The 143,678-nt window shown below is 42.3% G+C and overlaps 2 protein-coding genes and 1 long non-coding RNA gene across 3 annotated transcripts; all 3 read left to right on the top strand.

Annotated features, from left to right (window-relative positions):
* The first annotated feature begins 3,595 nt into the window (after nucleotides 1-3,595).
* On the top strand, nucleotides 3,596-26,991 carry LOC125324015. The gene is made up of 5 exons (XR_007202754.1): nucleotides 3,596-3,703; nucleotides 4,919-6,550; nucleotides 21,634-21,812; nucleotides 23,204-26,462; nucleotides 26,764-26,991. It is a non-coding gene; the product is annotated as an uncharacterized LOC125324015 (long non-coding RNA).
* Nucleotides 26,992-29,116: 2,125 nt separating this feature from the next.
* OSTM1 (osteoclastogenesis associated transmembrane protein 1) lies at nucleotides 29,117-38,537 on the top strand. Its single transcript, XM_048298748.1, has 6 exons — nucleotides 29,117-29,476; nucleotides 32,316-32,430; nucleotides 33,313-33,410; nucleotides 34,413-34,577; nucleotides 35,374-35,539; nucleotides 35,846-38,537. The coding sequence occupies exons 1-6, from the start codon at nucleotides 29,147-29,149 to the stop codon at nucleotides 35,899-35,901; spliced, it is 930 nt and encodes a 309-aa protein (XP_048154705.1). The 5' UTR covers nucleotides 29,117-29,146; the 3' UTR covers nucleotides 35,902-38,537.
* A 26,364-nt stretch (nucleotides 38,538-64,901) lies between these two features.
* SEC63 (SEC63 homolog, protein translocation regulator) lies at nucleotides 64,902-124,613 on the top strand. Its single transcript, XM_048297449.1, has 21 exons — nucleotides 64,902-65,084; nucleotides 82,564-82,663; nucleotides 83,493-83,607; nucleotides 87,303-87,415; nucleotides 89,729-89,790; nucleotides 93,138-93,196; nucleotides 93,934-93,984; nucleotides 96,510-96,618; nucleotides 99,079-99,173; nucleotides 102,464-102,596; nucleotides 103,747-103,839; nucleotides 109,836-109,990; nucleotides 111,784-111,931; nucleotides 113,732-113,814; nucleotides 115,454-115,513; nucleotides 115,738-115,896; nucleotides 116,776-116,934; nucleotides 117,754-117,855; nucleotides 121,840-121,938; nucleotides 122,818-122,922; nucleotides 123,489-124,613. The coding sequence occupies exons 1-21, from the start codon at nucleotides 64,961-64,963 to the stop codon at nucleotides 123,630-123,632; spliced, it is 2,268 nt and encodes a 755-aa protein (XP_048153406.1). The 5' UTR covers nucleotides 64,902-64,960; the 3' UTR covers nucleotides 123,633-124,613.
* Nucleotides 124,614-143,678: the final 19,065 nt, after the last annotated feature.

Genomic DNA, 143,678 nt, shown 5'->3' with positions numbered 1-143,678 from the left:
TTTGTGCCACTTGTTTGTAGAGTAAAGAGCAGTAGATGTCAATGTACATGCCAATTATTCTGCTAGAAAATATGTACGTGGTGGCAGAATCAAACCATCAAAATAAGAATTTCAAGAACTCAGACTCTTGGTCAGGCATGTTGCATTTTGCATGACTGCAGCTTTCACACCTGATTAGTTCAAGGCCTTTTGGTTTTTTTTTTTTAATGCTGCTTCACTGACATAACTTCTCTACAGAGGGAGAAATTGCATCATGGTCAAAGCTGACATTTTCCACTGTGAACCAATGGCAGCAAAAGATAAGTCTGAAGATAGCCTGATTTTCAGGTCTGTTTTAATCACTATACCAGGCTTCTCCCTCAGTTAATCCAAAAATTTCTCCAAACCATGCTGCTTCAGATTTTTCTTTTCAATGTAAATTTTAAGCTCAGTTCATTCTGTTCAAGAATATGGGTTGCATAGTCAGATATTTGTGCAGGAATGTACATCTGTATGTTTATATCGGGGAACAATTATTACTCTCTTCTACCCTGCTCTGTTGTCCTCTGCTGAGTAGAGAAAACTAGGAACAATTAATTTCATGTCTCTTCTGTAAGCCAAAGAAGCACTCTAAATCTTTACTTTCAAGAAGCAATTAACTTCAGGTTTATTAGTCAAGTTGTGCTATGAAGTTTCAAACTTTCATTGTACACTGTGAATTTTAATTACAATTTATTAAAATAATTTAATTGACTTCAGTCAATGGGCGTGAATGAGGGCAGAATTTCCCTGAGAAAGCTGTAGACAGAAGAAAAGGCCACCCATCCTAAATGCCTTCTGCCTGCCCTTTTTTGGGTTGCATCAGACTGTTTGAAAGAGGGCTGCATTTATCATCTTTGATGCCTCCAGCTCAATGGTCAATTCATATTAGATTCCACAAAAGGCAGTGAACCAAATTCATCTCTGATACAATTCCATTGACTTCAATGGTCTTACCACAGGCATTAATCTGGCCTAATATTATAGTGTTAGAATGCGTGTGTGTACTATTAGCCCAGGCTCTTTGCTGGAGATCATGCCGTGTAAAAGCTGGTGGCTGTTGCAGTTGCAATTTGCTCAAGAGATCCAATTCCTTTTGTTGACCCACTGAAGTTCACATTCCAAAAAAAAAAAAAAAAAAAAAAAAAGGAGAGACCAAACAACCCCTCCAAATCCCTAATCAATTTGGAACTGCAGCTGAATTTAGATGTATATATTTGCTAATTTGGTGTAATATGCATGCAAATATTGGTATAAAAGGTGTTTCAATTATTTTCTAAGGCAGGGACCTATGCATTCTCTGCAGTCACAAAGAGTTTAAATGGAGTTATTTTTCCCTGCCTGTAATCGTTCTCCCTTTTAAGTACCCAGGCAGAAAAAGTAAGTTTACTGCTTCTAGCACAATGGCTCTCTTCACTTTTAGGTTTGGGAGACCTGGGTGACCTACGAAAGTTAATTAGAAGGTTAACAAAGACTAAGGCAGAGTAGAATACAGCGCCTCTCCTCCAGCCAAAGATGTCATCCATTAATTAGGGAAATCGTTAAGGTGGCCTTTATTGAATCCATAGAAAATGGTCAGTTTGCGGTCGACAGTTTTGATCAGATTTTCCTCTCCCCAATAACACTACCCTTAATCGTAGGAGCCGCGGAGGGCTCGGGATGGGCTGGGAGGGGTGCGGGGGAAAGTGTGTGTGCACATAGGGGGAGTGTGTGTTTCAGCGACATTACAGTTAAACAGCCGCCAATTGTGACGGCTTTGATTCTCAGGCTTACATGGCATACTTATTCCATGATGTAATCTTTATTGAACCTGGAAGCTTGGGGGTGGGGGGCAGGGGGCAAGTGAAACTCGCTGCTGCCGCTGCCGCCGCTGCCTCTCAGCCGCAGGAAGCCCTGGGAGTTAATATTGCAGTCATCATAGGCAGAGCTCGCTGCTTTTGCATGGTAATACGCTATCTGACTCCCCTTTCCTCCTCACTGAAGAGTGTCTGCTTCCAGCAATGAGAGCAAACAGCCATCTGCACAACAGACCCTTCACTTCTCCAAGAATACGTTCGCTTTAAAGTTGAAGGGCCTTTTTTGTAGATCTTAGATTTTTTATACTCTCTTTTCCCACTACAGTACCAAAGTGGTGTTGCTATGGAGAATTTCAAATGAAATGTTAGACAGTCCTGGCATTTTAACATGTATATTTTTTAACCTACTGGGAAAACTGGCTGACTGGAGTTTTTTACTGGTTTAGTTTTGACAACTTTCCCTACCCATTGAAACAAGCTGTGTCAAGGACAGTGGCAACAGCGAGTCCAGCCTGTTCACTGTTGAGACCAAGAAAGTGACCTAGCATTGAAGAAGTGTTTTGTTTGAACATGGGAAGCCATCACCTTCCAGGGGAGGAAGGCAAAGACAAGGGCTACTGCAGTCTAGGATGTTTACATTTAAACAGTGCTGTTCCAGCTCTAATGTGCTGGAAACTATTGCCTGGAGCCATTGGTTTGAGGGTTTTAAACATGAGGAATCAAGAGCTGTTGGGATATCTAGAGGACTATATCCTATGCAGCATGTGGCACAAAATGTCTTAGGAAGATTTTAAAAATAAAACAATTGGATGAGCAATACTTTAACTGACTGGTGTTCAGGATAAATTATGAACAATTCCAGGCTGTTAAAGACCAACAAGCCATTAAAAATATCTGGCACTTACTCCTGCACCTCAAATTCTGGTAAAAATCTTCTTCATGCTAGCATGAATTTCTCTACCAAAAAGAATTTGCATGTGAAATGCCAAGAAAAAAGCAAGTTTTTATATTTACAGGGCAGACATCCTCCTTAATTTCTGTACAATGTATTATTTATATGTCTATATAATAAATGTATTATTTGTATGCATATGTTATATATATAGATCTATTAAATCAAGCTCTCTTATAAAATAATTCAAGTTTACTTTGTATTTTGAGTATGCAGAAGATGTCATAAGTATCAGCACAGAAATAGTAGCAAAGAAATGCTGAGCTGCTTCTGGTATGCTCCGTGTGACCCTCAGCTTTTCTGCATCCTTCCTGGGCCTGAAGAGACTGTCCTGGTTTGAGCTGAGACAGTTTCCTTCCTGGTATCTTGTACAGTGCTGTGGTTTGGATTCAGCATGAGAGCAATGTTGGTACCACACTGATGTTTTAGTTGTTGCTAAGTAGTGATTACCCAAAGTCAAGGACTTTCCAGTTTCTCATGCTCTGCCAACAAGGAGGCACAGAAGAAGCCAGGAGGGAGTGTAGCCAGGACAGCTGACCCAAACCAGCCAAAGGGATATCCCATACCACAGAATATCATGCTCAGTATATAAGCTGGGGGAGTTGTCTGGGAGGGACCGATTGTGCTTCAGGGACAGGCTGGGCATTGGTCAGTGCATGGTGAGCAACTGTGTTGGGTATAATGTGCCTCTCTTGGGCTTTATCTCTCTCTTTTTGTTGTCCTCCTTTTCATTATCACTATTGTTTTAATTATTACTATTATTATTATTATTATTATTATTATTTTATTTCCAATATTAAGCTGTTCTTATCTCACTTCATAGGTTTCACCTTTTTTTCCTATTCTCCTCCCCACCCCGCTGGGGGATGCGTGTGTGTGAGCAAGTGGCTGCATGGTACTAGTTGCCAGCTGGAGTTAAACCATGTAATGGAACAAGGTATATTCCACGAGCAAGGCTTTCTCCACGTGTTGAAGAGCTTCCAGAGACTTGTGATTTGAACTGGAGAAGCACTGTGCTCCCACAGCTCTGTTTTGGACATTTTTCTGGTTTAGACTAAGAGACAAACTAACTCACCCATTGTGTAACCACTGAGATCCCCAGATAAAGTGCTATAAGAGGACCACACACTATTATTCTTTTACTAGGGAGCAGCAGAGGCTGTTCAAGAGTTACATTGGATTTTTATATGTTTTCCTACTTCCTTTTGTCTTCTAGTAGCAGTCCTGTGGCTTTGAGTGTTTTGGACTCCGACTAGAGGCGGGTTCCTAAATTTAAGGTGGCATCCCTGGGAGGCTTTGGAAATCATTCTGGGTAGGGCAACACAGGGTTGGTTAGACATATTTTTGTACCACTACATCTTCCATATGGAGAGCTGGTGTCAGTGTTAACTTCAGCACTCCTGCAATGAATTTTCTGGCACTACTGAACAGCATTTGTACAAAACCCCTGGTAATCAGTGCATTACTAATGAAGGTGTATGGGCAGGATCAAATCTCAAGAGTGGGAGAAGCTTCTTGTAGCTATAGCTATAAGAAACATACCAAACAAGAGAAAATGATGACTTACAGGTGTTTTTTCTCAGCTGATGCTCCTGGAGTTGCAGACCAAATTTGTATCCTTGCTATGGAATTTTACCACATTTTTCATGTGATTTTTCTTCCCCTTGGCATCTGTGACTGGGAGCAAAGCAAACAAAAGTCAATGAAAACACAGTTTTACAGTGATTTCACAGTTAGTACAGCTTTGAGAAGGCTAGTAAAAGGTGTACACTAATATTACTTTTTAACTATATGCAGCAACACTTATAAGTGACTGAGAAGGGTAAAAGTGGCTTTGAGTTTTTTAACTCAAATTTCTTAAAATGGCACTGGAAGGAATTAGTTGCAGGAGACAAGTCAACAGAAGGCAGCCAAAACTGGGGGAAGTTCTCTGGATGTCCAGGAGGCTGGTTTTGGCTGCCTGTGTGGTTTCTCCCCCTGCCATCTTTAAAAGCATCATGGAGAGTATTTCAGGGGAAGTCTGAGTATCTAGAAAGTAGATAATTCCACTTAACTTTAGTCATCTGCTCCTATTTTCATGTCCCAAGTGTCTTTTTCTATTCACAGTGGGCAGGGGACCACTTGTAAATCGCACTATTTTGACCTGTTTCAGATTCCCATGTCAAGATAAGGTGAACTGTGCCCTGAACATGCCTACTCCCCTCCTTGGAGTATAAAAAGGATCTGGAGAACAGCTTCATTTGAGTTAGGCTCACTTGAAATGGAGAGCTTCATCTAAAGCAGAAGCATTTTCTTGTGAAGGGACTCCAGCATAAAACACCTTGCGGGAGGAATGAAGGACCACTGCAGAGCTACGAGGTGGAAAAGGATTTGGCTAGAGAAGAGAAGAGAAGACAGTTGGCTATACTGGGGATATGCTGGAAGGGAATTTCACCCCTGGAATACCTCAAGAACATTTCTATTTTTAATAAATAGCTGGATGCAAAATATAGCAGCATCAGCAATAAAGAGAAGGACTGGACTATTCAGGAAGATATGATGGCATTTATAAACATGATGGAAATGGTTTGTAATTGTGCAAAATGTTCTTAAAAGTGAATCGGAAGCATGTCTGCTTGAAGCCAGAAATTCATTACATAGAAATGCAAAAGGGGGGAAAAAAGTACCTCCTTCCCTTACTCACCACACTCTGACCATGAGACTCCAAAGTTATAGGGTTGCCAAGTAGGCAAATGCAATTCCAGTTTATATCAAATGAGCTGTTTCCAGTAGAGAAAGGAAAACAGGAATGCTGTGCTCTGCCATGCACTGGGACTTCCTGTGGAATTCTATGAACAAAACCTGCAGAAATGGAGGCTATCACAAGTGACTAAAATAAGGTCTAAAGACCCAAGAAAAGAGCATGAGACCTTGCAGAAGGGATTAAAGCAACATCTGAAGGCTTTGCTGAAAGGCTTAGGAGATGGCCTGAGACTGGAGGTAAAATTTTTTAGGGGCAGCAGAAGCTGGAACAAGTTCAAATTAAATGAATAAGGAACCAGTAACCAGATGGCTGAGGACCAGCAGCTTTTCCGGGGACAGGGGAGGCCAAGGAATCTTTGGCAAGCTTGGAGGTTACTAACTGAGCAGGACAGCAGTGAGGATTAAAAAAGCTAAAAATACCAACAGCACAAGGAAATCAGAAAGTTGCAAAAGTCAGAAACCTGATGTAGAATTAAGGCTGTCAGAGGATTCTACTGCCTAGCTTTATAACACTGTCACAACTGCAGAAACAGGAAAGAAAGAAGTCAAACAAACTGTACCAATATGTAAGAAATCGGGTCAGTGAATGATCTGAGAAGGCATGCCCAGAACCCTTGTGTCAGAGAAGATGGACAGCAACAGCGTTTCCCAGGAACCAAATAGGTCTGAAACATTACCTGCAGCAAAAAAAAAAATCTTAGTTTCCAAACTGGGGCACACGTTCCAAAGCCAGAAACCATCCCAGTAGACTGGGGCTCACTGGGATCTCAGGGGAAAGAAGGGGAGAATCTACCCAAGCTAAGAAGAACCTGAGGAACCTTCCCTCCTGGCACACCTCCAGCAAAGGCTGCCAAGATGCTTTGGCAATGGACCAGTTTAGAGGGACTCAGCTGGACTTGGCCTGGCCTGCAAAGACCAGAGAAAGGAGGCCAGAGCCGTTCTGAGAGGTGCTGGAATTTGTCACGGGGCTCAGCTGCAGCTGTGTGCTGAAAGGGAACATTGCTGCAGGGCAGAGAGAGAGGAGCTCAGTGCTGCAGACACAGTGAGTATGGGCAAGAGTCTGCACACGGGATGGGAATCCTCCTGATAGCACTTCTGAGTGATTAGAAGGAAGGATAAAGTTGGTTTGTGTGAAGGGGAACATATTTGCTAAACCCTCTTAACTGTTCATTTAAGGGGAGCAGGTAGAGAAATGCCACAATAACTATAGCCTGGAGTGTGGCCAAAATGTAGTAAGTGGTGGTACCCAGTGAAAGCCCTTGCCCAGCTTTGAAGAGGAAAAGGTGCAGCTTATTGACCTGAAAGTAGGAGGAAGTAGAAGGAGAGCTAGCAGAAGAAAGGTGAGGAGGATCCAAGATGCACCTTGAGATATGGGATATCTTGGCAGTGAATGCTGCTGTGCATCACGGGTGGTGCCTGCATAAGCAGGTTGCTTTGGAGCAGAAGTGCAGGTTTGAAGCTAATGCTGCGATGACCCTCACTTGCTGTGGGCTGGCTCTGTGACAGAGCTCCTGAAGCACACACGAGCTCATCTCCTGTGAGAGAACACCGCTCAGGCAGCACCACTTGTGTGGGGGGCTCTTTGGGCCAGAGAGAAGCTGACTAAATGTTATGTGAAGGAAACTCCCCCAGGCTGCAGGCAGTGTAGATTTGGAGGCCAGTAATTGTTGCAGTCCTCTTTGAGCCAAAATTCTCGCTAACACCAACAGAGCCAGAACATATGGTGATTGTGCAGTTGTGAGTTATGGGCAGCAAACAGAGAGAGTGTGAGTGCTGGGTCAGATGTCTTTTTAGTGGCTCTAGTTAATGAAAAAAACTGTGAAGCTCTGCCTCTGGTAAGGGATCAAGGATAGTTCCTCTGAGTCCTGAAGTCACTTGTTCTACTTCATAATGAAGATTCAAGGCTCATCTTTAGAGGCAATGACCCATTAAACTGCCCCACACTGTCTAGGGAGAAGGCATTGTACAGACCACTGAAGACCTAAAGGTGCCTTCAGCGGTAACTTGGATGTCATCCACAGGTCTGGTGAAGGGGGGCAGCACTGCCTGCCTCAGGACAAAGTAGAACATGCTGAAAGAAATAACATCATTGTAGGTGCAGCCACTGTCGTGAGACAGTAACACCTTGGGTATTGCAGTCTGCTTTCCATACTTAGTTTTAAGAAGAGTTGGCAAGTGGCAGTGGAAGCAAAGAGCAGGGGTGAAGGGCAGGAGACAGCATTTCTACTGCGTCAGTAAGCAGCACTTGAAAGTGCCGGCTTCTGGCTGACACTGAGTGATCTTGGAAGCAGTCACTGCAAAATAGGTCCCTCTCAGCCTGTCTGCTCTGCTGAGATGGCTCAGGGCACACTCAGAGACTGCTGGTAAGAAAGGCTGCATTTACAACTAGCCTGGGATCAGATCAAGGCTACCACTGAACTTGAGCTTCCTGAAATGAGAGTTGCTCTGAAAAGGGGCTCCTTCTCATGGACACACAACCTGGCAAGAGAGAGTTTTCTCCAGCAAAAAGAAAAATATGGTTGTGCACAGGACTGGGCAATTTCCCAGGCAGTCACAGATGTGCAGAGTTTTGTGGGGCTCTGAATTTACTACGAAGACCTTATTTGTGGGTTTGCCAATATTGCAGACTCACTATATAAACTGGGTAAGAAAGCACCAACTGTAGTGGCATGAGAGATTTAACCACATCAGAATTAGGGTTTCCTTTTTCTTGGCAGATCCAATTTTAAAACCCCATAGGGGATTTGTAGCCCCTCTGGGCCCAGGTGAAGGGCCCTGCAGATGGCAGGCTGCTCTGAAACAAAAATATACAGGTTACGTCAATGTGAAGATTCATTATTTAATTTATAAAGATCTAATATCAACAATGGTCTAAGTAATCCAGAGCCTTAATAAAGAGGAGTTCAGAGGGGCAGGTTGCCTACAAGTGGGAGAAGTAGTGGAATATATAGTCGCACCCACTCCCTGGAATAAGGAAGTTGCTACATACAACTTGCCCCAGCTGCCTGCTGGAAGTCAGTTTCAAATGTTTCCTTGAGTCAGATTGCTCAAGAGAGGCACACTAGAACTTCCTCTGCTTCCATAACATGGTTCAAAGTTTTCCAGTGTGTGTCCTGAAAACTACTTCAGGATCAGATATGCTGGAGAAATGTAGATACTTCCCAAAGGCTCTGCTTTGGATGTAACATGTTGAGGAACTAGAATATCTATTGGCAAATGCTGTCATCCCTGAGTACAGGAGAACTGTCATTGTCTCATTAAAGAGAAAAGTATGTCAAAGGTGGGAAAACTTATCCAGAAATGGTTCTGGTACAAGCTGATGATCCTAAATACCTCACAGCTCAGTCCTGGGTTTTACATGAATTTTGAAACTGCCAGATATTTGGAGAATGCAAAAAATCTCAGACAACCTATTAAAGGATTTGTGATCAGTAAAACACCAGTAAAAGGCATAAGAAATTGGGCAAGAAATTAACTCTTTGCAGTAATTAGGCTGTTGGGATGGAACAGATATACAGAGTAAGGAAGAAGCTGGGTAACAATTTATTAGAGAAGGGATGCAGAAAGGGAACCCAAGACTTTCTTTCAGTCTCCTGAACTTCTCCTGCAAACAGGAACATCCCCAATGAGGAAGACAGTCTGTTACATGTTGTACATGGCATGTATTATACAGCTGGGGACTGTAGGTCACGTCATCAGCTGGAAGAGAGCAGCACAGCTTCATTTACTTTCATGGAACAGCACCCACTCCCCACAGCTGCAGATTCAACTCCTCTGTTCTTCTGCTCCACTAAAGGAGTAGTTTTTCTGAGGAACTTGGTTTTCTGGGTGTTGCTTTTTGCTGTGGGCATTGGGAGAAGAGGGTGTCCTTCAAGAGTGGACCTTGGAAATAGTAGGAAAGATAACTCCTTACACAGCCACCCTTTGCCAACTTCTCGGGCACCTGCGGTCAACCCAGCATGTTTGGTTGGGGTAGTTCTCTTACACTCTGCTGCAGAAAGGAATCTGCCTTCCTGACTCCTGCCAGCTGTGCAGTGTGTGTAAGACCTTAATATCAATCTTGGGAAGAAGAAAATTTTGTTTGCTTTTCCAAAGAGTGAAAAAAAAAAGCTGAGATGGATCCTCAAAAGTTACCTTGTTCTAATCAAAGTCCCTGTCTAAACCTGCAGACCCATAGCCAAAACACACTTAGGAGTAGAGTGAACAAAATGTAATCCCCCCTGCTGCAGTGGAATGGGTGAGAGGGAAGACTGGGAGTGGACAGGATAAACTGAGGACATGACTTAGCAGACAACGAAAGGCAGAGAGCAGTTTGTCCCCTGCATCCTGTACAGCACCTCGCCCAATAACTCTGACTGCTGAGACTGTGGGGCTTTTCTATGGCATCCAAAACTGTGGAGGGGGTTTTGATAGGCCCAAAGATATGGAACTGTGTCCCTTGAGCTGGGGGAATTTGGGAGGGGCAGAGGCACCCACAGGGGAGGGAACAGATTGAGGCAGGGTAGGAGGTAGGAAGGCAGTGAGGTTTATCAGGAGTAAGACACAGTTTTGGGGATGGCAGGGGCCCAGCAGGTGTGGAAAGGAGAAATCTTTGCTTGGAAGGAACATCTGCAGGTCAATGTCTCACCACTCTGAGTCTGTTCAGCAATGTCTTCTGATACATCAGGATGAGTGACGTAGTGCCATTGGGAAACCTTCTCCATACCTAGCCCTGCAGGAGTTACTGCCTCAGCTCTTAGTCCTTGATCTGGAGTTCCTGGACGTCCCAGGAGAGTTGGGATCTCTTTGTGTTTAGCACACTCAAATGTATTGGGGAGAGGGGAGAGTGTTGCATACCTGGGAGGGCTGTCCTGCTCCATGGAGGCTCAAAAGAGATAGAAGCTTGCACTGAGAGCATGTTGCTTCTTAACAGAACTTGCTTTAATAGCCCATGGAAAAAATACCACTTCCTACCATGCCATATTGCTTACAATATTGCCACACAGGAGATAAACTGAAATTCTAAACTTCCCAGGTCATGAACTCTAGGCTGTCTCAGGCTGTGCCAGGGCACGCCAGAGCTCAGGGCACAGCAAACCTCCCAGAAGCAGCGATTACACCCACAGCCCATGAATGTGGCTCACTGCTCCCTGTGCCGGGGCTATTATCCAGGGAAGCTGAGGAGGATGTGTTCTTTAACTCCGGTGGGCTTGAGATCAGGTTTATATTCCTTTTGAAATCCTTGCCACATGTGCAAACAAGTTGCACTGGGTGCTGTAATTTGAGAACAAAATTAAATGAAGAGGTGACGCGCCAACAGCATACACAAAACAAGGGAAGCGTTTCCAAATCACAAGCTGCCACGGAGCAACGAGTTTTTACATAATAGCAAAATTAGGGTTTGGATGACTGGTATTCTTCAACAAACTTTTCAGAAATATTTCCTGGAGCAAACCCAAAGAGAGAATCCTCATTTACCCTATTCCTTTCGTAAGTAATTGAATTCGCTTGTTTAGGGTTTCTGCCTCCTCCACCTTTCATTCAGTGGCAATGTGAATTCTGCTAATCTCTCTACAAAACAGTCAATCTCCTCTAGTCTCACTAACCATCATTCAGCCACCCAGTAATGAAAAATTGCCTTGATCCTCTCCATTTGCTTCATCTCCAAAAAATATCTCCATTAAAAAAAAAATCTTTAATAAACTATTCCACCCAAAGAATGTGTATGATTAGTTCAGTAGATTTTTTTTTTACCCTTCAGTGAGTTGTTTGAGAAACCCTGAGAGCTAAGAAGATTGCAAAAGTGGCTCATAGCTTCCGGAATGGGTATACAGCATTAACATGAGTGTCCAAATGGTTATGGAAGCCATGGAAAATTGCATGGAGGAGAAGAGGGAAAATGCAGGGAGCAGATTAGTAGGCACTCTTCCTGGATACCACATTTAAACATGGGTTACAGATTTTTCAGACTGCTGCCATCCTGCTACATGCAGCTATCCAGTGCTGTACTCACACCGTATTAACTTGGATAAGCAGGACGATGCTTTCGACATCTATTCGGGGAGGAGATCTGAAAACCATCTCCCCAGGAGATTACATTACTTGTCAATCATCTCTCTTCAAGACAGAAAACTTTCCCCCTATATTGAGGGTGGGGGGGCAGCTTACTGCAGCCTGTCTACCTTCATTGAATGTATACTTTTCTACTGATTCATTTTCAAACATGAATTTTCACAGCAATCAGAAAAAATTAAAACCTGTTTGGAAAAAACACACCCACACTCCTTCTTCTTTGTTCTCCTTGAGAAAAGTACAGAACTGCAGAAAGAGTGAAAAATATTGTACTTCTGTCTGGGAGGAGATAAATAGAAATTAATCCCTTCCAGTCCTCATTTTCTCTGATTCTGTGGAAGCCACAAACACAGTCATATCTTCACTGGTGAAAGTAGGTGCTTTTTCTCATTCATCTTCATCCCTTGGAAGAGAGTATAGCCAGCCTCATACAGCGCAAATCTCTGCTAATTTCTGTGATGAATTTACAGGCTGTTTTCCTCCTGCCTACTATTCTGAGCCATCAGGTCACGAGATCTGCTGCTGTAAAGTACTCTGTAACACCTGGAAAAAAGTTACCATGCTTTGAAGTCGTGCAGCACTCTTCAGGAGAGAATCAGAGGCACACTGCAAACACTTGGAGCCGGATCAAGGGAATGCTGCTAGTGAGTCATTTTACTTGAATGAAACACACTTCCATTCCCCACACAAATATGTGTCTATATGTGTGCTTTTATTTTCCTAGACACATTAGTTTTAGTTATTTACCCATTTGTGCTCCAGATAATTACATGCTGCAGATTCAATTGGATGCAGATTTATTCTTCACTTCCTGTCCTAAATTCTCTGCAATTAAACAGCTGCTGTGTGCTTGGTGTAATAAATTTACACAAAATCTGGGATGGTTTGGCATAGCAGAAAGGTTGTTTGGCACGGGCTTAGGACCGCTACATTACGTACAACTGGCAAGCCCTGTGCAGGTTATGCTTTCTCTCCCAAATTGGAGTTGCCCTACTGCAACCAGAACGGGCCATTTGCATGACAGAAATGTTTACAGATTTATAACTTGTTTTGCTTGGCTACACAGAATATTCTCTCCCAACCTGAAAAAGAAAATTTCCTTAGCTTTCCTGAGCTAAGTCTTTCGAAAGACCTGGTTAGAAAGAAACAAGAAGAATAAATTCTCCAGGAAGCCTCTGTCTGCAGAAATACCTCCACTTAATTTTATCAGGTGGAGCTTTCTCCTGCCACTGCTGAGAAGGGTGGAAATAGAGGAGGGGCCTTTTTTACATACTTCTGCATATGCCATAGTATTTTGCAGCACTTTGCACTGTCATTAATCAAACACACAGATCAGATGGTGATCTCATCCTTTGCCAAGGCACTTGTTGACCTCCATCCTGTTCTGATTCACCTCCCTCAGGAACAGGTCTCACACCACCAAGTCAGACATGTCCCCTTTGATATGTGCCCATCGTCCACACAGCATTGCCATCTCCTATGGCATTTGCGGCCTCAGATGACTGTGGTCTGTGTACCAGTGTGAGCAGCACACTGCTCTTTTGGGGGAGCAGATGTAAAGTCTGCTCTAGTGGGGCCTGCAGACTGGAATTAGAGATGTACTTCTGTTTATGAGTTAGCACACGTGTCTTTTTGTTTCCTGGTACCTTCTGCATAATGAAGTCAATGAGAGTTAAACCCCTCAGCTGTGATTCACATATTCATTAATCTCCTGCAGTAACAAGTACAAATTTTACAGCGCATACAGTGAGCTTATTACGAGTGTAAACAACTTGCTGCATCCAAAAAAAGTGTTGCAGGAATTAAGTCCCATTGTATTGAGCTGAAGGAAGGAAGGGTTAGAAAAAAATGCTATGCACTGCTACCTAGGCTCAGATGGCTCCGATCTGGTTACTGCATGGCAATAATTCTGGATCTCAGAGTGAGAGCTGCCCACATCATTTCCACAAGTGTCATGGGGCTTTGCTGGGGCCCCACAGGAATTAACAGGAATTTAGCAAAACATTGGAGTCACAAAAAAATGCTTAGAGAAACAACATATCTGAATGCAAGATGGATTATTTATTAAATTTATCAGTTCAGGGGTGAAATGATGCTCAGGCATAAGTGGAGAGCAGATCATGCTGTGTTTCTTCATCAGGAATTCCCAAGTTAGACTACTTTTCAGGGATGGCCCCACAGGCTGACTTTTGGAGTCACATGCAGAGGTATATCCCTCTCTCCAAGGGCTCTGAAGGCATTTCTGTGCTGTATTTTCTCCCAACCCATCTCCACAGAGTTGAACTATTGTGGTTCCCTTCACAAACCCGCACGTGGTACCTGTACAGCATCAAGACTGCAGATGCCTCCGGAATTAAAGGGAATGTGACATGGCCAGGATAATCTTTCATAGGAAAGGCTGAAGAAATTAATTTACTTTCAAGAAGAAGCATCCACCTCTTTATTCTCACTCTTTCCACAGCCTATGGCTGTGTCTACCCCTTCCCTGAGAATATCCAAGTTGCTTTGATTTAAATAAACAAGTCAAGCATCCCCTTGGCCCTTGGCCATTTGAGAAAGGATAATTTTCCATTTTCCAAACCACGTTGACTCAGGTCCTGTTCAGGTTATGGAGGATTTTCTCTTTTCTCCCACCCCTCCATCCACTGAGTTGAAGAGGAACAGGATCAGGCCCATGATACAATTTTTCTTGTGTTTTATACTTCTCAAAGGTTCAACTCTAATCCACATTTTCTTCCTCCTGTGAAATGAAGTTGGAATTACCCAGGCTTCTGATTCAGCTGTGAGGGAGCTCTGAACCAGATAAAAATACTGAGTGGATGGGAGCAGGTAGCAGGTTATTAGCTCGAGGCTGCCTATAAAGATGTATGGAGAGGTGCATCTCTGCAAAGGAGGCTGACATGTTTAGTGACATAAAGTGGCTTGACTGTTAGCTTCTTTTTTTTTCTTGCTAAATGACAAGACAAAGCCACCTCTGCTCTCCTCCAACTCCCCTCACCCTCCCAAGCCATCCCCTTCCCCCTAGATGCTTGGTGTTTCTTCTTTTAGAGGGGAAAAGAAAAAAAAAAAAAAGAAAAGAAAGGGAGAGAGACATTTTCTTTCACACAAGCCCTCAGAATTACAGTTCATGAACTATTCAGTAAACTGACCGGCATGAACCTCCCTTCAACGGCCTAATCTAAGGGGTGGATCTATGTGTTTTGTTGCTTGTCAAAAACAATCACTGCTCGGCCCATTACATTTACAGCACGTCGTCCTTTAATTGGTGTAACACACTGAGGGCTGAAAGGAAGAAAGTCCTACAAAAGCCCCCGAGTGAATGAACCCTGACTCACACAAAAATACTCTTCAGAAGTTCAGAGCTGGGCACTAACAAGGGAGGTAGAGAGTTAGTTTGAAAAGGGGTTAAGTTCAGAAATGTGCCACCTTGAAGACCCTCCCATCAAAGCCATGATAGCATTGACAAGATGTAAGGGGAAAAAAGTTAATATTCCGGCCTTTCGGGTTTGAGGGGAATGCGGGAAAGGACTGGAGATTCCTCCCTGCTCCCCTTCCCGGCCTTACCCTTTTCACTTCGGGGCCGTTCTCATTGTGTCCTTCGACTGCTTAAGAAAAACACGACAGGAAAAAAGCAAAAAGCCCCACGAAAAGCGAAGTGCAGCCGGGCTGGGCGAGCGCTGATCCGGCCCGGGACAAAGTCCGCACCCCGCGCAGAAGCCGCCTCCCTCCCGCTCCCCTCGCCGGGCGCTGTCCCCGGCCCCTAATGATTAGACTAATTAACAAAATCGATGTTTAAACGCCCGAAGCCACACTTCAGGGGGAGGGGCACCGAGGGTGCCGGACCCCGGGGCCCCTCCGCTGCTGCCCGAAGCCCCGCGGCGGGACCCGTCCCGGGGAGACCGGCGGCAGCGGGGGCGAAGGGGCTCGGCGGGGCCGCGACGGGGCCGGGGCCGGGCTGTCGCACCCTTGCACCTTCTCGCCGGATCTGTATCTCCGCTGATACCACCTCCTTCTCCTCCTTCTCCTTCTTCTTCACCTTCTCTCAATTTCCTTTCCTTTCCTTTCCTTTCCTTTTTCCTTTTGTCCTGTCCTCCACCTTTTACACGGACTGTTGCTGCTGAGGGATTTTTTTTTATCTCTCTAAAGATACAATAACTATTTTGATGTAAATGGAGAGGCTTGGGTGGGTCCCTGGGGTAGAGAGTTAATGATTCTTCTTACACCGGGCTGTTCTTTCACTTTTCCTGTGCGTACCATGTTAATAAATTAATGCACCTTTCATTACTCCTACACGCATCAAACCTCAAGCTTTGTATTTCGCGGCCTGACCCTCGTTCCTACACTTTTGTGAGCAAGTTGCCCTCATGCTAAGGCTAGGGCACTTTTAAATGCAGCCCCATAGTCCTACCCAGGTTTGTAATCCGTCAAAAAGCCGTTGATTGCTGCAAGCGTTACTTTTCATTAAGAAAACTTAGAAGCAATTTGGAAGAACCCTTCTCAATGAATACATTTACCCCCAAATGCTTTTTATTCTTCGCCTATACTTGATGAGTTTCTCTGGCACAAATCAGTTCTTACAGGCACAGAATGGGCAATCCCCTGATCCCCATCAATTGTCATCCAGAGTTTGGGCCACTTTGACCGCCAATAGTGGGGAAGTCAGAGCTAATCCTCAGAAGGAATCACGGGAAAAGAAAAGCAACAATAACCAAGTCAAGCGTAAAAAATGAAAGAGAAATCTCTATTATCACTCACTACATTTCCCAGCGATGTACTGAAAAAATCAGCTCGTTTGTCATTCGAGTCAGACACCCAGAGAAGAATATGGGGTCGTGGTGGGTTGGTAGACTCACACGACGTAAGGAACAATATTTTAGAGCAAAAGGCCTCTTCATTTGCCAAATCCTCCTCACATCCGCCATAACCATTAAATACAGACTGACTTTATTCTCTATGGGAAGAACAAGGGGGAAGGAGCCTTCAACCACATAGCCAGACAAAAGTCCAAAGAGCCGGGGACCGGGGAGGCGAGGCGGGAGGAGGGTGGCCGCCCTCCTCTGCACCGGCCGCGGGCCCCGGCTCAGAGGGTGTGCGAGAGGACGGGGGGTGTCGGGGGCGGGGGGAGGTTTGTGAAGCGGGGTGTCTGTCTATCTGTCTGTCTGTCTGAGGGCGTGTGAGCAGGTGAGCTTGCAGGGAAGGTGGAGGGTATGTGCCTATGAGTGTGCTAGGGTGCCGAGAGGTGCACGTGTGCGAGAAGGGATTTTGGGAACGCGAGGAATCCGTGCACTCGAGATGGCGACGCGCGGGTGCGAGCGCTGGCTCTCAAATGTGCACGGGACGGAGCGGGAGAGGGATGTCCGCCCATGGATGCGAGGTCATGGATCGCGGGCGTGCGCGGGAGGTGTGCGCGCCTGAGGACGGACACGTGTGGAGACAGAAAGGTGTGAACACGGGAGGGAGCGGGATCTGGCTGTGAAGGGTGCGTGTAGCCGGGACACCTGGTCCTGCGTGCAGGGCGGTGAGCGGCGGGGCCGGCCGGGAGCTGCTGGGGGGCGAGAGACACAGTGAGACTTTTGAGAGGCGGCAAACATTGCCGCTTTCCACGCTGACACCTACAATTAGCCCAAAGAAGGCCGTGAATCCTTTACTCCCCGGCCAAGCGAGGGGCAAAGTTAGCGCTGACAGCCAGCTGCCAAGCCTCCCGCGGCTGATACCTTTCGGGCAAGTAAACAACTCGATAGTTACCAGCCTGCTGCTGCCCCCCCCGGCTTTTGGGGGGAGCTTCCCCAAAGCCCCACGGCTGTGGTGTCCTTCCTCTCCGGAGGGCTGCCCGAAGCTGAGGGGCTTTGCTCGGGTTTGGGTCTGTCTGTGAGATCAGAGAGGGGGAGAGACAAGAGGGGGGACACGGAGGAAGAGAGTAGCTCTGGTGAAAGGAGGGGGCGATGGTCCCACTCGTGCTCCGTGGGGAAGGAGGTGTCCGGGAGCCCGCGGGCCGCGGGAGGGAGTGGCTGATCCCAAGCTTGTCTCTTGGAAGGTGGGGGGCGACGGGCGCTCCCCATTCCCCGCAGAGATGTGGACTCTGCTCGCAGGTTGCCGCGAAGCTCTCCTACTTTTCAGCAACCCGCAGGCTCACGGGTACCTTAGCGTAGACTTTTCATTTTTCATTGGTGTGAGGCTGATTTTTTTTTCACTCAATTTTTTTTTTCACTCGACGAATAAACCTTTCAGCAAAGGGTTTGTTTTTGTTTTAATTTTTTTTCCTCTTTTTTCTCCTTCTTGTCCTGTTCCCCCACCCCGCAGATTTCAGTGCAAACTCGCCGCTCGCTGCGGCCGTGTTTTCTCCGAGTTGCCCGGGCTGCTCGGGGCTGCCGGCGTCCCGTAGGCTCGGTGCCGCGGCGGCCGCGCGCACCGGAGCCCGGAGAGGCCCCGGGGACTCGACCCATCCCCGCTCGGCAATCCCTGCCGGGGAGCAGCACCCCGGTCGCGGTGTCCTAGCCCGAATTTACATAAAAGCGCGGTCGCTTTGCATCATCCCTCATCTCGAAAGGGTGCTTGAAGAACTCGAGACACTCTGCAGTCCTAATTAGTGATTTTTGTCCTCTTGTTACGGGGCTCAGCATCTCATGCAAATGAACTCTTCATCGCCGGCACCATTACCCCTGCGCCAGAATTAACTGACTCTTATCTTTAATGATATGCCGCTGAACTTCTCGGAGCCCGGCTAGCTTTTTATCTTGATTACTCTAATCAATAAGAAATGATAGAGTAAAATTATAAACTCTATTGGCTTTTGAATGTTGCCGACAAGCCCTCTAGATGCGCTTCTCTTTCATTGTTATTTATTAAAATGATCTTCAGCTAACTGCGGATGCAAATAGGGAAATGAACCGGCGAGGGGGCCCTGCACGGAGGGATTCCCCCCCCCGCTCCTTGATGGAGCCCCGCCGGGTGGGCTCAGATGGGGGCAGTGAGGCTTTGTAAACAAATGGCTCTTTTTTTTACCAGAAGCGCGAGTAAAAAAAAAATAAAAAATAAACCCAAACCAAAACAACAACAAACCAAACCGCAACCCCCCAAGCGCTCCCCTTCACAACAAACTAGGACATAAACTTCCCCCTCCTCCCCGAGGCCCGACGCCTTCGGGAGCTGCCTCGGGGCGGGGGCGGGGAGAGGGCAGGCACGGGTGGGAAACGGGAAGGTGGCCCTGACCCGCGGCTTCCCGTGGAGGGAGCACACGAAGGGCCCGCTCCTGGCCTGCCTCTCCCAACGCCAAAGGAGCCAGAAACAGCGTGCAGGACGCGGCCCTAACCCCCTCCTCCCCGCAAGGTCAGCAAACACCCGCTCCTCGCCCGCGGTGATAGAGGATCAATATTAAACCAGCGGCAGCCCAAGTCGCCGTGGCGGAGACTTTTCCACAGCCTGATCGGTGCAGGGCCGGCGGGGAATGCGCCCCGCACTCCGCCGCCCCCCTCGCCAGCCCCCTTGGTCCGCCCGAAAACGTCTTTTCTTATCTGTCAGCAATAATTAGATATCCTTGCAGTGACAGAGGGATGCACGGCACCAGCACTTTGTCTCAGGGGAAAGGAATACGTGGGTCTGCGCGCACACACGCACAGGCACAAACAGAGAGCGCCAATTTTGCTGCCGCCTTTTCCTCCCCCTCTTTTCTTTCCCCCCTGTTTCTTCCCCCTCCCCTTTTTGAACCTCAAGGAGTGGCACTGAACGGGCCCGGCGGCTGCCCGTGGGTCCCCAGGGCTCCCAGAGCCCGCTCCCCGGCGGCCCGGGCGGCTCCTCGCCCGCGGCGGGTACAGCCCCTGCGAAGGAATTCGGGCACATCCCGGGCTGGCAGCACGGATCGCTGCTCCGCAGCCGCTCCTCTGTTCCGCCCCGCTCCTTTCCTTCCTTCCTTCCTTCTTTCCTTCCAGCGAGGAGTCAGTTTGCTGCCAGTGCTCGAAATTTTAGCTAAATTGTTAGGTGGGTGCGAGGAGAGGTTTTTAGGTGAAAATTTTCAGGGCTGTCGAACAGAAAAGGATACATTTAGTTTTCTGCATGAAAATGAAACCTTTCTTAAACCAATTTCTAGGGCAGAAACACGTTGGCTCTAATGAGTGGTCTGGGGGCCGTCATTTCGTCCCTCTCTGAGAGGCGGATTTCACGGCATTTCCCGACCCCGGGGCTGAAGTTTACAAATGCCCGGCTCTTTGCCATCACCCATGGGAGAAACTCTCCATATTTATTTTCCCCCGTAGTCTTTAAGCCTGTAGAATAGCAACGCCTGCAGAAAACACTTTCTCCCCTGAAGAGTTTAATTACTTTTAATATTTTCAGTATAAACCTGTTGTTATCTCTTAGGGAGATAATTAATTAGAGCAAAGGAAGAGTCACAATATCCAAGATGGGTTGGACGGATAAAAAAAAAATTAGAAATCCATGAGGGACAAAATTGTTTTTCGTTTCTTATATCGGACACATGGTGTTTTTTCTAAATATTCAGACGACACACAGACATATAAAATATGTAATTGGCGTATAATGGAGCAGTACACAGGGGAAGACTAACAAAGTAGTCGTAGGCATGAAAATTGAAGTTGTGTGCCACAAAGGCAGACCCTTCCATGGGGGAAGGGCTGAATGTGGCAAAATCATGTAAAATCTCCGTTCTCAGTAACATCTCGTTATTAGGAATGATGACTAAACCTCCAGGATTATTCTGGACTGTAAGTTATCAAGAGCCCACTAATTTCACATTAAAACCCATTGACTGCAACAGCGTGATTGAAGGGTTTTTAACAATTAACATAATCAGAAAATGAGCGGAGATAATTTTTATTCAACTCATTACTTTTTAATCATGTATTTCTTTTAATTAATATCTTCTCCGTGAAAATAACAAAAAGCCGAGTCCCAGAGCGGCCCCGGGCAGGGGAGGCGACCCCGGCGGCGGCGGTGGGGCGGGCCGGGGGGCTGGGGGCGGCAGGGCCGAGGGGCCCGGGGGAGCGGGGCGGGAGGGTGGCATCGCTCCCAACGCCACCGCCGGGGCTGCAGCCACGGCCGTTCCCCAAAACAACCCCTTCCCCATGCCAAAAAACCCTAGCTTGTATCCGGCTCTCGGACCCCCACCCCCCCAAGCCCCCTACCCAAGGGGCGCAGGACAGCTTGGGCATATCCCGGATCCCCAACGCAGCACCGAGCGGGCTTTCCCCACCCACCGCCTGCAGCCCTACTCTGCCCAGGAGAAAAGGGTGGGAGGTTTTAGGGGGAGTGGGAAGCCGCCCCCGGCCCCGGGAAGGTTGCCTGTCCGGTCGCTGGTGTCAACAGGTTGCTGCAGCCGCTCAGCCCCACGCCCCTCGGTGCCCACCTCACCTGTGACAGGGGCAGTGTGCCCGGCTCCCGTGTGCGTGAGGCTGCGGGGGGGTCCCGTGTGCCCCTGGGTAGGTGCTGGGTTTCACCGGCTCTTGTCCTTTCCTCTGCAGAGTCGTGTAAGCCTCCCCTAAGGCAAGTTCAGGAGTTGTGAGTAAGGGAACACCTGGCTTGGAAAAAAAGCCCCAAATTTGGTCTCCGTATTTCTGCGCCCCGAAGGAAAAAAAATCACAGCTGCTCCCCAGAGGTCTGCGTGGGAGTGAGCGCCGGGGGCTGCCCCAGCACTGTCCTCGCCGAGACAGAGGCGTGAGCAAGTGGAAGGGCGCACCTGGAGTCTGTCCATCCATCTGTCCACTCGTCTGGACACTCATCTATCCTCACCCCCCCCGCCTGCCCCACGGTGCCCCGAAGTGCGCGGGAGGGCTGCGGGCGGGGTGTGTGGGGGAGCGCCTGCGCTCCCACGGGCGGGGGCTCCACGCGCGACGCGGGGCCCAGCCCCGCGCACAAGGAACCGGGCAGGGAGAGTTCCTACAGCGGGTGCCCGGCTGTTGGACGGAGCTCTCACAGAGCGGGGGCCGGCCCCAGCCGGTGCTGGGGACTCTTCGGTCTGTGTGTCCCCCCGCTTTCACTGCGAGGGAACATGTTGAAAATCCCGTGGGAAATTCCCGGGATAACCCGTTTCTTATTTTTTTTTTAAATCATTTGTGGACAAAGGTACGCAGGCTCTGAATAGCTGGAAGACGGTGAGATATCAATTCATGTAAGACAGTCCCAGACATTCACAAACCCGTGCTGCTCGGAAAGGCTTGGCCAAGCTGCTGAAAAATTGACAGGTTCCTGTTGAATAATTAAGTCCTCTCTTTCAAACACTTCAATTAATACAGTGCAGAAAGGTAAGAAAGTCAAATTCTATTATTTTGTAGATCCTCACAGCCTGACCTCTCCTCTGTCACTGAAACTTCCGTTCTTGAAAATTTGCTTGGGGTCCTTTGCCCCTGGAAGAACCCAGTGTAAATGTCCCCTTGAATACAGACTAGAGCTAAATTCTGCCAGCCAGGGATTTCAGGGGCATGGTGTGGCCAGAATGGCCAGGTTGCCTGCACTGTCCCTGAAGATAGGTTTGTACAGTTCCTCCTTACAGAGAAAGATTGAGTACACAGTATTAGACCAGTTTTAAGACTGGAAGTGGGTTGTGGGTTTTTTATCTGTTGTGGTTGGTTAGTTGTTTAGGGGTTTTTTTTTTGGGGGGGGGGGGAGAAGGGGGGCAAAACGACCATTTTTTAAAATAAAAACACTCTAAATGGAAAAAATAATTTTGAAAAGAAGCTATTACAAATAAAGCATTCATAAATATAATCTCAGCACTCGAAGCTGCATTCACTACATGTGATATTTACAACTGAAACAGTATTTGTTGTTTGTTTTTTTAATATAAATTCTGTGTGAATCCTTGGAAGAGGGGAAGTGACTTTCAGGTCACAGCAGCAAACTGGAACTGAAACATAGTGATGAATACTGCAAGGTGTGAAGGCCACTGTTTACAAAATTTCATCGAGTCTTCAGCTGCCTGCAGCCTTTTCAAAGTGCCTGTTGGCGCCTGCTATCCACCTGGTACTCAATCTTATGTTTACAGCCTCCCGACCAAAGCATGCTCCCTTTCTCACAGGCACACAGCCTCGGTGAACTCTGTTGAACAAACTTGAAAATTCACAAATGAGAAAATTTGGCCCTTTGTGGAAACCACAATGGACCAATGCTGGTGACATTGGGAGCAATGCCTGGCTCTTCCTAAGTTCCTCACATCTCACAACAGTGTAGCTGTAGCTGGCTGAGGGCCGGTGGGATGCAGCCATGGTGGACTTCCCCTTCACAGATGTCTCTACCAACTCTCTGCCAGCAGGCACCTTGTTGTTACAGTAACCTAAAACTGTGCTGAATACTCTTTTATTTGTTTTCCCCTTTTCTCAGAATTAACATACAGGGGGAGTACTTCAGGTAAGATTGCAACTCTGTAGGATAATCTATGCTTACATTCGATACATTCACTGAAATAACCGGCCATGTTTATGCTATCTTCTGTTAGCACTCATCTTGCTGTGATCCTTTACTCAGAGAAGAAAAGAAAAACTTTTTTCTGGAAAATTATATTAGTCAATAGATAACTTTCTACTACCATGTGTAAGAGGAGGTACTTAGGTACAATTCAAAGAAGAGACGTAAAGCAAAGAATTCACCAGGACAAATATATTTGGAGACACTTGTCAAAATACTCTTTCTCCCTTAGCTGATTCGTTCAGATGTTCATGTCAGCTCCTGCATCACTGCTTCAATCCTGGTCACATGTGTATGGAGGGAAGAACTCCTGCTTCTGGAGGGTGTCCTCCACTGGCCTATCCCAGAGGGGCTGCAACACAAGGAGTGAAACTTGACAGGTGTACAAGCGGATCCAATGTCTGTCAAAGCCCAGCCATTTTCCCTTATGCCATGTTTTAGGCTTGTGCTTTGGGAACTTGATAAAATTCAATGGAGATATACGAGTAGCAGGAAACAATCTGTGCAAAAATGAAGAACAGTTTTGGATTGCTTCCTGCTGGAGAAGAGACTGGGATGATACCACACTGACCCCAGGGTAACTAAGAGCAAAACTTGGCTCTCTGGGTATCTCTGAGCATGGACAGTCATCCACACTGCAGTGAGCTATAAAAAGAATATAGCTTTCATATTATTTGTGTTGATCAAGAAGTTACTTGTGGTAATTTTGCTGTTATGCTGCTTCTAATCTTTCTGCTGGGTTTTGAATATTATCTTCAGATTTTTTTTTCATACTTTATTTTTCTATACATTAGCTATTTCTTTGGTGTCATCCTGTTTTACTGACATGAAAAATGAAAGCTCTTCTTTCATTTCATAACAAACAGCACAATTAAGACTTAATTAGATGCGTATGAGTAAGGAAATGGCAATGCCACACAGGACCTTAAATGTGGTATCGTTCAGTTGCTCAAGTGCAGAATCCTGGGAAAAAAAATCCAGACAAAAATATTCCCATCAACTTACTTCTAGCTGTACCTTTACAGGCTGGCATGATTGCCACTGGCAATTATTGTTTTTCTAGTCATTATTCTAAAAATACAATGTACCTATTTTTTTTCCCTTTCCACAATAAAAACTCTGACAGGTGCATGGAAATGAAATTTCTCCATGCATTGGATTCATAGAGAGGATTATATGAAAACGTTTAAGGTCTAAGCAAAGATCATATGGCACTACATAGGATTTCTGAAGTTATTATGCTGTTATATGCCTACAGAAAAAAAGCATACAAAGATGTGAGGTAGTTTTCTCTCTTCAGAATTGTGCTGGTGCTAAATAGGGAAGAGGGTTAGTTGATGGATGGCCTGTCTCGGTGTCCTCTCTGTACCTGTTTGGAAATGGAAAAATTACTGCTGGCTTTCTGGCTTACCACCACAGGTCACCTCTGTGCCTTCCGATACCCCAACCCCGGGGACAGGACGGTGTCCAGGGCTCCTCCATCCAGCTTGTTCCAGCTGAAGGTGGCTTGAATATCCACCAGAGGCTACAACAATAGACTTCAGGAGCAGGTGGATATGGAAAAAGGGTCCTGGGCAGGTCTCTGTGGACAGTAATAATCAGAAAAATAACCACTGATCCTTTGAAGATGTTAAGTGCAGGTCCAGCCTCTCTCCAAGTGAATAGCTAGCAAAAAGGAGGAGTTCTGTGTACTCGGTGTCATCTAACCCTAAACCTTAGGTGAGGAGGTTCGTGATTCTCCAAAATGAGAATGAGGTGATTTGGCTTAGGTGAGCTAAGAGTCTGTTTCACAATTTGCCATACAATTGCCCAAGACAAACACATTGCAGTTGAGTTGGACAGCCTGGCACAATAGACCTAGTCACAGCTCTTTGGAAAACTGTGATGCTATTAGTGTTTCCTTGTTTCTTTTGGCAATTCAGGGAACAAACCAACTTGCAGATCATTCCTAAAAAAGGCATTCTGTAAGAGGCACTGATACACATTTTCTCTAAGTCTGACATTGATGAAGTTATAGTTGGCGATAGCAGTTTCTTGTACTTACCCAGAGAATGATGCTCCTGAGTGTGTCTTCACTTTTCAAGCATCTGATCTCCCCTGACTTCCAAGTAGCTGATGCAACATTATTGCTCCTGAAAGCTCCAGGCAGGATTTGGCATCTGATTTGCAAAGACACTGATAAATTTTGCGAGTTTCTGAATTAAGGGCCGAAATGATTGTGAATCAATTTGCTTTTTGTTTTCCTGACTTTTGAGTCCTTTTGCTCATTCTTCATGGTTTAGTGCAGATGTGACTCTATCTTCTTGCCCTAAGTGAGAAGGTTTTCATATTCTTTGCTACCCACATAGAAAAATAATGCTCCAAATGGACAGTGCTAGCAGGCACAGTGGCTCAGGCTGGCCAGAAAAAGTGCAGCTAGACAAGTGTTTGCCAATCACTTTTAAACGAAGCTCACATAATCTTTTGAAAATAAGTATTGGCTCAGACCAATTCTATGGTATTGCCAGGGCAGTTCTGACTTGCAACTAACCAAAAATGCCTCAACATTGCATAAATAAACTGACAGTTTATTTAACATATTTATTTCCTCATAAGTTCATTGTCAAGGGTATGACGAAGATGTGTGTGTGCTCTTTATAAATTACATATGTGCTACTGTTTCCTGGACCACGTTCTGATGCTCTGTGGAATCTGGAAAACAGTCATTTAATTGGGTGACCCACAGTTAGGCTTTGACATCCGCCACAACCAGCACATGAAGGAGCCAACAATGGCCCCATGAATTAAAAGGAACATGCAGGACTGTGATGGAGACGGGGAAGAAAGCTTTCTGTGAGCGGGGAATAAATATAATACACTGATCTTGTGTTCATGTTGAGCTTTGTCACTTTTGCAATGAAATTAGTCAAGATTAAAAAAGCTTTCCATTTCCACAATGCCAGAAACACCTCTCTGTGGACAACCCTCACACCTCCCTGTTCTTGCCAGCCCCTATTTCAGATGATGGGTAGTCTGCCTTCTGTGCAGCAGTTTTGGCTTAGCAGGCAGAGACCTTTTTTCCATTTCTTCCTGCCCTCTGAGCTGCTGCCTGCCCCAGTCTCCCTTACGGAGGCCCTTGCACTCCCCAAGCACCCAGCCTTCCAGTCACCCCTGTCTTCTTTCACTCTTAGTCATCGCTTAATTTTCTGGCACTGCCTTGACATGGGTCTGTTTCTCTTTTTTCAGGCCTCTGGTGTAAAGGTTTTATCCAAGCCATCCTTCAAAGATAACAAGAAAACTTGAAAAAAGAGTTTGTTTTTCAGCTCACAGTGGCATAACTCAGGAGAAAGACCACTGAAGGAAACAGAGAGACAGACAATCAGAGGGGAAAACCAGGCTCACAGCTTCAAACTGTTCATTTTTTCTGGCTCACGCTGCCATTTCCTCAGATCCAGCAAGATGGCATAGGAAATCAATACTCATTTGCTGTGTTGTGTTTCTGCACTTTAAAGGTAAGATTTTTTCCTTCTGTGAAATAATGGACTTGCCTGTAGTCAGGGCAGGTACTGAAACACTGGGATGTGTTTTCAAGAATAGTTGGGTATACCCACACAAGATTTCTGACATTCTTGAGTATTTCTGAGATTTGCTGGCCAAGGCCAAATCCTGCCTGTGAGTACAAGCCCTTTGATGGGGTTTAGCAGGAAGGTAATGGCACTATGTCTATAACAAAATTAATGGAATGAGCTTGGCAGCTGAGTTCTCAGTGTAAATGCCTGTTTCTGCTCAGTAACCAAATTTATCTATTATCAGAGAAGGGGACCACGCCTTCTTCAAGCCCTGGTTCTGAACCACCGCTGAAAAAGTTAGTGACTTTCTATTATTTGCTTTGTAGTGTCATGTTTATTACTGATAAAAAGGAGAAGCACTTAGTGACCAGACATCTTCTTTATAGGTCTGCAGCAACTGGTTCCACCTCAGAGATCTCACCTGAAACTCCTGAGCTTTTTTTTTCTTTATTCTCCCCCCTCCCCTTTTTATTTAAAAAAAATTTTCTTTCTCCCTTTTCCCTTTATTTTTTTCCCTCTCCACACCCCCCGAGACCAGTTTCCATACGTAGGAAGGACACATTCTCTCGTAGGAGAATATTAGAGCCTCTCAAGACGTGGGAAAGCGCATCCCCCTTGACCCGCGAGATGAAGGGGCAGCTCTGCCCCCCCAGCCGGTCCCTCCCGGGGCCCGCAGACCCACGGGAGGGACAACTCCGGTGAGGATGCCGAGCGCTTGGCCTGGGGCGTGTTTCCACCGCTCCCCCGGGGTGCAGCTGCTGTCGGGGCGGTGTGGGACAGCCCGAGGCCCCTTTGCAGCCCCCGCGGCCCCTCGGTGGGGCGATGCGCGGGAGTGCTGCTGCCCTCTCCCGGGGGGATGCGGGCAGCCCGGCCGTGCCGCCCCGTCCAGCCCCGGGCCGCCCCGCACGGCAGGGACACCCCGCACGGCAGGGACACCCCGCACTGCAGGGACACCCCGCTCCCGGCTCGGGCAAACGGGGCTCTGTGGATGCCGGCTGGCCCGAGGGTGGCTTAGGAGCGGCAAGCGGTCCCGGTCCCCGTCGTAGGGCTGCGGGTGCTGGCTTGGTGCCGGCAGCGCCGCCGCCCCAGGGTTTCTCGGTGTTTTGGCGGCACCCTTGCTAGGGAGCCACGGAAGGGTGACAATCTTCTGGTGCCAGGGCTACCTGGGCACACGCATCCTGCTAACCAGCCTCAGGCTTCCACGTAGTAGCCTTGCTAGACGCGATCTCCAAACCAACAGGCGCTGTGCGAGAAGGTATTGCCTGGCCTTGGACAAAACCTCGGTGGGACCTGCCTGGAGACTGGGCAGCAGGGCTCAGGGAAGGTCCAGCACCCAAACCAGGGCCCTCGCTCTGGTCATTTGCAAGTACAGGCAACGTGGTACATTTTTGACCACACTCCGGCATTTGTCTGTGTCGTACTCATGATGTGGTTTTCATTTGTTTCATTCCTTGCTTTGAAAGCCAGTTCTTCAGAGCTGAGGCATTCAGGACACTCAGAGAAGTCAGATCCTCTGCGTTGGGTGCTCCTTGCCTGTTGATGGCATCTTTATCACCACATTTACTTCTGTGTTTTCATAAATCTGTCTTGGATAGTTCCATGCCGTGACGTTTACTGCATGACTGGCACAAGCCAGCACCAGGTGGGCCAGGTGACACGGTGCTGGTGGGTACAACCAGTTGCTCTGGGAGCCACTTCAAACAGTCCTGAATTCCCAGCAGCTGGCATGACTGTCACGGCACTGTTGGCCAGCACTGTGTCCCATCACCGCTGCCATGTGTGCAGCACTGAATCGGCTGCAAAAAACGGATGGGGCCATTCCTGCTTGGCTCTGCTATTCCTGAAGGCACCATGCTATGGAATTGCAGGGCCCCGCTTTGTTTCTCTGATGTGTGTCATACCAGAGCGCTACAAACCCCAGACTCGGTGAGAAGTCCATGGAAATGGCTGAAAAGAGCTTGAGTTAGAAGGAACGGGCACGGGATCAAGGTCCTGCCAGACAGAGTTATCAGATATCCTGGCACCTCAACCCCCGGTGAGGGGCTACCCACTGCTGTACTCACTCCTCCCGCTCTGAGAAGAGTTTGCCTTTGGTGGCTGTGGTTTTATTCAGAGTTGGCCACGGGGAAGTTTGGAGCCAGATGCCAACAAAGGTGTCCAGCTTCAGATAAAACGTGGGAAATACTTTGTTTGCAGAAGCTGCAGTTTATTTCTCCACCACAATTTTTTTCTCTGTTTGGGGGATTTTTGTCCTTAAATTGTTGCTGTATTTCAGCATGTTTTAAAGTCACTTCCACAAGACAGATACTATTTAAACCCTTTCTCGGATGAAGAGAGTATTACCTGGATGAAACGCACGGCACAGAAACCGCGCTCCCCGCGGAGCAGGATGCGTCCGAGGCAGGTACAGCCCACGGGCACAGGCACAGCCCGTGTCCCGGGACGAGCCGCGGCCAGCCTCGCCCTGCCCCGGGAGGAGCCCCCGGAGGAGGCCCCGGGATGAGTCCCCGCCCCGGCCCCGGCCCTTGCCCCGCCCCCGCCCCACCTCGGCCAATGAGCGGCGGCGCCCCGCGGCGGGGGCCGGCTCTTTCCCGGCACGGCGCTTCCGGTTCCTCGGCGCGGCCGCCATGGCGCCGCCGCGGTGCCTCCGCCGGGTGCTGCTGCCGGCGCTGGCGCTCACCCTCCTCGGCCTCGCCGCCGCCGTGGGGCCGCGCCGGACCCCGGCGCTGGAGCTGGCGGAAGAGCTGTGGGAGGAGCTGTGGGACGCGGGGCTGCCCGGCGACCTGCCCGAGCTGGAGCCCGAGTGCCGCAGCCTCCTGGCCGCCTTCGCGGAGGGCAGCGCGGCGCTGACGGGCTGCCTGGGCCGGCGCGCCCGCCCGGTGCGGCTGTGCCAGGGCTGCCACGGCCACTACCGCCGCCTGCTCGCACAGTACGGCAGCATCGCCCGCGCCGTCGGGGTGCGTCCGTGGGGGCGGGGGGGATGCGCGGCTGCCGGGGCGGGCTGGGGGCCTGGCCCCTTTCCTTTAGGCTTCCAGGCCTGTGAGTTCGGTGCCAGAGCACGTCAGGTGGCGGCGGCATCCTCGGGAAGGCAGGCTGAAAGCCTCGCCGGGGTGCGCAGGGCAGTTTGGCAGAGGCGGGGAGTGTTTGGGAAGCGCTGCTGCCGGAGACGGCCGCCTCCTTCTGCTCTGTTGTAGCACGGTCCGTGCAGCCAGCTCCTGGCATGGCTGGGGGCAAGGAGCTCCACCTGCAGAGAAAGCTATGCGAGTGGAAAAACTTGAGTTGTTCTTGCTGATGTAGCAATGGCTCTCAGGTTGTCTAGCACTAATGGGGGACGCTGCTAGAGCTTAGCTGCCTGGCACTTCCCGGAAAACTGGTGCTCTGTGAAGCTGTGGCGAGTGATGCACATCATCTTGTGAGGAGCCGTGTCACAGTGTTCTTGGCTCCAAAGCTGACGGGAGTGTGCGTAGAAAGCCTGAGCACTGGCTGGAGTCAGTGCACCCTACTGCTGGGAGAACTTTGACTGAAGCTGGGTCTTCTGTTTACATCCTCCAGACTTTGATCGTGCCTTGTTTTGTTTTTTTTTCCCCCTCCTTTCCTTAGTGTTGCACAGGGTTCATGGCTTGTTCTGTGTGTTCTCATGGAGTTGATCCATTTGTAAAAGTTAGTTCCTGGGATGATGTGAGGATGACATTAGTGAATCAGACCAAAGTGCCTTTGTTCTGTGATGATGGTAAGAGAACAGGCAGAGAGCAAGTTTATGGCAGTGTGTACCCTGGATTGTGCTTTCAGTCCTGGGATTTCTGAATTCCAGGATTTAGAATTGCCATTGACAAGAATAAATCTGCTACTCTTCAAGCCCAGGCAATAAACAGAGGCCACGGTGGCCTGCAGACCATTTCACTGCACAGTCTCCTGTCATTAGAGAAGTATCAGTATTGCTTTTGGGTAGTGTTTTGGGTTGTTTTCCTACTTCCCCTCACCGTGCTTGTATTGGAAGAGTGCATGCATGTTCCCTTGGTAATTGTCCTCTCCAGGGCAAATATGTAGCCAGTGGTCTCATGTTTTAGCTGGCAAACTTGTAGTCTGTTCTATTTGTTTCTGTTACGGGAGCTGTTTCATGCCAGTGACTAGGTAGGAAAGTGAAAAACTGAGTGTGTAATTCTCTTGGGTACTTTTGCCATGATATTTTGGCTAGGATTAGGTTGCCAAACATATTCCAGTACTTAGAATATTTATGAACTCATTGCAGCTGCTGTGCTTGAGTACTAGCAGCCTGGGAGGACTTGTCCACTATATGGTCTGGAAGACACATCTGTTGGCTTTACTTCTGTATGTGGATTAACTAACTAGGTAAATAAAGAGGTGGCCTCTTGCAACCTCAGTCCATGATTACAATTAATCGGGTATCTGATGTTTCTATCTTAACAGTAGTTAGAGTGCAATGTTACGGGAGCAGCCAGTTTAAGTTTTGGACATCTCTGAAATACAAAATCCTCCTCACCAGGCTAATTAAAGAATCAATCAGGCAAACTTTATTTAAGGACTGATTTAGGTCTATGTGATTCAGTTTTGGTAAAGTGCTTTTTCCTACTCATGAGCCCAGGTGGTGGGGAAGCGTCACAGCCTTTGTGAAGCAGCCAGAGTTTCCTGCATAAACAACATTCTTGCATATCTGTAATTTAGTAGAAATGAAAGTGGGTGAACGTGGGAGTTACCAGATGTGGCAATATTTGACTTCTGCAGTTGAGCCTCCAAGGGAAAGTTCTTATTTAATCCCCCCCTCCCCATTTTAACAAAGAGAGGCAGAAACTGGATCTCTTGTAAAGCACTGTAAGGAACAAGTTTCTCATTAAAGAGATTATTTTTTTTTTCTATGTCCCACGTCACTTATCAAAGAGGCTTTTGGCAGCTTTGGCAATTTTGAGAAGTGCTTAAGTCAATTTGGCAGCCAGACACCAGGAGCTAGAGCACAGGAGTCAGCTGACTGGAGGTCATGGTTCTGTATCTGAATTCTGATCAGACTACTTCCTGTTTATTCTGCAACTGCTTTTACAGTCACTGTGCATTTTTTATGAGCTTGGTCCAGAGAAAAAAATTGCTCTAAGAGTTGTGGCAGAGCCTGCTTTGAGGATGGGGTGCACTGAATGGCTCACTAAGACAGATGAGCTTGGTACCTGTGTCTGGGGAGGGTGAGAGCCTGGCCTGGTCAAATGCTTGGGAGAGTGAGCATGGGCACTGCTCCACAGAGCACTCTGTTCCTGGTGTTGCTGCACTGGGGCGGAGTTTGCTGCTGATAGGCTATGTTGGTGCAGCGGTTTTGGAGGCTGTTTCTGCTTGGGTTTGGTTTGTTTGAGGCCAGTCTGCTGGTTCAGTTCCTTCAACTATCCCTTCTGTCTAATGAGAACAACCCTGTCCTCTCCTCTGACTGCACATGCCTTGAGCTGGCTCCCAGGCCCATGGCCCAGGAATGGATGAATGTAAGCCACCTGGCAGAGAAAGTCCTGTCTGTATGCTTGGTGGTTTTTTGGTTATTTTTATTTGCCATGTATTTTTGACTGACTTGCATGCAGCCCTAATAGATCTGCAGAGATTATGTACAGTAAGCTGTGTTGCTCACAGTATGAATTGGAGGATCAGAAGATTTTTGTTCCATCACTTCTGTTCTGCCTTTTCTAGAAATATCCATGTGATGTGTTGTGATTGTTTTAGATGCGCTTGTGTAAAATACATTTCAGAAATTTCCGTTTGTATTTTTAACACTTGTTTGCTTCCTTTCTGGTTTCCTTTTATTTCTAGAATTCCTCTGAGAGCCACAATTGTGCCAAAAGCATCTTGACCTCAGACAGGCTGCAGATAGTTGTGACCCTTTCGGAGTTCTTCAATGAAACCTGGGAGGCAGCCAACTGCGCAAGTACGTGACTTGTTCTGTAGCTCTCGTGCTACTGTGATGACGTAGCCCCTAAAATGTGCACAGATCTGAATTGTATGTGTTTATTTGAATGCAGCCGGTAGATGACACACAAATCCCGAACTATAGCCACCCCGAGAGTGTTTTCTTTTGTAAGGGTCAAAATCTGAGGGCAGTAGTCTGTTGGAAAACTACTGGTGGTGCTTACTACTTTCAGGAGAATTTTATAGGATGTTGGCTTGCTCTCACAGTGCTGTTGCTGAACTCCTAAATTCCCCAAATACTGTTGTTTTTAAAGGTCTGTCTGATTAGAGCACCTGAAGTAGGGTAGGACGGATGGAAGCAGTAACATGGGGTTGAGCCCATGACTGGGAGAAAAGCCCCAGAGTTCCCTCAAGGCTGGTAAAAAGCTCAGCTCTTGTCTTAAAGAATAATAATTACGCTGTGATTTCTACTGGTGTGTTCATGGTCTAACTGTTTCCTGGGTGCTCTCCATTTCATCTCCTCTGCTGGTGCTTCTGCTTCTGCAAAATGGCTGTTACTGTTGCTGGGCAAAGCCAGATTTGTGGGCTAGGAAATAAAAGTAATGTCTTGTTTTATCTCGAAGTCCAAAGATAATTCAGTCTCCCTCTTCAGAAAGCACTTGATGATAGTCTTCATCTTTCACTTAATCAAGGCCAATTAATTCTGAAATGTGTTCTCGATGAAGCATTAGGTCAGCAGGTCTGAGATATCAATGGCAGGCAGATACGGAAACTGCAGTGTTGACTAGACCTGTCCTTTATAGTTGAGAGCTCTTTTAGCAGGAGTGGAGTGTCTGGGGCTTGCTGGCTGTGGAAATGTTCGAAATTAAAATATTCTGATGTATTTCTTTCTTTTCAACAGATTGTTTAAAGAATAACAGTGAGGGATTATCAAATTCTACTGAAGAATTCCTGGATTTATTCAATAAATCTTTGACATGTTTTGAACATAACCTCCAGGTATTTATGCTGTGTACTTAAGAGAAGCACCAAATCCTCTAACTGCTACAAAAATTTTATTTATGTTGAATAAACTGCAGATGCAGACCAGGCAAATAAACTGCTGCTGAGTTTGTGAATTGTAGGCAGATAAATCCATGATCAGTAAAATGCAGTTGTTTACAGACTGAGTGCCTAAAATTAATTCTAATTGATACTCACCTTGACTTCATTTTGTATGTAATTGCAATGCTACTTCACATCAAAATTTCTGAATTCACAATAGTTGATAATTACGTAGTAAAAACCAGCATGTCTGCATGCTGTAGGTCTCTCTTGCTTCGTAGAATTGTTGTCTTTTTTACATAGAAATTCAATCTTTAAATATCCTTTTGATAATATGGACTAGCTCAGAAGGACCAGCTGCCTTTAATTCTTGTAACATTTCTTTTGACTGTTAAAATTACTTGTAGTTAAAGGTTGGCCATATTGCAAAGACAATATAACTTCCTTAGTGAAATAAATGTAGTAATGTCCTCAGAGAAAATGCCCTATATAGCCTAAGAAATGGCATATTCCATTTCAGTCAGAAACTGGCCAGATTTCAGGATCATTCAGTAGTAAATTGGGTTTACTTCAATGGGCATGGGATAATCTCTGAGGAAACTGTCTGCTTCTTTCTTAATGCTTTCTAGGAAATGTGTCTTTATAGGCCTTGGTCAGGAGCAGTGTGGACTGACCTATTGAAAACTTAGAGGGATTAAACTAGAACTTAACCCAGTGGTCAGTGGGTAGCTGGTACAGCCATTACTGGGCTGAAATATCTTCAGAGATTGTAGTTTTGTTTTCAAATGTCCTGTATTGCGTTCGTGGAGTGCTGAAGGCCACAAATGGAAAGGACTGCTTAGCATGGCACAGCCTGTCCCTGTCAATGTAGCTCAGCAGTAGCAGCCTAACAAATCAAACCAATTTTTTTTTTTTGTAATGCCTTAAACTGTCATTCATTCAGTTTTATAACCCTAGGGGCAAGCCATTGATCTGTCACCAAATAACTACACGGAAGTGTGTAAAAACTGCAACGAAACCTACACAAAATTGAATGATCTGTATAACCACCTGCAGAGGATGAACAGGCAAGGTGGTGAATCTGCACACTCCGCACATTTGTGTATCGACGTGGAAGATGCAGTAAGTGTTTGTTAATACACTTTATTAATCTGAGCCATTTGTGCTTGTCTTACTAGGGATTGCCTTTTCCTTTGGGCAGGGGGCAGTAGGGGCAGCCGTGCCTTTGGCAGGCTGGTGTCCCGTGGTGGGAGGTGCTTGGTGGGGCTGTCTTCCTGGGCCCTGTCCTCAGGCAGTGCCGCAGGAGCGTGACTGAAGCTCCTGATCTCCCGAGTGCATTCCAGTTTGAGTAGCTGCACTTTCATTTCTTGTTACTGTGAAGGAGATGGATTAAAAAAAAATAAATCTCTTAATCTTCTGGCTTTTAATGTGAGGATTTACTGCTATTGTTCTAGCTGGTGTATTAATTGATTCCTTATTACAGCAGGAATAAGGGATCCTGCTTGTAGGGATCCTCAGCATTGACAACATATGTTTGGGAAGAGCTTTGGTATATTGTGGGGTTTAAGTGGCCGGGCTGAAGGAGTGCTCGTCAAAAGCATGGGATTAGCCCTGTCTCCACAGACTGTCAGTGAGCTCTCTGGGAAACAGGCATATGGCCATGTCTACATGTATCTGAGTATAGTTATGTTCTTGAAGCTTGTAAAAGTTTTGATGTGAAATCTTGGCTCCATCTAAATAGTCTGTTTCAACATTTCCAGGGATTTGCTTGCTTTTGGGGGGAGATCTGTTCAAGTGCAATTTCCTGAGGTGATATTTGAACGCTTGCATGTCTTGAGGCCTGAGTGTTTGCCGTGCCATGCTGCACAGAAAAAATGCACGTGCTTGCTTTCATGGGTTGCTTATGTTTTCCTTTTAGATGAACATCACTCGGAAGCTTTGGAGCAGGACTTTCAACTGTTCTCTTCCCTGCAGTGATACAGTCCCAGTGATTGCAGTTTCATCCTTTATTCTCTTCCTACCTATTGTTTTTTATCTTAGTAGCTTCCTTCACTCAAAGCAGAAGAAACGGATACTCATTTTGCGTAAGTGGTGGTGTTGGCATTTCACTGTTGGAGTTGGGAGGTGCCAGGGATTTGCTTGGCTCTTGTGGGAGAGGGGCCCAGCCAGATCCGCCTGCAGCTGTGCTGACGGCGCTAATAGCAACTATTAGTCTGCTGCTGTCCCCTGAAGAAGGGTAGTAAAGAGCTTCAGCCATATCTTTTCATTAAAGTTTCTGGACGTGAACAGAAAGCTGTTTGCAAGTCTGTGTCGGATAAATAGAGGGAGTGGAGAGACTAGTTTTGTGGAATTCTTTGTGTTTAATTTTCATATAATTTTTCCCTTTCTAGCCAAGCGCATCCAGTCAAATGCCAGTCTTGTGAACATCCAAGAAAAATACAGCTGAGCTGCAAAACAAAACCTGAGAACTGCTGCTGGTATACAGTGGGTACAATTGTGTTGGAATGAGGCCGGCACAAAAGAGGAGTTAATTATGGTTTAGTGTAATGATACAGAGCAACACAAGTTAAACAAAATGCTGTCTGACTTCTAAGCGAGGATATTAACAAACATGACAAGGCAGGGCTGTGTGACACTGTATGGACTCTGGTTTTGAAAAATCTGTGGTGTTTTTTTTCCAGTCTCAGGCTGAAGCTGGTGTTTTTCTGTTTCTAAGCTTTTGTACTTCACATCAATAGAATAGCTACACTTTTCTTGCATGGTATTTTCCTATATTTGTTCCACAAAAACCTGAGATTTTGAATATTTTTGAGGTGATTTTGATAGACAAGATTTGAAATAATGTTTGATGTTTCTGCTTAAAACATTATTTTTAATTCCACATAATATTAAGACTTGAGATGGAAGGAACCCTTTTAAAAAGTTCCCATCTTTCCTATAGCACTGAAAAGTCATGCTGCTGGCATCTGTTAAAAAAGAGGCATGAAATATGCAGAGAAAGTGATAATATATAGTGTTTAAAATGGCAACAAAAGCAGCACAACTGCCAGTGCTGGACTTGAATAGTAATCATTGATGGCTACAGTATTGTTCTCTCTGAAACTGGTATTATTATTATTATTTAGTCTTATCCACACTTTAACCACTAAAATAATTGCTTTTCAAATCTTACATTTTCAGAGGCTAATTTTACATGTCTGCTTGGGTAACAAGGTTTCACTCCCTGTTTATTTATGCGATTTCCTGTCCTTTTTAATTCTAATGTTTTGGGGGTTTTTATGTTTTTGTAGAGGAGAAGTGAGGTAAAGTCAAGTCACTGGAGATGCTGAATTTCCTGGTCTGGAGCTTGCTGTGGCTTAATGCAGAGGTGTTTACAGGAACTTTGTAGAGTAAAAGTTGTGTTTTCTAGGCAATGTGTTGTAGCAGTAAGAGAACCTGCTGGTTCACTAACTTAAAAACTGTTCTGAAGAACATGAATATACTGTGTTGGGAATTGATGACTTTCAAGAAATAGTTTAAAAATATTATTCCTGTGAAATAGATGGATGTAAACAAATTCAAACTTGCAGAACTCCAAAGCTGATGGAGAAATTCGTGCAATAACTGTGGGGATGGGTGGTGCTGCTGTCAGGCTGTGGGCACAATTTAATGGCTGTAGCAATAGTGGCAGTCCAGTTTGTTTCTTGTATTTCTGATTTGGGAGAGGTGGGGTTGAAATTATTTGTAGCTGTACCTGAGGTTAATGAATGCCAGAGTCTTTGCTCCAATTTTTAAATGTATTTTCTAACCTTGAGATATAAAAAAATGGTCATTACAGCTAAAAAAAATTAAATTTCTCTTGGAATCTGTGTCTGATGTCCATCAAATGTCCCATGAAATAGTTGTATTTATTTGATTTGCTTTGGAGCCTATAATGTTGAATTTTTCCTTTGCACTAAGGCTCAAATAAATATATAACAGTGTAACAAAACAATCCTAAAGCTCTTCAAATCATTGGGGTTTTTTTTTCTGTTAGGACATACTGTTGGTTTTGAAGTCAAGTTTAACAAGTTTATTACACAGTATGTTTAATAATAAGTAAAATACGGTGTTAGCAATTGGTCCCACCCACATGATTGCCTTTTTGTGTTTTATCAGAAAGAAGTATCTATGTCCCTGTGTTTAACATGTGAATTACTAGATCAGCAGTCACTTTGTGTTAGGTAGTTTACAACAATGGTATAAAACTCTGTTTCTCTCGCTTATTGCATAACAGTGCTTTCGTTCGGCTGGGAGACGCATGCTGCCTTTTAAGAAAAAAATATTATTTTTTACTTCTATTATTCTTTAACTTCAACTTTCTGGTACTTATTCAGCTGCCTGCTCTAATAGCATTACATTGATTTGGGACATCATATGATTGAGAGCTGTTCAAAGGAATCTTTCATTCGTGCAGATAAAGCCAGTTTGTATGTGCAGCATTTCAGAATGACAGCTTTTATACTGTAAGCGGTGGCTTTTTGAGCACATTCATGTTAAGTAGGTCTGAAGTCATTACTTTTGGATATGGTGGTTAAGCACTTTAAAAAAAAAAAAATCAGCTTTTCTTATTTTCCTGGCTCCTAAGCCAAACGGAAATACTCATGTGACTTTTGTTGTTTTTGATTTTAAAGTAGCAGCAAAGTTTACACTTGAGATTTTTAATGTTACAGCTACTATTTTTTCCTTTTTTTTTTTTTTTCTCCTTCCTCCCCCAACTTTCTACTGTTAACTTTCTTTACACAGTGTTATATTTTTGGCAGGGTATTTCATATATAAATTGATTGAATTCTCTTTATACTCTATTTGCTAGAGAAATGTGGAAGCACACAGACTGTTGAAAGAGAAATAGAATTCTTTTTTGCTGCTAGTCTTCCATCTTTATTTTTTGCCTTTTTGGTATTATGTGTATTAAATAGCATAAAATTTGAAATACTGGTTGTTTGTATCTTTTTTGTGGAAATAAAGACTTCTTACTGTGGGGGGTAGCACTTTGATTCATATTTATACTTACTAGGAAACGTGCAAAGTCAGCTCTAATAAAGATTGTCAGTAAACAGTGAACAGTGTGGTTACTTAATTGCTTCATCTGTAGTAGTTTTATACTCCTGGTGTTCTGGGTTTGTGTTCAGAAGCACCTGCTTATTATTCTTCATTATGCTGTTTGTAGGAAAACAGCACCAGAAAGATGTTTTCAAAGCAGTGCTGTGCTGAGTTACGGAACGGCAACTGCTGAGAGGGTGGAGTTTCAGCTTTGTCGAAGCTTCCTGAACTCTATGGAAAGGCTCGTGTTAGTGGCAACTGAGTCTCATGGGTGAGCGTGCAGAAGTAAGGCTGGTGGGGTTAACTTGCTGACTTTGTGGGAAGGCTTTTGGTTGCCGGCACTGACACTTACAGCTTCAGCAGGCACCCTGTTGGATCGCTGCTGGGCTGCAGGGTTTAAAAAGCAGCAGTGCAGTGCCTCACTATGGAGAGTCGGGTGTCTCGCCTGATGGCAGAGGCCTTGTGCTCTGCTGGTGGGATGCGGGTAGCGCAAAGGCAAATTAAAATCTCGGCGTGTCTCTTGCAAGGCACTTCCAGGAAGGCGGGAGGAATCGCGATCCGGCGTGGTTCTGGCTGCCTGTATGCTTGGGAGAGAAACTTGAAAGGGAATCGGCACAGGAAAAGGGCAAGTGGGAAGAGCAGAGGGTTCAACTGATGAGTGCAGCAGAGGTTCAGAGAGTATGTGAGTGTGGAAATGGGGGTCTGTAAGCACACACAGGGAGAGGCTGCTGAAGTGCTCAGGTGGTTGAAAGATCCTGAGAAAAGAGGATATGAAGGGGACCTTGATGGCAACTGAGCTGGAAGGGGGATGCTCTGGCTTCTCAGTGGAAGTGAGGCTGGGGACTGTAAGGTATGGATGCAGTGCGGCTGAGCCTGAGTCCCCCACTGGTCTGTGGCGGGATGCCTGCACAGGATGACAACAGGGACTTGCTTCTGAGTTAAAAGCAGCTGCTTTCTTCTGGGAGGGGACCCGGATTGTGTGATGGTGTTGAAATAATCCTGGTTCAAAGGTTCTTTACAAAGCTCCTGTTCTATTTTGAGCTGAGTGAGGACTCCTGTTTAGCACTAAACAAGGGACTTCTTTAAAAGAAACCAAAAATTTTTTTTTTTTTTTTTTTTTTTTTTTTTTGTGTAATGGCTGCTTTTTGCATCTTCATTAAATAACTGCTATAATCACAAAATGGCTTCAGTTTCCTAATGTTTTGTTTCTGGTGCTTTCTGTCCAGATAATCAAGTACCGTCAAATCTTGTGTTTCTGCTAATTTCTACCTTAGTTTTCGTGCCCTGAATATAGAGTTCCTCTGGAATGATAAGCTGTGTGATTAGAAAAATCACTGCACTCCTAATCAGAATGGATGGGTAACTTACCAATTTTTGTTCATATTTCATTGTGAATTTTCCCTCTGGGACTGATGTAAGCTTTTTTAGCCTGACCTTCATTAAGTTTGTGCAGGATGCGCATTCTGTATCTTTGCCAGAGTGAAAAGTTACACACTGGAAGAGCATAGCCACTAAATTCTGCAGCTTCTCTGGAGTGTTGCTTCTCCCAGCATTGTGATGGGTGTCTGTTGCTACTTGCTGGAGGCAGCCAGGCTGATTTATGTGCAACAATAACCTTGTGTTGTGCTGAAAGTTGAAGTGCAGTTGCTATCCTGGAGATCCTAACCTAATCTAAGGCAAAAATAACATGGAAAGGAAGAAAACAGGAGGTGATGTGATCAGTGACTGCAATCGGTTGTGTGATATCTGTATCAAACACCTGCACTCAGAAAAGGTTACCAGCATCTCTGCTGGCCTTTCAGAGTGTGCCTGGCATGGTCTGTACCCAGGACTGGGTGTGGGCTTAGGGAGCTGTCAGACCAGCATCTTCTTCTGCTATGGCAGCAGCTTCAATGCTTTTGCTCTGCTGGAAAGTTGGTGCTGCTCCAAACTGGTTTCCTCCAGCATCTGCTCTGAACTGTGGCAAGGATAGTGCTAGGGAGCTGGCGCTGTGGGGAAGGAATATGGGGATACTCTAGAGTATAGCTTTGAGGGGAGCCTGTTGCTGGAAGTATGAGCTAGGTTTGGGCTTTTTCACTTCTGTGCATCATGGTTGCCAAGGGGACTAAGCAGAATAGGGCTGACCGAGCACAAGGACAGCAGGGACACTGCTGCAATGTTTTGCTGTGTCAGAGAGACAAAGTTGTGTCAAGTAAATGCTAATTATTTTTTAACAATAACTTAATTAGTTGTGGTAGAAATAAGTTAAATAATTACATGAGCTCTAATCTTCCTCTGCTCCTATCTGAGGTGAAAATAATGGAAATTTTTTCCAAATAATTATTAAAAGAAAGATACTCGCTAGTAGCTCAGTTGAATTTTTAACTTTTAATACTGAAAATTCTCCTCTGGTGCCAGCACAGTAAGTATCATGGATTGCTGCAATTAAACCAGTGCATTAAGTTATTCGTAATACTCTTTCTGGGCAGTGTTCCCACCTGCTTAATCTGTGCTATACAAGCATTTATTAGAACTGACTGTTGAAAAACGCCAAGCTAAATCAGACACTAAAAAAAAAAATTAAAAAATCAATATGATGCCCTAAACTGGTTTAATATGTCTTTCCTCTTCAATAATCCTACACATTACTGATTTATTTGCTGTAATGAACATGCCATTCAACCGAAACAAGATTAGCTGCTTAAACCGCTGCATTAAGCACGGAGCAACTTTAATGCTGCTTTATATTTCGTTGTAATGCTCAGCACTTACAGTGGTGTGACTTTCTCTGCTCTGCAATAACGAGTTTGTGTTGGCTTCCCAGAAGGCTTCCCGAATGGTGTTTGGTTAAAGCATTTGGAATGGTAAATAGGGGTTGGAGAGTTGCAACGTGGCACCTCCTTCATACAAACCTAAGTGGAACCAAACCAGTGAGCAGGATTAATGCACAAATTTATACTCCCTTCAGGATTTTTCTGGGGTTAACTGTGAAATAAATGGCTTATGTCAAACTGATCTAGGTTAAGACAGAGAGAACAGCCACTGGCAATCAGAATATTTCTTTGGACTTCATTCAAAAAACTTTTTTCAAGCATTTCAAAGAATAGCAAATTACTGTGCTGCATCAAAAAACAGCAGGCATCTTGGCTTTGCAAGGAAGAGTCCCAAGATAGATGTGGTACAGACAGAAGGCTTTCAAAGGAGTTTGTAGAAGGAGACAGGGAAGTGAGAGTACAGGCATTATACACCTGTCCGGTATTGTGTAATGTATAATAGAAAGTCTGTTCTTTTGCATAATACTGGGCGGGTCTGAAAAGTTTAAGCTCTTCAGTTTCCAGGTAAAACTGTGTGTTCTTCTCTTCCTGCTACAGTGGCAAATTTCCACTGGGTTTTCAGTGGGCTAAGATTACTGTTTTGTTCTTTCCCTCTGTCATGAAAACTCTGGTTTTGATGATTACCTTCCCTTCTTGTTGATTAAGAAGGAAGTTGTATTTGCTGGGGCATCTGTATATTCTCCATAGTTCTCAAAATTGCAATGAATTTTCTGTTTGCAGTACTACATTATGTTTCTTTTGCTTTGGAAGAATATGATGAGTTGCCAGCACATTTCAGCAGCTTTTTGGGGTCTTGGAGTCAAACTTAGAATATCAAACCCAGAGAGATGGGTTTCAAAGTGTTGCAGATGTGTGCTGAGTTGAGAGCAATTACTTAAACATGTAGAAATTATAAAAGAATATAGTGCATTTGCACTGTGCTGGAGCAGGTTTTCAAATGCAGGTGGTGGTTCTCACTCTGGAAAGTGCATGCTATTTCTGGTGAATGCTGCTTTTGTCCAGGTGATCAGAAAACAGAATCAAAAGTGATCTGGTAATGAGAGAGTTGAGGGACTGAAGGAAGCTGTTACTGTAGGAGAAAATGCACTCTGGAAGTCTGTTAGGGGAAGCAGCCCTACTTTGCATTGCTCCATTAAAAAAAAAACCAGCCCCAAATCTGAAGATGCTTTCAGAACATCTATCTGCCTGAAGGGTGAGTGCTGGCATGCAAAAAAAGGGCATGTGAGTGTTGGCAAAGATATTGTCACTGATATGACACTTTCTATTGGAAAAACAGAACCTGAAGTTGAATATGATGGAGTGCCCCAAAAGGAACATGCATGCTTCAAGGGGAACACACTGGCCTCAGCAGCTGGTTTAAACTGGAGGAATAGTAAGAGTCATGTTTCTGTGGAATACTTGTGTGTTTTTTCTTAGTTATCTGGAGCCCCTTCAGCACTGTTCGCTGTTGTTGTGCAAACTGCACAGATCTAAATGATGCTTGCATTTAGCCCCTGGGCTCTGGTCACTCTGTGTTACAGCAGGCTGAGTTCCTACTGCATAATACGCTTATTTTTTCTGCTACACAGAGAAGCAGCTGCCTTTATTGCTGGCACTCACATGAGCAATTTAGGCCCCCTCATGGGCTCCCACAGTCATATTTTATTCAAAGAGGAAGTGATTTGTGTGATCTTCTAACTCACAGCGATGGAAGCACTTGGACTGACCTGTTCGATGTCCAAGCAAGCACCAGAAGAAGGGATAGTGAGAAGGAAGGAATGAGGGAGAAACAGTGAAACTGAGCAGGAGAAAGGAGGATTGAATAGTCCTGGGAAAGCCTCTGCCCTGCCTTGGCTTGTATAACGGGGACTTATACAACGTGTAACCCAACCTGACCCTGACCCTGCCAGTGCTCAGGGACTATATTTTTACTAAGATTAAGCTTTTCTTTTCTTTCTTTTTCCTGGAACAATTTCATTGGCTTTTAGCTTGCCTCTTGGCTAGCATGGTCAAAGCAAGCTTGCCTGTTTTTATCTGCGATATTTACCTGCATCCTCTACGAGTCATGTAGCAAAGGCTGCTTTGAGCCAGCAGCTGTGTGTGTGCCAGCCTTGTTGGGGAGCATGTGGCTGTCTCACAAAATGGCTGGGTAGTGAGGAACCACTCCAAAAATGGAGCAGGTGAAGGGGCCCACCATGCCTAGTTTCTTTATAGGGCTTCTCTCTCACTTTCCCTAGGAGACTGTGTCCACAAGCTGATCCCCAGTGACTGGGAACAGGAGCAGATTTCTGCCTCTCACACATACAGATGCCCACTGACTTCTGTTCAAGTGAAAGCAACCCTCTGTAATAAGAGGTCAGAAGTAAAACCTCATGTCCTGTGCTTTCTGACAAGAATGCAGAGGGACTACAGCTCTGGGACAGGGACCAGGCTTCCCCCTCGGGCTTGGGGGTTTATCCCCAGATGGGATGACTGCCCTGCAGCGCACACCTCGCTGTACAGCAGTCAGCAGTCTTATGTATAGGTAGGCAACCTCAAGGAAAAAGCAATGCATACACAGATGTGCTCTGCCTGATTTCTCTCTTTCTCAATGTTTTTGCTGCTGCTGTGTCTAGAAGTCTGTAAGCAAAAAGGACACATCACAGGGATTTGGATACATGGCCTCTCAGCACAAGGATGCCAGATGTGACCTGTGTGCTCTGCGCTTGAACTAACTCTTCTGAATCAACCATAAGATCTTGAAGGCACTTAAACTGGGCAAACCTATGTTTTCTTCCCTGTTCTGGTTTCTATTTCTGATTATTTTGATGGAAGATCTGCATTATTTTCCCCTGAAAATTTATGCTCACACAGCTGTGACAGCTCAGTAAAGGAATAGCACTATCCTTTATGTGATTGGGGCAGAAATCAAGCTGTGAGTTACCTTCATGGTCTGACATTATGAAACTCATATTTTTACACTGGAAACTCATTCTGAGAGGACAATAAGCATAAGACAACATAGACAGAAATAGAAGTAACAGATGAAAGTGTCTAAAATAGATTTGAAATATTTATATATTTTTTTTTCTTTTTCCTTTAAGTGTACCTTCTTGATTTCAGAGTGCATTACTTCTTAGCTCCTGTGCCATGAGTCAGACAATCTGTGAAATGGGGCTGCACAGACTCTACTGTTCTCGCTTCCAGCATCTGAGAGGGGAGATGAGGTAAAAGAGAAAAAAAAGAAAGTAGAGATTGAGAGACTAAGAGACCCCATCTTACTCACTGGTAGAAAAAATTGCGTATCTGCTAAAAGGGGATAAAAAGAGCATAAATTCCAGTCAGATGTGCCTCTTGTGCAAAATGACTAATTAGATGACATTGGTATCTTAAAAATAGACCTTGCTTTAATGGGAAAATACTTTAGAGGTCATTTAAAAAGAAATCAAAACCCCAGAAATGATGAAGAAGGTATGAGTGCCTGCCTGGGCTTTGTTATTTCTTAGAAGTAAATCTCATTTTGGGGACAGCTTTTAAGAAGAACAGCTAAGCCTGACTCACGTACAATAGCCAAGGCTCATATAAACAAGCATGGGCCAGGGCTCACAAAGGGGCTGCAGAGGTCAGAAAACAAGTGGTGAGTGGTGTGTAAATGAATTCAACCTCTCCTGACCCTTGGGCAAACCCTCCTGCCCAGGTGGAAGCAGGAGCCTTTCTGTCCCTGCCCCACCCCGGAGGAGGAAAGCCGCCGGCTCCCTGCACACAGTGGCAAAACCCACCCCTGCCTGAGCCTGGCAGGAGCCCGGGAGTGGCCAGGCAGGTCCTGGCTGGGGGAGCAGCCTGGTACAATGCAGGAGCACAGTGGGACTTCTTCCATGCTTTTCTTGTGTTGCTGAAACACAGGCCCCAGGCATCTGTAGCTTCCAGGCACAGGCTTTGGGGTGAGCAGTGCCCATAGAAGAACATAAGAGCTGCTGTAGTGGGTCATCTCTAGTCCAGGAGCCTGTCCCCACTATGCCTGCCAACTCTGGCACTGTGGGTAGGACTCGTCATTTTTGTTCACACTTTCTATGGCAGCTGGGTTTTCCTAAACCTTTGCTGTTTCTCTTCTGCAGTTTTCCCAGTAGCACGTATACCCCAAATAACTGTTTGTCAAACCACGTGCTCGAACACCTGCAAGATGAGATTTTTAAAAATTAGTTTATATACTGAAAACATGAAACGGATTAATGCAAAGGGGAAACGTTTGATCTCTTTCACCAAATAACCGTATCAAAAGCTCTTTTCAATGCCTTTTGTTGAAACATATGAAAGTCATGAACTCCTTGGCTGCTAGCCAGTACATCAGAGCATTGCCTGGTGTAAACTAATGTTACTCTGTCTGTCTCCAAGGACATGAACTGACTCCTGCCATGCCTGGATGCAGCCTCCAGGGATTAACAAGGTGTTTGTATGACTGGTAACACTGTATGTTCTGTACTGAAACGGGCTGAATGTGTCTGAAAACCTGTGAATGTACTTGAGAAGCTAGCTCCTGAAATACAATAGACATGACCTCCAAGAGAAAGAGACTGACAGACTGTCTATCTCTGAGGTGATGAATAAGAAAAGAAACCACATATTTTTTTATAAAAACTTGGGAGTTTTTATTGAAAACCACATGTTGTTCCAAATACATCGTTTTTGGTTTCCTGGTGTTTGCCAGGAAAGGCTACTCCCCAGTAAAGGAGAAGTTCCCTTCTGGTTTTGTAATAATAACAGCAAAACTCAATCATGGGAAATTTTCTATCTCTTTAACTGAGCTGATGTTTCAAGGAGAAAGGAACAGGTTTCCTACTTTAATATTTCAGAGCTTTTCCTGCTCATTTAGAGGGGTACTGAAAATGAAAAAATTAAAATTATGAGGGTGCTTTGCAACTGCAGTAAAGTTTATTACCGCAAACAGATAATGGCCTGATCACTTGGCAAACACCAAGCAACCCAAGGAAGGGTGCAGCAAGAAGAAGCTGATGGGAGAGGTTAACACTGATGCTTTTACAGGTCCCAGAACAACCAGAGTCACTTTCTGTGGTCATGTGCTGCCAGGTCAGGGGCTCACTGGTCAGGAACCACTGGGGAGCACAGGGAGCTGCAATGCCAAGGAAATCACTGCTGAAATGGGCAGTCATGTGGAGGGGAAGCAGGAGTTCTGAGAGGTGTGTGGTTCACTCAGGGTTTGGTGTCTCAGCAGTGTTCCACTCAGGACAGGACAGCCAGCACAGCTCCTGGAGTCTGTGGAATGGGAAAAACTCCTCACTGGCTCCTGTAAGCATCTTCCTCTGCTTGCTTTTCACATAAATCCTCAGTTCTTCCCTCTTGTGCCTCCTTCAGCATTTCAGCCATGTCCATGAGCAGCCCTTCACTTGTGAACAACCAGGGTGGCTTTGAAGATTCATCTGTCATCACTCCAGTGGTGGTTTGATTCCAGAACCACGGCCCTTACTTCATGCAGGCTATGAAATGAATGCACATCTCAGTAGTGTTATATATGTCAAATACACACTGGTCCTCCTCAAAATATCACAGAATACTAGAGGGTGGAAGGGACCTCTGGTCTTATCCCCCTGCTCAAGCAGGACCACCCAGACACAGTTGCCCCAAGGTGAGTCTATGCTGAGCTTCTCAGTTACCTATTTTTGCAGGGGCACTTCTGAACCCAGCAGGTCTAGGAAGGTACTGAGAAAGGACTGCTGGGTGTCAGATCCCATGCCCAGCTCCTTGCTGACACCAGTCCAACATAATCCTACAAAAACCTCTTCTTGGCCACTCTTTGTCCTCCAGGGGCTGTGGCTCCTCCTGATGCTGAGGCTCTCTGCACTGTATTTCTTGTGGCACCTAGCTCCAAGCACAGGTGTCTCCAGGAAGAGCACTTAATGGGTTTGGTATAGAAGCTCCTGCTGTGATCCCTGGAGGTCGGGACAATCCACGGAGCAGGAGAGAGGAGCCCTGTGCCTGCTTGAAGAAGAGAAAAACACCTCCTTAAATGCTTGTTAACCCCAATCCAGGGCAAGCGCTGGATATTTCTTCATTTTGGGACCAGCCCTGTGGTGGCCAGTGAGGCTATATAGCAAGGAACAAAGAGAGTCTGCTGGCGAGATAGTCCCTAGTATCACAAATTCCTCCCCAGATTAGGGTGACCAGAAAGTCTTCTCTCAGGATGCTCTGTTCTGTTATGGTAATATACCCCAGTTCTGCTTCCCTGGTTAGCCCGTGGCCCCTCTGACCCCTTGTTACCTTGTATGTCCCATGCCCTAGAAAGTTCTCCACTCCAGATTCCCGCCATTGGCTCACCACTCCCCCAGAGCTTCCCCATTGGCTTCCATTCCCCAGTCCCGCCTTTGTACCGCCCACATGCCCTCAGATCATTGGTCTCTGATGCTTGCCCTGCTCCCATATAAAATGCTGGACCCTGCTTTGTCCTTGGTCTTTGTCGCTGGACTTCTTTGTGGTGTGGCTGCAATAAGCCTCCATCTGTGGAACCCCATATGAGGACTCTTCCTGCCTCTTTGCCATCGACTCATGTTACTGGAGCTATCCATGCGTGTGTGTGTGTGTGAGTGCGTGCTGGTCCTGCCGAGCGGCTGCGCTTAGGAGATGCTTTTGGAAGGTCTCAGCACCTCGCGCTATGGCACAGCAGCCACAATGCCCGGCCAGCGACACAGCCATAAGCTCGACCCCTTATTAACCATGCAAGAAGCTGTTGCTGTTGCTGCTGAGTGACACTCAAGTGGCCACTGTAAACAAGGGACGGTTAAAATTGTGTTTTCTACATGATATTTCAAGAAATAAACCTCTCAATGGCAAGCACATTCTGAGCTTGGCTTCCTGGGGAAAGCAAGCTTGTGTCTTACGGGGTTCAAATGCAGATTATGACCTCCTATATTTGTAATCTCTGGGCAAATCTTAATCAAACTGAACTTGAGGGAGAACATACAAAGAGACAGGAGTTTCTACAAGTGTCGTGATAAGGGCTGTGGAGGAGAGGAAAGAAATCACCTAGAAATTATCCCTCAAATATGGTTAGCCATGGCAAAATCCCACAGGATGGAGCCTGTACAAGCCCCAGCTGCAGGGAAAGCTACAGCCAGACTTTACATCTTCCTGGGCACCACCATCAATTGATCATGGGGTACAAATGTGGCTTTTTTAGTTCCAGTCCTTGAGGACTACCTAAGCCAGCCTGCTGGTTCTGCTTTACTCCCCAGTCTTTCTGTGCCACACTGGCAGCCCTGGGGCCCTCCTGGCCTTGGCACAGCTGCCAGACTGGTGAGAGGGCAAAATAACCAGCCCAAGGCAGCGGTGGAACCACCTCTCCTCAGTAGAATCTCAGAAAGTTGTGGTCTGTCAGTAATGTATGCGCCCACAGTGCTGACTACTGCTGCATTTCTCAAATACAAGAGGATTTTCTTTCCCCGTGGTACCAAGGAGTTTTATGCTGAGTTGACTGAATAAGACTTTCCAGCAGAATAATTTTCCTGAAAGATTAGGAAAGTCAAATATTTCTTAGGATCTCTATCATGTCTGAAATCTCTTTATCCTACATATGAATTACTTTTTTCTTTTAAAATTATGCACACACCAAAATGGAACCAAATGCTTTCACTCCCAGCTGTTGCTGTTTAGCTGCTCCTCTCTCTACTTCAAAACTTTTTATTTACTTTTTTTTAAGGTGAGAGCCTGAGAGAGGTGAGCTGGAGCATAAGTGCTCTGCTTTTCCCTTTCATTAGCACAAGTGATGGCTACACATGGATTTCAAATTTGTTTCAGCTCTTACTGGGAGCTCTTTGCAACCTGAAGCATGGATTGGTTGTCCGTGAAGAGGCTCTGAGGTAACAAAGGCAGAAGTCAGGCAGGGAAGGTCTGACATGTGAGCTGTCAGAGGTGGTGTCACTGCCAGCTGACCCATCATAAGACTGCCGGGAACAGCCAAAGGGTGCCCTGCTCGGGAGGTTCTAGTGCCCCGCTCCCTGCTAGTTTGTGCTTGGAAACAGATTGACTAACATAATAGAGTGATTTTGTAATCTGTCATAATACCATAAGCTACAGATCCACAGACTTTGACCCCTCGCAGGTATAATGAGCTCCTTTATTCAGCTGCACATGCTCTCTCGATGGGGGAGAGAGAGGGGGGCTTTTTTCTAATTATATATCCAAAGCATATGTTTTGCCCAGAAACAAAGCATTATATTCATTAGTGAAATCCTATAAGCTAGGCTCTTTTTATTAGCCAGTTAACTAATTGACAGTTAAGAACATGTATTAATATCATGGTGTAACCATGCAGTCACTTAATCTGACAGCTTTATTAAAATCATGGCATTGCTCCTCTAAGTTGCTACAGTGAAGGGCTATAGCATTTGCATTAGAAACATTGGTGTTTCGAGATATAAAGCTCAGCTGTGAAAAAAAAAATCAACATAACAACACACAAAGTCTCAGCCTAGTCTTGGTCTCTGTTAATCCTTTGTCAGAATTGGAGAAGAGCACTAATGGTCCTTCAATCCTTCTACTGATCTTTAAAAATCTACTCAATCAATTTAAAGTGGGTCTTAGGAGCCCACGAAAACATTTGTTAGTACATTATCCCTTTTCCTTACTGCATCAGAAAATTGTAGCAAAATGCAGAGCATTTCACATCTGAAAGAATAATGCAAAACTCTGGGTGCAGTTTGGGCAAGGGGTGTGTGTCACACCGGAGGCAGGGGGAACCCAAGTACAACTGTGGATGTGGCACTGAACACAGCCCTTCCATTTGCTATGGTAGTTTAAAAAGGTAAATGACCTGTAAATGGAAAAGCTTAGAAAATAAATACTGGTAATGGAATCAATGTCATCATGGTATGATGAGATTGTACAAATCAATCTTACATTCTCACCTCACCAAAGTAATAACTCCCTATAGAAGCCCATGTTTGAAAAGGTTGAGGTGGCAGATTTTTGCCACGAAGTGCAGTGCTTTCATGAGGAACGAGAATAAAAGCTCTACAGAATCACATTATGCCTTTCATTATGATTACACAGCCTCTGCATTTGGTTTACAGATCTTTATTACCTGGTGCCTGACATATAAGATGGAGAATACAAAACAACTCTGGGTCTGTCAGACTGGTAGCTACAGAGGACAAAAAAAGGGGAAAAAAAAAGGAAATCAGTGAAGGAAAAATAAATACGAAAACACGTAATGGTATTTTTACAGATCTTTACTTCATACAGATTGACAGACGTCATGGTGGAAAACCCAAAAAGTTTTAAAATGCCCCCCTACTGAGCAGCAAGGCTGCCCACTGTGGGCATGCCTTCCCTGTTGCAGCTGTGAGTTGTGTTTGGCTGGGCTGGAGCTACTGTGTACTTACTGGCCTGCCGTGAATCATTCTGTGGTCAGGGCCACCTGGAGTGGTGGCCTGGCTATATTCATAGCAAAGATGTGCATGTCCCCATCACTGCCAGGATGGACTAAATCCCTCTGATTCAAACATCTCCCTGCACTCCCTGCCCTCTGTGCCTGAAACGCCCATGATCATTATTTCAGCTCAGCAAGCAGAGGACCAGAGCCCAGCACCAAAGGCCACCCTTCTCCTCAAGCCCTGGGTATCCCGTTCAGGCAGGCACTCAGCATGCCCAGAGCAGCTGCAGGCTGCTGATGGTCTGTTCTGTCCTGAGCTGTCCCAGCTCCTCACCAGGAAATCTCACTGCTGTAGCTGCCCCATACTGGAACAGCCACAGGCTGGGCTGCTGTGATGCACCAGGACAATTTCAGAGCACTCCCTGGCTCCACAGTTACAAAAGAGGCTTCACCTCCTTCTTCATTTATGGCAGACTTCCCATCTTTTGCCATGGGCAGCATTGAAATGAGTGTCACAGAACTGTGTAGCCAGACTGATCCCACAGCCAATTCCTGTGAAAGATGTCATCTAGAGTGCTTGGGACCAAGTGGAAATTGCCTTGGCTGAGGAAGATGGATTTGGGCTGGTCATTTCTGATACAGAAGCAGAAAAGCCAAAGTGTCTTCAGGCAGCTGTTGATTACAATGCAGCCAGGAAGCCTGCTCATAGAAAAAAAAGTGGTTTTCTGAAGCAAAGAAACCTCTCAACAAGAAGTGGGCTGAAGTCAGTGTGTACATACAAATACGAGCACGCATTGGTGCTTTCACTGGGGAGAGGCTAATAGGAGAGAGCACACGAGCCTTGCCACCTGTCTCAGTCCATTGCCCCCTTTCTCTGCTGTATCTATCTAGTGCTGCTGTGCTAGGGATGTTCAGGGGTATGTCCTAGCCTAGCCCTTTTAGAATCCACCCATAGATCTATTGTCCATCTAATTCCTTAATCAACTTGCTGATGCCATTTGACTCCTCCAGCCTTAGGTAGCTGCCAGCAACAGAAGTTCACTGCCAGCGGCCTAAAGAATGTCTGTTTTAAACCAATCTCCTACTAGTTTCCTCCAGTTTCCCCCATGTTGATGTTTGCTGATGCAGTATTTGTGAGTCGCTCTTCCACTTGGCTGTTGCTGCCGAAGCTTTGTAAACCTCCAACATATCCTTTGTCAGCCACCTCCTCTGCAGAATCCCAACCTGCCTCCTTGCTCCACGTAAGATGATCTTCAGATGATCTCCTTGATCATTTCAGTTGCCCTTTCCCATCACTCCTCTAGTTCTATACCAAGGGTATGGGTCAACAGGTATCTGCTCCAGCCACCAATGGTTAAGTGTAGATAAGTTCAGCCAGTAGGTACAGTTTTCAAAGTCCCTTTTATTTTTGCCACGATGTCTGTTAGGTATTAAGTGCTTTTTAATCTTAATGAAAAACAATTTTTGTCCTTTGCCTTCTGGCATGTTCACCTAAACCCAGACACTGTTGCCCCTTAAAAATAAGCAATGAACAAAGTAAGTCAGAGAATTGTAATTATAAATCATTAATGAAAACTGATAAAAACTCTCTGGAAGTCAGCACAAGCCTTTGTGCATAATATTGGTGAGCGGTGACAGGACCTGAGGCAATGGCCTGAAGTTGTGCCAGGGGAGGTTTAGGTTGGGTATTAGAAAAATGTTCTTCACCCACAGGATGGTTTGGCAGTGGAACAGGCTTCCCAGGGGAGTGGTCATAGCATCAAACTTGGCAGAGTTCAAAAAGCGTTTGGACAATGCTCTCAGGCACATAGTGGGATTCTTGGGGCTGTCCTGTGCAGGGCCACAAGCTGGAGTCTATGATCCATGTGGGTCCCCTCCAGCTCACGATATTCTATGGTTCTAATTTATGATTCATTGCATTCATGATTTTATAACTATTTCTTGGACAAATCTTGCATAGGTAGCAGCCAGGCAATGGTGTCAATGTGAATTTTGCCTGATCACTGGCAGCATGATTGAGATCATAACAAATAAAATGTCAAGGAGAGCCTCTCTTACACATTCAAACAACATCAGTTAAAAAAGTCCAGCCATGGTGAACAGACAGCTGCTGTATATTGGAGCAGACTTGTGGAGAGGACCATAATATCACACTTCCTGAGCAATTTCTGAGCAACAGAGGGGTAAGCAATACGTCTAATGCGAAATCAGAGGTAAAATGAATTAGGTGGTGATAACCCTTGAAAAAGAAAAGGTATTTTGTGAGTTTCTGTGCAAAGACCATTTGAGCTCTAAGCTTCATAATCAGCTTGGAAAATAGTTTAACCCACAGGAATCTTTGTGACTTACTTCTGTCTTCCCCAGTTTGTGAGGCCAACTATCAAAACAGATACAGTTTGGAGACCTTTGAGTGACAAGCAGTGAGAATAATTTACAAATTATTTTATGTTTCTAAAGGCAGTGCTATTGCATTATTTTTAGGTCATGTTTAACAATATGGCATAAATTAGTTAATTTAAACAAAAACGGGAAACTCAGAGAGGAAAAAGGGGGGTGCGGAGTTTTCAGATAATCCACTTACTGCATCTTTGTTGTGCCTATCCTCATAATACCCCTGAGTCCCAGTTGCTGGATTTAGCCGTAACACTTACCAACTTCCAGAGAAGCAGCAGCCACACTCCAGCTTTCATTGCTAATATTCCTGGCATTAGTGCCCTGTGAAACCCTGGGGCAAAGCCTGCACCTCCTCAAGGCTGCTCGTGGCTGCTCCCTGTGTGCAGCTGGGTGAAGGGCAGAGAAAAGGGGAACAGAGAGAGAGAGAGAGGAAGGAAGGAAGGAAGGAAGGAAGGAAGGAAGGAAGGCAGGCAAAGAAAGAAAAAGAAACAGAAAGAGAAAGAAAGAGAAAGAAAGAAAGAAAAGAAAGGACATTGGCCCTAGGTCAGTGGAAACCCTCAGCTTCTAAAGCACTGCTTAGCTTCAGTATTGCATACTCCCAGTTATTCCCTAGCACGCAGCAGGAAAGAACAAAGTAGGCCAAAATGCCAACCAAATTGATTCCTGATGTTACTCAACCACTGGATTTCTGCTAAGGGTAAAACTGCAGGAAATCACAGCCCAAACATTACAGATGAACGTATAAGGTGCTTAAGCTCTTATCTTCCCACTTTTCTGGCTCTTCTGGCGCTGCACTTTCTTTATTCAGGAGCACTGTGGGGTTTTGAGTTGCCACTAACCTCTACACTACTGAGATACAAGCTGCCAGCAATCTGCTCTAGGACCTTTTTCCTGAATTTGTCACCTCTCAGCAGGAATACCCCACAATTTACTGTCATCTGAAATGACCCACTGCATGAAGTTCTGCAGTATTCAGCACACTGCCCAGGAAAGCTCCATTTTCCCATTGTCATGGTTTTGCCTGGAATACAGGTAATTTTCTTCACAGTAGCTGGTATGAGGAGGCTATGATTCAGATTTGTGCTGTAAACAGAGTTGATAATTCAGGGATGTTGTAGCTTCTGCTGGGCAGCGCTTGCACAGAGTCAAGGCCTTTTCTGCCTCTCACCCCACCCCGCCAGAGAGGGGCCTGCAAAAGGAGTTGGGAGAGGACACAGCCCAGACAATTGACCTCAGCTGACCAAAGGGATCTCCCATGCCCTATGGCGTCATGCTCAGCATATAAAGCTGGGGAAGAAGGAGAAAGGAGCGGATATTTGGAGTGATGTTGCTTGTCTTCCCAAGTCACTGTTAAGTGTGATGGAACCCTGCTCTCCTGGGGATAGCTGAACACCTGCCTGCCCATGGGAAACTGTGAGTGAATTCCTTGATTGTTTTGTTTTGCTTGCATGTGTGGCTTTTGCTTTAGCTGTTAAACTGTCTTTATCATGTGGGTTTTCTCCCTTCTACTCTCTTGATTCTCCTCCCCATCCCACCAGGGGAGAGTGAGTGAGCAGCTGCATGGGACAGAGTTGCCAGCTGAAACCAGCCCTTGTTCCGTCACTGATGAGCTTGTCCTGGGTAATTTTTACTGTAATGGGGTTAATATGCACAGAGCAACCATAGTAGTGATGACACACAGTATTATATAGCAATTGCTCACCACCTTCTGACCAATGCTCAGCCAGACCATGGGCAGTGCCCCCCTGCCAGCTTTCTCCCAGTTTGTATATGGAACCTCACTGAGTGATACATAAAGCCAGCTGCGTATCTTTCCCTTCTGCAAACCAACCTTGTCCTTCAGCAGCCAGCTGGGGTTAAACCATGGCACCCATCCTACAGAATTCCATGCCACTGCCCTTCAGTTCTTCTCCTTCACTTCCCCCATCCCATTCCTATTGGTCTGGCACAATCCTTGTGCCTAGCCAGGAGTGGATCTATGGGGGCATTTGTGGAAATTGCATGAAAATGTTAGGAAGCCTGCCAAGGAACATATGATACAAATATTTCCTCACCCCTGTTGGGAAGCAAGTTGGACACTGGGGTATGCAAGAATGGGGCAATACCAAGAGGGAGCTACACTCCTGTAGGCAGTCCAAGTAGAGGTTGAAACATTTTGGGATCTTTCTTCCTTGTATGGTTATGTTAAAACTCATCTCTGACTCTGGACAACACTAGTTTTATTCTCATCAAAAAGAACAAGCAAATCTAAAGAAGGCAGGTCCATTGGGATCCCAGGGTGTGTCACTGGGCCATCAATTTTAATCTGGCTCCTCTGTCAGAAATAAATAAAATAGCAGCAATAAAAAGTGCCAGTGAGAAGGGCAGTGGTGTTTGCAAGGAAGTGGGTGCAGGCAGTCACTTGCCTTCATGGAACTAGCTGTGGGCAGCTTCCTTCCCATAGTGTGTCCCTTCATGAAAGTCTATTTTTGGTTCATGGCTCTTTAGGTTGGTCACGCTAAACTTTTGACTGGAAGTAATTGGAAGAATGGACCATCTTGTGTCACAGGACAGACACAGAGAAAGAACATTTCTAAAATAGCTGGGCCAAACACAAAGACTCCTGTGGGACACTGCTTGCAGGGTAGACCAGGAGCAGAACCAAAGCAGGGATCTGAGAGACCACCCAACGCAGCTGGGAAGCCTGAGGTGTATCCCAGTTGCACACAGTGCAGATCCTGCTGCCCTTCTGGTGTCTGTAGCTTTTGCATGGTGACAAGTTCTTCTGAAGCCCTCACAAAGAGCTGTTTTATTAGCAGTGCCCATTTCAATGAAAAATGCCATGTAAACCTGTTATCTTTAGTCTTTCTCACCTAAACACACTAAGAGCCGCCTTCTTTTGTTGCTTTGATGGCCCAGATATGCTAGACTTATGTAATGCCACACTGCATTTTATTGGGAGCTAGTATACCTACAAAACTAGCAAATCATTGGAAATTCATCACCTTCTTATCAGACTTGTTTGGCAGCAGCATGAGCTGGAGACTGTCCCAGCATTGTGTTGGATTGCCATGACTGTAGGAGAAGTTACTAGAAATTTAGCACTAGCAGCTTAAACATTAATAGTTAGAGTGCACAAAGCCTATAGACTGTGGCACATGAATTATAACAACCATATTACAACATGCCAAATATCTAACTACAGAATTGGCCAAAACATCCATAAGAGGATGTGAAATAGGATATAGAAGCACTGTTTACTGGGTAAGATGACCATTTAGTACTGAAACAGCAAGAAAATCCAAACCCAGCAGATCCCAGACCCCAAAATCTGATGCAAAACCAGCAGATCCCAGACCCCAAAATTATGGAACTGTTGCATGAGGGGTGGGGAGTTTAGATTGTAAGGAAATAATTGCCCAGGGATCTCTCTGTTTGGGGTCCCTCTTTGGAGGCATCCAGTTCAAGCTGTAGTACTATTAATAAAAAGGACTATGTAGAAGAATCTCTTTTCAGTTCATTGATTCAGTGAAAGTCTAGAGTTGAACCCGGCTATGGTGGCTGCTGTGTGTAATTTCCACAGCAGTTCGGAGACCCAGATGGGACTCTAGGCATCCACCACTAGATGTTGGATGCTCTAGTCTCCAAATGTCCAGCTGCTGGCATCAGCTGAGAACTTTGGGGACAGAAGGCACTGACTGATGAATGCTAAAATTCCACTACTAAATTCTGGATATTCTGGCTTCAAGTGGGTTCAAATGCCAGCTCAGAAGCATGGTAGGAGTGGTGTGCATGGCTTGATCAGAGCAAGGCACTCAAATTTGGCATACGGTGTGGCGGATATACCTAGCACAGAGAAGGGGATGCCCTGAACTGAGGTGTAATTTAGTGGAAGCTGTTAAAGCTTGTGGAGAATCTGGAGTGAACTGGACCAAAGTACAGGAATGTAGGCAGTGGCTAGAGGAACACCTTAGTGATATTGGGGATGACCATGGTGGGATTTATCAAAACACAGAGGAATGACCACACAGAACTTTAACAATGAGCTAGTGGCAAGAGTATTTGTTGATCAAGTCACCTCAGATATACAGAAATATTTTAAAGAACATGTGGCTGGGTGGCAAGGGGGGACATTACAAAGACCCTAAATTTTCTGGATGATGTTTATGTGTTATGTGTTTATGTTTGATGGATGGGGAGGAATACATAGACCTGAGCTTGCAAAGGAAAATAAACAGGAAAAGCAACAAGAGGCTAGTGTTTTAGTGGCAAAACTGGCAAAATGTTTACAACTAAAAGGGTGAAAGAAGGGATTTCCCCTCTTGATGAGGGGTCAGAGGTAGGTCAGATAGCAAATTTGAAAAAGAAATGAGAAGATTTGTAATTAAATGGGAGGAAAAGTGTCATTACTGTGGGAAACTTGGTCACTGGCAAAGAAAATGCTCTCTGCATCCAAGGGGGCATCATGGGGAACTGGACATGGGAGATGCAAGAGAGGAATCATGAGGTAATCTGCAATGACTAAAGGCAAGGACTCAGAATACTGTGGAAATTGGAGTTTATGGGATGTGGAAATTACTATAAGAAACAGGAAATAAAGGGATGTGGAGAAGATTTGTATTAGCAGAAGTGTCCCTGTCTTTTTTATTAGGAAGAGATCTCCTCCAAACCCTGGATGCACAATTACATCTGTCATTTGGAGTATCGATTTGACAATCATGGGGGTGTGTGTAACATCTGAAGCTCAGGAGCCTGACCTGGAGATACCTAAACCCCTGGAAGTGGTGCCCAGGGAAATGCAGTCAATGGGAAACTGACGTGCGACTGCCGAAATACTTCTGAAAACAAAGGGAGGCGCGCCCTCTGCTGTGAGCAGCATCCCATTCCCGGGAAGCAGGGAAAAGTAATCAAAACCAAGTAGATCAGCACCGTGTGCAAGGAACCTTGGAAGTGTCTGAATTCCCACATAAAACCCCAATGTCACCGGTTAGAAAAAAACAGATTGAATAAAAATGGGGATCCTGAGTTTCAATTTATTCCAGATTTGAGAGCAACTAACCGGCATGTCTCACACCCCTCAGTGCCAGATTCCTCTCCTGCACTCTTGCAAATCACGCACTGGGCTACATGTTTTACTGTGACTGATTTGACTGCAGTGTTCTTCAGTGTTCCCACAGATGAAGAAAGCCAGCCCTTGTTTGCATTCACTTGGAAGACACTTCAGTTGATGTGATCTTGTCTTTCATATGGGTTTAATGGGTCTCCTGCCATATTTTCTCAGATATTAAAAGAAGATTTAAAGGATATTGAGTTACCTGGTGGATCCGTTTTAGTGCAATATGTAGATGACTTATTTACTAATAGCTAGTTGAATTTTTAATGACTGTTTAAAAGATACTAAACATTTATACACTGCCTTAGCAACCAAGGGCACCTCTCCATCCATGCTCCAGCTGTGTCAAATGGGAGTAGAATATCTGGGATTTGTTTTAAAGGAAGGACAGCAAGTAATAGATACAGAAAGAGTAAAGGTTATAACTGAAATTTCTTGGCCAGTTAAAAAAAACCACAACCAGCTATGAGGGTTCTTAGGTTCAGCTGGGCTTTGCCAACCGTGGATACCAGGATTAGGGGAACTAACATAATCTCTGACAGCAACAACAAAACATGAAGCAATAGAACCCATTACATGGGGCCAGAATGGGAAAAGCCTTCAGAGCTGTAAAAAGGGCCTTGGTTTTGGCTCCAGCTTTAGGACTTCCAGACTACACAAAGCCTTTTGATCTGTATATACATACAAGAAAAAGAGTGGCTAGTGGAGTGTCAATGCAGAAATTAGGACCTCATCAAAGACCTGTGGCATATTATTCTGTCCAACTGGATCTGATGGCACCTGGAACTCCAACATATATTAGATCCATGTCAGTGGCAGCTACAACAGCGGAAAAACTCAGTCTTTAGTATTAGGGCACCCAATTACAATCTATGTGCCACATGAAGTTGAATTACTTCACAAGCACTAGAAGACACAAGCCGTGTCTCGCCAATGTGCACATAAATATGAACTAACTCCGTTAAATGTAGATGTGTGACCCTACCTGGCAACACTATTACCAATACCAGGAGAAGGGGAAGAGCTCCGCTGATGTGACATGGTAATCCAGACTATTAGTAAGGCACAAGCGGATCCCAGACAGACAAAACCCAGGTCTTGTTTTATTCACAGATGGATCTTCCTACTGTTTACGCAGGCAGCAAAACCTGGCTACACAGTTGTGGAACAGTGGCAGGTTGCAGATGCCAGAGCCCTTCCAGCAACAGCTGGTGCTTAAGGGGCAGAGTTAATAGCCTTAGCCTGAGCAGCAATGCCTGGGAAGCAGAAGGTAAGTATTTAAACAGATTCAAAGTGTGCTCTTGGCGTATGCCATGCAATAGGCATATTGTGGAAAGAATGGGGGTGTCCCACCTCCTCAGGAAAAGGTGTGGCTAATGGAACAGAAATTTGGGACTTGTTGGACACAATTCAACTTCCCAAAGAAATTGCTGTGGTTTGCTGTCCATTCTGTACAGGGGATGCTACTGTAGTCAGCCAAGGGAATGTCTTAACTGATGCAGCAGCAAAGGCCACAGCTCGTCAACCTGTGGTGAACATTATGGCAGTTACTTCAGACAAGAGCTCATGGCCTGATGTTGACCATCCAAAAGGATTATAACCAATCAGGTGCAATGAGTGAAGAAAAGGAACAGTGGGAAAAGTTGGAAGCGGTGCAAGACTGAAGATGGAATATGAATAATAGGGGGAAAACCTGTCTTACTGAAGAAATAACTGATAACTGAATGGTTCCATGATGAAGTTCATGGAAGAATGGAAGCAGTGGCTAATCAAGTACAGCAAGTATGGGCAGATCTGGGTGTCTATGCAGCTGCTAAAAGAATTATTAATACCTGTCCCACCAGTCATAAATCCTTACTTATAAAACTGAATTGTGAAATTGACCATGAGCACTTTTCCCATTCCAAAGATTGCAAATAGATTATATGAATATGCCTGCAGCATGTGGATATAAACACTGGCTAGTGATAGCAGATTAATTTTGTTAGCTTCACACAGGGAGGCATGCACAATTATTAATACCAGTTGTTGCATGTACATTGACCAGAGTGGAAAGACTTCAGCCAATGTCCAAAGTTGTGGGAACAAATAAAATTAATGCATAAAATATAATAGGACAATATTTCAGCAAGATTCCAAGAAGTATGGTCACTTCTTCACCAATAGTTCACCAAGAAATATTGGCTCACCTCCTGGGTACCAGATTAGGAGCTTGAGCTAAATTAATTCTTTGTAGGTTATTCATTTTTATAATGATCTTTGAAATAACTGTTTGTTTGGATTCAATGTTGTAACATTTACTGTACTCAATACCTTAGGGTATTCTGCTCCCATGTAACAGGAATGTTAATAAAAACAAAGGGAGGACTGTTGTAGAAAATGTTAGTTTCAACTTAGCACTATCAGCTTAAACATTAATAGCTAGAGTATGCAAAGCCTGTAGGTTGTGGTATATGAGCTGTGACATCCATATAACAGCATGCCAAGAAGCTAACTACATAACCAGAAGATAACCTAAGAGGATGTGAAACAGGATACAGAACCACTGTATATTGTCTAAGAAGATGACCACTTTCGACTGCTTAGTAAAAAACCAGCAAGAAAATCAATAAAAAGAAGACCCCAGACTCCAATATTACCATTGGTCCTAGCTGTCACATGAGGGGTGAACTTAGATTGTAAAGGAATAATTGCCAAGGGATTTCTTTGTTTGGGGTCCATCTTCAGAGATGCCTAGTTTGAGCTGGAGCACTGTTAATAAAAAGGACTTAATAGAAGAGTCTGTTTTCGACTTACTGATTCTGCCAAGGCTTGAGCCGAACCCTGTTACAGTGCCTGCTGTGCATAATTTCCACAGCACCATCTGCCGGCCAGTCATGACCTCTGGAGATCCCGCTCCCCAGACTGTCCGCTGTGGGAAAGCAGTCCATCACCTCAGAGAAGATTAGGAAGGTCATGACATGTGGGACACAAATTCCCACAGCGTACAGCATATCTACTAGGTTTTAATTTCCATTTTACAGTCATAAAATCTTCTGTTCTGTTTGAAAAGTACATATCTATTACAGCTGAATCGTTCTAAGTTTCACCATTCCTACCCACTAAACCAGTCTGATTGTCATCTTTGGCACCATATCAGGTTTGTCACTGCTTTTCTTCCACAGAGATTTTGGGACCTTGTCAAAGCTGTCTTTCTTCTGCCAGTAATTTGGGTCCCTGGCTTGTATGGTTAGGGATTAAGGTAGGATCAAACTCAGTCAGCTGCATTTTTGTAACTAAGCCTGATAAAAGCCTGAAGGTGTGGTAGAGGCAGTCAGCAGCTGACAATCCCCTGTGAGATCAGAAACACCAGCAGGAGATGTGCAGGAGAGGTGCTGGTAACCGTGAAACCACTGTGCAAATGACCATGTGTGTGACACTGAGTAATTTGAACCTAGTGTGGGGTACTGAAGGGAAGCCAGGTGGATGGCAGAAGTGTGCCGTGAGATGCTGGGGGCAGCCCCCATGGCTGCAGAACCCACCTGTGCAGACCCTGCTCACGTGGAAGGGCTCATGACAACTGCTAATAGCATGACAGAGCTGTGTTGCAAAAAAGGGCACTTCTGTGAGCTGACATAACAGGTCCTTAAAGTATTTTGAGAGCATTTTGGGAAGATCAAATTCCTCTAGGTTACAAATAGATATGTAATCAAGATACCCATAATGTTATCTTCACCTCCAGTGGAACACATTGCATCTCAAAGCCAAGGAGCTGGGGTTGTTTTTACCTGGGTGACCTTCCAGACAGGCCATGAATGGAAAAAGCAACATTGCTTCTTCCTTTTTCCTGGGAAGCAAGGGATCACATCACTTCTTATAGGGAAATTGAGTATGTAAGGAATGGCACTCAAACCCTTGGGGTTTAAGCTAGAGTCGTCTCTGCTCACTACTGGTCATTTATGGGGCATCCCCCCTTCTGGCTGGGGAAACCTGCATACCGGAGCTGATGGTAGGAATTATTTTTCTCCAGCCCTCCTTTCCAGTGGCTCCTGGCTAATAGCTGGAACAGGCTAGCAGGGAGAAAGCAGAGACAAGATAAGGCTGAAAGCAGACCCTTAGGATTCCCTCCTAAGTCAGTTAATGCCATGGGCAACCAATCCCCTCACACACCAATGGGGCTAAGGAGCGATGTTGCCAACAACAGATAGAAAATCCGAAACTGGGTTACGAAACAATGGCATTAAGAAACTATCTAATGATCTGCAACGTGCCTGCTTTCCTCCTGATCTGGCTCCTGTGATCTGCTGAATGCATCGAGCAGAGATTTTCTACAGGGCACTTACTTACACAGGCTGTTTCCTGTGTGGATTTTACAGTGTCTAGTAAGATCTTGGCTCACCCACTGCTGGTCCTTCAAGCTGGTGCCCTCACAAGCCTTCCTCATCTAACAGGCTGCTTTCACAAAACCTGCAGGAACATAATTGTCTGTGAGCGCTCTGTGCCTTTATCTGCCTGAAGAAGCAAACTCAGCTAATGAACACAGCTGGAGGAAGAGCATTTCCTCTGCTTACAAAACTGGTCTGATTACATGTGTAGGTTTTTACCTGTCACGTCTTCTTTACTGTGCACAGCAGCTTTTCACTGCCTCACTGTAAAACATTAAGGACTAGAAACCCAGAGGGAGATGAGTTTTAATGCATTCAGGTCTCTTCCAAAACATCTGCTGCAAGAGTTGCCATCACTGCAGGGAGTGTACAGTACTCAGGGTATATAGCAAAATACATAGAAGGAAATACCTTAACCTTTGCCTATGAACCCTACAAGGATCTAACTGGAAGCAATTACAGAGAGTATCAATGAAAAAAAATAAAGTATTTTATTTAAAAAAAAAAAAGAAATTAACACAAAATCCTTTCCAAGAAAAACTAGAGATTTTGTCCATTTGTGGACTACCATATCATGGCACCAGGACATTTGGTGCTACTCACTGGTTGTGGCATTGTGTTACCTTTCTCTCCATTTCCCACATCAGTCTTTGTCCATGTTGGGGCAGAACTTCTTTCTAAGATATGCCTAATGCTTCCCTTGCATGTGATGCCATCACCACTTCTGTGTCACGGTTTCCCACAGCCTGAACTTACAAGCACTGAAGATGTGAGATTTTTATAGGATCACAGTTATGAGTGGCTGTACACTGGACCGTGAATCTGCAGAGATGGGCATATTCCCATGAATAGGCATGATCAGCAATCTTACCTAACTCAAAGAGGTAACTTGCCATTAATGGTGTGAATAGGATCATCACAGTACCTGCCTTTTGATTTCACACCTTTAGGGTCATAACCCCTTGTAAAGCATGACCATTCCTGCAACAAATTCAGAATGAGATGCATTTTAAGTGTTTGCTCTCACATGTCTGCTGAGGGTCCACCCTCCAAATTCTGAGAACTCTATTATGTCTGAAATACTTTCCTGTTCCCAGGCTCTTCTCAGTGAGAACAGAACAAGAGGCAACAGGCAGAAACTGATGCACAGGAAGTTCCACACAAACATGAGTCAGGACTTTATGTGTGGGTTACTGAGCACTGGAACAGGCTGCCCAGAGAGGTTGTGGAGTCTCCCTCACTGGAGATATTCCAGAACCATATGGATGCAATCCTGTCCTGCTGAATGGATTCAGAAGGACCTCGACAGGCTGGAGAATTAGGTGGAGAGAAAACTAATGAGGTTCAACAAGGACAAGTGTAGGATACTGCATCTGTGGAGGAATAACCTCAAGTGCCAGTACAGGCTGGCGACTGATGTGCTAGAGATCAGCTCTGCAGAGAAGGACCTCGGACTCTTGGTGGGTGACAAGCTGACCATGAGCTGGCAGCACCCTTGTGGCCAGGAGGCCCAATGGTACCCTGGACTGCACTGGGAAGAGTGTGGCCAGCAGGTCAAGGGAGGTGATCCTGCCTCTCTACTCATCCCCAGTGAGGCCACATCTGGAGTGCTGTGTCCAGTTTCAGGCTTATCAGTACCAGAGAGACAAAGAGCTACTGTAGACAGTCCAGCAGAGATGGTGACGGGCCTGGAGCATCTCTCTTATGAGGAGAGACTGAGGGAGCTGGGCCTGTTTAGTCTAGGGAAGGCTGAGAGTGGATCTCATCAATGCATATAAATTTCTCAAAGGCATTTGTTAAGGGGGTGGTGCCAGACTTTTAGGTGGTGCCTTGTGACAGAGTGAGGATGGCCATAAACTAAAACACAGAAGTTCCACCTCAACATGAGGAAGAATTTCTTTACATGGAGGGAAGCAGAGCACTGGAACAGGCAGCCTGGGCAGGTCGTGGACTCTCCCTCTCTGAAGACATTCCAAATCCACTTGGGCAGGTTCCTGCATCACCTGCTCTAGGTGCTGTAACCTACACCTTGGCAGGGGGTTGGGCGAGATTCAGACATCTCTTCCAATCTTAAGGAATCTGTGCTCTGTGGCACGTGCTCTGAGACAACGCTGCTTCAGCAAAGAAGTTAGAACACGTACCCACAGCCTCCCCACGCCTCGCCCCCCCCCGCCCCGCGCCTGGCCCAGGCTGTAATTCCTTGGATCCGAGATCCCGGGATTTAGTGATTCCTGAGGGGCGGTGCTTCGGGCCGAGCCAATCGGCGGCCGGGCGGGGCCGCTCGTGACGCCACACGGGCTATGGTGGCTGAGTAGTGACACGTCTGCTTGCGCGGCCTGGGAAGGGGCGGGCGGGCGAGCGGGCCTGGGATCTCGCGGGATCCCGGGGCGGCGACACCGGGGGGCCGCCGGCGGCAGCGGGGACGGGCGGCCGGCGCGGCCATGGCGGGGCAGCAGTTCCAGTACGACGACAGCGGCAACACGTTCTTCTACTTCCTCACCAGCTTCGTGGGGCTCATCGTCATCCCCGCCACCTACTACCTGTGGCCGCGGGACCAGCACGCCGGTGAGCGGCCCAACCTCGGGCACTGCCGGCTCCTCCGCCCGCGCCGCTGCACGGGGGGCCGGGCCGGGCCCGTCGCGGAGCCACCGCAGCCGGGGCGCCCGTCCGGCCCTGCCCGCGCCCCCGGGTGCCGCCTGGAGGGGCGGCGGCCCCGCGCTGTGCTCGCCGGCGGCCATTTAGCGGTACCTGGGCCGGCGGGAGGGTCCGGGGGGCCGCCGCTCCCGAAGCGCGCCCGGCTCCGCGCCGCGGCTCCTGCAGAGTCATCGCCGCGCCGGGGTCCGGGGCTTTGTTTAGGGTTTGGGTTTTCCCTTGTCTTCCCGGAGTGTTTCAGGGTCGATGACCTGGATTTTAATCGTGGGGAAAGAACAAGCTGTTGAGTTGGAGCCAAAGGGAAAAAGTTACCGGGCTCTGCTTTTATGTGCCATAAGGTCACACCGGCTGCGAAAATGGGGATTTAATATTTTCCTGTTGCGAATCACGGTTAAATGTCCGAAGGGCTACATTTCTGTATCACCCTTCGGGATGATGCTTTGTGTCCCTCAACAGTGTTATAAAGTTTCTTTGAATAGTTCAGAATCTCATTTCCAAAGTAATTTTCCTCTTTGTCTTTCCTGCATCCCCTCTATTCTTGGAAGCAGAAGGCGTTGTATACAGGGTGTACAGGAGCACGTTTTTAACAGCAGTTCTGAGGTTTAAAAGGCTGTAGAAATTGTGTTTAAAGGCTGGGTGCTAAGGGCTGAGTAAAACAAGGACGCTTGATGCTGGTTCCCATTGCAGAAACCTACTGACCTCTTAAGAACACTTGGACTTCGCAATCTGAGATGCATCTTTTTACATTCAGTATCTGGTGATTATTTAGTGGCTTTGATGCCATTTTAAATGGCTTGCCAGGTTCTGCTTAACTTAGTTTTATATGTAGAAGAAATACCCAATAATGAACTCTTAATTCTGCACCTTCTAGTAAGGAGTAAGATGGATCAAATGTTCTGGTGCTAAATCACAGCTGTTCACGGTGTTGGCTGGTGCCAGACGTGCCTCTGGCTTCTGGCAGGGCCCTGGCTGGACAACCTCTTTGGAGGATTGATGTGTGCCCTCCAGGTACTTACTACCTGCTGTACAGCTGAGGAGTTAGTTCTCTCTGCTGAAAGGAAAGGTTTCTCTGCCTCCTCTTTCTGTGTCCTGACTATTGCAAGAGGTAGGCGTTACTGTGTGTAAAGATGTTTTGTAATCTTTGGGCTATTCTTGAGGAGCAGTGGATCAGAGAGAGAATATTACTTCTGTATCCTTTTTCCAAACATCAAGATATTTGTTTTATTTTTGTTCTGGTGAAGGGTGGGAGGCGGTGGGGGGGGAAATTCACTTTTTCTCTTGAATAATGCTTTACTTCCTCTGTAGTTCTTAGAAGCTGCTTCTTGGGAAAATGATTGTGACTTGTTTGGGATGCTGTGCAGAATGGTATAGCCAGCAGGGACACTCTGTGATGTTAACATCAGTTTCTGGCGGCTGACAGAAGCAGGAAAAGCTGTAGAAATGCTGTCAGACTTGAAAGCACTTTACTAGCCTTACACAGTTGATCTTCAGCTATCCTTACAGAATGGCAGAAAATGAAATCCTGACTTTGGAATATGGTTGTATGGATTTCACCCAGTATCCAAAGAGGTCTGCCATTAAACATTACTGATTTCTTTCCATCTAGCCAGCATTGGCCAGTATATGGAGTACCTGCTGCATGTTGTTCTGCAGTCAGTGCTAGATTTTTACAAAGCTGTGTCAAACCATACTTTCCAAAACAAAAAGTAGATTTTGTTATGCTGTTGGTGCAAAGAAATGAGTCAACTAAGTGAAAATCACCAGTGGAAATGAAGGGAGATGGAAGAATGATTTCTGCCTCATAATTGTCTTAATGGATTTTAAAATGGGAATGTAGTCCAGTTTTTAGCATATGCATTAATGGCATGCCTACAGTCTCCTGATTGAGTTCTGTTCTGCAGGCTCTTTTTAAACAAGGAGTTGAGGTGCCATGCAGGTCATCATTTGGGACTAATGTTGATCTACTAAGTGAGATGCTATGAAGTAAATCTGCTAAGTAGTAGAACACTCTGATGTTCAAGTTGTTTAAGTGTATGGCTCTTAGGCAAGTAATTTCCAGCAAAATCCTCCCAGATTTTCTCACAGCTTTTTGTATGTATTCAACCATGCCTGTTCCAGCATTTGAGCAAGATTTCAGGAATAAATTAAAACCTTGTGGTGATGAAAAATACTAATTGTTTAGCCACCACTTCTTCTTTTTAGAGTAACTCACTAGTTTAAAAAACCAACAAAACCACATATTTCAGAAGCTAAGAGAAAGTAGTGTTGGAAAATTTCTCTTCTGAACGCACAGGCTAACTCCTGCTTCCATTTATAAGCAGAAATATCTGGATGTTGATATGGGATGTTATTTTGATGCTAGTTTAGAGTGGAGTTTACAGTAATGAGGCACAGTACCGGGCCAAAGACAATAAGCTGTACAAAGACCTCTGCCCTCTGCATGTAGGACCAATTAACATTTTTGTTCTGGACTTGTGTTTTGCCCTACCTGTGCTGGAGAACACAGCCTTTGTTGCCCTTGGTGGACTTGGTGAGGTGCAGTTGTACTGGCGAGTTCATTCAGCTCCAGCTGCAGGAGAGCCTGTGGGGAGTGAAGAAGACCAGATCAGAGGGAGCTTTTGAAGCAAATCAGATGCTTGTCCTCCTCACTTCAAGACCCTTTTGCAATGCAGACCAGAGCATCCAAAAGACACAGAGCAGATTCCTTTTTTGGTAAAAACTAGGTTGGAAGATGAGCTTCAGCCGCATTGTGTTGTAAGAGCAGACTAGAGCTAGTGTGAAGCAAGGGTGAAATGCTTATTGCAGGAAGGTCAAGCCATTGGTGCCAGCTGCTTCCATCTGCAAATGCACTGCCATGGATTGGTGGTATGTGATACAGTAGAGAGTGCCAGTGGAGGGAGAAGAACAAAAATCTGGGAGTTGCTGATGGCCTGTAACATTTTAGGATTTGCTCTGTGCTCTAGTTTTGTAGTAAATGCTCATAGAATAAATAAAACCCCCCAAAACTCAGTGTTTGTTTTTGCCATAGTGAAGATTGGAAAGTAAGATTGGATCTATATTGCTTTACTACTTCGAGGAAACTCAAAATGTGTTATCTAATGTCAGATTTGTAGTAGAATAGTTTTTTGGCAAGCCATTAAGATTTTGCTTTTAGTTCTTCTTAAAATAAACTTTTGGAAAGCGTTTTCAATACTACTGTCTGGAAGAACAGCATGATGTAACTTATGTCTCTAAAGTCCTGAGAAAAATTTGAGCTGCTTTTATTTCCTGAGTGTCTAAACCTGCTTTTTTCAGGCATTCTGAAAGAGCCCATATGAAGTGTTGCTGCAGGCTGTAGTAGGGGTTGATGCTAATATTTGGGAAGGTTTTGCTGTGGTGTACTAGACACCCTGTGAACTGTCCCATAATTTCATTACCTCAGCTTTGAAAAACCAAACAAGCAGGTAATTGACTTTGTAAACCGGATTTGTACAAATGACTTTACCTCCTTGGTGTTCACTCAGAGCTAATAAGTCTCTTATAAAAGGTTAATTGTTCAGCTTTGTGTCTTGGACTGAAGTTTCATAATTGCATCAAGGTAGCAGTACTCTAACAGAGTTAAGTCTTGTATTTCTCCCCCTCCCTTATGCCAAGTAGAGCACCTGAGCAGTGTATGGGAATGGAAGAAACTCATTTTAGCTAAAATTAATTTTTGGCCTTTTTCTTTCTTCTGTCTTACTTTTAATATGTATTCATTTCTGTGTAAGACTTTGTGGGTGCCTGGGATGGTACAGGATGTGACTGAGGGAAGAAGATGATTTCTTTCAGTGTTGTTGATGGCTTCAGGTGATGGTGAATACGGCTTCAGGCTATATTGTTTATCCTTGACTTGTTTCTTTAAAACATATATGTGTGTGTATATGTTTTTTTACTAAAATAAAATCATACTTTTTCTGGATTACCTCTGTTTTGGGAAAATACTGGTATAAATTTAGCCTAATTACTGTGAGGAAAACCGTAGCAAGCACTGCTCTTGGAACAAAAAATGTGGTTGCTAAAGTTATTCTGCTGCAGATTCATTCTTAACTAAAAGGTATTTTCTGCTATGGGAATTTTCAAGGTGTTTTCCAAAAATTTAATTGTGAGAGTTGAAGGAAAAGATTTTTTTTCTTCTCTGCAGTTAGGGGTGGAGGAGTGCCCATCAAAGTATCTTCCTGTTGTTGGATTTGCTTTGACTTTTCGGTGTAAGCTCATGTAGTTTAAACGTCAGCATCTACAAGGAAAATGGAGAGCAAGGGGTGAATTAATTTAGTTGGATAATGTGGCGGTTGTTGCACAATGCTGACATGTTTGCTGAACTTTGTGTACTTTTTGACTTATACCTGTGCTGCTGAATTGAGACATAATTATAAAGCCGTGCTGAAACAGGTGGTCATAGATTGTGATGTGCTTTGTAGTTAAGGACATGTATCTAGAAGCTTGTTATTTCATCTTTTTTAGTTGACTGAGGTCTGCATTAAATAAATGATCCTGTTTTAGGGCATTGGGTATTCATAATTCGTTACAAAGCTGATGGAAAGAATAGAAGTCTCTATCCTGAGTTTTTTACAGCAACTTGAACAAAACAAGATGTTGAAAACAGTTCAAAAACCCCAAAGAATAACAGCTGTGAATGCAGGGATAATACTAATACAAGTTTGCAGTCTCTTCTCTGAGAGAAAAGAGGCTGCAGCAGCTATTCTGTTTGGAATATAGATATTCTGTCTTGAAGTTTAAGGACATAAAAACCTACTGTAGGGAAGGAGAAAAAACAGATGAATGGCTGCATTTTTGTATCTAGAAAAAAGTCTTGATATGAAATGGATTAAAGCTATTTAGTTTACTTTTATTGTAGCAGAAATCCGTGCAAAGTCTATGGTGTTTTGGGGTTTTTTTTTAAATGTATTTGTTTGGCTTTTGTTTGTTTCTGTTTCTTGTTGTTGTTGTTGTTCCCCAGCCTGGCTATATGTTGTCCTGTTGCTCACTACTAACACTTTTCCTTTGCACCCTCCTCTCTCCAATGTTTCTGTGTGAGATATAGCTAAAGTTTTCTTGAAGAACACTGGGCTAGTACAAAGAAACTTAAAATAATCTGGTTAAGGTGATGCCATGAAGATTTTTTACCTTTTCTTTTATACCCCTGTTATACCTTTTTACAATTTCTGTATTCCTAGTGCTTTTGCCTACATTCTTGGACTTGTTTGTCAAGCTAAGAGACTAAACATTTTAGAAGCTTCGTAGCTAGGGATCAGTGTGCCCCAGACCCCAAGGTCCTCTCCAGAACATATTCTGTAAACTAAGATAGAACCATCCAGGGGAAGGTTCCTTGGGGAAGGGGGCTCACTTGAGCCTCTCATTGGAGAATCTTTGATAGATATGCTAATTAGTAAAACCTATAATGTTATACCCAATCTTTGAGGAGGGACTCGGGGAGTGCATTTTGATGCATATGACCTGGATGTGTGCACCTAAGGGTCCTTAAAATAAATACCAAGGTAAAATCCCTTTTCCCCTTCTAACCGTGTATGACTCTTGATTCTAAAACCAGGAAAAAGCATCAAAGGAAGGCAATTTCCTGCTAATCTTTGAAGTTCCTGTGCCTCTAGGAAGTAGCATAGTCAGAGAACCCTAGTACTATTCCAGCCTTTTTTGTATTGAGGCTGGGCAAAGTATAGAAGTATTTAAAAAACACAGCTTACTTAGTGACTGTTAAAAGGGAGAATATAATATCATGTTGATACTTAATACTCTTTTGTTAATTTTTTACTGTACTGCTATTTTGAAGCAGTAGGGTTTTTTGTATACTTCTGTAGATAGCAATTGGCACTCACAACCTTGATCAGAGGTCCTGAGAAAGTTCTTCTGTAAAGGTTTGCTGTGTTAGGAACCATACTTCTCAGTATATCTGCCCACTATACTGGATATCTCTGTGCAGTAGTGTCAATAATGAAGGTTTCTCTGTAATTTGTTGGTGTATTTTTCATCTCTGTGTGTTGAGGCTGACCTCAGAGATTCTCATATTAACCCCTTGCTTTAAGATGCAAGTAGGGGAACTGAGGGTTTGGCTAAGGACAAACAGTGAGTGTGCAACTTGGATGTGACTCAAGCCAGCGTAGAGAATGCAGGCAGCACTTCTTCAGTTTTATCTGTAACGGAGTAATGAGCCCTTATACCTCACAGCAGCTGGGGGAGAGGAAGCAGCATTGCTGCTGCTCCCACTGTGGGTAAAATTCTTTTGTGCTGCTCCTAATCCTCTGATGTGAGATAAGCTTGATAGGAGTGGGTTAACTGTGATGCCTGTCCTTGCCCACAGCTCACTGAAATCTCATTAACCTTACTCCAAAGTATTTCACAGCATTTTGGTATTTGGTAATGCAGGATAAAGTACAGGATGCTGGTAAAGGACAGGATAAAAGGACAGTATAAAACCACAGGATGCTATGCTCATTGCTGATGTGGTGGATAAGCATGGGTGTGAAAACTTGATATCTGTGAATATAAGCATTTTGTGCCCATATGTGTGTGCTTATCCTTTCCTGTTAATATAACCTTTCATCATTGTGTCAGGAAGTGGGAGGAGAGTCCGTGAAACTCAGTCGTGCATTTAAGAACTGTTACTATGTACAAATTGAGATTTTTGAGAGCTTGAGTGTACCATGGTTGACTTAAACAGTTTCAAGTTCAGAAAAATACTGTTTATTAGGTGACTGTTAAAAGGCAGAATATAATGTAATGGTGATACTTAACTCTGCTTTGATACTTTTTTTTTTTCCTATATTGCTGTTTTGAAGTGGTAGGGATTTTTTGAGAAACATTTGAAGAAGGGGCAAACATCATGACATGTCACTAGTAATGCCCAGCAATTATCTCTGAAAGTATTTTTCAAAACAAAGTCTTTGCACAGTTCTCCAAACTACTCTGTTATTTGGAAAAAAATTGCCTGTGTTTTCATGGAATTTTTAAAAAGTATTGTAATCTTACTATAAGCACTGTAGCTTCCTAGCAGTAAAATAAAATTAATAGCCCTGTTTAGAGATTAGTTGAGTAGCTTCAAGATGGTCCGGAATACAAAATGCTGAAAAGCTTTTTTGTGGCAAGTTAAAGATAAAGCCATTACAAGAACTTTATCTTTCGTTACGTTTATGTAAAAGTAAAGTAGTTTCTGTTTTTAAAAAATTCATCCTATGTTATGTAAGCTTATGAAAATAGTGTACTGAAGGTTTTATTACATGCCTTGTTCATTTAATAGTTGCTGCAAGATTGTCTTGACTAATCACGTAGATGACACTAAGATACCAGGATATACAGGCTATGTATTAGAGAATTAGATTCAGTTATGGTTTCATGGACAGCTAAACGGTTCTTGGAGAAGGAGCAGGAATTTTGAGAGAAGCGAGGTAAATGACAAGGAATAGAATCAATAGTGATTCTATAGTTTGGTTTTTTTTGGTTTGTTGGTTGTGATTTTTTTTTTTTTTTTTTTTTTTTTTTTAAACTTGTGTTTCAAATTCATGCCTGAGAAGAAGAGTTCAGATTGCAGCAATTTGAACAAGTCTAGACAGGGGCTGCTGCTGCATCCTTGCCCCCTGTGGTGCTGCCTTCTCTCACTGCGGGGTTTATAGGCCTTTCCCTCAGTTATTAGCCAGGACTGACATGTGTCTCTGTGTCATGCTGACTAGGGTTGTGCTGGCTAGAAGTATGAAGGGCAGGGAGAGGCACAGAATAAGTACTTAATTTCTTTCCCGAGCAAAAAGATTAGCGTCTGCACCAGTTTTTAAATAAGTATACAATTAAGAAGATTGAAGAGGTGTTTTCGGATTTTCATCTAGTATTTCTTTTACAGGAAACTGCTTACAAACATTTCAAATTCAGAAGATTGCTTTTTGGTGGTTGGCTAGATGAACTGTTTGAAACTAGGATATTTGTAAGCATTGTGGCTTCTACAAAGGCTTACCAATAAAGTTGCAAATACGCTTTTTTCTTTAGAAACAAAAGAATGGACATACGGGTCAGATCAGGTGGGGGCTTTTATGTAGTATTAAAGAAGTGAATACCTTAAGGAAGGAATAACAGGACAAGCATAAATGGTGCTTCCTTTGCATATTCTCCGTGTTTCCAGTGGTTTTGAGTTCAGTAACTCTTTTGGTATAGCATCTATACCATCCTGTGTGAGGGAGGTCACCAGATCTGCTGCCCACACTGCGAATAATCACCTTTGTTTTGCAGCTGCTTCTGATGTTGCTTAACAATCCTTATTTGCTCTACTGGAAGAGGCAGTAAACATTCAGTCCTGTCTGTCCTGGCTGTCACTTAGGTTTGTTACAGCCTTCCATTACCTCTCCTTGTACTTTACTCTCTCCCAGCTGGAAGATTTGTAGATTATATTTTGGACATAAATCTCCTTACACATTTGATGGCCCTTGTTCACCTTAATTGAATATTTTCTGGTTGTCCCTCTTTGAGAGGTGGGAACTAGGACTGTGTCATACTTGAGGTTTGTACAACCTCAAGGTTGGACATACCTCCAGCTTATGTGGTGGAGTAATAATCTCTCTCTTCCTTTTCTCATAGGAATGCCCTAAACACTTGCTCTGTTTTTTATTAGTAGTAAGCATTCAGCTGAGGTTTACGTAGAACAGTTTCTCACAACACAAGATTGCATTCCTGAGAGATAATGGTCAGCCTTGAGCTCATCCTTTTATATATAAAATTAGGATAGCCCCCACTGCTCTGTACGTTTTCATACTCTCAATTTCATGTGCCATTCAGTACTGCACTTGCTCAATCTTTACAATTCTTCAGGATGCCCTGTCCTTGTTACCCAGAATAAGTTAATATCATCCAGAAGCTTTATTTTACTGCTCAGCCTTTTAGTCAGATTACTTATTAGTGAAGTGTGAGTATTGTAGTTCCAGCACAGATTCCTGCAGAGCTCCTGGTGATTTCCTTCTGCTGTGAGAATTCACCACTCAATCTTCTAGTCACATATTTATTTTTGCAATAGTTAGATGGTTGTCCTGAAAGACTTCTAAGAGGAATGTTTAAAAAGCCTTTTGGAAACGACAGTCTGCATCAGGAGTATCTGTTCCATATGTTTACTTCCTTTAGAGGACTTCACCTTTACCAAAGACGTCACAGATGATAAATGGATGTATGGTACTTACCCTTGTGTCCACTAATTCTGTCCTTTATTAGAGTTTCTTCCAGGTGTGCATCAGAATAAAACTGACTACAAGCATTTTTAGTGATTGGTGATATGCTAAGTGACTTTTGTTCACATTTGTTCTGGATTTAATGTGTTCTGGTTTCCTCCCCACACCAAACTGATAAAATTAAGCTAATAGTTAAGAGTGTGTAATCTTGGAGCCCAGCACTATTGTTGGCTTCATCTAAAATTGTTAACCTTGACTCATGTGGGTGTTGTTCCATAGTAAAATGTCCAGTTTTCTGATTCCTCTCAGATTCTATTAAAGTTTTGCAATGCACCTATAGGTCCACCTGTACTGTAAATTAGATAATTTAGGTGATAGAGCTTCAAAGTTAGCATAGGTAGTACCACTGACAGTTTTGTCAGAAACAGTACACTAATAAGAAGGACAAGGTTTGGAAATGGCTTGATTAGCAGTAGTGTAATGTGGAACTGTGCCCAGCTGACTGTACACAGAAAGCCTGAGTAAGTAAACTCTGAAAAGAAGTTAACTTTCAAGATGTTGAATCATCTTATGTTGCTGTTTTTTAGAGCTGTTAGTTACAAATGCTGTCTTTTGGTCAGCAAATATGTGTGGAATTGTGGGAATGAAAAGTTAGGTTACTTTTTGTTCCTTCTAAGCTTAATCTAGTTGCTGCAAAACATGCTCTGGAAAAAAGCACCCTTGCTGTTAAGTCTTTCGCAGGTCTCTTTGTAGTTAATGAACTGCTTGGGGTTTTAATACTTAACATGTTACTCAAAGCACATGATTTTTTTTGCTTATTTCTATGAATATTTACTAGCCAGAAAAAAATCTCTTTGAAGACAACTGGGGTGAGATTATTCAGCTATAAATGTTTTAGTGAAGAGGGTAACTTGGACAGGACCTCTTTATAGATAAATAATGAGGGTAATGAGGAGACTTCTTATAATAATAGCCATTAAAGTTAGAAAGTGTCTATCAGATCATTTAATTCTTCACTGCTATGGTCCATTCGAAGTCCTGAAACATGCTTTCCATTTTTAATTTATTTTTTTTTAAAAGTAATCCTAATGGAAACACTAGTGGTTATTTGAAGACTTTTGGATTTAAGCAACTGTGTTTTAGAACACTCTAAAATCAATTTAATTTGCTTCATGCCTCTTAATTTGGGGTTTTACAGTAGAAGTCAATCCTATTATAATAAGGTTTGAAATTGCTTAGTATTTCAGAGGAGTTGCTGACTGTGAGTCTTCTGCAAGTTTGAATCCTGCCACTTAGTTGCTGGTAAAGATGGGTTCCTGCTTTTAAAACATAGTTATCAGTGTTTGTCAGTGGCTTTTTTTGAAAGTAAGTGTATGGGTTTTTTCCTAATCCTGTGATTTTTAAAATTATTCTCAGATAACATACTATATCCATGTGGAGTCTTATTTTATAATAATTATCAAGGAAAATGTCAATAGAGTTAAGCAAAGATGGCCTAGTGAAGCAGTAGAGTAGCCTTTTCCTACTTCATCTGTTATACAAGAAATGGTTCAGTGCTTAAGTAAATTTGTTCAGAGAACCTCAGTTCAAGACCTCAATAAATAAATTGTTCATACATTACTTAATTTCTGTTATTGTTGGAGTAGAAAAAAGCCCAGGAGTTCAGATTTTGCATATGTATTTATATAATATATATATGCATGCCCGTAACTGTTGAAAGTAAATAGGAGCCTACTTAGTGTGCAGTTTAGAGGATTAAAACTGTAGAGCCCTGAATAAAACCCAGCAAACCTGGAAACTCTTGAGAGTGTTTTGACTGAGCCTGTTGCCCTCAGTTTTAATGGATCAGATTTAATGCTTAGAGCCATGGTACCCCTGGGCTGTAACCTTTATTCAAGACTTGCATGATGTGTGTATTACTTGCATCTCTTGATGCTTTCCACAGGTACGAGTTTTCAATTCAGGTGTGGAGAGAGGATGACGCACTACAAATGAGTTTTGTGAAAGTCTGTTTTTAAAGTGATCTTGGCATTTCCTAGGGCTGCAGAACTATGTTGCTCTGTGTTTTGCTGAAATAAGCAATTTTCTTGCAAAACCATTCTCCTTTAGATGAATTGTCTGCAGCTGGTGGGCAGAGTGTTTCATGTGCACCTCCTCCTGTTTCGTTTTCTGTCAGAGTCCACTGGAGCTGTATTTTAGACTATGTGACTTTGCTTTTCTTAGTAGCCTGAAGATAGAAAGAACACAGGAGGCTAGGATGTGTTTCTGTTCTTTCCTGCTGTTTGAGGTAGAATGATGGGAAACTGGTGGCTTCCATGTATTCTGGATATTGGCTTTTCATTTGCTTTTGGCTATCCTAATAGCCAAAAATGATACTGATACTTTAAAACTTTTATATGCTTTAGATAGAAGTACTGATGCCAGTAGTCTTATTTGTGGTAATTTTTTTCCTAAAACTGACCTTTGTTTGTTGCAGCTGAAACAAGACTCTGGAGATTAAAACTTTTCAGTATAGCTGCAGCTGTGCCTCTTTCCGTTCTCTCTCTTCAAGAATTGCCTGTCTCCAATAACAATAAATGTGTAATCTTTTATCTTTTCTCAGACAGATGAAAAATTATCTCCCTTTAGGGTTTTTTGGGTTTTTTTTAAGCACTTTTTGGAACCTCCAGAACCTGAAACAAAAAGATTAGGTAGGGATCATTTGTCCAGCCTTCCTAAAGATTTGGTGTATCCTCCTGTTTCTTTGGAAACAAGTATGTAAGATGGGTGAACTTCAAAACCAAACGTAAGCCGGGCATGGCTGAGTTGTAGACACAGGTTGAATGTAATCTCTGGAAACAGCAAATCCAACCTGTAATTAGCTTCCTTCTCTGTTTGTGTGTCCTGTGTCCTCACCCATTATGTGATTGGTAAATGAACAGAGGTTGAGACAGATATGAGAAATTTTTGCCCCATGAGGATGATCAAACTGTAGAATAGGTGGCTCAGTGAGCTCTGTCTTTGAAGCTACTCGAAAGGCCTGCAGCCATACCTTGAGCAGCTGCTTTGTTGACCCTCTTCTTAGCAGCCAGGGTTGGATTAGGTGATCTCCCGAGGTCTTTTCCACCCTTTCCAACCTGTTAGGTTGTTCTGTTTTACCTGAGAACTGTGTGGTCTGTGTTACCTGTGCAGAAAAAGCAGACACCTCTGGCTTAACGAACTGGATATTCAAGAGGCATGCATAAGTTCTGATCAAGAGAAGTTGATTGTTTACTTAAACATTCTCTACTCATACCTGTGTTGTTGCCTGGAGTACCAAAGAAGTGACTGCAACAGTCAAAAAGGGAAGAGCAACCTGTGTCATCTCCCTAAACTTCTGTAAGGCCTCTGACAAAGTCATGAAAGAGATGACACTCAGGTTTTCTTTTGTAGCAGTACTAGTTGTATTTCTCAAACTTGAAAAGTATATTAAGATGTAGTTTTGGCTGGATATTCACATACGTTTTTTAAATTATTATAAAAGGCACTTGGCAGAAGCCTTGTGAATAAGAATTACATTGGTGAAAACCTGCTTGTGAATCTCAGGAACTTTGGATGCATCCAGAACAATGTGGAGGGAAATAAGGCAAGCATGGGATGCTTCCCCAAATTATTTACAGAAATGAAGTGGCAGTCTACATCCTCATGTGAGAGGGGTGCTTTAACAGTACCTTGATGCATGGGTTAGTGTTAGTGAGATTAACTCAAAAGCCCATGGGTGCATTACACCTTTGCTTTCCAAGGCTCTTTAATGCCTATTCCTAAAACTGTAGGAGAGGTTCACTGTTGTGAAGGATTTTGCTTATCGAATGAGAAGTGATTTTGACTAGAGGAAAAGCATTTCCTCCCACCCCCCACACACTCGTCTCTCTTTAATCCCATATCAAAGGATGTTGTGTGATGTACTCTTACGCTGTAATGGGAAGCCATGATCTGGACTGAGGAGAAAGAAGAGAACTCTTGTCTGCCTTTAAAACTCTGAACCTCTTTCCCCTGACAGAATATGGATTCCAGAGCTAAAATCCAAAGAAGGAACAGTTCATATTTCACTGCAAAGCTTTACCTTGAGCAGTATGTAAGGTATTTTACTCCAGTGTGATCAGGGTCTGCAGGATATTGCAGGGCAGTGTGCCAGTTCTGTGGCATGGTAAATCCACTTGTGTAAAAAGGAAGCTCCTTTAGTCAGACAAAGCAAAAAAGATATGATTTATTCACAACTTGCTCATTAGTAATAAGTTGCTGCCTTTGTTAAGCGCAGGAATTATCTGGTATTCTGGCCTTTGCAAGCCTTTTTGGTTTTTTTTTGGTTTTATTTTGTCTTTCCTTTTTTTTCTAAACTTTTTCTTCATTTTATAACTTTATTTTTCTTTTTTTTCTTCTTCTTTTTTTTTTTTAATATTTTGCTCTCTCCTTTTTTCCCTTCTCTTTTTCTTTTTTCTTTTTCCTGCAACCACTGTCTTCCTTACAAGATAAGTATTTTCTCTGGTGCAGTTGCAGGCTTTGTTTGTAAATAAACAGGAAGCTTGTTTTTCCCAGATACAGTAGGAATATAGCTTTCTTAGTATGGTGTTTTGCCATTTTAGGATTTCTGCCTAAACTGGGAGTTATGCTGTCTGTATTGCTCCTTCCTTTTTCCAAGTAGCTGCCTGTTTTTGAATTCCACAAATTAACATGTGTTAATGATGACATATGACAGAGGAAGTGCCTCAGGATAGCTCCAAATAATTTGAGTGGTCTGGACTTCAGCCTCAGTTTGGGTAGGATTTGATTCTTTTTTATCTGTTCTGGAGAGATAACTGTAAGCAATCATTTACCTTTTTAGTGCCCTGTTTCCTTTTGGGGTTGTTAGTAAAATGAGACCATTGCCATCCCAGGATCAGAAAGACATGAATAAGATGCTTTTGCTTTGATATTGTTTTATCAACTGTGATTAGATTTGATCCAGAGTTGTTCAGACGCATGTGTAAAAAATGCAATGGCTACTTAGCATCGTGCCTTAATTTGGTGTTTGGCTGAAGAGATCCCCTTGTGCAGCATAGCAGTTCCAGGACTCCATTTGCCAAGTATTCAAAAGGCTTAATTTTTGCTCATACTGTGTGGCTCAGGTTGTTGGTTTTGGTTTTTTTTCCTTTTGATGCTATTGTCAGACTAGTCACAAAACGTATCTTCTGCAGCTGATACTGGAAAGCTGTTCCAAAACCTCAATTCAGAGATTATTGTAAACTACATTTAGTGGTCAATTTTTATTTGACTCTCTGCCAGCTCTTCAGTTTATCTTGCTCAACCATGTTTCATTTCTCCAAGGTGCCTTCCTCTAGGGCATTTTTGGAAGGCTTTTGGTATGGTAAGGTAGAAGGTACTGGCAATTCTTGCAGGGAGGATGCGGAGTAGGGAAAGGAGAGAGTCATCTGGTCCTTGGAGGGCTGGACAGTTGGCAGGTTTGAGAAGTGGGGCATTGTGGCATAGGTCTTTGAAGTCAAGGCACAGCAGCTTGTTAAAACTGCAAAATCCTAGCAAAACCACTAAAAGGCTCAGGTGCTGGTCTGGGTCCGTGTGGTTGAACTGATGAAGAGCTGGTTTCATCTTGCTTCAGCATCAAACCGAATTGACCGACAGTATTTGAAACAAATGATTTAGGCTTAAACACGTCTTCTGTGAGTCTTCTGATGCCTGATTTATTCAAGTATAATCAGTAACCTTTCCATAAAAGCATTGCAGTATGGCTCATAGTTGTGACCATTTAAAACCTTCAGAACACTTTCTTCCCTGTTTCTGTTGCAAAGCTTTTTCATCCTTATGACTTAATTGTCAGTGTAGTCTTTAATGGCATCAAGTTTGGTTGGGGTTTTTTTTTGAAATACCTATTCTTTGTTTAGTTCTGTCTCTTTAGTTTTGCTTTAAGTTTGTAATTTAATTTTAAGTAACCATTAGGTTCTGGTTGTGATGGATCCAGTTTTGAACCAAGACAGATCTCCCACAATTGTTGTCTTAAAATACAAAAAGCCAAATTAATTTACATTCTACCGGTAGGGAGTGAGTTTTTTCAATGTTTCTGTTGTCTGCTGAATTTTTCCTTCACATTGCTGTCTAAAATCTTACAAAAGTAAAACTAAGTGGGGGATTGCTTAACCAAATTTTAGTCATATCCTTTTTTTGTTTAGAAAGTTTTGTGTTTTAGGTTTGTGAACAATCTTTGCAGATCAGGAGAGCTGCAAAATACTTGTGCAGTTTATCTGTTGCCCAAGACAGTGAAAGAAGTTTGGAAGCTTATTTTGAAGGGTGGCAAGAGTTGAATCAGGTGCAGGGGATTGAATTATCCTTGATTATCACTCTCTGTCTTTGGGGGTGGTGGAACTACTAATATAATCTTCACAGGAATTGCATCAAACTGTTTAATGTCATATAAAGTTTTGGGGAAGCTATACTCTATAAAATTAGGTAGTTCAGAATTAAGCTGATACACTTCTTTTCTGGTTCCGGTACCGTGTCTGTACAAGCTTTAATAGTTACCTGCTTTACCAGTTCATGGATGGCCACATGTCATCTGAGTTCCCACTCTATTTCTGCCAAATCAGCCAGAGTTTGAAATACCATCCAGTGCTCACATCTAACCTGCCTTAAATCTGAACTCATGGTTGATGTGGAGCACAATGGTCATGTTTCTCTAGCCTCAAAGAGTTTGGTGATTGCTAATTGAATTCTACGTGTTTCATCTGAATTGTGTGCTTGCTTAGAAATTCGAGTAGATCAACACCATATCCCACCTTCCAACACCTTCAGAATAACTAAACAGAGGTTGTCACTGTCTTCCACTATTACCTTTTAGAAATCAGCCAAATAAAAATGTCTTTGTGTATCATAAGTGCTATTTTAGTTGAGTTCAACACCAGGCTGGATGGAGCTCTGAGCAACCTGGTCTAGTGGGTGGCATCCCTGCCCATAGCCGGGTGGCTGGAACTAGATGGTATTTAAGGTCCCTTCCAACCCAAACCATTCTGTGACTCCATGAGGGCATCACCTGGTCAAAAGTGCCAAGTTGAGATTTAAGACTTAGTAGGATATGACTGACATGTGCTTTGGATCAAAGTTGTTAATATAATTCCTGTATTTATATAATTAATGATTGTCTTTTAAATTTTGTTCACCAGCAATATCTAAGTGTGTTGACACTGGATGAATTTTCTGTAGTTTTGATTCCTTCTCCTTTAGTCTGAAAAGGGCCAAGTGATCTTATTCTTTTGAAAGTAAGGTAATTACAGTGGCATCCTCACTTCAGAAGTGTTACAGGTCAGACTGCATAGTTTATGGATAGACAAGTTACTAAAACAGGAGTTTAATTATAACATATAATTTCAGTACTTAGAGAAATTCTGTACAAGTTACTTGCTTTCCATTGTACTTTTCATAGTATAAAAGAATTCGTTGACCAAGACTAAGTTGGTTCTGATTAGCTCTGAAGTACAATAAAGCTCTCTTAACAGAGCTTCCATGCCTCATCATGGTGAGTTTGACAGTATAAATACAACTTCCTTCCAGCCCCTTCCTGTCCTAAAAGGACTATGGGAGGAAATCTTGTTGACTGTCATTAATGTGAGAACTCCCTTGCCAAGGGCATGTATTACTGAGCTGCATGGCTTATGAGTAGCTGCTATCTTAATCTTCCTTCCTTTTCCCCTTCAGCAGAAAAAGGGAAAAAAGGCAGCTTATAAAAGCAGATGTCACAAAGAGGAAGAAAATGCATCATATTTTGAATTGAGGAAGGAGCTGTTGCTCTTGCTGTACTCTTTATTTGTATACAAACACCAGTTTGCCTGTGGGTTTCTGTTTGTTTGTTTGTTCGTTTGTCAGCTACTGTATGTAGGAAAAATATACTGAAATGGGAAACTTTAGGAGTTGAGTGGCAGAAGCAAATTTTACGGGTGCATGTTAGACAGGCAAGGGCTGGCTTCACATGTGATGGTTACTATGTGGCATATGGAAAATAGAATGGATTCTTTTTAGGTAGAGAGAGTAGTCTGACCAACATCTTATGTTTATGCATGTGCAGCATCACTTAAATGGATAAAAAGCATTCTCTTCTCTGGTAATGCTGGACCTTCTGTTAGTCGTCCAACTGACCTTGTACTGCCTGCTTGGGGTGAGGTGAGCACGTTTGTTGTTCTGCGTTTTGTCAGCTTGGTTAATCACAATCTCTATTTTTATAGAACAAATTCGATTAAAGAATATAAGGAATGTATATGGAAGATGCTTGTGGTACCGCTTGCGACTGCTAAAACCGCAGCAGAACATAATTCCGACAGTGAAGTACGTACATTTCATTTGCACGACTTTCCATTAAAGCAATTCTTACTTTTTTTGAAAATAAAAATGTATTGGTTTGTAATCAAAGCAGCAGGAATTAGTTACTTTTGCATCACTAAAGAGACATTTGCAATCTGCTGTATTTGAATAATTAATAGGTAATCATTATTATCTAGTAGGGCTTGAAATCAAGATGTATGCTGTTTGTCCTATATAAAGATCTGATAAATGAGACCAGTGAGCCTCAGCTGTAAAAAAACAAAAAACCCCCCCAAAACCAAAGAAACAAAATAAGTAAACAATGTGTTTATTTGTTCAAAATAGTAATTTTTCCTCACTGAAATTAGTGGTGCTAGTGATATTTTTTTGATTTAAATATTTAGCATGTGAACATATATATTCAAATAGAAAAGAATAATGACTTTGTATGTTGAAGGTATATGGCTTTATATCCATCCGTTCTTTGTTGCTCCCACCCTCAAAATATTTTGCTGTCTGTTATGCCCCTGTGTCAGCTTTTTGTGTTTTTTTTTTTTTAACACATTGTCTAGGTTTAAGTTAAAATTGTCCTTTAAAAATAGGAAATACTAATGTATGCCTGCTGAGGACAGACAGTTAAAGAACAGAAAGAGGCTTTGTGGTAGTGGATTGTCTTTGTTAAAAACTAGGAGAAAAAGTGGTATTAAAACTGAAATGCTAATACCTGCTTTAATGTTTCTTATTGTTTTAATACTGTTTCTTGAAGAGTGTTATTAAATGGCTTCTAATGTTATTAGAATGGTGCTAGAGCTAGTAGATTTATGTATTTAAAAAATCCCTTTCTTCCAAACAGGAAAATAGTCCTCCTTGCTGGCTGGGCATTATTTTTGTTTCTTGCATACAAAGTTTCCAAAACAGACAGAGAGTATCAAGAATACAACCCTTATGAAGTGTTACATTTGGATCCTGTAAGTAATAACATTTTTCACTAGTCTGTACTACTGTAACTGTATATTCTGTGTGTAGTTGTCTAATCTTAGACTTGTTTTTTCAAACAAAGTAAGTTTATGAATCTGTCTAGTGTTTTTGTTCTTTTTTGGCATGTGAAAGCTGCTGCTGCATATTATAAAGTCAGTTGTTATGTGTTTTTTGCCTGTATCTGTACCAATTTATAACTTTTGTATCTAGCTCCTTCAAAATTCTAGTAATGTAGCAAGGTGGGTTTTTAAAACCTATTTTGAATCTTATTCTGATGTTGTTTTCTGCTCTTTGTACAGGAAAACAAAAAAAAATCTTGTTTGTATGCCCTGTGTAAATCTTCTCAATAGCCACTTTTAGGGATGCTGAAGAAACTGTATAAACAAGAATGTGAATTCATTTGATTTACAGTTTTTGTACGAAGCAATACTTCCCTTGTAAATGAAAGGTTTCACTGAAGGGTGTTGGTGATGCACATTTTGATGTAGTGCAGGCTAGCTTGAATCTCAGTTGTATCTGTCAATGCAAGTAACAAATTCTAAACAGTGATACCAGCCTATACTTTTATTAAACTGGGATGAAAAAAGATAGAGTCCTTATCTAGAAAATAGATGCAGTGCTTTGTTTATACTGAAGGACCGATTCAAAATGGATGCAAAAAATTACATATCCCAAGGACAGACCTTCTGAACTTCTTGTAAACTCTTATTTAGTCTTGTCAAACTCTTTCTCTTCATCTTAACCACAGTACCTCAAGCAGATTCTCTGCTTATGTTAATTATTTCCTGATCCAAGGCTCCTCTTTTGAATAACAGTAGTCATCTTTCCAGTTCTGGAGTCTGAGGTATGTTTCACTCTTGAGAGTGAAGAAAGTACACTGTGGATCCAGCTCAGCACAAGAATATGAATGAGCTTTGAATGTACTTTTTGATTAAACATGGTGTATATTGTTAGTGTGAGAGAGCTTAATATGTATGTGAACATCAGCAAATACATCTCTTGCCATTAAGTGGTGTTGACTGTCAGCAGAGAAAAGCAGCACCTTGTGCTAAGAAAGCCATTGTAGCAGGTTAAGTAGTCTGTAGCCTATTTCTAGCTAGACAGGTAGAACACCTGCCTGTCATGTCTAGAGCCAAGTTACAATTCAACCCCTGCTCAGCTCCTCTGTGACTCACTGATTGCTGACTTGATTCTCTCACTGATGCATAGGAAGGAGCAATACATATTTTTACTGTTGAATGGTATCTGTTGGACCCATGCAGTTTAAATGTTCATATATCTGGGTTAACTTTGATTAAACAAATCAGGCTAGGGATTAGGTCATCAGGATTTTCCTTTGTTATCTTTGGGAAATTTCTACAAGGAACAACCCAGAGGGGAAAGAAAGGCATGTATGTAGTGAATTACAATTTTGTGTTTATTGATGAAAACTTGTACACATGCTCAAGACACATGCAACTTACACAGGCAAAGGAACTAATTCTGGAATGACTCAAGAACTGAGGGATGGAGCATGTTGTCATAAGGACAAGCTGAATGAACGCCAGAGATCTTAAAAGGGTGATGAAGAGATGGTGGTGAAAATAGATGGTTGAAGTAGGGCTCAAAATAAGAGTTCAAAATTTCAGAGTGTGTTTTTTTTATTTATTTCTTGCTATCAGGCAATTTCTTTTAAATCTCTTGAAAGACTTTTAGTTTGGACTACGTGAAAACTAGCAGCTTTCTTCTGTTACCATTCAAGCGGAACCTTGAGAGTTGTTGCCAACCCTGCTGATGAAGTGATACAGATGCTGAAGTGTAGTTAGATGATGGAACTGTTATTGTTGTTAAAAAAAAACCAAAAACAAACCACCGGCAAAACCCCCCCTGAACTTAAAAAATGATTGAAGATTGAACTTAAAATGGTTGCAGATGCAAGCACTTTAAAGTTTTGATGCACGCTAATTCATTTCTTCTTTGCATTCACACTCTAGTCAAGATTATTTTTTTATTTTATGTTAGCATATCAGTTTATAACAAGAGGCTTTTTTTTTTTCTCCAGAGAAGAACCACAGCACCAACAAAGTGAAGATAATGTACATACACCTGATTTTATATGTAATATCAGCAGTGTGTTTTGAACATAGAGTAGCTCTTTTTGAAGCACATCACTTGAATTCACTAATACATAAGGTGCTCAGATATTAATGATCTATTTAACAAGTATCTGTACTGCAGTTTTAGAGATGGGATCCAAGGCATAAAGATGAAGCTAAGAGTGATAATAAATTTGATTCTTTAAGTAAGACAATTGGGGCATTAATTATTCTTTTTTTTGCAAGTGTTTAATATAGTCACGCTCTGTGTTCCAAGCAGACTGACGCCAGCTGTCCAAGACTACTGTAAGTCAGGCCTAACCTCTGTAGCCTGGCTTTGGAAAATGAGGAGTAAGCAAGTAATGTAGAGGGAAGGCTTGTCATCAACTTATCAGGGAACATACGCACTCTCTGTGTCAGAGAGAAAAAATTAGTTTTGTTTTTTTACAGGCAGCATTCATGTGAACCATGAAAACACATCTCTACTCTAATAGCTTGGGGTTTTTTTACTGTCCTTTTTTATTTTCCCCCTACTTTCTAGCTTCTGCTCCTTATCTGGCATTCTTCATCTAGTCTTGAACCACCTGTTTTCAGTTGAAGGCTAATTTATAATGAAGTAAATTCATCCTGTGCATTAAATGAGGCAGGCATGCTGTTGAAAAATAGTGTTGGAATATGGCAGACTGTATAAAGTGAGATAAAGTAACAGCAAGTGAAGCCTCAGGATAGTTTAATTTCTGGTTTAAATTTATTGAAACAGTACTATCATCTGTAAATAACTTCTTGTGTGTTTATTATTCAGTTAAGGTCAGCATGCTAGGCTTCTCTGGCACAAAATATTGAGAAGTATTGTGGTAATTCTGGTGTGAAACTTAGCAGATAACATATAGAAAAAACTTTAGCTGAACTTACTATAAAGTTTTATGGGTTTTCTTGAGTAGTGAAGTTCACAGTCCAAGCAGAAAGTTAATGCACAGGGGATTGTGTTGGTGGCATTTAACAGCATGCTGGAGTAGAATAAAAATCAATCTTTCTCAGGTATAGGTAATGTATTCCCTTTGTTCAAGAAGTTTGAAATAATTTATGGGTAGGATGATTCTAGTCAAAGGCATTTTTAAGTGGCAGGGAAATCTGCTGTTTCTGGTGACTGACATTTATTTCTGCATACAAGCTGCAAGTGGACCATCATACTTGATCTATGAACTCTGGCTTAAATAGAAGAATATTGCAAGTGAGAATTCCTTGTATTCATGAATATGTTTAAGATTCGTCAAACAGATAAGAAATCCTTCCTTTTTTTTTTTTTTTTTGTTCCTATGGATGGATATGCAAAATAATCCAGAAAAAAACCCCCAGTATTCTGTTATCTGAATGTCTTTTAGTTAGACTGTGACTTCTGTCTTTATTTAAAAACATAATGGTTATAATGTTATCAGAAAAATAATAATGTTTTCATGAAATATATATATGTAGTTTCATGATCCTGTGTTAGAATATAATTCTTCAGTGAATGGTTCAGAAAAATACTACACAATGTATATTAGGATTATATATAAGAATGAATTTTATTTAAGGTATTTATTAATAAATGCAAACCTTTCCTTTTGAAGGGAGCAAGTATATCGGAAATAAAGAAGCAGTACCGTGCACTATCCCTAAAATACCATCCAGATAAAGGAGGAGATGAAGTTATGTTCATGAGGATTGCTAAGGCCTATGCAGCGTAAGTTTCTTTTTTGCTTATGAAAAAAGGGAATCATGATATTATGGGGAGGACAGCCTTTACAATAAGAACAAGGATAGCCTAAGCAGGCAGGAAAAAGTGTGTTCAGATATGTAACAAAAGCCAAACATGTCTTCATGCAGTGTGTATTTGCTTTGTACAAGTTAGGAAGGATAATTTGTTTTGCACCTGTCAGAGTGCTGTAAGGTGTTAGTTCTTTGTGTTAACTTTCATGTCAGCTAGGAAATGTTTCCAGTATAACACATATCAAATCTTAAAGATGACAAAGGTCAAAATGGGTGTTGTGATTTTTAACCAGCCAACTCTGTGACAGCAGTTTTGAAGTGATGCTTAGAAAATAAATATGCTGTTCATTTTACCTGGTGGTAAAGCCAAAGAGTAAAAGACAGTACTTTTAACTGTTCCATCCAGTGAAAAGGATGTTTCATTCTGGATCTGACTGTTTTCTCTCAGCTCACCCCTGTCCCTTTCCATTTGTGCTTGCCTTGCAGTCCTGATTTTTTACTTGGTGACTGTGTTGTATTACCTGTGTGGTTCTTAAGAGCTGAGTCCTTGAATCTGCTTTTCCTCTAGAGTGTTTTATGGTCTTATCTCTTGCAGCATTTTTTTTTTTTTTTTTTTAGTATCTGAGAGATGTCTAATATTAGAATTTGGTATAAAGGAAATCAAAATACAGGCATTTCCATACATAGGTCTATCACAATACTGGTGGGATTCCCATTACAGGTATCTCTAATACACTCACTGTCACGATGCTGATGGGAAGGCATGTGTGGCTTGAAGCCAAGTGGAGCCCATTGTTCTCTTCAGAATTCTAGTTGTCTGGTTTTTATACTCTGTTGGACTGAGCCAGGTATTTACTCCCCCCATGTTGATGTCTCAAACTTGAAACATTCACACTTTTTTAATGCACTCAAAGAGAAATGTTTATACCACCAGTTGATCCCCTCAGCTGTTGATAGGTTTTTTATGTAAAACAAAGGCCACCTTTGTGTCCCCTTTGTGCTGAGGTGGAGTCAACTTCTTTGCAGCAGATGTGCTGAGTCACTGTGGTCATGCAGAGCTTTGCAGCATGTCACTGTTGCCCATCCCCACTGAGACTTCTTCAGTTATTGGGGTTTACTGGGTCAGTCACATCATCCGAGAACCTAGGAAGTTGGTGACTTCTGCCTTGAAGTCAGTTGTGTGTGTGGTTAACCTTACTGATTGAGAGCCCTGTTTGGGAAGAGGTGGGAAAGAGAACCAATATCATGCTTGCTTGAGCAGGCTGGAAATCATACTTTTTGCTTAAACACATCTGTATCACTTTGAAAATCTCTTCAGTAGGAAATTCTGGTATGCTTTTTTGAACTCCTGAAACATTTACATTCTTTGCTTTGCAAGCCAGTACTCAAACACTTGGTGCTGCAGTTCAGTACTTCAAACACTAGAGCAAGGGCCATGGCAGAGGTATATTATGAGGTAAATGATGGTGAAGTTCCTTAGCCATGCTGTCTTGAAAGAATATTAAAGCTGCCCATTTGGTGAGTCTGCTTGTCAACAAATGGGAGACTTAGAAATGATCAGGAGAGGCCTGACTTCACTGCATTTCTTATGTGAGACAAAATACAGTGAATGCCTGGTATTCCGTTTTCTAAAGCAGTATTCTTCCTCCTAGTAACAGGGATTCTGTTGAGGTGGCATACAATTGCCAAAAAGCTGTCATTACTGAACAGGCACAGAAGCTGTAAGATTTAGGAGGTGGTGTCCTATTAAATAAAAGAAAAATAAATTATGAAAGTAGAGATTTCCAGGAAAAATAAAACAGCGACAACCAAACACAGGCTGTCAAAGGCTAAAGGTCTAGAATAAGATAAAGGCCCATATGGACTACTTCTGATCAATCAACTCATCTTCCATATTTACCTTCCTTCCAAAAAAAAAGGAAAGTTTCAACCTTTGTCTTTCAAAATTTGCTGCTCTGTAACCTGGCATCAAAAAGTATTGTGTGCTGATGGGTATGCAGTTGCTGTCATGAAAGGGAGGTGTGATTGTGCCATCTCCTGCGTGTGCATCTTCTGTGTCTGATTTCTTTTCCTGTCAGAGTGCTTAAAGAATTTGTGTATCAAGGAGGAATACAGCAGTATTTCCTAATATTTCCTGTCAGATATCATACAAAATAATAGCAGAAGCTGTTTAGCTTTCCAAACCACCTCTAGAGGATAATATGACTGCCACATTTTAAAGTTTCTGTTTGTTAATGATTTAGAGAAATGTTTTCTGTATTAACTTAATATCTCTTCTTGTAACTAGTTTAACTGATGAAGAGTCACGAAAAAACTGGGAAGAATTTGGTAATCCAGATGGACCACAAGGTAACAACTATGAATGACAGAAGTCCTGTAATCACTGTACATTGGGATGTGTAATATCTCATCAGTCAAGAAGCATGCAGAGCTTTATATAATAACTTTCTGCTGTGATTAAAGCAATGCATCTGACCAATTTTTTTCTTGTGAAACTGGCTCTGGGGGGCTGATGGCAGGGAAAGGCAGGAAAGAGTTGGCTTTCACAGTTCTCAAACTTCTTAAAAAAGAAGGATTTTCTTAATTAATCAGCTCAGTAAAAATCTAGAGAGACTTGCCAATATTAATGGAGGTATAAGCAAAAAATAGAATACTGCTTAGCAGAAACTGATTTTAAACATTTCTTGGTATTTATGATCAAATACTAGAGATGTATATTGAAAAATTAAAAACTAGCTGTAGTGCAATAAACACACTTGGAAAGGATGTACATAGGGATATTGTTTCTGGGCAGGTAGCTACGTGAAAATAATCCTGATGATGGTGTGTCAAAGTTATACAGTAGGTGATCCAAGCTAAACAAATTTAAGACTGGAAGTTAATAATTTTCCCCTATTTGCAGTTGTGTGAATTGCTTGTAAAACACCTTAGTGATTGTTTAAGTGGCCTACTAAGGAAAAACGTTGTATATTTCTAGCTGGTACTTATTACAGGCAGAATGGAAACCTGCCATTTGTTAGGGCGAGCTACACAACATATCTGTGTGGAATGAGTTACAGCCAGCTTGGAAATAATAAATGGAATTTGTAACTTAATTCTGAAGTTACAGGATGACATGAGGGTACTCTGTCATCTGTTCTGTAAATTCTTCTGAATTATATCCACCCAACATAGAGCATTAATTTTTAAAGTTAAAAAAACCAACCCCAGCCTTTGAACTGGTGTTTCAAAGAAATAAGAAAATCTTCCCTCTTCCTTCAAAAAAACAGCTTTGCCAACTAAATCACAGTCTGACAAAGGCATTTCTGATGGACTAAGGAGGTAGATCAGCTTCTTTAATCGCTGTGTTTTATAGCGTAACAGATTTCTGTCAGCTCCTAGCTTCTAGTACTTCCTTTGCTTGGCAAATAAGAGGTCTCTGTCCCTCTAGCTACAAAATACAGATAAAATCTTTCTTCAGAAATGCTGTCACAATATCAGCAAAACGTAAATTTTAATAGCTTTCCTAGGACCTTTTGGGTGCTAAATTGTTTTTCACATCCATAAGCTACTCTCTTAGTGTTGCCAAGGCATAGGATTTGAAGTTAGGCAGTTGTGTAAGTGTCCTTGAATGGACCTGAAGCTGTGTCTTCAAAAGAAAACTCAGCCAAAACTTGAGAATTACAAAGCACGAAGATCCTTGCTTGGCTTAGTGATTGCTTTCACAAACCTAGGAGACTTTGGATTCCCAGAGGGCAAATGGAAATGTTTTTTGGCAGGGTAGCAGTTTGTACTGTGAGCGTTAAGCCTCTTGCTCTTCTGAAAACCCTACCTCAGACTACAGTGGAATTAGAATTCTCTGGTTTATTTCTAGACCTCTCATTGTTTGAGACATCTGAAGGGTGGGAGAAGTCCCTGAAATTTTCTCTCTCCCTCCTCTATTCCCTAAGCTTGTTCCACACAGAAGTGTGAGGGGCTTTCTAATTTAATGAAATTCATCTTCTCTTTATTTATACATCTGTGGTGTAAAAACATGTACCCAAGCTATGTACTCTAGTCTTCTAGTTCTGTATAGGCACAGGATGGATACAATCCCTCACAGAGGTATTTTCAGGACTGAGATGAAGCACATCTGGGGTTAGACATGTCCAGCCAAGTTCGATGTGGTACATCCCACCCTCTGTGCCCAGGACAGAGGAGCAGGGAGCAGCATTCCTCTCTATCCAGCTGAGGCAGTGTGAGGCCAGAGGCAGGCAAACAAGAGTTTTTTGTATTTGCATGACTTGCTCCTTTACTAAAAGTAAATGCAAAATCATTCAAAGAGTGTTTACAAACAGGTGAGAGGGATCTGGAGAGTAGTCTACTAAAAGCAGACTATCTGAAGATAGTCTACTGAAAGTACCTTATGATTAAAAGCCTGTTTTCACATGGTATTTGCCAGTGCTTCAGCTCAGTGAGCATGAGTGGGGGGCAAGGAGACTCTCAGACCAGAAGAGAAAGAGTTTTTTTTATTGAACTACTTCTGTTCGTGGAATAGTTTGAAGCTACAGTCCTAAAGGTCAAAAATATTGTAGTAAACTGAAATTTATTCCATCAGTAAAAGACAGATTTTTAGTAGATTCTTCTAAAAATCCATCATCATTAACAGATAAGAGTCTGGAGACCTTCCTTCTCCAGAGCAAGGCATTTCCTGTAACTCAATGTGGTAAATTCATGGGGTATTATCTGGTTGAACTCCTAAGGTTGAGGTATGGTCAGGCTTGTCAGATGTTTGGTAATTACAAATAGTAATTTTCAACTTACAGAAGTCACATTCGGCTTGTGTATAGCAACTGTTTATCTGAATTGATGGCTGTCACAATCTGTTGGAGATAGTATCAGTATAGTGCCTAATTACATAGGGATCCTAGTCTGTCCTTATTTGAGGCATTGCTCCTCATGGACAACTGCTAGTACTAAGGAAGGCATGTTGTTTTTATTTTAAGCAGGTCCATAAAGTCTTACTTTCTTTTCTTCTCCCCGCTGGTTTCCTAGAACTCTTAGTACTGGGATAGATAGTGTTTGCAAAATTTAATTTGTTATCACCAGTGTCTGAAGACAAACTGTTCTATGCTATTCTCTACTCAGATCTGTATGCTGGAGATGTTAGAGATTCATGTCTTCTATTTTCTGTAGCCTAACTCCTTTTGAATTGAGAAGTGTTCCTTTTTCTTTCTTACCAATCACACAAATTTGTACTGATAGAGGGTTTTGTGTTTACAGTTTGCAGCTTAGAACATTTTGTTAGAGGGACAAACCAATAGAACTTCGCACAGAAGTTATTTGCTCAGACCATTTTCTTGCAGTTCATTTGTTTACTAAACTATATGTGTTTAAACTGCTGAAAACTCTGCAATGCAAAACTCATAAATCTTTCAACCTGTGAAATTTTTTTATATATATATATTAATAAATCTTGCCTATATTTCACTGCAATATGTTAAGCTAAAACATTTGGTATTTCAGGTGTTGGATTTAAGTCTTATTTTATTGCATACTTGGTGTATTTCTAATTTGTTGCTTGATTTTGCTATATTTGTTAAAATTTTTCTTATTGAAGTAATAAACATGGTGGGTTTTTTTGTGGGTTGGTGGTTTTGTTTGTTTGTTAGACGTAATACGACTTCAAAATATTGAGAAACGTTTTTATAGTGAGTTTCTGTTCTTTAATCCTGCAGCTACAAGCTTCGGTATAGCTTTGCCAGCTTGGATTGTGGATCAGAAAAATTCAATTCTGGTGAGTCAGCTTACTTAGCTCAAGATTTTAAGGTGAACTTTCAAGTGTTTTTGAAAAAAATTTGCTTAATACTGCACATTTTTAGTCAAAACATATTAATACTTTGGTCCAAATGCACATCTTCGAAGCAAATTTCAGGAGTCATAAGTATTAGAGTAGCTTAAATCTAACCTTTGAGAGCAAAGTATGAATATGTTTGGATGGATCTCATTCCAATGATAATGAGGCTCTGTTGTGGTCACCCCTGCTACAAAGTGAGTGTTTGCTCTTGCAAGGAAATACATTCAGAGCTGTGTGCTGTGTTTCTATAGTTCCGTTTGGTTTGCTAGTGATGCTCTAATCATACAGTATTTAAATGTTCTTCCTGTTGCATTTGCTGCTGCAAGGTATTTTTCTTAACCACTTGATTTCTTTTAATCGTCTGTCCACTGCATCACAGTTTAGCTGCCAACTTTTTAATTATTAAAGAAACTGACCTGTGACCATGCGTGAATCATTTAAAACTGATTCATACGTGAATCACGCTAAACTGATACTCCTTATTTAAGCCCTACCTAATTATATTACTTGTAAGTTGCTCTTCAGAAATAATGACAGCTATTATGCAGTAAGCTTGTGTTAATTTGTAGTAAGCTTGTGGTAGTGCTACTTGACTGTATTTTAGAAAAAAGATTAAACAAGAGTGGTATTAAGTAGCCACAGTCTCTAATACAGTATGTTTTGCATTTTTTCTGTAGGTGTTGTTTGTATATGGATTAGCATTTATGGTTATTCTTCCAGTTGTTGTGGTAAGTGTTATCTGATTAATATTCTACTCTCAGTAACCAAGTTGTAAACTTAGACATTGGGTTGCTCATTCTTACCTTTCCTAGAGAGCACAAGTGAGCTTTTTTTAAAAAGGTGGTGTTTTCTTTTGTCGTGAAAAAAGTATAGCTGCTGTAGAGTTTCCAGAAAAATGCAGTGCCATGATAGAGAGGGGACTGCAGGGAAAATATTAGATATCACAAGAATTGATAAATTATGTAATTTGTCTTGTAGCTTCTTTTGCAAGAAAATTGAGGTGATGAGCTCTAGAGGATATTCAGTGGTGTTACAGTAGAGTCAAGACTGAGATGTCTCTAGCTGTTGGTGCTAGAATGATTACTGCAGGTGGAACAGGTGGTTGATTTTTTTCCTGGCTGCCTTTGTTTTCATAACTTCAGTTTTTGTTGTTCTTCTGTACACCATGAGATGTCTGCACTTGAGATTGCTTTGTGTGAGGAATCAATTGCTAGGTGATTGTTACTTCAGGGCTCAGGTTTGCCCTACAGTATTGCTTTTGAACCATGTCCCTTATCCACCGATTGTGCATTTGGGGTATGGCATGAAGCAAGACTCAGAAAGCTGACACTGAAAAACCCCTCATGTTCTTGAGAAGATTTTCATTTGAAAAAGTGTCCTGAGGTCTTGGCAGCTGCTTGCATCATTGTGTGCAGAGACTCAGAGAGACATTATCCCTTCCCTTTGAGTTTTTCTGTGTGATTGAAGATTCAGTTTAGAAGATTAAATGTGGTGATTTCAACAAGCTGTTGAATAAAAAGTTTAAAACCCAGGGTGCAAAAATTTTTCATACCTTTCCCTTTAGGATTCGGTTGATGTCTGTTGATGCTTTTTTGTATACACATACTTGTAGTGATTTATACTAGGTTTATCATAGCTCAAATGAAAGGAAAACAGCCTTGCTATTGGTACAAAGAAATGTTCTGAGCACAGGAAAAATAGTCTGCCTGCCTCTTCTTGCTCCATACCAGATGTAGACTTGTACATTCACTTGTCGCTGTAAATTTCTTTTATAGTCAATGAAGAGGAATAGTAATTTTTATGGAGCAAGTTATTTTATCATTTGATTTTAAAGTAGACATACAAGGTAATTCATGCCTTTAATGGGCCTGTTTCTTTCATGAATCAATGAAGTAGCTGAAATTCCCTACAGTGTAGTCATCCTATATTTGATGGACATCTAAAATAAAGGAAGGCTACTTCCACCCTTTGAATCCAGATTAAAGAAAAACGAAAATACTGATAAGTGTTTTATAAGATTAGTTCTTTCCAGACCTCCACTGACCTAAATAATGTCCTGTACATAAGGCAAGAGACAGGAGCTGTATCTGTAGAAGCAGTTAGGGCAGCCTTTTTCATGTAGGTTTGGACTGGCTAGTTACATTTTTCTTCCAATACCTGTACTTGTACAAATATTTGATAACTATGGGATTATAGTTAATTTTTTAATGCAGAAAAACATTGTAGAAAGTTGTGTACTGTTTTGTGCCAGGGTTCATCTATTCATGGAGGACTCAAACCTAATTTATTAAAAAAATTGTTGGAGCTAGTCCTTGAGCATTTCCCAAATAATTAAGTAGATTGCAGAATTCTTACTATAGTGGGGGAATTCACTATTATTAAATTAATCGTAGTAAGCATCATTTACTACTGTACTGCTTGTTGCTCTTTGCTTACGGTAAACTTTACAGTAGATTAAGGAGTATCTTTGATGTGTTTTCTTATATTAAATGAGCTTTGCTTACAGGGAGGAGTTTAATGAACAGATTGGAGTTTATAACCCAGCACACCATTTTTCTGAAAATATATTGGATGGTACAACCACTGTAGAGCGAGTTCTGTAATTTGAGTCACTGGTGTAATGCTGATTAGGCAATTATCAGAGTGTTGCTGAAGGTTTGGAAAACTTCTTCTGTCAACCTGAAGGTGTATGGCTTAATTCTGAAATTTACAGCAAGGGCCCCATGCCACCTCCAGATTCCCCTTCTGAAAAGCATTTTCTGATCAGGGGACTTAAATCACAATTTTGCAAATTTTGTCACAGTGAAAGAAATGTCTTTGTTCTCAGTTTGATCTTGGTCTGCCTAAACTAGGTTTGAGTGCTGTGTTGCACTGTAAGGAGCTACCACATCATATATAGAAAGTGGTAAATTGAGTGAATTTACTGTTTAGTGAATTGATTAAAACAACCAGAAATAAACCAAGCAGTGTATATGTGTGCAGGTGTATATGCTGGGGGAAATTCTCTAGGCTAGAGGTCATTTATAAATGTTTAACATTAGATTCTCTCAGATTAATTTATCAGTGTGCTTTTAAAGTTTGTGTCAGCAAATATTTTTTGTTTCCCTCTCCTTTCTGAAATTCAGTTAACTTCAACATAGGCAAAATCAGTTGGGCTGAGTTACCTGGTTGTTGACTGCATGAGGTCATGCAGTATGGCTGTTTTGATGCTTCCTTGTAGCTGACATCAGTCTGTTCTTGTTGAATATTTCAGGGTTCCTGGTGGTACCGATCAATACGATACAGTGGAGATCAGATTCTCATTCGGACAACTCAAATATATACATATTTTGTCTATAAAACCCGGAACATGGACATGAAGCGTAAGTAAAAGGCATCTTGAACTGTAGATGTTCATCTGGAAGTGTCACTCTGGTGACGTTAAAATACTCCTATTTCATAAGCTTTATTTAGCTTCTCATGCTTCTCATTCCTTTAGAGTGTTTTTAAAACTTAATTCCGTCGCAGGCGAAGAATACTCTGTAAGAAGACTTAAATATTTGGGAGAGGGAATTGTATAGATCTATACTTATGTCCATCTATACATTTAACAAAAAAAAAAAAAAAAGAAAGAAAAAGGGGTACTGTATGTTGGGAAAAACATACTGACCTGCCTGTAGCCCTCAGTTGCCAGTAGGAGCCAACCTCTCTGTGTTTTCTTCTGTTAGTGTAACAAAACAGGCTTTGGAATTTTTTTAAGGGCTTCATACAATTTTTATGTGCATAAAAAATGAAATAGCATTTCTGGGTTTTAGATATTAGAATAGAGAGCTAAATTTCTCTTAAAAAATTGCTATCAATTCCATGTTATTTTGTTACTTGTTTGTAGCTTTCAATATACTTACTTTTCTTGTCTACTCCCTTATTTCAAAGGAATAACCCCCCCCCTCCCCCCCCCCCCCCCCAATTTTTCTGGGAAAAACTGTAGATGTATTACGTTGGGGGCTGGCATGGGCCTGAAGAATTGGCACAGTACTCCATAATTCTAGATTGGATTTAACTAGACTGCATGCTCAGAGCAATTGAAAAGCAGAACAGAAGAATCCCCAAAACCTTCTGAAAGAGGGTTCATAAATATATTTTCTTACTTCTTTGAATTGCGCTGTTTTTCAGCTTTAAATTTGCTGGAAGACTGCTGAAATCTGCTCTTGATCCATCCTTTTCCTACAGAGCAGAAATGCTCCACAGATGATCCAAGAGGTGTAGGGGATGAGAGTATGGAAAGATGTTAGCCTTCTATTCACAGGACACATGGATTTGTGTGTGGGATTAGTTCTGACCGGTTTATACTCTGTCATACTCCTATGCTTTTTCCCCTCTCCAGCCAGGTGAGAAAAGAGGAACTGGGGTAGTAGGTGAGACGTTAGAAGTTTAGGGAGATCGCTTTCTTTCTCCAGACTTGTCGGTAGTAGATTATTTCATATTGAACCTTGCTCAGAACCCAGCCTTGAGAGGCTTGCCTTGTGTCTCCTACAGATTGGTTAAAAAGTTAACTTTAGGTTTAAGTGACCTTATTTAAGGACTTAACACTTTTAGGTAGTTCCAGGATCAGAGGCAGGTCAGTTTTTTCTGTTGAGGTCTGTTGTGCAGTCTGAATGAAAACTGAGGTGCAGCTGAGGTGGCTTAGACAAACCACACAGTGATCATGTAAGGCTTTTGCTTGGTTGTGAATTCCATTGTAGTGTGGTATATCAGTGTCAGCAAATGTAATCAAACAGGCTAGAGAAATGATGGGACAAATCTGCATGACTTGCCTTGTTTTAAGGAATTTTTTCAGGCTTCAGGACAAACAAACTTTTAAAATTTTCTTTCCTGGAGATTTACAGTTGTTGATCTTAAATAATGGGAAGATATTTGTAGTCATCTGAAAGTCTTCAATATGCTGTGCTGAGGAAGTGAATAGATAATCGAGCATGGAAATGAAAATTGATGCTCAGTGAATTGACTCACTCTTAGTTTGAATTCACTGGGCAGTGCAGGTAGGCAAAAATAACTTTGACTTGCTCATAAGAGCACTTGTTCAAAATTTGAGAAGGAAGCTGGAGTGACTACTGGTGAAAAAGTTATTTTAACTGGAGCAAATGATTGTGAGCTCTCTCTGATTGTCTATGGCTGGGGGGTCTGATGCATTCATGAGCAGAAAGCTCACAATGAGACTAAAATATCCAGTTGTCTAGGGCTTTCATTTTAATTACACTACAGAATGTTTTGTGTAATATGGATTTTCCTAATCACATTAAGAAAAGAGCAGTCCATCATCTTTGTGCAATTTGTTTGCAGGATTATTTATTGAACTGCTTTTCTAATAATTAAAAGAATTTTTCTGTTGAATTTTCAATGCTGACTGAACTGAAAATGGAGTTGAAATTTTATCCTTCCTGCCTCCCTCTTCTGTACACATTGTTGTGCTGCTGCAGGCACATGGATTGCTGAGAGGAATGGTTCTGTGAGCATGCAGAAGTAGTCAAACTGCTGTGCAGTGATGTCTGCTGGTCCTAATGAAGTCTAATTGTGTTTTTTTGAAGACATTTAGTGTCAAATGCTGAACTTGATACCATGCGAAATTGAGCCTTGAATGATCTCTTTTGTCTTGTGCCAGACATTGATTCCTGCCTCCTTTGCCCTGTGGCAGTAGTAACTTATCCATTAAGTCGAGAACATGGATATTCATAATTGTTGCGGGGAGGAATGGGAATAAATTTTATGGCGGAAGGTTCTGAAAAAATGAGTTGGTGGCTTAGGATGTTGACATTTTCTTTGTCTGACTCTAATTATCTTTGCAGGACTTATCATGGTTTTAGCAGGGGCATCTGAATTTGATCCTCAGTACAATAAAGATGCGACGAGCAGACCAGCAGACAACATCCAGATACCTCAGGTCAGTTATATCAAGAGCTGTTTTAACTGACCCCTTCAAGGGAAGAGGGAGACGTTGCTTTTAGGTGACCAGCTGACAGAATTCAAGTCGAATTCATAATTCTCCGGGCATTAACTTTGTAGGGAGGCAACTGTATCCCTTCAGAAATACGAATTAGAAACTAGACTTGATCTAAACTTTTTTAAAAGAAAAGATAACATGAACTGTGCTAATGCTTATTTTAAATTGAATTGGTTTAGTATATAGGCTGCTGCACTGGGCTTTTGGGGAGGGGTAAAGTAAATAAGAAATTAAAGTGTTAGTCTTTACAGATTTTGAGTATTGACATGAGGAGGTGATCACCATTTGATGTTCTTTTAAATCATTAACACAGATCTGGTGGAGTGTATTAACAGTAAAATGAAATTATTATCTGATGTCTGAATTAGTAATGTCTTTAAATATTGTAAAGATTCCTCCATGAATATCTGTTCCACTCTGGTTACCTTTTATATTCATTTCCATTCAGTGTTTCCAACAGAGATGCCATAAATGCATACTGTGGAAAATAATTATTACTAGCAGAGTTTTAGGAAGTCTTATTTATCAGAAGCTAACACTTTGATTTTAAGAAGTTTAAAGCACAGTATACAAAATGCTCCAATGAAAATGTTTTGAGTTGGCAAAAAGAGGGGGAATTAGTCTCACAGATTTAACCTTTGCATGCACATGATTAAATTTTCATGTTTTAAACATGACCTAAACGTAAGAGATATCTCAGTCTGTTTTCTTTTACTTAATTTTCTTTCTCTTTTATCATGTTGTGGACTTTATGAGTAGAAGATGAAATTGCAGTAAAGTGGGGTTTTTCAGCAATGGGAGCAAAAGGCTAGAAAAGATCACCTTGATCAATGGTTCTTCTCTCATGCTGTTGCCAGCATTGGCATTCTGCAAGCCCTTTTACATTTAATCATTCATTATTTAAAAGGCAGTCAAGCCTTCTGTAACCATATCCTGCTGAGAAGCTGTTCCAGAACTTGCTGTTCTAGTAATTAGAAGTCTTGTTTGTGACCAATTTATATCCTTGGTTTTTATCATCACTATTCTGGAGTCTAAATTATTCTTGCTGCGTGTATCCTTATGCATCTGTAGACAGAAGGAATAGCCCATTAGTTATCTTTTTGTCTTTATTTTGCTAAACTAGAAAAGCTGCTGTCTTTCATTCCTGTCTTTTCCAAAAGACTCATTTCCCCCCTCCTGCTGTGTGCTGAATGGGGTACTGTTCCCAGTTGATAGATTTCTAAATTCTACAGTATTTTTTATCTGCTTAGAATTGTCCATAGTATTCTATGTTAAGTCTTAACAATGCCTTAGTTGCACTACTGTTCTTGTATTTGTGCTGGGAATGACTTTGAGCATGCTCTTGTCCACAGCTGTTCTATATGGTGGTTTAGTACAACTAGAGTGGGAGCAGTAAGTTTTTGGGATTTTCCTGTTGGGGAAGATGAAACAGGAAAGCCTTGTAAATATGATTGCCTGACAAAAGATTTTGGGAATATGAAAACTACAGGCAACATCGAAATGAAAGCCACTTTTGAAATACCAAGTCTTAGTTACTGAACAACTAGAAAACAATGGTATGGCCACTGAAGTAATCCCCTCTTGATGGAACAATACCCTCTGCTTGCAAACAGGTCCAAGGGTCAGAGCAGACCCTACTAGCTCAGCAGAAGGGGTCCAAAGAGTAGTTTTTAGAAGTTAAGATGTAACACTCTATGGTAATATAAGAACTCTTATAGGCTGTATGTAAATGCTATAGGATTTGTATCTTGTATTAGATTGGTTAGTGACAATTAGAATATTCAGTACAGAAGATGATTTATTGTATTGTAACCAGGACTTCAGACATTCCTTTCTTTTCCTTACTTCCATTCCTTTCCTTACTCCTGCTCTTACTTCCACTTCTACTCTTGCTCTTACTCTTGCTCTTACACTCTCTCTCTCACCCGTTCACTCTCTTGCTCTCTTGGGCCTGCTCAGAGCTGAGTCTACCAGCTCTGAGCAGTGCCCCAATACCCACGCCCTTTTACAATAAACTGACTGTGTCCCGAGACCTGCCTATAGAGATCTCTCGTCTCCATCCGTCTCTGTCCCGACTGGACCCTGAACCCTTAACCTACATTTTCCTGTTGTAGATATCTCTTTTTTTCAGCTAACAGGTTCCCATCTCCAAGCTGTAGTGCATGACTTTGCATTTTATGACAGATTTTGTTCCCTTTCTAAAGGTCCAATAATAAGTGTCATCTGGGGTTTATTTTTTTGACTTTATGGCAGTACAGTTATTTGAAGCATCAATACAGAAGGGTATTGCTAATAACTTCTGCTTGTGTATCCTGCTTTTGGGGCCATGATCTTTGTTACCATTTTTCACAAAGTTCTCTTTTATAAGTTTTACTGCTCTTGGTTTGGGGTTACACCAGGATGTGCTTTTAAGAAACTTCTTGTCAGAAGATCTTTTTTTCAAGTGTGGGGAAAGACTGGTCAAAGGTTGGTGTAGCTTAGCTGTTGATACCCAAAGTTTTATTTTTGTCTTGAGATTTTGGAATTTTTATCTCTCCTCAGGTAACTTTTTGACCTAAAAAGTGAAGCTTCTGGACTGTGTACTGATGTTACTTTATCTGAGCTTCTGTTACTCAGACGTGTTTGAACTGTGGGTCTTGGTCCTGTGGGGATCAGGAAAGGTCATCCTGAATAAAGAACACCATGCTTTTTTCAAGCTAATGTGGTTTATATACAAGTTAAAATACTTGATCTTCAGCCCACTAGGGATTTCAGGCTTGTAAGCCTCCTTCCTGTTTTACCTGGAATTCTTCCTAGGGAAGTTTACTGTGTCTTAGATGGGTGAAGGTTCTCAAGGTGATGCTGTTGCTTGTGTATATTAAGTTCAATGTAAGTGCCTTAGAAATATGGTTGAATCTAGTAAACCTTGGCAATAAAATTAGATATTAAAAATACTTACCTGTCAATACAAATTTACTTATCACTACATAAGACAAGTTTCTTGAATGCAAATCTTTATGACCCCCTTGTTCCCACATTGAAAAAAGGCATATAAAGACACTTCTTAACTTTCTGGAGCTGGGTTTTAGATAAAAATGGCTAATGTTCACCTCTACAGAAATTTCCAAGGAAAAGTTACTTAAACTCTTCCTTTTGTGAACACACTTTTTTTTCCCTTGTGAACTGTTCTCCTGTATTTGCTTGTCTTTAGCAACAAAATAACTGTTTGTGTTTTAACTATTTTATTTTAGCTAATCAGAGAAATTGGTGGCATAAATTTAAAGAAGAATGAGCCTCCTCTCACCTGCCCTTACAGTCTGAAAGCCAGAGTTCTGCTGTTGACTCATCTTGCCCGGGTGCAAGTTCCTGAGGTCCTTGAAGAAGGTAGTGGCTTCTCCCCTAATCAGATATTACTGGGAACAGAGCAAGATGCTGCATGCTACACTGCTTTTGATTCTTGTCCTATAAGGAGTTGAATGGATCTCTGCTCAATAGTCTCTATTCAGGCTGCTTAGTTTTTCAACTTTAATGACCCTTTAGAACATTTACTTAGCATTTACTCGCTCTCCTGACAGCCCTGCAATACTGATATTTTACTTTTTAATGCTTTCGGCTGCAGATATGGCTTAGATAAATTGTTTTTGGTCTTTGTAATAGAATAAAAAGTTAAACGTGAAGTATATTTGCTTTTCAGAGCAAAGAAATCCAAGATCAGCATAATGCTGCTCTCTATAGCATTTCCATGTGTATTTATTTTTGGAGGTTTTTAGCCCAGTATGTGAAGTAAAGATGACAAGATTAGAACTTTAAATATCAGTTACCTGTGAGCTTCAGTTTGTGTTTTGGGATTTTTCATACTTGTAAATATTCAAACCAAAATGTTTCTAAATGCATTTCTTAAGTTTCAGTCATGAAAGACATAGTTTTAGGCTGACCAGCAAAGTTGAGATGGTCTACATTTTAATGGAAATTAAAAAAAAAACCCCAAAAAACCAAAAAACAACAAACCAGGGAAGATACTTTGCTTCAAATTTTTCACTTTCTTTCAAAAGAAAAACAATCCGTTTTAAAAAGTAATGAAAAATGTCTCATCTTTACTTAGTTACTGTTAGTATTTAGAACTTCACAGAACTGCATTCAAAAGAAGTTGGTACTTTACAAATAATGTTTTTTGCAGAACTGGTGATTCACTTAAAATTAAGAATTCTGGTTTTAACCTGTGATTACCTAAAGAATTCATGCAATATTAATATGGCTGATAAATTGTCTATGCCATCCTGTTGCTTCTTTTTAGATGGAGCTAATAAGTGTTGCTTCATTTGGTGTGGAAGCTGGTGTACAAAATTTGTTTCCTCTTAGAACTTGCATTTACCTGGTTTTTTTTTTTAAGGAATGTTACTAAAGTGGTGTTTTTGGTAATACAAGAATGAATAGAAGTGAAGACCATGCCATTTAATGGTCCAGTTCATGTGAACTGTCTGATTGTTTTTCCTAGAAGTAGTACAGCATAATTGCAGCCAGTTATATCTTGCAGATCAGCAGTTTATCCTCAAGAAGAGTCCTGCACTACTTCAAGAAATGATTAATGTGATCTGCCAGCTAATAATAATGGCTCGAAGCAGGGAAGGTAAGAAAAGAAACTGTATAATTAAACCCAGTAAATATGTTTCTTCATTGTGATACTTCATAAAGTCTTTGATTCTTGTGGGAAACTTAACCTGTGATATTTAGAAATGCCTAAATGCACTTTTGCTCTTTTTACTGTAATGAGAGAGTTCTCTGCTTTGAGGATTGAAATGCTGCTGCTGCCAGGCTCTGCTCTGAAATCCTGGGTATTTGTGTACTGCTTGTAATTTTTTGCAATTAAAATTTCTCCTTAACTGCATTTGAAAACCTTTTCTTGAAGATGTGATTCATTTTCAGTAGCAAGGCATTTAGTATAAGACTTGTGTTCTTTCCATTTGCACTTTTACAGTTTTTTCTCTCCTCTTATGAGTGCCTCTTGTTCTTTAGATCATTTCTTTGCCATTATTTCTTTGTATGTTGCTCATATTTCTCTGTTTCAGAATGCTATGCTCTTCAGCCTGCTGTGTAGTTTTATTCTGAACTTGTAGGGGCAGGTGCTTAGCTGTAATTGCCATAGAAATTATAATTTAATTGAAATATAATATTTAAGCTTTTATCTTTTCACTGTAAAAAGGCAATTACTCAGAAGATGCTTCCTTGCAGTGTAAGGAAGCAAAGACTTGGTTATCATTCATTTATTGCACCAAACATGGTCAAGGCATGTTTTTATGTCAAACTGGTGACCATTTTTTTGCTATCGAACAATACTTACTGTTTGATCTTTACTAGGCCAAAACTCCTTTAATGACCACTGATAACCTCCTAGTAAGAATGGTTTTGGGAAAGGTACTTCCCAGAACTGTTGCAAGTGGTGCTGGAAATTGTGCTACATAACAAAATAAAGTGTGAGAGGGGATATAAGCAGATAAGGATGTTGTGTGCTAGCTTAGATTTTTAAAATTTGGATAGTATTTTATAAAAAATACCTGAACCTCTGAGATACTGTAAAATAGTTCAAGGGTCTGAAAAATACCTTTTAAGATGGTCTATGTATGTATTAGTCAACTAACAAATAGTTGTTTTCTCTTGTGCATAATGAAACCAAAATAATACAGGCAGAAGATTTTTTCATGCAACAGAACCGGAAATCTTTGAAAAATGAGGAACATCTATAGTTCTTCTTGTAAAAGCTGAAATAGGATATGGAACAGAGTGCATAATATACTTTGCAACTTAAATGACCTTCAGGAAGCTGTATTCTTCTTCTCTAGTTCTGAATATAGAGAGATACTTTCTTAATTTGACAGTAAAATGATTATCTATAGATGTAGTATTCTTAATAAATTGCTTTGAAGTTCCAGAAAATTTAGATTTTAGCTTAAATTAAAACTAAAAAAAGGAAACAGTATTTTGAAATACAGTGGTGTAAACTAATTTTCCGTTAGCATGTGAAATGGTTATTTATAAACCAAATCTGAACAAGCTCTACTACTAACAATTTCCAGAGATTATCATTATCTCTTCCAGCCTCAAATCATTTCGTGAAAGCGGAAGGGAATTTATAGCTGTCATTATGTACAGTAGAAATTATTTCCCTAGATTTGGAAAAAAAGTAGGTATGTATCATAGGTATAGTTGGGGAGTTGTCTGGTATTTCTCTAACAGCTTTTCTCAAAACTATTTTCCAAAGTTTGAAAGTGGCAGTACCCAGAAATTTGTACCAAACAACCAAACATTTCCTCTTGCTTCTGTGCCAGTGCTCTGAGCACATGGTATTAAAGAGAAGGTGGTACCCAACAGTTGCCCATTAACAGCCAACAATAATGAAACTGGGGATTTCAAGGTAAACAGTTTCAGAATTTTGATCTTTGGTCTAAAGTGGAGTCACTGCTTTTACTACTTACTGCTTAGCAAATGTAATGCATTGACCCTGTTTTTGATGACTGTGCATGTAGAGAGAACTGTCTCACCCTGGGAAACAACTGGAAATTTTAAAGCTGGCATTGGTTTGGTTTTGTGTTACGTTTTTTTAAGATGAAGGAAATTGAAGTTAGGTATTGAGAATTTTGAGAGATTGCTTTGCTTAAGTTTGTATTTGTCACCATAATTTTAAGTGGCTTAAAACTTAACTGCAGTTGGTTTTGGGGTTAATTTTCACTTAAATCAACCTTGACACAGTAATTAAAATGATCACATGCTATAATTAGTCATAGATTTTCAGCAGTCCTGATCTGTGAAAGTACAAAGGTGATGGCATGTGTTAATACTATCTAAAGAAATATTTTGGGGACAAATTGTACTTTGTGAAACCTGAATTGATGGTGGGATGAGAAGCTCATTTTGTGCTGCATTTATGCCTTTCAAATATTCTGAAATGTTTTTGTTATTATTATTGATGCCATGAGGATTTTTTTGCCTTTTCTTTTATACCCCTTTTATACTTTTTTACAACTTCTGTATTCTTAGTGTTTTTAGCCTACATTCTTAGACTTGTTTGTCAAGTTAAGAGACTAAACATTTTAGAAGCTTCGTAGTTAAGGATCAAAATGCCCCCAGACCCCAAGGTCCTCTCCAAAACACATTTTGTAAACTAAGACAGAACCATCCAGGGGAAGGTTCTTGGGGAGGAGGGCTCACTCGAGCCTCTCCTTGGAGAATTTTTGATAGAGATGCTAATTAGTAAAACCTGTAATGTTAGACCAGATTTTTTGGGGGTGTGCATTGCAGGGTGCATTAAGGTGCATTCGACCTGGACGTGTGCACCTAAGGATCCTTAAAATAAATACCAAGGTAAAATCCCTTTTTCCCTTCTAACCATGTTTGAGTCTTGATTTTAAGACTAGGAAAAGGCATCATTATAAGCTTAATGTCTACAGCAATTCATGCTCACCTTGTAATCAGGTCTTTTGAAGAGAGATACTTGAGATGAATCTTCACAATCTTGGCACTTAGCTTTGCTTTGTGCCATCCCTTGCTTGCATCCATTTTTTTGTGGCAATTTAACTGATACCTGAGAACCAGCAAGTATAAATTATTTTCATGGCTTCCTTGAGATCATCCTTAAGTATGATAAGTAGATAGGTGCCTTGCCAAGTGAAGTGTTTGCTGCCAAAAACATGGAATGGGCTCCAGTAAGTGTCTCCAGAAGTTGGGCATCAGTTCAGCTGTCCAGTCAAAGCACATTCCTTAATTCAGGTTGGAAGCTGCAGTGTAATGAAGAGGTTGTGGCTTGACCTAGGTATATGCCAGTCCTTCACAAGCAACTAAAATTTGCATTTAAATTTGTGATTGACTACTTAAATGTCATATGTTGGGTTTAAACTGAAAGAGGGTGGGTTTAGATAAGAAATTCTTTGCTGGTGAGGGTGGGGAGGCACTGGAACAGGTTTCCCAGAGAAGCTGTGGATGCCCCATCCTTGGAAGTTCAGGGCTGGGTTGAATGAGGCTTTGAGCAACCTGGTCTAGTGGAGGGTGTCCCTACCCAGGGCAGGGGGTTGGAACTAGATGATATTTGAGGTCAATGCAAAGCATTTTATGATTCTGTATTTTTGGTCAATTTTGTAACCTTAGATTAAAGGTCATCTTGTATTGTGCAATTTGACAATCAGAAGCTGTCAAAATAGGTACAGCAATGGCATTAATTTTATGGTGGGGCATTTGGAGGATGTTAAAAGCTATGCTGTCCTCAGGTCCAGTCTCAGGGAGTACAAAGACCCTGTGTTCTTTTCAGGAAACCAAAATAATACTTTCCAACTTTAAAATATTTTTCTACTGTCATATAGATGATGAGTCAATCCTTCAAGAAAGAGAATATTTTCTATTCTCACTAGTGCTCTGTGGCTGTTTTCTATTCTCACTAGTGCTCTGTGGTCTCAAAGCTCTAGATGAATTTCCTGCAAAAGTCAGTTTGTCAGAGATTATTTAGGATTCTTTTATTGACTTGGTTTGCAGTGTGTTTTTTTAACTTAAAAAAATCCTGTGACTTTGCTTAGCAGCAGCAGCCAAGAAAATTACAGGGGAGGTGGAAGCTGGGTGAAATGGAAAGTAAATGTGGTGTTATTTGGTTGGGACATTAATCTTTCCATTACTACTTTTTCTTTAAAGGTTGAAGTTACATCTTTCTTAGTTACCTGTCTAGCCAGGTAGTTCCATTTGTGTGTTATATTTCTCTTTGCATTGCATATAATTGTCACATGTCCTCCCATGTAATTTGATTTGATAGCTGATGATATTTATAGCTTGGTGTAATTAGTGAAGAAACAGACAATTTGAAGGGGAAAGGGGCAGGTGAAGCAGAGGGAAGAGTGATCTTTCATGTGCAGTTAATATGCCCTCATAGCTGCTTAGAAATTTGCAGCAAGATAGTGAGTGGTGTAAAGGAAGCAGCAAACATACTGAAGACACCAAATTCGTGGGGGGGTTTTTTTGGTCAAACTTACTACCTTTTCGTATTTCCTCTGTTAAATGTTCTAAAATTAATTTAAACTTGCTTTTTATCAAAATGCAAGGTAAGTGTTTAGCAGTTGTAGCTTTGGTACCCTTTTGTTCAGGTGCAGGTTATAGCCTGTCTGCCTTCTCACCCAGGTGTAAGCAATCCTGCTTTTATCTGCATCTCTCACTGCCTTGACAGCGTGGTCAGCTGGGTCACACAGCCCTAGCAGAGTGGCCACAGTCCTTCTGACCACTTGTCTAATCAATCTCTTGAGAGATACCTCTGTGCCCCTGTTGTAGTGTCCCAAATACACATACTTGTATACATACGTATCTGTGTATGTACCCAAAGATACTTGTGTTCACACATTTATATGTTTATGTGCAGAATATACCTGTTACAGTCAAGGTAGTCAAAGGCTGATTGTTTCTCAGAAAAGATTTTAAAGTGTAGGAGAAAGCATAGGGATTCTTAAATGAAGTAGCAGGCATCATAAATTGCAGGTGCCTTCCATAATACCTGTTGAAAATGGCTTTCAGTTCTTTGATGTGCCACATATAAGTTCAGAAAAAGATTTAAGTAACTTAAGTTCCTTTTGGCTCTTTGAAGAGGATCTGAACATATTTTTTTGTTTCATGGTAAAGCATTGCCAGTTCTGGACTTGCAGCAGCTCTTGAGCTGCAGGGGAATTCTGAAATGAGTTCTCTAAACAGGGTTTATGAGAAGTTTTATTTATGAATGAATGGTTGTCAACATTATGTTGCAGTTTATGTTGCAGTTTGTGTCTGCTTTGCTTTTTCGTTTCTTTGCAGATGTGATGAGTATTAAATTACTAAGTGGGGTTTTTTGGTTTTTTTTTTTCCTTTTGCTCTGTTCTGGCTAAGACTTTTTCTCCTTATAATCATTTTAATTATGAGAGTGTAGGCCTTTTTGCACTTTAGAATATGAAAAGAATTGTAGGCAATTTCTAAAAGAAAAGTCAAATAGGTGTTTGCGCAGACACCCCTTTTAACCATTAAGTTTATTTATAAAAGTCATGCATTTCGTATTTTTACAGCTCTTCTTACTGCCTTCTAACATAATATGGTCTGCTTAGCTTCAATTATAAATATAGTTTTTTCTTGCATGTGATAGGCTCCTACCTAGTATGTTCATTTCTCAAGATGAAAATATTATAAATAATGTATTATGTTGTAAAAGATTAATGTTTAATGATAAACTATATTAAATGATATGCTAAACACGTTATACAGACACACACATACATAAAACATACAAATTTTGTTTGGTTTGATGCTGCATTTTTAAAACTGAATTGGAGTTTTTGTCTATAATAATTACATAGATACATTGTGCAGTTGTTGTTCCCTGAGGCAATGTTAGATGGAAGTCTCCCTTAGTGTTCAGCTGTGACATCCTAAATAGAGGGAAGAAAATGTCTGCTGGTCTGTGTGGCTGGAGTGAGAGCAAGAAGGCTGCCCAGTTAATTATACTGAGCATTTAAAGATGTCTCTTTCTTTTGCTTTGTGGACTGGAAATAAGGTTTTCTGTAATACAAGTATACATTGGAAAAGTATAAAGAAAAAAAAATTAAAAATTATGTGTTTTGTTTCATTCTCCCCAAGAAAGGGAGTTCCGTGCTCCATCTTTGGGATCTTTGGAAAATTGCATGAAGCTTTCCCAGATGACAGTCCAGGGACTTCAGCAGTTCAAGTGTCCCCTGTTACAGCTGCCTCACATTGAAGAGGACAATCTTAGGAGAGTTTCCAATCATAAAAAGGTATAAAAATACAAATGATACTGGGTAACCTCTTAAAATGCTGTCTGCTACTTCTTTTACCTATCTGCGGCTAAGGAAGCAAGGTCATGAATTAACTAAGAGAATAAAAATAGATTTATTTTTCAGGAATTCAATACAATACTCCTAGGTGTTCTCTCTACTTTTGGTTTCTTTAAAGTCCATCTCAGTTAGGAGGTGGGGATTAAGATCAGAGATCTGGTAAGTGTAAATAAGTGTAAAAGATCATTCTGTGTTGACTTAACAAACAATAGGAACAGTTTCTTTCCTATTACAATGTACTATCTACTATTTAATATTCTTCCAGAATGTGTGGGGAATATCCTATTGGGACTTTCTTTTTGGGGAAGGGGGGGTGGGGGAGGGTTGTTTGGCTTTACATGGTTCTTAATCTACTTTGATAGAAAATATATTTTGGAAGCTTACACACATGAGTTCATAAAAGAAAAAAAATAATCAGTTACTATGGGAAGCATTTCAGGTTTTGTGATCCTTTGTGTGAAAGGCTGTGTCTTACAAAGCTTTTGCTACGTAACTGTAGTCGGGTAAGTGATGGTATCTGTAGACTTTAGGGACAAAAAAGAGTAGTCTTGTCTGAATACCTGCATGTGTTTCTTCATTCTGTTTCACCAGCTGTCTTTGTATTCAAACCTGCTTGTTCGTTCGAGTCTAGTATATCTTCTGGGAGTGCCTGGTTAGAAACAGCATTTCCTTCTACTGGAAGCTGTTGACTTTTCTGCTAGTTCTATTATAGTGGTTAATATGGATCAATCTTGAAAATATTATTTTTATCTGATGGCAATTTTGTTAGCTTTAACTACAGCCTTAGGGGGTGTTTAAATGCTCCTGTGTTAGTGTGAAGACTAAGAATAAACATTCTAGAAGATGCTAGTTCATGAAATATTCAAGTGGTCATATCCTTTGGATAACGTAAAAGAGTCTCTTACAGGTATCATTAAAGACTTTTAAAATCCAGTCTTAAACTACAGGGAACATATGAGAAAATAAGGAATTTTAAATGTATTTTTTGTCATGTGCGTTGTCACTAAGTAGAAAACTGAAGAATTTGGCTATGATATAATCCCACCTCTCTTTGCTATAAAAGAGGGAAGAAACCAGTTTTTTAGGCTAATTTGTACAGGATTCACATGCATTGAGTTCTTCAAAAATACAGTGCCCTAGACTGGCAGTATGATCAGTCTACGTGGATGCATGAAATTGTTTTTAATAAAGTACATGCATTTATAATGCTGAGGTAATCAAGTATTCAAATCTGTTTGTTTTATCCTTTTAGCTCTGCTCTGCAAATCTTAAAATGTGTGGATTTAGATTTGTTTGCAATTCAGTACAAAAAAAATCCCTAAACTCGTATTTGGTTGTTTCTGCTAATGGAAGTCTCAAAGCACTGAAGTACTCTATCTAAATAAAAACCCTACCAGGAAGATTTCTTGGCTCAACTTCTTGGAAAACTTGGCTGAAATAACAAATTTGTAAGAAACTATAAAGTACCATTTCTAAGGGGTGACATACTAAGGAACACACCAATGTTCAAAGCAGTGCTGTTGAGTAGGTTTGAGTGCAACCTCTTTGGTTTATTGTTTCTCAAAACATACGCTTGCTAGTTTCCCAAAGCGTGGGGTTTTTAACATGAACAAATGTAATGGTGTGTATGTATTAGTAACATGTGGGGACACCAATGATGCATTATTAAGAGTTTATTTGTGGACTATGTTCTGTGCTACCATGTGGCTTCCTTTCTTCTTTTTTTATTTCAGTATAAAATCAAAACTATTCAGGATTTGGTGAGTTTGAAAGGCTCAGATCGTCGCAATTTATTGCACTTCCTAGAAGATAAGAAATATGAAGAAGTTATGGCTGTCCTTGGCAGCTTTCCATATGTCACTATGGATATAAAACCACAGGGTGAGTGGGAAGTCCTTTTGTTCTGTGTATGTCACTCTTCTGACATTTTAATAGTCTGCTGGCAGTAAGCTTTTGGAGGATGCTGAAACACAACTCATTGCTATTTATGTATTTATGTGGCCTGGAAATTGCATACTTCTTTGGAGTGGTGGGGTCTCGTACATGAGAGTTACAGTCTGAGGAGATAAAGTACATTGAAACATTCCATGGATTCCCAAGCCAGCAGTAGTTTCTCATACAGGAGCTTATCTGGTATTTCGTCTTTTGATTTTAATATTTCATGAGCAATGTGGAATTTTTGTTGAAATACCACTTTTATTAGCTGTCTTAAACAGTTACGCTTATTCTAGAATTTACGCTCAGCCTTCTCCAGCATGTAGAGTCCTTTGTGAGATTTTTGAGTTGGAGATCCTGATGACTAAATATTCATGAGTTCCTTTGTGATAATTCTTGTATAGTTTTTATATCTGGCAGAATTTGTCTGAGCTATGCTTAGCTACCTTTTGTGTGCACCATTTCAATGAATGTATAATGGTCTTCGTCTCTGAAAATTAAGTATATTGTTAAGCAGTTCCTGTTAGACAGCCTTGCAGTGGGAAGTGAATTGGTTCTGTGGTCTCCTTTTGTTTGTAGAAGAACAGTGCTAGTAAATGTGTGATATTTGAAAGGTTGTTCTAATTCTTGTTTCTAGTTTATATTGTCATTGTGATAGCAATGATCACATTCAAAATGTGATCTGCTTTGTTTCGGTAGCCTGATTGTAATTTGGCTTATGTGTAGTCCCCTGTGAGAAGCAAGTGTTAGAGGAAATATCTGTTAAGGAAGCAAATGTTTGCTAATCTTGGTGTTTCTAAATGTTATTTATGTTGGTTTTGGTGTTTGTTTTTTTTTTAACAAATAAACAGAGGACTTTGTTATTGTAGCATAGGATTGTATATAGTCTTGTTAATCTGCTTAAAATTCAGTCTTGGAGTACCTCCCCATATTTTGGCAAACAACTATTTCCAGCCTCCAGTCTTCATTTGTCACACAGCTGCACTCAAGTGTGGTGTGGAGGATTAAACCGTGCATATGCTTTTCTGTTTAGCTCAGTATTGCCATTATATAAAATATATATGTAAGACTAGTGAATAGTAAAACTGCTTCCTCAGAGAGGGACTGGAGGGGAATAAATAAAATGTCTACACTGGGACATAACTCTGTTCCTCTCCTACCTGAGACATTCTCCAGTTTATAGGTTGGAGGTATAAACTCCTCAGTGGCTCTCCTGTGGGGTTTGTTTGATGTTTTAGTTAAACTAATCATTGCTATTCTTTTGTTTTTCTTTGCCTTCTCCTTAAAAAATAATTAAATGCATGATTGTTAATGTGGCATTGAAAATGAGTTGTTAATCATATGAAAGTCAGGAAAATGAAAATTATTATTCCCAAAACAAATATAACAGGGTCCCTCTGGTCATGTGTGGTATTTCATGTTTCTGAAGTTTAATGCTTTAATATATAATGCATGGTATTACAGGGTTATGGTTCCCACAGCAGCTATAACTTTGAATTTTCTAACTTTCATGCAATTAAAATTTCAAACTCAATGTTGCGGTTTTATAGGTTGCTGAATTACCAGCCCTCGTTCTGATAGTATATTTGAAGTTGTAAGAGACTTATTAAATAATACTTTGAGATTATTTTTTGTTAAAAATTCTGGAATTTGAATGCTTACATTTAGAAGTAGCAGAAGCAATGTTTAATGGAGAAAAGGCTTTAAAGAAGTCTAATAGATGTGTTGCTTTTCTTTTTGCACTAGTTTTGGATGATGAAGACAGCAACAACATTACAGTAGGTTCTCTTGTCACTGTTCTGGTCACACTAACAAGACAGACCATGGCAGTAAGTATTAAGAATACTTGTTCTTTCATGGTAGCTGCATGTATATAGTAGTAAACAGGCATTTCTGGTTGTTTTGTAAACGTAACTGTAAGGTTAAGATTTGACATTGAGAACTTGTGCTCTTAATCCATTCTTATGGTTTTGTTTTGGAATGAGAAGGTTTTCCTGGAATAAAACCAAAGTTCAGTCTGACCCATTGCAGTTGTCTAGGGAACAGTCACAGAATATGTCAAGTGATACTGCTCTGAGGTTTGTAAACAACAGGAAAAGAGACGTTCAGAAACTTGGTTCTTGAACTAAAATAAAATATTCACTCAAGTCCTCAGGACAGTGCTTGATTTCACTTTATGTGGGCTCATAATGTTACAAATCTCCTGGGTGTTCTAGGCACTTCTCTGAAAGAAGCACAGTCCAGCAGAATGCAGAATATGTATAACTTAATATAAAGGAGGTACACCAGTGTCACATGAAGAAAGTGGACTGCTGAGTAGGAAAGCATGTGGCATAACCAAAACAATACTACACCCTAGTAGTTAAACTTCTAACTTGTGCTTATTTTCTAGCTTAAAATGCAGTAATGGCTTTCTTTGAACAAAAAACCTTAATACACAGAACCTAAACAAACTTTGATATGTCAAAGACTACAGTGTCAATTTTTGCATGTGTACTCATGACATAATTGTCTAATTAAACAGAAGGTCTGAATTACACCTCTAAGGTAAGGCACACAAGCCTAAGTATTACAGGGGAGATCAGACTATTGAAGCCAGTTGAGCAGAAAGTCGTATATACAAGCTCCATGTGCTCATGCTGTGGTAGCTGAAGGTGCAGTAGGTAGAAAGTAAAAGCACTATATCAATATGCTGGAATTGCAAAATGAAGGAAACTGAAAATTGTGAGGATATTGAACTGTACTTAGAAACTAAAATGTCTAACAGCATATAGAAAATTCATTTAAGGTGTTTCCTGTGACTTCCACTGGGCAGTCTGGCATAGAAACACATGACTGTAAAACTAGAGCTAGCCTTTTGTATGATGCACTTTTTTTGTGGTGGTATTTCCTATTTGCCCTCTTTATGTAAGACAGCTCCTTGTGACTGTTTTGTTTGGGTGGGTTTTTTTTAATGGCATATAGTATATTTTGAAGAAAGAAATGCATTAAAAATTCCATTTACATAGAGATGTTCTATTTTACAGAATCCTAACATTGTGTTGTGTCCTAACGTTTCACATTTCTGGTTTGATTTGTTGTTCTGTGTCCCTGAGTAGCAGAGCGGCTGTTGAAGTTTTTAATGCTCTGACAACTGGAACAGAATTAGCATTTTACTACTGCTTGCTTTTGTGATACAGGATTTCTGTGCTTTATAAAACAAGTAGATTCTTAGGAACAAGATGACATGTTGCTACTAAATTTCTTTGTAGTACTAGTGATGGAAAAATCTGAGACCAAATGTTTGAAAGTGTTTAATTTTGATCTGTTAATCCCCTGTTGTGTCTGTCACTGATAAAAGAATTTGCCATAATGAGTGAAATATTCAGACCTGATCAAGGTGATTTAGTTTAAGTTCAAATATGAAATAATAATTTGCTCTTTTGGTACAGAGATGCATTAGTAGTTTTCACATCTTTCTCTAACCAGGATGTGTTTGAAAAGGAGCAGTCTATATGTGCAGCAGAAGAGCAACCAACAGAAGATGGGGTAAGTGAAGAGTGAATGTTCCTCTTGCTAATTAAAGAGACCTTTCTTTCACATCTTGAATTACTAATTGTGCACTTCTCAAGTATTTTTTTCAGAAATGCCTACTGAAGTGTCCTTTGAGCTGTGCTTTCTAATTTTGGTTCTCAGCTTAAAATGCTTAAAGTACAGTTGAATGACTGAAATTTTATGAACAGAATAAATATTTTAATACTGCTTTCCTGCAGCAAGGAGATGCCAGCAAAGTTAAGAGCAAAGGATGGCAACAAAAGAATAAAGGAACCAAGAAAGCTTCAAAATCAAAGAAGAAGAAGCCATTGAAAAAGAAACCTGTGCCACCTTCATTACAACCACCAAAACAGCAGAAGCAAAAACAAGCTAATGGGGTAGCTCATAGATTCAATGATATTTATAATTTTATTCAGTTTATCACTTGTAATCTCATTGGGGGGGGGGGGGTTTGTATCTGTGTCTTACATTTCAGTTTATGCTTTTGTGAAGTGTGTCTTCTAAAATAGCATTTGTTTTCTTTACATTTAAAAATTTCCGGTGAAGTAATCAGGGAGCCACCATGGTAACATTTGCAGTGACCTGCTGAAAGTTGCTCAACTCTTTTAGAAATTTGGCTTTATAGTCCCTTCTTATTATTAGTTCTTGTTATGCTGCCTTCTGGGAGGTGAATTGTTCTGTAAGTTCTGCTTTTTCTTTGAAGATAAAAACCAAAATGAGACTTTCTTGTGATAAATTAAGTATCTTTAGTAACTTTATGCTCCCACTTTATGGTGTTTTCTCCACCTTATGGGCTGTGTTGTAGGTACTTTCTTAAGTTCTCTGTGATTTTCGTAAGACTTTATGAAATGCAGTTCCAGAGTCATAGAATGATTTGGGTTGAAAGATCATTCGTTAAAGATCATTTCGTTCCAGCCCCTCTGCCGTGGGCAGCGATGCCACTCACTAGATCAGTTTGCCCAGGGCCCATCCAGTCTGGCCTTGAACACTTGCAGGGATGGGGCATCCAATCTGGGAATCAAATACTGTTTTTTCCTATTCCTGTTGCAAGTGCCATATGGAGAAGGAAAGTTGCTTCCTTCCTTCTCTTAGCAAATGAGGTGAAAAGGATTAATCTTAACTGCAGACATAACTCTGTGACACAAGAAGACTGTAGATCGTGCGACCTTAAGGCAGGTGCTCTGAATTCTGCGTACTACAGTAATGCAGACAAACTAAGTTAGAGGTGTTGGGTTTTTTTTTTTCTTTCCCATTAGGAAGTTGTTGTGAAGGAAGAGGAGGAGGAGGTCTCGGATAAAGGAAGTGAATCCGAAGAAGAAGAAACAAACAGGGACTCTCAAAGTGAAAAAGATGATGGAAGCGACAGAGACTCTGACCGAGAGCAAGATGAGAAGCAAAACAAAGATGATGAAGCTGTAAGCCTTACTTTTTCTTGAAGGGTAATGTTGCCTGTGGGGTTGAGAGAAAATGCATTTTAATCCTCTAGCATCCCCTCAGGCTAGGCAACACTAGGATGAAGTAGTAATATCAATTCTCCAGAGGTTTTCAGACCTCATTCTGGTATAAGAGCTTTGTCATTGCAAGTTTGTTTCAGAGTGAGTAGCGAAGATTTTTGCAGCATAGTCGGAAAACTTAGAAATGACATGAGAAAAATGGCTGAACTTCAGGAGAAAACTGCAATATTTCTTTCAGCTTAATTTGATTACTAGCTGCTGCAGATTTGTGACTTAAAGTCTCTCCCTTGAAATGTGTTCTTTACAGGCAGTGGCTTTTGCATGCTGCATAATGCATACTAAGCATGCAGTAGTTGAGCAAACTGTTTGCACAGGTGCTTACTGAACTCTAGTAACTGTCAAGTTAGTTGTTTGAAACCGTAATAGTAATTGAGAGCGAAACACCGTGGTGGTAGATGATTTCTGCACCACAGGTCTTTCAGTACAAGACTTGAGTGACAGCTGAATGGCCCATACAGGGTGAGATTAAGCTCCTGATGGGAAAGGAATCATCAAACTTGTAATTAGGACTCTTATGGCTGAGATAGAGAGTGTTTATAGGGAGTGCTGCAGAATTGAGTTTTGAAGAATGTGTGTGAGCCCCACGGATCTGCTTTTTCCCTTTATAATGTTTAGTATTGCACAAGAACTTGTCACATGTTCCATTTTCATGGCCCATTTTCTGTCTTTAATGCAAAAGATGGTTAGTGCACAGTCATTCTTTAACCTTATCTTTGACAGGAGTGGCAAGAATTACAGCAAAGTATACAGAGAAAGGAACGAGCCCTTCTTGAAACGAAGTCAAAGATAACACATCCTGTTTACAGTCTTTTTTTTCCTGAGGTCAGTAATAAAAAACATTACAGTTGTGAAACATGAAAATTAATAATAATATAAATTAATTGATCTTTTTGTATTTTTACTGTAAATATTGGGCTTTTTAAAAAGCTTCATGCTTGGAAAAAAGATCTAGTATTAATTTTATAAAGTCTTAACTTACAAAATTAAACACTTTCAGATACTTTTCTAAAAGCTTTTTCTTCATTATTTTTTCTACCCAGTTCCCAGAGACTTGCAAACCTGTATAAAACGTAAGGTGAAATGTTGGGGTGTTTTTAACTCTACATCTAACTCCAAGTGCCTGTGACTGGGGGAGGTCCTGACCCCTCCTGTGTTATGAGTAACGACCGGAGAGTTTGAGACTCATTTGGATCAGCGGATAGTTTTGGCTTGCTGGCTGACTTCTGAACACAGCAGTGTGGTGGCTGCACAGTGTGCAGCTGTGGAAGATGGGGTTGGTTGGCAAAGCTGTCTCTTTACACCACAGCATAGTCTGGAAGTGGCAGAAGCCAGCTGTGGAACAGTCTTTGCTATAGAGCTCGAAAATATAAGTTCAGATGTGGATGAGTATCAGAGGAAGGGATGTATTTGAGAGTGGTGACTCAGTATGGGCTGAGGTGTCTTTACAGCAGCCTTTGGTGTTGAAAGTATGTTCTGAGATACCAGTTTTTACTTGCATTAGCAGCTAGCCACTCAGTAGTTGTCTGAGAACTCTGTAACAGCAGTGGAACTATGAAAAAGATGGGATTTGTCCAAGTGGAGGGTTTGTGTTCTGAGCAAATAAGTTAAGTCCTTGGGGGTGACCAGATTGGAACCAGGAGGAAGGAGTATTTGGCCACGTTTTCTTTCCTGGCCAATGGTTCAGAGGTTTCCTTTGCTTCCTTGCAGTCTAAGGAACTAATCTAGGATCTCTTCTCTGTTGTTGTCTATCTCCAATAAGGGGGGTGGGATGCAAGGCTTGTTCTTTCTCTTGTGGTTTAAAGAAGACAACTAAGGTGGGAAAGAAGAGTAAAGCATGACTTAAAAAGGAAGGTGCTGTGTATATTTGCTCCTTCTTCTCACTCCCCAGGGCTCTTTATGTCTATACCTTGTACAGCTTGTTGCATGTGCAAACATACTCCACTGTCCACATGCTTGTGATCACATTGTTCCTGCTTGTTTTACCTGCTAGCAGCATTAAAAAGCAAGTTGTGGGAAGCAGGAGTTGTTGCTAAGGTCCCAGAGGGCAAATAAATTGTCTTCCTGAAGGCCTTAGCTGACACCTAGCTTTGTAATGGCTGCACTTAAAGCTGTATTTTCCTGGCAGTTAGGTGCGCTCCCATCTCTCAATACAGCTTCCAGCAGTACACCAGCATAACATGGAAAGGTGTACTGGCATTCTGCTCTTCTGCCTGCCTTAGATCATGTCACATGTGCTGCAGAGTCTTGATACCTCCTTGCTGCGAAGGCAGCTGGCTTTGGTCATCAGTTGAAGCTCACAGACAATAAGCACCATGCCCAGTGCCTCAGGGGTGCTGACTATTTGTATTTCTCTTTTACTGAGGTAAGGGTCCCTTCAGAGACTTTGCTTATACTTACTCTGTATAAAGCTGCATAAGCTTCAGCTGTGTGTAACTAAGCTACATATGGGTTTTATGATAAAACCTAAATACAGCTTGCTGCTAAAAAGAAATCTAGGGCTGATCTGAATGCTTGAACTTGAAAGATACACACATATCCTCTCATGGTACTGCAGTTGTAAATTGTCCAACTTTTCTTCACTGATTTCGTAAAAGTTGAATGCAGCTGTATTTAGTGCTGTAGCTGTGATTGGAGCATGTTCAGATAGAGTTGATCTGCTACATCTGAAGAACAAAATCCATTGTACTCTGGTTTGGTTTTGTTCCATCTATTATTTAGAGTATTATTTGTACTGTGGTCATGGCCAGTTCAGAGATGCAAAAATAGAGATAATATGCTGTATTCCAGAATATACAGATGTTTGAGGGTAGCTGAGCATAATACACCTGTTCTCAGGAGGCAGCCTTAATGCTGTTTCATCCGAGTTTTGGGGCAGTTGGTTGCTCTGCCAGAGATGTGTCTTTAATGTATGCAGGTTCCTAAATAATTATCTTCTGCTCCTGCATCCATGGATCCAGAAACTGCACAGATTGTAGTTTTGACATTTTTTAGGTAGAAACTGGCCTTGGTGTTCCAATTTCATGAACATACTGGTTCCCTGGCATGCCAAACCTTGCACCCATCTGTTAAAGGGCATTTTGCCCACTTGCCTGTTAGTTTGCCAGATTCTCACAGGCATAAACTTTAAATTCCACCCAATAAGCAAGACGAAAATGACAGTCCTGCACAATTGTCCTTTCTGTAAAAAAGTGATGGCACTTTGGGGTCAGGAGCTTTACTTCCAAAGAGTTAACTCTGTAGCATCCTTTGAGCATTAGATCAGTGATTATCATTAGCACTGATATTGCTTCCCCACTTGGCTGTTATTTTTACTAGCTTTTGTGAAAAGCCACTTGATGGTTTTGATCTTTGTCTGTTTCCATCACTCTCAAGGGCAAGGAATTTTTATTGTTTTTTAAGAACAATGTATAGTAAGTCAGCACAGTGTTTTGGTAAAATCAAAAATGACATATTGATACAACTGCAGGTCCTTTTTATTATGGTCACAGTCCTTATAGGCTTAAAATGGTGATTAGACATTTCTGTAATGGATCTTGCTTCTGTAGCTCTTGTTCATCTGTGCTATTTATACTGTTCATCTTTCTATTCCTAGAGGCCTCTTGGCTACGAAATAAACACTTTGACTGCATAAGAGTCTTCTTTGCTACTGCTGTCAAGAAGATTGACAATATATTTACTGTGGAAACTTAAAGATAAAGTAACTTATGCCTTGTAATCACGTGGGATGTTTTTTCTTAAAGAAAATCACTTGGAATAGTTGTAAAAAGGATTTAGAATTCTACACATTCTGGTCCTAAATAGTATATGAATAGGTTTTTATCCTATTCTCTGTGCCCGTTCCAAAAACACAAGGGAATGCTGTTGCTTCACTGTGATGCTTTTGCTTTTATACACTTCAAAATGGGCATTTAACATGTTCAGATAATTTTACATTTCTCTGTCATGGGACTCAGGAGTGCTAATTGGTGTTTTTAGTTGTTGGTGTGAGTGTTTTGCTGTTGTAAATAGTTGAATATTTCAGTGAGATTGTGATAGTATAATAATTAGTCACTTCAAAAGAAAAAAGAAGTTAATTTGGCTTTTTAAATTTTTAAACATGCATGATTTAAATCTCAGATCACCAAACACTGGCTTCTGCAGTGTTAAAAAAATCTAAAACTACTGAACTTTTAACTCTTCCAGTAGAGACAAAAATTCTTCAAATTCTGTATGTTAACAGCATTTGCTTCCCAACTGTGTGTGATAGGGGACAGTTGTTGGGCATCCTTTACAAATACAAATCAATATTGACTGATACTGAGTCACTTCCTTGAAGTGAAATCTCTGTGTGTTCAAATGTCATTTTAATTTCTGGGGGATGGGGGAGCAGTGGGACAGGGCATACTTGCCTGAAAAAGACTCTTCTGTGAAGAGTTCTTTATCTGTCTTTACACTTTCCTTGCTTTATATGCTCAGCTTTTTATCCAGGTTGGATTTCTGTTGAAGGACCTAAGGTTGTTTTATCTTTAAGTTGCTCATTAATCCTTAGTGGACACAATTCTTCAGGATGGTTCCATGTCCCACAGGGTAACTTAAGTTGAATACATGGAATGAAGCCTTTGGAGACCAGAAGTCACTTGTGATAACCTGTTTGCTTTTAGTGTGCAGTATACACCATGTAATTTTATTCATGCACATCCAAGAGTTTAAAAAAGCCACCAGACACAAACTTTTCCTTTCTGTCTGTATTACAAAGACCATCTTTTTCTATGACTTCAGTAATCCTGGTGGTTTTTTACTTTTGTTTTTTTTTTCCCTTTATGAAAGGAAAAGCAAGAATGGTGGTGGCTGTATATTGCAGATCGGAAGGAGCAGATGTTAATATGTATGCCATATCACGTTTGTACACTAAAAGATAAAGAAGAGGTAAAGTACTTGGAGTGTTTTCTTTTTGGGGTATTACAGAACTCCGTTGAAGTATGGTATGCAAATATGGTCTATGGTATGCAAATACATGTCGATTTTAATTTTTTTTGTACTTATCTCTTAAGATGGAAAACAAATTTTATTCTGCTGATAAAAGTAGAGAAGTTCCTTTTAACTGTGAAAATTGATAGTGGAGAAAGAAAAAGTAATTTAAGACAACTTTGAAGTTTCTTTGTGGAATATGTTGGCTTTTTTTTTTTCCCCTGATATCAAAAGATGATGAAAACCAGTATTCATACACAGTGAAATTCCTGAATTTATTCAAATCATTAGAAATATTAAGTGTTTTCTTTCTGTACAGCAGAGACTGTTACAAATTAATTAGCTTTGGCTCTTATGGACTTTACTGAACCTGTAACCTTTGGCAGTGTTCTTCTTGCTACTTTTCTGAAAAATTAGGACCTAATGTATTTGTTCTTCCAAACCAGATATTATGTTCAATTTCAAATAACAGCAGAGTTAAGATAATACTTTTAGCAGACTAAATATTTTAACTTGTTTGGGTTTTTGAGGTTTAGCATACAGCAGGGTGAAATTGTGTACTTAATGTACTTACTTGGCCTAATTCAGGAAAAAAATCAATGATTGAGTGACTCAGTGATTATTCAGCTTTTGTGGGAGGTATTGTGTCTGGGTATTGTGACTCTCTTCTGCAGGTGTTTTATTACATAGAGATCTTCAAAGAAGTGTCCCTAGTAAGAAACGAAAACTTTCTATTATTCTGTAGTAGTGTTTATTGTTCATTGGAAGACTCAGGTACTTGTTTCAATGTGTCATTTGAAAGCAGTAAGAACTTAAAGTATGAAATCTCTTTTGCAGGTAGAGCTGAAGTTCCCAGCACCAGGCAAGCCTGGAAACTATCAGTACACAGTTTATTTAAGATCGGATTCATATATGGGATTGGACCAGATTAAACCATTGAAGGTGATGTTTGACTGTGTTATATATTTGTATTACATCAAAAGCTACTCCAAATGGTTATTACAAAACCAGAAGTCCTGTTTATAAGAATTAACCTGTCCTCATTTTAAAACAAGTGGGAAGGATGGACTTGCAAGTGGTTTCTACCTAATGTCAGTAGTGGTAGTTTTATAATGGATTAAACGGGACTAAAATTTGTGATAATTCCCGTGTGTGTGTATTTTAATTCATGTTTTTCTAATGTTTATTCAGTTTCTGCAGTATGGGTTGGCTGTGGCTTTTTATACCTTGAGGTTTGCCTTGCTATTTCACTGCCTTTCCTTAGTCCTAGATTCATCCAGTTAATGGGAAAAATCTGGCATGCCTTATTTCTGGAAGCAGTTCCTGGTTTTGTTTTTGGTTTGGGAATTGGGATGGGATTTGTTTTGCTATTTGGTTGGTTTTTTTAACTGTTATTTTGTGGTTTGCTTGTTTGTTTTGGGTGTGTTGATTTGTTTGTTTTCCCAAGTTGCTGTTTATTGTCTGTAACCTGTTTTTCCCCTCTCTTCTTTTTCCTTATCCAATTACAGCTGGAAGTTCACGAAGCAAAACCAGTGCCAGAAAATCACCCACAATGGGATACAGCAATAGAAGGTGATGAGGACCAGGAAGACAGTGAGGGCTTTGAAGACAGTTTTGAGGAGGAAGAGGAAGAGGAGGAAGATGACGATTAAACATACTATCGATTGACTACAATATCTGCACACACTGCAAGCTCTCGGTCTGACTGTGGAACTTGTACAATTAACCAAGAAACACAGTACAGAAGCTTTGAGAAGGCTGAGTTTAAATTTTCTTTACCAATTAAGAGTGCATTATGTAACTTCTCAGTGGAGGTGAAACAAATCTGTTATCGTTGATACACCTTGGAATATGCTTATGGCTCATTATAGCCTTCAAAGTGCAGGATGGTGCATTTGTTTCAATTGAAAATAAAAGCTTTTTTATTATAAATGTCCGAAAGTGTGGGCTATGTATTGTCTGATCAGTTTAGGGTCCAATTTAAATAAAAGGTACTATTAGCTAGGAGCAAACTTTCAATCAATTTTTCTGCATTAGGAATTTATTTTAGAAAATGTTTTGGTATATTTAACATTACAAATCTCTGTTGATTGAAGCAACATTTGCTCAACTTTCAAACTTGATTGGTTCTGTGGTATTCATTAACTATTTTGCTGTGATACTGCTCACATCATTCATAGCTTTAAGAATCTGTTTTACTTAACTTGATCATTACAAATTGGCATCATATCCATTGCCACATTCCATGTATTCTGGAGGGCTGCTTTTTTAGGACTGTTGCCTTTTTATGCCCGAGATTATAATGGAAATCATAAACTTTCTTGACTCTGCCATAAGATACTTATTAATGGCTTAAAACATTTTTAAGCCTTTATTTCATCAGATCAGCAGGAGATCTGAGTCTTTTGATAAACAGAATGTCTCTAAGTAATTTTGGGACCACATGTTATGTTAGTGGCTTTTGTGTAATACCTTTATAAAAGGTACATGCTGAAAGCCGAAGTATATTCTTAATTCTGAATCTACCTGACAGCGTCAGAAACATTTTAAGGGTAAAATACAACGTGCAGAGAGGGCATGTTTTGTATCAGTTTTGAATTCCCATCAATAAACTGGACAATTGGATGGCTGTTTGCATTTGTAATAGCGTGCATCTTTGTCTGAAGTTGTTGGTTTGGGTTTTTTTCCTACCCCAGTCTTCTGCAAGGTTGTAAACAAGACAGTGATTCTGTTCCTACTCCTGTTAAAGAAAAAATAATCAAGTCTAATTCGAGAATAAATTCAGGGAGGAGAGCATCAGGGCTTAGTGTATTCTGTGAGACTTGACAAAAGCCATGGATGGATTCTTCCTTTTCCTCCTCTCAATAAAACAGATGAAATGTTGCATTTCTATACCTCAGAAATACTTACGAGTGTTCTGCAAGTAGGAATAGACATATTTCTGTTCCTGTGTATTGAGCTATGAAAATACAATGCTGTAAAATGTGACAAATTCTCATGCAGGAAAATTTCCATCCTATAAAAATTGCCCAAAGCCAGAATTAGGTGCACAGTAATTTGTGACCTTGTTTGTTAGAAAGGGTTGTCACTTTAAGTGCAGATTTATATTGTTATATTCTTTGTAATTACAATAGATGCAAATAAAATTTGAAGATGTTCTAATGGGGTTATGGTATCTTTCAAAGTACTTCTGAAGTGCATTGTGCAGAAGAAAACTTGTAAACCAAGTGTCAGGTGTTCAAACTCAAGAAGGAAGGCTAGGTTTAAATTAAATGGCTTGTACACTTGATGCCTTTTAACTCCAGTTTTAACTTGCAAAATACAGTAGAGAAATAACACAGAAGCTCTAGTTATATTCTGTAGGCTTTTGAGCCAAATACTGCACTGATCAGAGAAATTATGATAAAGAGTCTGGTGACTCTTTCTAAAGCAAGTAGGCAAATTGAATCCTAAGATGACATTGTTCTGCCAGAACAACTCATAGTGAAAGTCTGCAGTAGTTAAAAGTAGGGGAGTGGCGATAGTCAGGAGGTAAAATTGATAATTAGAGTATTCTGGATGTGTTGGGCTTGTGCTCTGACCACTGATCCCTAAATTTTGCTGTTAACAGTCAAGGTATATACTGGCAAGATGTGAATGCATTGAAATTATTTAAAAAAAAAAAAAAAAATCATGTCCCTGGTCTGAATACTGAACTGGTTTCTTCTTGAAGATTGAAGGTGACAGCTGGGATAACACTTTAAGTCTGCAAACCAGGGATAATTCTGTCAAGCCAGCAAAGGCTAAATCTAATACTTCAAAGGTGTGTCCCTTGTATAGTCAAGGTAACTTTGTAGAATAATGTGAGGAGAAAAATTGGCGGTATTGGAAATCTTGATAATGTGAGAAAGACATGCTGATACTTTCTCTCATGGAAATACCAGCTATGTAGTTGTGCATGGCTTTACACCACCTCCCAAGATAGATGTAGAGTGGGGCCACGGAGAAGAGCTTCACACAATTAAAGCAACTCAACTGCAGCTTCCCAGCATTATTGAGTTGTTGGTCTTCTGTTGCATGGTGTGTCCATTAATAACTATTTTTTGTTAACAGTATGCATGGTCATTCAAACATAGATCAATTGCCTCCTGAATAACAGGTACCAGGATGGGTAAAACTACAGGAAGAAGCAGCGTTTTGCACTCACTGTTGTGTAAGCCTCACTTTTTGATAGCATTTAGGAAGCAATTTAGCCAATTTTCTACCTAAGTCTTCTGAAACTCTGGGCTAGTAACTGAAGAACAAAAAAAAAGTTCTGGAAATAAAAGCTGCTTTCCTGCTGCACTCCCTGTGCAGTAGTGACCCAAGCAAAACTGGGAAGCAGCTACTGCTCTTTCAGCCTGAACAGATTTGTTTCTGCCCTTTTGCTGTCGTGCTCCTTTTTGTAGCCCCTTGTTCTAGGCCAGAGGAGGCAACTGCAGACCCTGGTTGTCCTTCCAAACCAGAGGTGGTGCAAATACCTTCAGGGCTTGTAGCACTTCCAAGGGGTAAAAATGGGACTTGGCTGGGCAGCGAGGAGGGTGATGCAGTGCGACTGGCCCTGCTCCTCCTGGCCCAGCTCAAGGATGGGTGCAGGGTGCTGTGACTGCAGTTATAGAGGGAGGCACCATGAATTAGATTTAGGGCTGATAAATGCTGCTTGTTGAAGTAGGTAAGTGTAGCTAAAAGAAAGAAGTTACAAAAATGAGATTTTCTCATGGGTATTTTGTGTAACACGATTTAAAATTCTGCCTCCTCCTCCCACCAAACGTTGACAATGGTTGATTAGTAGTAAATTAAGTAGTTAAATAACTGGCAAGTGTGTGTGAGTGGGAAAACCCTTGAGCTGTAGTGGAAGAGAAGGGGCTTTTCTTAAGGAGCAGGCGCAGTTCCCGGCCGCGATCAGCAGGGGGAGGCAGGGGCATGGATTTCTTCAGGAAACCCACGGATTTTTCCAGAGGATACCTATCGTAATTTGAGCTGTAGGTTTAGTTTTGTGCTCCCCCTGTCTGGAGGGGAAGAAGGCTTAGATGGAAGTTTCTTTGATCTATTTTTTTTCTTTTCAATAAACTATTGTTACATAGGCACTCTCCCCCACCCCAATATCTGTGTTTTCTGTGATTTGTTTTCCCCCAACCCCCTTGCTGACCATTTAAAACCTGCTGAAGGTAATCCATTTTAATATCGGAATTATTATACTATTGTTATTAAATTATTTTAAAATACAAACATGAGGAAGGCAGAGCTTCCTTTCTTAGCTGTAATTGAGGTGTGAATGAGTCCATTTTGAGCTTTAAACATTGCTTTGCAATAGTTTTTGGGAAAGTGTTTGTGTAAGATGGTCGTTGTGAAGGTATCTGCACTTCAGCTGTGTTTTAAGCTCTGCAAAGGGAGGTACATGAGGTGGTTCCACCGTGGGGATGCCCCTACCATGAAGAGGTGATTTACGGGGTAGCTGGGGAGCCTTGTGGGCACCCACAGCACGCTGTGATCACTCAGGTTTTAAATGATGTGCAGACAAACATGTAAAAATGCCCCTGGCAGCAGCATCTTTAAAATCTCTTTTCTTAGGGTTTGTTGAGGGCTTGGCAGAGCACCCAGGTGCTGGATTAAAGCAGGTGCTTGTTGAGAAGGCAGAGAAGAGGGAACTAGGTGGCTTGTGTTCAGTATTGAACTCTAGCTGAGATATCAAATTTGTTCACGCTGCATCTATTGATATTCATGGTTGCACCTAGTTTCTTTCACACCATGATCTTTTGTTTTAAGATGCAGCTTGAGCCGATGCAGACACTATCGAGTTGGTAGAAAAAATACTGTGCCAAAATTGTTTATATTTTTCATTCAGTTCAATAATAGAACTATTACTGGCAATGAAACCTATTAATAAATCTAGTTAGCACAATGGATTGTAAAGCTTATGATATTATTTTGAAGCCAAATTGCATACACTCTTACCTAGAAGTTGATTTCTAATGTGTGCTGAATCAGGAAGCACTGAATAGTTTTCAGCCTTTCACTGTGTGTAAGCCACATATATGCTCTAACCATTAAACAGGGAAGATGTTACATTTACATTGCATGTGTGGAATTTAACAGCACAAAAGAGACTGCATGGACCACCTTGAGCAACTGTTTTAAATTCATCCACCTTTACTTTAAAATCAGGTGTGAGTGTGTTCTTTTTATGCAAGCAACATAGCTAGATGCTTCATGGCATGGAGGCATTCTGGGGAGAAACCCTGGAAGAGCTGGACATCTAGTAGGTATCTCCTGCAGGATAGTCCCTGAGCTGGAAGAGCCCCAATGCCTCTGGGACACTCCTGGTCCCACATGGGCCAGTGAGGATTACCCAGGCATTGCTTTTGGCTTTGCTGGGGCGTGGTTATTAGGTGCTCCAAAGTCCAGCCTGGTATGAGGCCGCCTTTAACTTAAGGTAGCTGAAAATGCAATGCTGCTTTTGCTGTGTGTAGTGGTTTGGTCCAAAATACTCATTACTGTTTATCTTCTGTGAGATAAGAATTAGGAGAAATACAAAGCAGGCACCAAACTTGAAAGAATATAAAGAAGTTTATTAACAGACCTAAAAGAAAGGGGAAAAAAATTATACCACACCTTCAGAACTCTTCTCCTCACCCTACCTTCCTCCCTTCTCCCACTGACAATGTAAAAAGACAACCCTTAAGATCTTCAGTCTGTTACCACTTCCATAATAACCTTGTTCAGTCCATTTAGAAAGAGAAGTCTCTTCTTGCTCATGCTATGAAAACATTATCACAACGAGACAGTCGCCCACTTCCAAATATTGTTCAGTCCATTTAGAAAGAGGAGTCTCTCTGCTCGCGTGTGAGTCCCTTCCCCCAACTTGCAGCTTTTCCTACAACTGCTTTCAAGGGTCCACTCTTGAAGGTTTTTGGGGTACAATTCTAAGGTAGAGCCGTTCAGAAACAAAAACAGAGGCCCTTCTCCTTCCCTGGGAGCAAAGGGTCTTCAGCTTCATCTTTAGGACTATCTCTGGGAGCATCTCTAGGAACTGAGGTTTTCTCCTTTCCCATTTGGAGCAAAAGTACTCATCGCTTCCATCTCTCCCTGTTCAAACTTCTCATGAAATTATAACTGCGTCAGCATCTGCCTATCTCAGCACAGGTGCTTTTGCTCACAAGTTGAACTGAACACTCCACCCCCCATATCTTCATGAAATTACAACGGGATACTCTGACATATCGTAGCTTTACAACAGAATTTCAGCTTTAAGCATCTCTTTCTCTTCCCTCATGTTTTTAGTTCTTCACAGCACTAAAAGGGTTAATCTCACCTAGGCCTTGCAGCTGGAATGTGGCTTATGGCAGTGGAGAGGGGACGGGGCCGAGCCGCTCCGGCTGCCCACAGCAGGGCTGTGGGGGGTTCCATGGGTGGAACAGGGCCCATCGGCTCCAGGATGGCCGTGGCCTGGCCCGGCCTGGCCCAAGCAGGGCCTGGGCTGGGCCCCCTGGCCCCCCACAGGGCCCACAACCACCTGTCCCAGCACCGGAAACGAGAGAGAGAGCTCTGGCGGGGGTTAGTCTGTTCTTAAGTGTGCATCACAGAGGCGGTCACAACTTTAAGTGGCTTAAAGAATTGTCCATATTCAAACTGGCCAGCTGATAGGTTCTGTCAAGTCCCAGAGGAAGCTGTAAGAAGAACATCACTTCCGAGACTTAGCTTGCTAACCTGTGACACTGTGAAAGGTTGTCCTGGTTTTCAGGCATGGTTTTCCTTCACTGGAATTGTTCATGTGTATGCCACAGATACAGCATCTTTTGTAGCCATTATACCCTGTAGCATTGAATTCCATTAACCCACTCTGCCCTCTCTGATGGATACACACCCCAAATATAAGCAGGGATCAGAATGAGGCCATACTCACCAATATGCCAGGCTGATGCTTCCTGCAGCTGGGGAACAGGATAGCAGTGACAGTGAGACTTTGCCTTCCACCTCCAAGCATCCAAACTGAGATGTCCAGGTTTATTTGGGTGTCATCCTCCCATTGAGGAGACACTTGCAGAGCGGGAGATGGGAAAGGCCAGTGGTGAATTGTTTACTGGGTGTTTTGTTTTTTCCTTGCCAGCACACAACCCTTTCTCTGTGCCCAGATCACAGCGATGGAATTTGTGCTTCCTAATGCATGCATGTGCAGTAAATTAAACTCAAATTGAATGACCAATTTCCTCACCACTGAAGCTCCATTAATGACTATGTGTAAATCACACTGGCTGAGATTAGGTTATAATGGCTGTGAAATAGACACAGACCATAACAGGGTGGTGAGATTTGGAGGCCCAGGTGACAATCAGTTTGGTCCCTTGAAATAAGACAGCTCTTACTTCATTTTGCAGCCAGCTGTTGGTCCACCCATATGGCCCAGCTGTGCAGGTCCCTCTGGATCAAGTCCGATTCCAGAGAGCCTGTTGCTGTCTTGGCCTCACATACAAGGCAGTGGGTGTCAGCCTCCCAGCACAAGGCGATTTGAGCAACCTCATTTACATCATTAGCTCTCTTTAACATCCCGGGGCAGAAGGGACTGCTGCATACAGGTATTTCTTCCTGAAGTTATGAGGATTTACTCTTCGCAGTTAACTTCCCCACATAAGGTTTTATCTTGGTTGTATCTTTTTATGGTTCCCTCCTGATGTAGATTTGTTAGGTGTATTTGATCTCTTTTTTATTTTTTTTACCTCCTTCTTTCAGTCGGGACTGAGGAGTTAATTCAGAAGATGAAAAGCTGCCCCATTATATTTTACATTTGAATTCATATTTAATCTATAGTTTGTACACTAAAAATCACTGGTTATTTGAAATACGGGGATGACTATACATGGGCTCTTCATTCTTCTTCTGTCCCACCTCTCAGCAAGCTTGTAAGACTTGGAGGTGATCAGGCAGGGCAGCTGGGGCTTGACCTCGCAGTGGGGTGCAAGTGGTCTATGTCACCTGCTTGTCCCCCAGGCCATCTCCATCCTGAGAACCAGCCACAGGAGGGGTCAGGCTCTTTTAGATGAATGAAGAACCTCTTCTCCCCATTGTTGTTCTTGCCTGGTAGCCATGGAATTCAGGATAATGGCCCCCACCATGTGAAGGATTGTCTCCTGGAAAGGGGGTGTGAGATGGGGGTGGCTGGGCACTGGCACAATTATGTGTGGTGACCCTGGAGCTGGCTCTGCCAGGCACAGAGCAACAGGCAGGGTGCTGCATGGAGCACTGTGGGTGCAATGAGACAAGGAGAGAGAGGGATGGGTGGCAAGGTCAGGGGGATCATCTTTGTTATGAGCTCAGTAAAAGTAGAAGACAGAAGAGAAATAATTGGGATGAAAGCAGCTTAGTTTGTCCAGTCCATTGCTGCCTTGCAACATCAATGCTGACATTATCCCTGCATAGTGTGCCTCTAACCTCTTCTTCCAAATCTGATGCCTTGAGTGATGCCTGTGGGATGTCACTGGGGTGTCGGTGCCCAGCAGCAGCTGTGGGTCAGCTCCAGCTCCCCTCACACTCCCGGACAGCACTGCCCAGCACAGCATCTTCCATGCTCACTGCTAAAAGCCCATTAAAACACAAAATAGAGTGATATTCTTCAAACCCCACTGTCTCTTGAAGGGGAAGCACAGACCTCTTGGTCAAATGTGAGCCTGGGAGACTTGCAGGAGTGAGCAATTAATCACCATGCTGCTTTGAATCTTTATGTAAGTGCTCAGTGTTAAACATTACAGCAGCACTGATGTGCAAGCTGACACCAGCCTTTGTAAGCCAGGTCTCTGTAGATGCGAGGTTGCAGGCTAGGCAATAACAAAATAGTTCAGCTTGTTAGACACAGGCAAGGCTTTTTGGTATGCACATCATGCCAGCCTCAAAAATGATGTACGTGTCAAAATAGCAGAGGAGGGAAAATAGGAAGAAAACCCTAAAATTAAGCCTTTTATTTGAAAGATATCACTACTAAGATTAGTTTTATAATAACCACAATATGATTTCTGAAGGTTAGCATGTGAGCAATTAATCAGCTAGCTCAGAATACCACTGGGAAGTATGTTTTGGTTCTGGGGGGGGGGTTCCCCTTTTTTTTTCTGTTGGCAGCTATTCCACATCTGAAAAAAAGAAAAAGCCTTCTCTGGCATACAGCAGAGGTCACTTGAGGAGCTCAAATCTCCTTTGCTAGTTCAGCCAACTGCTCACCCATGAGAGGATCCAACAAGTGTCTGCAGAAGTACATGTTGATGGAGGACAACAGAGTCTGTCCCGGGATTCTGAATTTCATGTGACTTTGGGGTGCTTTAGGGCTAAACTGTACTAAAGTACTTCCCCACCACCCAGTAAAATAAAATCCAGATAGAGATTATCCTCAGAAGCTGAGTGCTGAAATTTTGGTATATTTCTGATCTCTGCCAGTACTATTTTTTTGTTAAAGAAAGTCAGTGTATGGCTAAGAGATGGTGTCAGCTTCCTTAGTGAGGCAAACGTGTAGGCACCAGAGCTGCCTGGGCGGCTGCATAGCTGCATTTCGGGTGGGCTGCAGGACAGCCCTGCTGCCTGGCTCTGTTCACAGGTATCACAGCCCTTGTGCTGGGCACCCTGTGCTTCTCCCCACCACCACTGACCTCCAGCGTGTTTATGGAGAGGGATCTCTCTATTCCCTCCTGGGGCCATGCACAATGTACCCTGAGCAGAAAATGGCCTTTGCAGCCGGTGTCGGAGGCGGTGCTTTGACATACCGGCCAAGGAGGGACACCCATCCCATGTGCCCATCTGTCAGGTTTTTGGCAAATGGAGCGCTGCGTTTCTCTTCCTAAATCCATGCTCATCGCTGATGTACGCTATTCCACCCAGGCTCCCCTTTCCTCCTTCAAGAGCCGTGAAATTTGAGCCCTTGGTTCAACAGGCTCTAAACTGCCCCAAGGTTCGGCTCCCGGGGAGGATCTGCCCCTCCTCCGTTGTACAAGCAGATGCTGTGTGGGGAAGTTTCTCGACTGAGTTTGTATGCAAACAACATACAGATCCTGACTGCTGATGGCTATCCAACTCCCTGGCAAATTAAAATCTATAAACTATGCTGGCATATGTAATTTTAAAAATAGCTATGCTATAGTATGGCTATGCATGCGTATTGACTAAAAATAGCACTTGCCAAGAGAAAAACAGAGATAATTACAGTGAATTTGGATTGCAACTGATTTTATTTTTTTATTGAATTAGGAAAAGGAGTATGCAAACATAGCTTATATAGAGACATATATCTTTACTGCTCTTTTAGCTATGGAGGAAAATAAAACCTACTGGACTTGTACATTTGGTAGAATTTTATTATATGAAATTGCTACTAATGTCTTTCTCTCTGATGAGCTTTGCTTGAAGGTGGCAGCTGAGCCATCCTGCTAATGAGATGCAGTGCTCCTCTGGCAGGAGGCAGGAGATGGCACCATCACACCTCGTCTTTCCCATCTCTGGTGTGCGAGCAAGTGTTCAGTCTGGGGAAGAACAGCTTTCCGTGTGACATGGCTGCACAGTGGCTGCTGTGGAGGACTGTGGTGGAAGTGTAGTTTCCTCCTTGCAGGAGACTTAATGACTACTTAAGGACAGACTTTAGAGACTCAGTCCTTGGCTGGGAATGGCTTTCTTGGCCTTCAATCCCCTCAGGTGTGACAGGCATTGCCCATTAATGTTACCTGCCTACACCTTTAACACTATTTCTTTCAGAATTTCTGTGCTAACTTGTTCTCTGAAGTGCCTTTTTTTGGGGGGTAGGGGGCAGAGTAACATCTGCTTTCCTAGTGCCAGACCAGTTTTCTAAGCCTAAAGGAAGGGAGGAAGCTGGAGAAGGTGTGATCCTGCCCTAACCTGAGGGAAAGAGGTCACACAGGGGCTTGGCATGCCCTATGGCAGCTTCTGGGGTGGGAGAACACCCCTCTCCCCCCACCTCCTCCACTGAGCAATAGCTTGCCATTTCTTCTCTTCCGTTCACATCAGTGCAGCAAGGGCATCCCAACACCCCGGGCTTTGCATCTGTGACTCAGGGCCAGGCACACAGAGAAGCAGAGCACAGGCTTCTGTGCTGCCCTCCTGCTGAAATGGGGGCTGATCAAAGAAATCCTGTGTTACCTCACATAGGAATGAATGGTCCTTGCTGGCCAGGGCCTCTTGCTGCAGAGCAGGGAGCTGCCGGCAGCTGCCAGGCTGTAGGTGTTTAATTGGTTAAGTGCCTGGGGAGGCTGTGGGATGGAAATGACTGTAGAAACAGCAGAGTAATCCAAGGAACAAAAACCCTCACCTGGAGGATTTTTTTTTAATTACTGCTCAGACCCAGTTATCTCTAGTGCAGAAAGTGAGGCTGTTTGAGACAAATTACGTGAGAGAGATGCTCAAAGATGCGTCCGCGTGGGGCCATCCCTCTGCCACTTCTGCCCCTTGGCAGGAGGGTTTGCTGGGTTGCCCATAGCATGGGGGAAGCTGCGCCCAGGTGCTAAATGGCTGATCCCCCAGGGTGACATGTGCAAGGGGGAAGTGGGCCCAAGGTTGGAGGGGAGAGCAGGGCTCCTAAGTATTTGCAGATAAACAAGTTAGTGTTTTACACCCTAGCAAGCATCATCCTTGCTCTGGACCTGGAGTCTCATCACTGTTTTAGCATCACTGCTGACCCTGGCCAGAGCGAGACGGTTCATGGGCAGTCACCTCAGCTGTATAAACAAACATTTAACGAGTTACACGTGTGTCAAGCACCTTAAACTCGGGTTTCTTTGTTTCTTAGCTGCAGCAGGTTGCTTTGAAGCTCCAGTTTTGGTTACAGCTTATTTCACTTTGTTCTACCTACCCACTCTGGGTGCGTGGGATTTTGCCCAGGCACTTGCCCTTTTGGTTGCAGTTCCTCTCATGGATTTTTTGCTTGAAAGAAACTCAGAAGGGAAGGAGAAGGCATGATTTTGGCAGCTCAAAGGATTATTTCTTTTATCACTAAGGATGCTGTGTGACTTTATTGCCTTTCTGAGCTCTTTAATACAGCAATAAACGAGCTGTTAAAATATTTTAAAATCAATAAATGTAATAAAGAACCAAGCAAATTACAAAGCTGCTCCTGATGTTTAGTGGTTTGGGAAATAATCATGTCCTCAAGCGAGCAGTGAGTTGGGGTAGGGAGGTAGCTGGGTGACCTTGCAGGGGCTGCCGCGCCAAGGGTGGAGGAGTCAGAGCCGGTCCAGAGCCTGTCCCGGGGGAAAAGACGGCTGTGGGGTGGTCAGTGGGCACGGGCTGGGCTGGGTGGGGGTCTGAGCAGGCTGGGACTCCTGTCCTCCGCCCACACCTTGCATATCCTGGCTGCTCTCAGGCTTACATCAGGGGTTTCTCTTTGCCTCAGGCATGGGCTTAATTTTCAGCTCATCCTCCTGAGCTGACTGCTGGAGCGCATCTGAAGTCTCTGCGGCTTTACTCCCACTTAGCAACGAGCCTAAACAAAAGATGACCTCCAGGACCGGGCTGGGCAGGGCGTGACTATCGGGTGCTGTTGGGTCCTGGCAGCCTGGCAGCCATCCCATCTCGCCTCCTTTGCTGGGCAAGTTGGAAGGAGCCGGGGCGGGAGTCGCAGCTCCTCTCACCGCTGTTTTCAAAGGTTCATGCGCCTAAATGACTTCTCAGCAGCTGTCCTCCCTAGAGAACCGCTTTCTTGAAAGATGATACTGCTCTTGTAATTAAGGTAATTGTTTAAATTCATTCCCTTAAACCGGACTCCATCATAACTTAACCAACTGTATCTGTGCAAGCGTGGCAGGGTTGAACAGGGTCGGGGCGGGTGTCACGGGATTGATTCATCATCCGGAAAGATTTATAGGTAAAAATCTTGTTAAACTGAAATGTCTAATAAAGATGCAGGGAAAATTCACCTACGGGGCATAACCCGGGCAGGCAGCTGCCCCAAAAGACCTGCTGATATCTTCTGTGCTGCAGTGACTGACAGGGTGAATGTCACCCCCGCAGCCAGGTGGAAAGACGTGCTCCAAGCCCCACCCCCGCCCCGATCATCTTCTGCCCAAACAGCAGGTTGGGCTGCACGCACTTATGTTGTTTTGGGATATTTAATTTCCTTTCTCACTTAACCTGAATGCTTTCTGATTTCATGGAAGTCTGAAGGTAATTGAATGTAATAGTTTAAAGAATCAAATTATTTAAATTATAGGGTAATGCTTGAAATAAAATGACAGTCTGTGGGAGTTTATTCATGTTGCTGGTGGATGGAGAGCAGCAGAGTGACATGTGCCGTCATGCCCAGCACAGGGCTTCAGGGCTGGCTGTGCCCCAGAGCCACAGGCTGGGGAGGGGCACTGGCTCAAGGCCAGGATCCAGCATGGTCCTGGGTGGGTGGCAACCCTCTGTGATACTCGTCCCTCCCTGGCAGAGCACAGACCCTGGCCAGGTTTGTCTCCCATCTGAAATGACTTGGGCAAGAGCTGGTAGCTCAGTCCCTCTTTGAGGCTGTTTCAAGACAAGAGTGACAGAGATTAACCTGGGCTTATCCCCATTGCCACATGGATTGCCCCATGTCCAAACCCTGGATGTCGGGCTGCCTCCAGACTGGTCATTAAAGCCCTGGTCCTTTGTCCCTCATTATGCCATCACCTACCCCAAAAGCTTCACTTCCATGTCAGGGGTCTGTTCCTCCTCAGAGGAGGCTGTGAGGACAAGCAGTGGAAGGAAGGGTTGAAAAATAATCAGTACAAAATAGGCAAAATTAAAATATCAGGACACTGGTGAAAAGAGCGTGAATAGGATTTGCATTAAAAAAAATCATGATTTTGGAGATTGATGGTGGCCTGTGGCTCAAATAGTTGGGGAAGCAGTAACAGGAGGCAGGAGGCTGCAGCTGTGCTCTTTGCTCTGCTACTCCCTGCCTCTCTGTGCAGAGATCCTTAATATTTCTCTGCAGTGCCATCTTCATTTGAAAGCCTTATGCCTACAGAAGAAAGTGCTTCAGTGGTTTTGAGGCTGGGTGACAACCAGGGCCTCATGTAAACACCACCTTTTCTACCCCCCATCCCTTACCTCCTTTTTCACTTTCATTTGGAATTGAGGCAAGTGATAATGCTGCTCAACCACATTTCTGGTGTTTGGTAGGCAGATTTACTTGGGCAGCAATTTAAAGCTCCCCTACCTCCTGCCTCCACTCTTTCTCTCGCCCCACAATCAGGCCTGTCCCTCTGCACGTGGGAGGCTGGCGTTGACCAGCTTTGTGTCGAAGGGCCAGCCTTGGGTTGAAGCCACCAGCGGGTGACCATGGCAGCTCAGGTGGCTGTGATATTTGTGTGAACATGGCACAGGAACATGGGCAGGCAGTTCCCCTGTGCCATCCTGGGCACAACTTTCCCCTCAGCTCCACCTCTGGCCCATTTCCCCTTGCCCCTCTTGGGGAGCCTGAGATCAGGGAATGAGCCTTGCATTCGACTCCACAGCAGATGTAAACACTTCAAACCACCCCCCTAACACTATCTCATCCACCCTTGCTTTTAGCTGTGATTTAAGCTGCTCTCCTGACCAGCTGTATGTTTTAAACCAAAATTCAATTCTTTAAATTAAACTTTAAATTCAAGGCTGTCACATAAGCCCTGCAAAGAGCATATTCCAAGGAACTCTGCAACCCTTCACTGTGCAACATTTGCTCCCAAAGCAGTGGGGAATTGGCTAGTTTGAGGTCTGGTTTGGTTTTCGGCTCCAAAATTATACGTGGCATTAATCGCAGCAGTGACGAGAAAGCAAAATTTCCAATTGTCTCCCCAACACTTTGCTCTTGTGTTGCGTTGTATTAATTTGATATTTTTTGTGAGAAGCCACAGCTGATGCCTCCGTGCTGTGAGGTTGTGCCAGCCTGCCCGTGCTAGATGACATTGGTAACGTGGTGTGACACAAACAACAGCACCGCATGTGACAAGCCACAGCAGCAATGGATCTGCGGAGGCAATGTGAAATGACAGGGATGGCTAAGACTCATACTCCAAATTTTAAATGGCTCACAAGAGAAGAGAGGCTTTTTAAAAGATTTTGTCACAATTTTTAGTAATTACTAGTACTTTTCCCTTTGTATCCTATTTGGGAACTTAAAACAGGAATTTGCATTGTGGTCCAGTTCCCTCCATTTTACGCTTGTATGGGAATCCAGGAGTGCTGGCCCACTGACCCTGATTTTGTCTGAAAAAAAAAAAAAGAGAAGAGGGAAAATGAGGGATTACAGGTCTTTGCCAGGATGAAGGCTGGGAAGAAGAGCATTTATGGGCTTTGTTACTAGCATGTTTGTGAGCACCACAGATTTCATACACCAGTAGAAGAAGACAGAAAACAGTTGTTCCAATTCTGTGCTGATAAAATATTTTTCACACAATATCTGTCAAGCTTGTAGCAATGCAAGCAAAAAAAAAACGAAAAAGAGATGTAATGCCACCTTGTTTCTCCTGGATCTACCAAACCTAATTTTTTTTCTTCAAATGCAGAGAGTTTTTCTCTAGCCATGACTGTAAGAAACAAATAATACCACAGCCATCCTCCTGACCTTGTGCTTGCAAGGGATGTTGGAACGAGCTTGAGCATCTCACCTTGCTCACAGTCACTAGTGGGCAGGTGCTGGCCCTTCTCCCCACTGGCAGGGAAGGGGACTGGCAAAGCCCCGGCTCTTATTGGTACAAATAACCCAGGATCTCTGCTTTCCTGCTTTTCCTCTTCCTCCTCAGTAAATAAAACAGGCTTAATATTCATCTCATCTTCTGTGGTGGCAAGTCAAAAGTAACTCCCCTAAACCCCAGAAAGCCCCACTATCACAAAACCAGTGTGCAGGGACCACAAAACCAGCAGAAATAGTGGCCACAGCTGCAAGCCTGTCTGGTGAGGCATTCATGGGACTGGAAATAAAGAGAGGTGAGGAGCACGTTTGGCTTGCCATGAATACTGAGTAACAATATATGTAAGCGCGTGAAGTGGGCAGCAGGGAGCTGTGCAACACTCACGAACAACTGTGACAAACCCCTTTGCTGGGATAATTTGATCTAGCACAGTCAATGGAGCATGGCAGGATTATTATGACCATTATTTATCATATGTACTACAGAATTTTTTTTTTTCGGTGGTAAGAGCTGCTAGTGCTGTGCTAAACAAGGGAAGAACTGGTACTTTCTGTGATGAGTGACTGGAAATTCAATGAAAAGCTGCTCCTGCATTCTGCCCAAGTGGCATGGCACGGTAGCCATAACTGGTATTTCTATATATTATGGGTATTTTTGCCTGGTCATACCTGTAAGATTCTCCACAGAGCCGACTTTGTGAGTTTGTGTAGAGGTGCATGTGTGTGTGCATGAGCAGCACTGTATGCACACACCCTCAGTGTCGCTGGCAGAAAGATGCCAGGCACTATTCCCCCAATTTCCATGTAAATTATCAAAACCGAAGTCACTGGTCCTTCCCGACCGTGGCACATCACGTAAGCTCAGCATCGGGCCAGGCTGCTGCAGGAGTGGGACAAAGGGCTGATGCTACAGTCCGGTTTCCATGGCAACAGAGGAGGGGTAGTGAGACCAGAAATGTTGCAAACACCCCTTCTCGCTGCAGCCCAACGCACGGTATTGCAAAAGCCAGTGCTGTTTTGAGGGGGGGAGAGGGGGCAGGAAGAGTCCAAATGTCTTTACCTTTCGGGTTGCGGAATTTCCAAAATAAAAAGAAATGGCAATTTTTCTTCTCAATGTAGTTGCAAAGGGAAAGGAAAGCCGCCACGCAGGCCTCGTTTTCTGCGTGTAAAATGCGTGTGTTCTTTAAAAGGCAGTGGTTGGCTGCTTTTCCGGACATGATGTGGTTGAAGCTGTCATCGTAATGGAAATTCATTGCTGTAGCTATGGTAAATCGAGTTTTCTGCCTGTGCTGAATGCATTAGTCTAATGAGATGTTTGCAGCTGGAGAGCTGAGCTGCTGGAGACTTACACTGTGCTAAAAGACAGGGAGAAGATGGCTTTTGCCGGGTACTTGTGACTGTGCTGAAAGTCCTTTGCCCTTTGGGTCCCAATGCCCAGGCTCTCTAAAGACTCTGCTAAGTGTCTTGGCCTAAGCAATAGGTAAGGGGAAAGCATGCTTCTTCTTCTTCTTCTTCTTCTTCTTCTTCTCTGCCTGGTGTTTGTCACTCAGCCTTGTCAGAGCAGTTCTTGTTCTGCTTGTCTGTATGTGGTAACTTCGCAGCTCCTCAGTTGGAGACTCTCTTCCCCAAAGCACATCCTTCCCGAGCCCTGGGAGCAGTTCCTGTGGGGAGAGGGGCAGAGATCAGCTGGTGCTGCCGGCGTGTGCTGCGCAGCAGCGGGAGCGTGGCTCTGTGTCTGTGTGGGGGTGTGTGTGAGTTAGTGAAGACTTCTGACTACAGAGCACTCTGCATGCAGCCTGGCTTCGGGCTTTTCCAAACCTGAATCTAACTGGTCTTTTTTTTGCTGCCAAGGTAAATGCGTCTTCCATTTTAAAAGCAACTTATATTGCAATATATGTAGCAAACAGTATATATGTCACATGTTCTGGGGTTTTTGTACAGTTCATAAAGCAATGAGTTTAATTATAATCTCCTCATATCTTCAAACCAGATGTTAAGTTGAATTTTTATGCCTAACTGAAAACTGAAGGGAGCAATACTGTTTGCAGGCTGGGCTTTTCCTTCAAGACCAACAGGCTTCTAGCTTCTGAGAGATACTGAGGAGCACACTTGAGCAGAGCTGTTTGTGTTTGTCTTTTCAGGTGTTTTAACGCTAACTTTGAGGGAGGACAGAGCACGGGACTGCAATGCCTGCGGGCACCAGGCTAGCCCTGCTGGTCCCTCCCTAGCCCCCAAGCGCCCGCTGCCGCCCCAGCCCGCACCCACCTTTTGCTGACAGAGGGTGAAGCCCGGCGTGGTTCAGTGAGTAATTCCACCTTTCCATCGCTGCTGAATGGCTGTGGGGGTTGGTTTCTTTGCCTGGGGCTCATCTGACGGCAGCGGTCTGGCAGAAAGAAGTTGCTTTTGGGTTTGATGCATGCGGGGCTTGTGGCAGGAATAAAGTTAACCCGGTGAGCTGCAGAAGGAAAGTTGCTAGAATGCTCTGCTTGGAGGGGGATTGCTATTTAATCCTGGGTTTATTTCAAAGAGGCTTCTGAAGATGTTTTTCTCAAGGACAGACCAAGGGCTTTTCAAATTGAATAAGGGCACAATGGGAGAAGTAAAGCAAAGAAAGGGATGTTGTTATTTGTGGGAGCAGGGATTGAGTCTAAAGAGTGTCTTTGTGCTACAGGAGTACTTAGAGCATCCTCCATCCCACCGTGCTGCCGGTTCCCGGTGCAGCTCAGCACACCAGGTTCAATCAGCCACTGGTGTAAATCAGCGTAACTTTCCTGGCTCCAGCCTCATCTGACACCAGCTGAGAGCATGGCTTGGAGATTTGCAAGTTTAGGTTTCGTAATTTTATTTAGATGAGGTGCCTCCCAGTCCTCTCCGGCTGCAGGTGACTTTGTATTTTAATTCAGATGTCACACTGATTTTCCCGATCAGGCAGAGCTCCTCTGCCCCATCATAAAAGTTAGTCAGCTGATGCACCTGTTCTTTAGATTAGAAAGACTGCCAGGGGCACAAGTTTTCAGTGATTGAGTGTGAAAGAGGGACTGGGAAAAAAATCTACCAACAGGAAAATACATGTGCTGAATTAAACCACAAACACTGCAGAAGGTAAACCTTGAGAAACGCTTTGTTAGTGAGCACAGTAACTCCGATGTTTCTGTTATTTTGTGTATTGGAAATGTTTAAGTCAAGTACTTCCTTATGTTTTGTGGAAAAGGGTGGGTAGAAAGCAGCAATTTTCTTTCTTGGGCATTCAGTGACTTGCCATGAGGTTAATCACCTGCAGGGTTGAAACATGACTGCACAGGTGGCTATGGGACCTAGAAAGAAGAAATTGCAATAGGATGCTTTCCCCTCAGCCATTCCCTTAGTTCCGTGCATGACACAAAGATTTGGAGTTTTGTTAAACACAAAAAAAATTTTTTTAGAGAGAAAGGTGATATAGTACCTGATCATGGTACCAGAGGTTCAGGAGCTTGAGCTGTCTCCCCAGTGTCTTTCCCTCCCTCAAATTTAGGTAATATTAAAGAAAAGGAAAAAAGCAAGAGAGGTCAGGTTGTGGGGTGAAGCAAGGAAGTGAGGTGTGGGACAGTTGTCCGTTCACATTCCAGTAACAGGAGACAGGTAAGCCCTGCCAGCTGGGGAGGCACCCGGACAAGGGCCCCCCTGCTGGGACGTGGGCTGGCCTCAGTGGGGATGCATCCATCCTCCTCATCCCTGGCAATGCTGGGACCTGTCAGCATCCTTGGACTCCCCCAGCATCCAGCTCTGGTGGGAGCCAGCTCAAACCCAATAGTAGATTATGGGATGATTTAACAAATTTGAGTTGAATCCTAGAAGCTGGACTTCAGTGATCCTTGTGGGTGCCTTCAGACTTAGAATATTCCATGATGCTATGGGTCTAATTGCCCAGCATCACCACTTCTCAGTGGGCTCTGCTCAGAGTTGCTCAGGGGCTCCTTTCCTGCTGTGAACTGAACTCACATCACTAAGGCTACCCCATACTCCTAGCACTACTTTGGAAACACCCAGGGCACTTTCAGCTGGAGACCGAGGCAGCTCTCCTCCTGCAAAAGGCAGGGAACCCACACACACCTGGCAAGTAAATACAAGGGGTAAAAGCACATTTTGGGGTAAGGAAGACTTTCAGGAAATAGTTGATGAGAGCAAGGCGGCAATGATTTCTGTTGAAAATGGAAAGAAATGAAATGTTTATATTTGGTAACACTGAAGTCAGCAAAGCCCTGCTTTCTTCAGGGCATTTTAGTTCATAAAACAAGGGAAATTAGTTCATATAGTTTCATAAACTATACTCAATGGCCACATGGTGTCTTTAAAAAAAAAAGTAGCAATGAGAAAATAATACCCCAATACCCTAAAATCCTACCCTACTTCTTTCTCTACAGCTTTAAAATGGTGCAAAGGAGGAGTCAGCTTTATTTATATAAAACACTCCCAGCTGAGTTCTCCAGCTGACCATTAAGAGCAGCTATAGTGCTTAACAGGTGATGGCTCTCCACAGTGAGAATGAACAATAATTGGTTTACTTATTCAAAGAAAAATATTCCAGGCTCACCTTGGAGGGAAAAAATTAATTACATGTATTAATTCTGTCATAACAAGTTGCCTCGTGAGGAACTGGTTTCCTGTACAAAGGAAGCAAAATTTTCTCTTTATTTCACTGTATATTAGAAAAGAAACTTGATTCAAAATTGTGTGTCAAGAGATTAGACACTGCTCTGCTGAACGGAATCATGATATATTGGTGCACTAAAGGTACTGGCTAATTTGCTATTGGTTAATAAAATTGAAAAGAATTTATAATCTAAGCTAGCATCTTTGCACCGAGTTTTTCTGCTGATGAGAATGAAGGAATTAACAAAAGAAAAGGTGATGTGCAGTAAAGGTGGAGTTAAAATTTATTAATTAAAGATCTAAACTTCTGATGTTATTTTTTAAATAAAGCCTTATTAAAGATGATGAACCTGTAAGTCATTCATTAAGATTGACAGTTCCCTTTAGGAAATAGTGCAAATTTGGCTTGAATAAAGGATTGCCCAGAGAGAGA

The sequence above is a fragment of the Corvus hawaiiensis genome, chromosome 3 (genome assembly GCF_020740725.1).
Source record: "Corvus hawaiiensis isolate bCorHaw1 chromosome 3, bCorHaw1.pri.cur, whole genome shotgun sequence".
In the NCBI taxonomy this organism is placed as follows: domain Eukaryota; kingdom Metazoa; phylum Chordata; class Aves; order Passeriformes; family Corvidae; genus Corvus; species Corvus hawaiiensis.
Note: the sequence above shows the minus strand (reverse complement) of the source record. Positions and strands in the feature narration are given on the sequence as shown.

Coding starts and splice junctions, on each gene's coding strand:
- OSTM1 (XM_048298748.1), top strand. CDS start 29,147: ATGGCGCCGCCGCGGTGCCTCCGCCGGGTGCTGCTGCCGGCGCTGGCG. Junction 29,477..32,315: donor GCATCGCCCGCGCCGTCGGG/GTGCGTCCGTGG, acceptor TTTTATTTCTAG/AATTCCTCTGAGAGCCACAA. Junction 33,411..34,412: donor GTTTTGAACATAACCTCCAG/GTATTTATGCTG, acceptor TTATAACCCTAG/GGGCAAGCCATTGATCTGTC.
- SEC63 (XM_048297449.1), top strand. CDS start 64,961: ATGGCGGGGCAGCAGTTCCAGTACGACGACAGCGGCAACACGTTCTTC. Junction 109,991..111,783: donor GAGTTTCCAATCATAAAAAG/GTATAAAAATAC, acceptor TTTTTATTTCAG/TATAAAATCAAAACTATTCA. Junction 115,897..116,775: donor AGCAAAAACAAGCTAATGGG/GTAGCTCATAGA, acceptor CTTTCCCATTAG/GAAGTTGTTGTGAAGGAAGA.